We start from the raw sequence: 144179 nt of genomic DNA, 5'->3' as shown, positions 1-144179 counted from the left end.
AACGTCACTACTTCCCTTCCGAGCCCTGACGTGTGCCCAAACAGTGGTTTACCCCCACATATGGGGTATCAGCGTACTCACAACAAACTGGGCAACAAATATTGGGGTCCAAATTCTCCTGTTACCCTTGTGAAAATAAAAAATTGCTTGCTAAAACATCTTTTTTGAGGAAAGAAAAATGATTTTTTATTTTCACGGCTCTGCGTTGTAAACTTCTGTGAAGCACTTGGGGATTGAAAGTGCTCACCACACATCTAGATTAGTTCCTTGGGGGGTCTAGTTTCCAAAATGGGGTCACTTGTGGGGGGTTTCTACTGTTTAGGCATATCAGGGGCTCTGCAAACGTAACATGATGCCCGCAGACCATTCCATCAAAGTCTGCATTCCAAAACGTCACTACTTCCCTTCCGAGCCCCGGCATGTACCCAAACAGTGGTTTACCCCCACATATGGGGTATCAGCATACTCAGGAGAAACTGGACAACAACTTTTGGGGTCCAATTTCTCCTGTTACTCTTGCAAAAATAAAAAATTCTGGGCTAAAAAATATTTTTGAGGAAAGGAAACACGTTTATTATTTTCACGGCTCTGCGTTATAAACTTCTGTGAAGCACTTGGGGGTTCAAAGTGCTCACCACACATCTAGATAAGTTCCCTTGGGGGTCTAGTTTCCAAAATGGAGTCACTTGTGGGGAGTTCCTACTGTTTAGGCACATCAGGGGCTCTGCAAACGCAACCTGACGCCCGCAGAGCATTCCATCAAAGTCTGCATTTCAAAACGTCACTACTTCCCTTCCGAACCCCGACGTGTGCCAAAACAATGGTTTACCCCCACATATGGGGTATCAGCGTACTCAGGAGAAACTGGACAACAACTTTTGGGGTCCAATTTCTCCTGTTACCCTTGGGAAAATAAAAAATTGTGGGCTAAAAAATCATTTTTGAGAAAAGAAAAATTATTTTTTATTTTCATGGCTCTGCGTTATAAACTTCTGTGAAGCACTTGGGGGTTAAAAGTGCTCACCACACATCTAGATTAGTTCCTTTGGAGGTCTAGTTTCCAAAATGGGGTCACTTGTGCTGGAGCTCCAATGTTTAGGCACACAGGGGCTCTCCAAACGCGACATGGTGTCCGCTAATGATTGGAGCTAATTTTCCATTCAAAAAGCCAAATGGCGTGCCTTCCCTTCCGAGCCCTGCCGTGCGCCCAAACAGTGGTTTACCCCCACATATGGGGTATCATCGTACTCAGGACAAACTGGACAACAACATTTGGGGTCCAATTTCTCCTATTATCCTTGGGAAAATAAAAAATTCTGGGCTAAAAATAATTTTTGAGGAAAGAAAAATTATTTTTTTATTTTCACGGCTCTGCGTTATAAACTTCTGTGAAGCACCTGGGGGTTGTAAGTGCTCACTATGCATCTAGATAAGTTCCTTGGGGGGTCTAGTTTCCAAAATGGGGTCACTTGTAGGGGAGCTCCAATGTTTAGGCACACAGGGGCTCTCCAAACGCGACATGGTGTCCGCTAACGATTGGAGCTAATTTTCCATTCAAAAAGTCAAATGGCACGCCTCCCCTTCCGAGCCTTGCCGTGCACCCAAACAGTGGTTTACCCCCACATATGAGGTATCGGCATACTCAGGAGAAATTGCCCAACAAATTTTAGGATCCATTTTATCCTGTTGCCCATGTGAAAATGAAAGAATTGAGGCTAAAAGAAATTTTGTGTGAAAAAAAAGTACTTTTTCATTTTTGCGGATCAATTTGTGAAGCACCTGGGGATTTAACCCTCCGTCACATACAATATTCGGACTAACGAGTTCACATACAATGTGCCTGTCAGGCGCCTGCTGGAAAAATACCTATAATATCTAATGTTTGCAATTTCAGTGCTCTAAAAGTGATCAGTGACCTTCATAGGGATGTAATAAAAGAGACTACACATAATCAGTTGCAAAAAAAAACATTTACTTAACATAAAACTAATAACTATGAAATACAAACTTTTCAAAACTCCCGCCAAATAGTCCCCAGTTCGACTCTCTCAAAAAAATGTACAAAGAAAATTTTTGAACACAAACTTAATTTTAAGGTACCTTAAGTACTATTAAAAACATATTCAATCAGAAGTAGATGCTGAGGTTTCCCCAGAAAAGTCACACTTGCAGAGCAAATAGCAAGAATTACACACCATTTTTGCATGTGTCAGGCAAATTGCTTTATGACATTTGAGACATTCATAATTTGAAAGCCTTCTGGTTCCGCTTTCCGTTTGGCAGGTGGTGCATCTCCTTCTTTTGTGAGGTGGTGCAGATGGTGACTTTTCACCATCATCTTCTGGGCGGAACCTTTTGAGCTGAACTTGAAGGCGAGAGGGGATACCGATTGTTTTCACGCTTCTCCTGCGTAGCTCTCCAAGTACTAGTTCATGGGCCAATTTTTTCAGATACAATCGTCTACAGAGTGGTTCAAGCTTGTTTTCAAGATAAATCACTTGTGAATTTATACCACCCAAATTCAACATAGCAAAAAATATGACCATTGGCCAGCGTTTGATGTTTCTGCTGACGTTGAAAGTGGAGCACATCTGATCTGCTGTATCCACACCCCCTTTGGTGGCATTGTAAAATGTAATTATCTCCGGTTTTTTTTCTGCCCCAGTCCCAGGATCGATGGTAGCATCATCATGAAGTGTTGATAGAAGAAGTACGATTGTTTTGGCATGTGGTACATAGGAAACTAAAGCCTTTCCATTATGGAATGCAAACATACTGCTGTACTGTTGTCTCTCTTTCACACTTACAAACTGTGGCGGCAATTCCCTTTTGTTTTTTCTTACAGTTCCCACATATGACAGCTTCTGAATTTTCAGATAATCAATCAGATCACAACTTGTAAACCAATTGTCAGCTGTAATATTGCGACCCGATCCAAATAAGGGTTCAGCCAGTCTTTTTACAACATCAATGGGTTTGTTGCTCACACAGTAAGGACCTTCTGGTTGTTTTCCTGCATAAACTTCCAGGTTGTAAGTGTAGGTCTTACTGGCATCAACAAGGGCATACATTTTTATTCCATATTTGTTTGGCTTTGATGGAATATATTGACGAAAGGCACATCTACCACGAAAACCAGGGAGCATTTCGTCAATAGTGAGATTCTCTCCAGGGTAATAACTTTGTTTACAGTTTACAACAAATCTTTGAAATATATCACGAATTGGAGCAAGTCGGTCATGTGTTTTGCGTTCGGTTCGGGTAGTTCTGTCGTCAAACCGAAGGCAACGAATTAGAATCTTGAATCTGTTTATGGACATAACAAGGCTAAATTTTTCAACTCCATCCCCATCTTTACCCCAAAGTTCCTCCAAACTTTGTCTATTTGCCCTATAAGCTCCTGCAAGGTACAGTAATCCAAAAAAAGCACGCAGTTCTATTTCATCTGTGGGCTTGATGGTTCTGTTGCAGATGTACTTGTCCTTTATAATGTCTATATATTGGTTGGTATATGTGACAATAGAGTCCAGAATGTCATCTGTAAATATACTGTTCCAGCATTCAACTGCAGTTTTTGCATTACGTGCAGTTCCTATTACTGCAGGAAGGTGAGTAATAATGTTTAAAGGTTCCCTACGTTTTTTCTGGAATGGCTTCTTGTTCCATTTAGTATTTTTATCTTTTCCAATATAATATGATCCAACTTCTTCATCCTCACCACTGTCACCATCTTGCTCTGTTTCAGAATCCAGGACACATTCTTCCACCTCATCATGAGAATCAATCTCACTTTCCTCTCCTAAATCCTCATTCAGTGTGAGGTCTCTATCATCTAACAGCATGTTTGTTACTTCCTCAACATCAAGTTGTTTGGATAAATTGTACATTTTCCTCTCCATTTCAGCAGATAATCTGAAGCAAGAGAAGGAATATGTTAGGGAACTACTGTATATGCCTGAGCAGCACACTTTCTTTTATAAAATCTCCCTTATTTCTATGAAATATCCTCACATTTTGTGCTATACATTCATAAAACAAACTAAATAAACTATTGTGATGAATAAAAACATAAAATACCAACCTTACTGAATGTGACGTATTCACATACAATGAGCCTGAGAGATCTGTGCAGCTATATCCTCTCCCCTGAAGCTCTGAAATCCAACTGTGATATCAGGTTTCACAGACCTTCAAGAGACAGGAGACTACCTGGAGGGAGGGGCTTTCCTCACAATCTGGTGAGGAAGGAGAAATGAAAGTAAAAGAGAAGCGCCTGTCAGATCAGTTGTATGTGACGGAGGGTTAAAGTGCTCACTATGCCTCTAGATGAGTTCCTTGGGGGGTCTAGTTTCCAAAATGGGGTCACTTGTGGAGGAGCTCCAATGTTTAGGCAGACAGGGGCTTTCCAAACGCGACATGGTGTCCGCTAACGATGGAGATAATTTTTCATTTAAAAAGTCAAATGGCGCTCCTTCCCTTCCGAGCCTTACCATGTGCCCAAACAGTGGTTTACCCCCACATGTGAGGTATTGGTGTACTCAGGAGAAATTGCCCAACAAAATTTAGGATCCACTTTATCCTGTTGCCCATGTGAAAATGAAAAAATTGAGGCTAAAATAATTTTTTTGTGAAAAAAAAGTACTTTTTCATTTTTACGGATCAATTTGTGAAGCACCTGGGGATTTAAAGTGCTCACTATGCCTCTAGATGAGTTCCTTGGGGGGTCTAGTTTCCAAAATGGGGTCACTTGTGGAGGAGCTCCAATGTTTAGGCACACAGGGGCTTTCCAAACGCGACATGGTGTCCGCTAACGATGGAGATAATTTTTCATTCAAAAAGTCAAATGGCGCTCCTTCCCTTCCGAGCCTTACCATGTGCCCAAACAGTGGTTTACCCCCACATGTGAGGTATTGGTGTACTCAGGAGAAATTGCCCAACAAAATTTAGGATCCATTTTATCCTGTTGCCCATGTGAAAATGAAGAAATTGAGGCTAAAATAATTTTTTTGTGAAAAAAAAGTACTTTTTCATTTTTACGGATCAATTTGTGAAGCACCTGGGGGTTTAAAGTGCTCACTATGCTTCTAGATAAGTTCCTTGGGGGGTCTAGTTTCCAAAATGGGGTCACTTGTGGGGGAGCTCCAATGTTTAGGCACACGGGGGCTCTCCAAACGTGACATGGTGTCCGCTAAAGATTGGAGCCAATTTTTCATTCAAAAAGTCAAATGGCGCTCCTTCCCTTCCGAGCCCTGCCGTGCGCCCAAACAGTGGTTTACCCCCACATATGAGGTATCAGCGTACTCAGGACAAATTGGACAACAACGTCCATGGTCCAGTTTCTCCTTTTACCCTTGGGAAAATAAAAAATTGTTGCTAAAAGATCATTTTTGTGACTAAAAAGTTAAATGTTCATTTTTTTCTTCCATGTTGCTTCTGCTGCTGTGAAACACCTGAAGGGTTAATAAACTTCTTGAATGTGGTTTTGAGCACCTTGAGGGGTGCAGTTTTTAGAATGGTTTCACTTTTGGGTATTTTCAGCCATATAGAACCCTCAAAATGACTTCAAATGTGAGGTGGTCCCTAAAAAAAATGGTTTTGTAAATTTTGTTGTAAAAATGAGAAATCACTGGTCAAATTTTAACCCTTATAACTTCCTAGCAAAAAAAAAAATTGTTTCCAAAATTGTGCTGATGTAAAGTAGACATGTGGGAAACGTTATTTATTAACTATTTTGTGTCACATAACTCTCTGGTTTAACAGAATAAAAATTCAAAATGTGAAAATTGCGAAATTTTCAAATTTTTTGCCAAATTTCCATTTTTTTCACAAATAAACTGAGAAATTATCGACCTAAATTTACCACTAACATGAAGCCCAATATGTCACGAAAAAACAGTCTCAGAATCGCTAGGATCCGTTGAAACGTTCCGGAGTTATTACCTCATAAAGGGACACTGGTCAGAATTGCAAAAAACGGCAAGGTCATTAAGGCCAAAATAGGCTGGGTCATGAAGGGGTTAACCTCTGGGTGGTTCAGGACTCAGGTGTAGATATGGACATTCAAGGTCTGTCCTCTTGTGTTGATCACCTCACTGCGAGGGTACAAAGCATTCAAGATTATGTAGTTCAGAATCCTATGTTAGAGCCTAGAATTCCAATTCCTGATTTGTTTTTTGGAGATAGATCTAAATTTCTGAATTTCAAAAATAATTGTAAACTGTTTCTTGCTTTGAAACCCCGCTCCTCTGGTGACCCCATTCAGCAAGTAAAAATCATTATTTCTTTGTTACGTAGCGACCCACAAGACTGGGCATTCTCCCTTGCGCCAGGAGATCCTGCATTGCTAAATGTAGATGCGTTTTTTCTGGCGCTTGGATTGCTTTATGACGAACCTAACTCTGTGGATCAGGCAGAGAAAATCCTGCTGGCTTTGTGTCAAGGTCAGGATGAAGCGGAGGTATATTGCCAGAAGTTTAGAAAGTGGTCTGTGCTTACTCAATGGAATGAGTGTGCCCTTGCAGCAATTTTCAGAAAAGGTCTTCCTGAAGCCCTTAAGGATGTTATGGTGGGGTTTCCCACGCCTGCTGGTCTGAATGAATCAATGTCCTTGGCCATTCAGATCGATCGGCGCTTGCGTGAACGCAAGGTTGTGCGCCATTTGGCGGTGTCCTCTGAGCAGAGGCCTGAGCCTATGCAATGTGATAGGACTTTGACCAGAGCTGAACGGCAAGAACACAGACGTCAGAATGGGCTGTGTTTTTACTGTGGTGACTCCACTCATGCTATCTCTGATTGTCCTAAGCGCTCTAAGCGGTTCGCTAGGTCTGTTACCATTGGTACTGTACAGCCTAAATTTCTTTTGTCCGTTACTCTGATTTGCTCTTTGTCGCCCTACTCTGTTATGGCATTTGTGGACTCAGGCGCTGCCCTGAATTTGATGGACTTGGAGTTTGCCAGGCGCTGTGGTTTTTTCTTGGAGCCCTTGCAGTATCCTATTCCATTAAGGGGGATTGATGCTACGCCTTTGGCCAAGAATAAACCTCAGTACTGGACTCAGTTGACCATGTGCATGGCTCCTGCACATCAGGAAGATGTTCGCTTTTTGGTGTTGCATAATTTGCATGATGTGGTCGTGTTGGGTTTGCCATGGCTACAGGTCCATAATCCAGTATTGGATTGGAAATCAATGTTTGTGTCCAGTTGGGGTTGTCAAGGGGTACATGGTGACGTTCCATTGTTGTCAATTTATCCTTCTACTCCTTCTGAAGTCCCTGAGTTTTTGTCGGATTACCGAGATGTATTTGATGAGCCCAAATCCAGTGCCCTACCTCCTCATAGGGATTGTGATTGTGCTATTAATTTGATTCCTGGTAGTAAATTTCCTAAGAGACGGCTTTTCAATTTATCTGTGCCGGAACACGCTGCTATGCGGAGTTATATAAAGGAGTCCTTGGAGAAAGGGCATATTCGCCCGTCGTCATCACCGTTGGGAGCAGGGTTCTTTTTTGTGGCCAAGAAGGATGGTTCTCTGAGACCTTGTATAGATTACCGCCTTCTCAATAAAATCACGGTCACATTTCAGTACCCTTTGCCTCTACTGTCTGATTTGTTTGCTCGGATTAAGGGGGCTAGTTGGTTCACCAAGATAGATCTTCGAGGGGCGTATAATCTCGTGCGTATTAAACAAGGCGATGAATGGAAAACAGCATTTAATACGCCCGAGGGCCATTTTGAGTACCTGGTGATGCCATTCGGGCTTTCTAATGCTCCATCTGTGTTTCAGTCCTTTATGCATGACATCTTCCGAAAGTATTTGGATAGATTCATTATTGTATATTTGGATGATATTTTGGTCTTTTCGGATGATTGGGAGTCTCATGTGAAGCATGTCAGAATGGTGTTCCAGGTTCTTCGTGCTAATTCCTTGTTTGTGAAGGGGTCTAAATGTCTCTTCGGAGTTCAGAAGGTTTGCTTTTTGGGCTTCATTTTTTCCCCTTCTACTATCGAGATGGATCCTGTTAAAGTTCAGGCCATTTATGATTGGACTCAGCCTACATCTGTGAAGAGCCTTCAGAAATTCCTGGGCTTTGCTAATTTTTACCGTCGCTTCATCGCTAATTTTTCTAGTGTTGTTAAACCATTGACTGATTTGACCAAGAAAGGTGCTGATGTGGTGAATTGGTCCTCTGCGGCCATTGAGGCTTTTCGGGAGTTGAAACGTCGTTTCTCTTCGGCCCCTGTGTTGCGTCAGCCAGATGTTTCGCTCCCTTTTCAGGTCGAGGTTGATGCTTCTGAGATTGGAGCAGGGGCTGTTTTGTCTCAAAGATCTTCTGATGGCTCTGTGATGAAGCCATGTGCTTTCTTTTCTAGAAAGTTTTCGCCTGCTGAGCATAATTATGATGTTGGCAATCGGGAGTTGTTGGCTATGAAGTGGGCGTTCGAGGAGTGGCGACATTGGCTCGAGGGAGCCAAGCATCGCGTAGTGGTCTTAACGGATCACAAGAATCTGACTTATCTCGAGTCTGCTAAGTGGTTGAATCCTAGACAGGCTCGATGGTCGCTGTTTTTCTCCCGTTTCAATTTTGTGGTTTCATACCTTCCGGGTTCTAAGAATGTGAAGGCCGATGCCCTTTCAAGGAGTTTTGTGCCTGATTCCCCGGGAGTTCCTGAGCCGGCTGGTATTCTCAAAGAGGGGGTAATTCTGTCTGCCATCTCACCTGATTTGCGGCGGGTGCTGCAGGAGTTTCAGGCTGATAGACCTGACCGTTGTCCAGCAGAGAAACTGTTTGTCCCTGATAGATGGACTAGTAGAGTTATCTCTGAGGTTCATTGTTCGGGGTTGGCTGGTCATCCTGGGATTTTTGGTACCAGAGATTTGGTGGCTAGGTCCTTTTGGTGGCCTTCCTTGTCACGGGATGTGCGTTCTTTTGTGCAGTCCTGTGGGACTTGTGCTCGGGCCAAGTCCTGCTGTTCTCGTGCCAGTGGGTTACTTTTGCCCTTGCCAGTCCCGAAAAGGCCTTGGACGCATGTTTCCATGGATTTTATTTCAGATCTCCCTGTCTCTCAAAGGATGTCGGTCATCTGGGTGGTTTGTGATCGCTTGTCTAAGATGGTCCATTTGGTACCCTTGCCTAAATTACCTTCCTCCTCTGATTTGGTTCCACTGTTTTTCCAGCACGTGGTTCGTTTGCATGGCATTCCGGAGAACATCGTGTCGGACAGAGGTTCCCAGTTTGTTTCAAGGTTTTGGCGGTCCTTTTGTGCTAAGATGGGCATTGATTTGTCTTTCTCTTCGGCTTTCCATCCTCAGACAAATGGCCAAACCGAACGAACTAATCAGACTTTGGAGACCTATCTGAGATGCTTTGTTTCTGCTGATCAGGATGATTGGGTGACCTTCTTGCCATTGGCTGAGTTCGCCCTTAATAATCGGGCTAGTTCTGCTACTTTGGTTTCGTTTTTTTTTGCAATTCTGGTTTTCATCCTCGTTTTTCTTCGGGGCAGGTTGAGCCTTCTGACTGTCCTGGTGTGGATTCTGTGGTGGACAGGTTGCAGCAAATTTGGACTCACGTAGTGGACAATCTGACATTGTCCCAGGAGAAGGCTCAACGTTTCGCCAACCGCCGTCGCTGTGTTGGTCCCCGACTTCGTGTTGGGGATTTGGTTTGGTTGTCGTCTCGTCATGTCCCTATGAAGGTTTCTTCTCCTAAGTTTAAGCCTCGTTTCATTGGTCCTTATAAGATTTCTGAAATTCTCAATCCTGTGTCGTTTCATTTGGCCCTTCCAGCTTCTTTTGCCATCCATAATGTGTTCCATAGGTCGTTGTTGCGGAGATATGTGGCGCCTATGGTTCCCTCCGTTGACCCTCCTGCTGCAGTGTTGGTCGAGGGGGAGTTGGAGTATGTGGTGGAGAAGATTTTGGATTCTCGTATTTCGAGACAGAAACTTCAGTACCTGGTCAAATGGAAGGGCTATGGTCAGGAGGATAATTCCTGGGTTTTTGCCTCCGATGTCCAGGCGGCCGAGTTGGTTCGTGCCTTTCATTTGGCTCGTCCTGATCGGCCTGGGGGCTCTGGTGAGGGTTCGGTGACCCCTCCTCAAGGGGGGGGTACTGTTGTGAATTCCGTTCTCGAACTCCCTCCTGTGGTCATGAATGGTACTTCGGCGAGTTCTGTCCGTGGACTCCCTCTGGTGGCTGTGAGTGGAACTGCTGGTTCTGAGGTTGCCTCCTCAGCTGCCCTCGTTTGCGGCTAGGCTGGCTTCTCTATTTAACTCCACTCAGATCGTTACTCCATGCCAGCTGTCAATGTATTAGTACTGGTTCAGATCTCTCCCGGATCTTTCTGATTACCTGTCTACTCCAGCAAAAGCTAAGTCCCTGCTATTTAATTTGTTGTTCATTTTGTACTGAATGTTTCTTAGTGCTTGCTAAGTTCTAGTCCAGCTTGCTAACATGATATTGCCTTGCTAGCTGGAAGCTCTGGGTTGCAGAGTGGCACCTCCGCACCGTGAGTCGGTGCGGGGGTCTTTTTGCACACTCTGCGTGGCTTTTTGTAGTTTTTGTGCTGACCGCATAGATCCCTTTCCTATCCTCAGTCTATCTAGTAAGTCTGGCCTCCTTTGCTGAAACCTGATTCATCCCTGTGTTTGTGACTTTCCTCTTAACTCACAGTTAATATATGCGGGGGGCTGCCTTTACCTTTGGGGAAATTTCTCTGAGGCAAGGTAAGGCTTATTTTCCTATCTTTAGGGGTCGTTAGCTCTTAGGCTGTGAAGAGGCGTCTAGGGAGAGTTAGGTACGCTCCACAGCTATTTCTAGTGTGTGTGTTATAGGATCAGGATTGCGGTCAGCAGAGTTCCCACTTCCCAGAGCTTGTCCTGTCTTTTAGTTTAACCATCAGGTCATTCCAGGTGCACCTAACCACCAGGTCCATAACACAGTACCCCCTCCTTTACGCCCCCTCTTCTTCAAACCCGCTAGAATGATCTGTAGAAGAATAAAGAAACCACTCACAGTCCAAGTCATGATAACATCTTCAAAGTAGGATAAGGCAAACGGGTCACCAGGAATCTCAGAAGACAAAGTCTCTTTGTGCTCAACAGGGTTAGCTTCATCAGAAATCTCAGATAGCAAAGTCTCTTTGTACACAATGGGGTTTGCCTCCTCATTGGACTGGACCATTTCCTCTAGGTAGACAAGAAGCAGGGACTTGGATGCTACTGACTTGTTATCTTCACCAGCCAGCCACATGGAAGACAAAGGAGTACTCACAGGATACATCTTCTGCCCGATATCCAAAGACAAATTTTCAGGTAGCAGAGATGTTCTAGAGTACTGAACACAGGAAAAATCACTGGAGCTGAGGGTGGAGAACAATAACTCCACCGGATCAGGAAAAAACTGAGAGGAGAAAACTTCTGTTTTGGAATCTTCACCAACCAGCCATATGGACGATGAAGGTACCCACATAGGAACCATCTTCTGCCCGTTATCCAGAAAAAAACGTCCAAAAGGCGGGGATGTTTCCATGAACAGGTTACAGGCATAGTTATTAGAGTTGTGAGGAGAGATTGTCACCGCTTCCCCATCTTTGGTGACGTCAGCACACCTTGACTCGATGACTAACAGGTTACTGGTATAGTCACTGGAGACGTGTGGAGACATAGTCACCGCTTCCCCATCTTTGGTGACGTCAGCACACCTTGACTCGACGACTAGCAGACCAGTAGAAGAAGAAGACAACACAGTTGACTGTTCTTGACGCATGGGAACCAGACGCCTCTCATGGCTGGGTAAATTCAAATGAAGCATTTTGCAGGAACTCTTGACCAGAGCGGGTGGTAGAGTCCTAGGCTCAGAATGACCCATGGGTATAACAGACAGCATATGGAAGACAAACTTCTTCGAGTATAAGACTCCAATCTAGAGCTGTAGTTGTCCTTGAAGGACTAGACTGCTCTTGAGTAGGGCTTGACCAACTTCAGACAACGCCCTCACCGGATTCTGGAGCTGTATGATGGAGACCACACACCGACTCCGAGTGGCAGGCAACTTTACCACGCCAAAGCTCCCAGAAAACAGAGACACAGTCTTTGATTTCGATGGAGAGGAAGTACTCTCACCTTGGGCAGCCTCTCCTGCTGGCCCAGGGTTTTGGAGTTTTAGATCTACAGGGCAGAGACCGTCTGGATGTTCCTTGCAACCGCAGCGATACCGCGTTCCCTTCTTGCGGCTGGATTCGGGCTGCTGCTTTGCCAGCCCACTTTTATCAGCCTTCTGGGGTTTCACTTAGGTAGCTGCTGGGACAGGTAGAGGAACAGGCGAGTTTTGGACGGACTTGGTCAGACGTGGCGGTTTCTTTGGGGGATTCGCTCGTCTAGACCGCCTCTGGGATCTGGTGAGGGAAGACTTTGCAGGAGGAGAAGGCTTAGGCGCTTTGAAGGCTTTAACGAAGGCTATCAGAAAGGCCTCAAGGTTTGAGAGGATAGGATCCCTTGCTTCCCAGAGAGGGTTCATCCAATTCAATGCATCTCCTGCTAGGTAGGTCAACATGAATCCTACCTTGGACCAATCAGAGGGAAATTCAGAAGCATTCGATTCCATGTACGTCAAACTACTCGCCAGGAACTCTGTGCACTCCTCTGGATCCCCATAGTATCTTGGCGGAAGGAATTTTTCTTTATTGGCAAGGTAATTATACAACTCATCTGAGACTATGAGTTGACCACCTGGAGTAGGTGTAGGCAGATCTTTCAACTGAGCATAAAAATGCACCATTTTACTAAACCTATCAACGTCAATTAAGATAAAAGTTTTCAGGATGGATGAAGGAAGATCCGTAATGAAATCAATGAGTAAATGAGTCCATGGTCAGTCAGGAATGGTCAATGGCAAAAAAGCCCCAGACAGACGAGTATGTGGGGTCTTGGAACACGCACAGATAGAACATGAAGACACAAGGTCAAGTACATCCTTACGCAACCTTTGGCACCAGAAACGATGAGAAAGGAGGTCCAAAGTCGCCTTACTGCCTGAGTCATGATGTTCCTTTAAAATTATAAAATGCAGATGAACAGGTAATAATAATAATCTTTAATATTACAAACAATTTCCCTGATGGACCAGTAGGGGAGTCCCCCTGAGCCTTCAACACCTCACCCTCAAGTTCAGAACACACTGAGGAGATGACCACCTCTTCTTGCAAAATATGGACCGCATCATCAGTACTCCCACCCCCAGGGAAACTCCCAGACAAAGGATCCGCTTTTACGTTTTTAATCCCAGGACAGATATATACATGCTAAGGAGGCAGTTCTTGACACCCTTTTTCAGAGAACACTTCCTCAAAATTGGACAGGGGACACTGGAGATAGTAGCACCTAGGCAATTACTTTTGCAAAAATCACTCCACTTAATAATGTCTCTGGCTTGCCCGCCTACGAGTGGATTATTTTTAGTCAACCAGGGAAGACACAGCTCAATAGGAGTAGGGAGACTTTACAAAATATAACAAGAAAGGAGCTCCCTGTGAAGAGGCGCTATGTGCAGGTTCACACCGTGCACTACTTGCGTAAAATTTCCCGAACTTGCGTAAAAATTCCCTGACCAAGAGGCACAGAGTCAACTGCAAGTTTGGGAATGCGCTTCGCCAGAGTACTACAGGAAAGATGGAAATGCTCTGCTGATAGGATATTGGAAACAACATATCTACTACATAAAATACGTTGGGGTCGGTGAAAATAGTTATCTCGAATGTAAGGGGTAATCCTGGCTTTTGGGGGACGTTGCGGCAGCTGGAGTTTGGTAACAAATTTATAAAATGGGTGTAATTGCTTTATTCCGACCCAAAGGCCAAAATAAAGGTACCTTCACACTGAGCGACTTTAGAACGATAACGATAGCGATCCGTGACGTTGCAGCGTCCTGGATAGCGATCTCGTTGTGTTTGACACGCAGCAGCGATCAGGATCCCGCTGTGATATCGCTGGTCGGAGCTAGAAGGCCAGAACTTTATTTGGTCGTCAGATCGGCGTGTATCGTTGTGTTTGAGAGCAAAAGCAACGATGCCAGCAATGTTTTACAATGGTAACCAGGGTAAATATCGGGTTACTAAGCGCAGGGCCGCGCTTAGTAACCCGATGTTTACCCTGGTTACCATTGTAAATGTAAAAAAAAAAAAACACTACATACTCACATTCCGGAGCCTGTCCCGTCCCCGGGCGTCCGCTTCCCTGCACTCCTCCTGCATCCTGTGTGAGCGCCGGCCAGCCGTACATCAGAGCACAGCGGTGACGTCACCGCTCTGCTTTACGGCCGCGCTTACACAGGATGCAGGAGTGCAGGGAAGCGGACGCCGGGCACCGGAATGTGAGTATGTGTTTTTTTTTTTACATTTACAATGGTAACCAGGGTAAACATTGGGTTACTAAGCGTGGCCCTGCGCTTAGTAACCCGATGTTTACCCTGGTTACCTGGGGACTTCGGCATCGTTGTCTATATCGCTGCAGCGTCGCTTAATGTGACGGTACCTTAAGAGTGAATGGCTCTATGTCTGATCAATGTTTGTTTCCCAGAGTTACAAGACAAGAGTGCCCCCTGTCTCCCTTATTGTTTGCAATAGCAATTGAAACATTTGCATCAGTAATTAGTAAAACGTCTGAGATAAATGAATTTAAATATGGGGCCAAGAAAAAGAAGGTGGCATTGTAGGCCGGTGATTTAATCTTATTCCTAGGGGATGCTCTGGGGTCTATGGAGAGGCTATCTCTAGCTGACTTATTCCTTCCAAAGACTATATTAAGGACTAGAGGGCATTCATTAGGGGTGGAAGAAAGGCCATTCCATCCGGAAAAGGTTCTTAACAGTTAAAGCATTCAGACTATGGAATGCCATACAACAAGAGGTAGTAATTGCAAACACTATAACAGCCTTTATAAAGGGCTGAGTGATTTCCTCAGTACACATAACATTGTGGGTTATAGATAATTTAATAACAAAAAAAGTATAATTGATGGAGAAAGGCTGAACTTGATGGATATAGGTCTTTTTTTCTGTCTAACACCCTCATGTTTTTGCATGGCGACCTCTATCCCCCGAAATTAAAAACTTATCTCATGATTTTCATCCCCAGTTATGTAAATTTTCTAAACACAAAAAAACAGCGACAGTGAACTGACTGATTTGACTGTTAAAGGCAAAATGAGCAAAAGGTAAGAATGAAGGCCAGTCCTCCTGCTGAACAGCAACAAAACACCTTAAAATTTGTTCCAAAGATTGATTTGTCCTTTCTGCCTGACCATTGGTTTTAGAGTGGTAAGCAGAGAAAAATGACAAATCGATCCCCATTTTTTTACAAAAAGCTCTCCATGAATTGGAGACACTCCCATATCAGACACAATGTTGAAAGGAATTCCAGGCAGTATCACAACATGACAAATAAACAACCTGGAGAATGTCTCAGCATTAGGTAACCCTCACAAAGGAACAAAATGAGCCTGTTTACTGAATCGGTCAACCACCTCTCAAATAACAGTCTTCCCACCAGACAGAGGCCTTTCTGGAAATGGCAACAGAGCAAATTCCCCTTCTGGAATGTTACTTTAGCATTTGCACAAACTTCACAAGCGGATATAAAATCTTTAATATTATTCATAGATGGCCAACAAAATAGCCTCGTAATAGCTTTCCACATAGCTGTGACCCCAGGACTCAAGATGGAATCATTAAACTCCTGCAATAGATGCAATCCTAGATACATATCTACAAATAATTTGGACCCAGGAGTGGTGGAAGGAGCTAACGACTGAACTTTACGGATCTCAGCTTCCAACTCCGAGTATAGCACATGACCTTAGGGAGAATTAAAGTTTTGGAGGAGAAACTGAACTAAAACTGCATGATAGTGCCTAAATCTTCACAATTTTGGACTCCAGCCTGAAAGTGAGGGAGAAATTGAATCTAGAGAAAACTAACGAAATCTGAACTGTCTAGGAGTTAGCTGTTTAACTGATTCAATATACGCTAAACTCATGAGTAAGACTGCTTAATGCAGCCGAAACGCGTCGACTGGGTCAAATTGACCATGTAAATTTTTCTTTTGTATGCACTATATTATCTATTGAAAAACAAAAAGAAAAGGAAAATCCAGTCCTGTTGAGCCGGGCTCCAATTTTTTCTATTTTCCTTGATATTATGCCAGGGCGAGGCCAATGTCTGAGTTCCAGGTGGATGAGTTATGATATGGATGGGAGTCTCTAGCCTAACTGTCCCTAACTTTAACTTGGACACTAGACTAGAGTCAATGAAGTTCATGGAAGATCCACAGTCCACAAAAGTTGAAGTGGATACAAAACCACCTCCATAACACAGTTCCACCCGGGTCTCGGATCTCCACAATAAAAACATAATTTCCCATCACGTCGTCGCTTCCTCTCTTTCTCCTTGAAGTTGGTGGCACCAACTTCCATAGTCTCCCTGAATGACATCATCTCAGACTTGGCAGGCAATACATGAATCTCACAGTGGATTATTCCCCTTTACCGTAACCTCCGTTCCATACGAACGGCCTGGGTCATGGCCTCCTCCAGGGAACTGGGTGGCATATGAAGGGCCAGCGCATCCTTGAGATGATCAGAAAGTCCTCTCAAACAGGCATATCAAAGCAGAGTCACCCCAAGACACCTCAGCAGACCACCGTCTCAACTCAGAACAATACTGTTCAGCAGTGAGTTCATTCTGGGAGAGACCCATGATCATGTCCTCTGCTACCCTGACCCAGTCTGGTTCATCATAAATCAGTCCCAAAGCCTCAAAGAATCTATCCACAGACACATGTTCAGGGGCAGAAGCAGGTAGAGAGAAAGCCCATGACTGAGGTCCCTCCTGCAGTAAGGAAATTATTATCCTCACCCGCTGGCTCTCATCTCCAGAAGATCGGGGTCTAAGAGAAAACAATAGCTTGTTGTTTGACTGTAGGTTCAGGAGAGTGCAATGAAACATTAACAGTGTTAGAGTGCTTACAGTCAGTCTGCAACGATTTTACTGTGTCAGAAAGCTCTCTTTGCAGGTTGTTATGAGACGAGGCCAAGGCCCTCTGTTCCACAAATAGGTCTTGTATCATTAGTGTCAAACTGTCCATTTGATCCGCCAAGGTATGGAGCGGATCCATAGAAAACAGAGCAGAGAAAAAAAAATGCAGAAATCCATTTAAATGTATTGGTCAGCTATAATGTCATGTTGCTGCAGTGCAGTATAGCGCAACCTCCACCAGGGGGAGCTTGAGAAGGAAGTGAGACTGCACACACAGAGCAGCAGCACAGATGCCACCAAGTGGCGAGAGAATGGTCAGACAAACTGAGTGAAAAAACAGTCAGAAGCAGAAGTACCAAAAGTAGCAGCAGTATACATGGTCAGGAACAAGCCAGGGACTTCAGCAATGGTCAGAAGCAGATAAGACAAAGACAGAAGGCAGAAGCGAGTCCGAATACGAGCCATGTCAAAAACCAGAGAATCAAACCAACTGTCACGCTCACACCCTGACTGGTGGGCGTGAGCTCGGGGGGTTTGTGGCCCCACTGTGTCACAAACCAGACTACCCTGGAAGGGGCGTGACTATGACAGCTGCCTGGATTTTCACTGGAGCCTCTGATGGTGAGGTCAGGCTTGTGCAGCAGGCAGCTGCCAGGTGCTACTTCAGGGTGGTGTCTGGCTGTGGCTGCTGATCCCACTTGGAGAACAGGAACACTAGGACAGGTGCAGGCATCAGGCAGGACTGGCAGAAGAGCACGGCTGAAACTCAGACGAGTAGGCTGGCACGGCTGAGACACAGGGCTGGCAGAGACACGACAGAGAACACAGGGCTGGCAGAGAACACAGGGCTGGCAGGCATGGCAGAGAACACAGGGCTGGCAGGCACGGTGTATGAAGGTGTGGTGTGTGAAGGAACAGGTAGGGACCTGTTCACACAGGAGGTGCAGGTACGGAAACAAGCCAGAAGGAAAGGAGAATGAAGGAACAAGTTGGGACCTGTTCACACAGGAAGAGAAGTGCAAAGCTGCAGATAGGAGCGGAAGAGCAGCAAGAGATAGCATAGCAACAAAAGCTAAGCAGAGCAGAACTGCAAGGAATGCGGAGAGGAGCTGCAGCAAGAGTTTACTGCAGCAGCAGAAGCTAAGCAGAGTAGAACGGAGCAGAACCGCAGGAGTGCGGAGCAGAGGTAAAGCCACAAAGGTACAGAGCAGGCAGAGCCGCAAGAGTGTGGAGCATAAGCAGACTGAGAACACAAGGAAAGACACAACAGGGAAGGAAGCCACAGACAAGGAGACTGAGATAAGACTAAGTTCAGACAAGGCAATGGAACAAGACACAAGGACAAAGACACAGGGACCAGGATATTCTGCCTCCTGGAGGGCGGAAAACATGATCAAGGCAAGGCAAGGAGAAAAGCCTCTAGAGAGGGAGTAACTCAGAGCAAGGCCTGCAAACTCAGAAGCTGAACACAAACTCAGCTAACACATTGCACAGGCCCAGTCCACTGGGTGGAGCTGCACTAAATACTGGAGGTCTCTTGGTAATTGGTCAGGAACAGATTAGACAGGTGCACCTGATTCCTATAAGAACCAGAATGTTCCCCCCTATGCACACAGCCAGGAAGCATGCAGAGAGCAGAGGAACAGAATATGGAGCTGGCAAGAAACAGAAACCACATCATGGCCTGGAGCAGTGGGTAAGATAGTGTGAGAGATGAGAGGCCATGCCGTGATGCTAGCAGAGTTGTTACACCAACAAACAGGGAAACACTGGGAATAGGGGAGACAGAGGGAGTCAACAGACACGTGGCAAGTCAGGGATCACAGCAGGACAAATCAAGAGCTACCAGAGTCAGGTACACACGCCGAAGGCAGAACTAGAGCTGACACCGCTAGCAGGATGCAGCGGAGCTAAATAGCAATCCTGAACCCAGAATGAGTCGGAGCAAAGTTAACCCTTGACATGATCCACCCGAATAGAGGTATTAAACCCTGGAACAGATCATGATAATATGAAGCTAGGTCTGGACTAGGGTTGAGCGAAACGGATCGTTCATTTTCAAAAGTCGCCGACTTTTGGCAAAGTCGGGTTTCGTGAAACCCGACCCAACTCCAGCGTGGGATCGGCCACGTGGTCGGCGATCTTGGCGCCAAAGTCGCGTTTTGTATGACGCCTTCCCCGCCATTTTTTCAGCCAATTAAGGAGTGTGGGCAGTGTGATGACATAGGTTCCGGTCTGGTTTCTGCGGCGTCATAGAGCCATATTACCGTTTGGGCTGCAGTGATTTCCGCAGTCAAACACAACATATGCTTTGCACGGAGGGGAGAGAGAGAGAGAGAGAGAATAATCCACATTGACTTGCATTGGGTTTCGTGTTCCGGTCCGGAACCCGACTTTACATTAGAATCGGCCGATTTCACGCGATCCGACTTTCGAGAAGGTCGGGTTTCACAAAACCCAACTCGATCCTAAAAAAGCAAAAGTCGCTCAACCCTAGTCTGGACAATGGAGATGTTTACAAATTTAACATATGTGTGTATGCATTAAAATACATAAGTATTTATGTCAGCTAAGTATTGATTTATGAAGATTTTAGTAGACATTTGTCTAAATGGAGATTTGAGAAACCACACTTTTGTAAGGTTAATATGTTATGAAAAACATACACAGTAACTTACGGATTAAGCTCCATGATTGGCCTGAGAAATACTAAATTGCGGGAGTACACATATTGTCTCATTTTTTAAGCACCTGATGTGCAGTGGAGGGTATTAAATTCACTCCTGAACTGGTCCCTCGCTGAGCTCCATCGCCGTTTAACCAAATCAACTGTTGGAAAAGTGTTAAAAAAATTATAGGTAAACATTAAAAAATTAAGACATACGAGCATGGACTCCTCGCCAGAGATGGACTACACCTCAACAAACCTGGGAAACACACATTCGCCAGAAGACTCGCTACACTCATCAGGAGGGGACGAGAAGAGGGGACGGGAAGAAAAACATTAGACTCGAACAAAGAAGACCCAGGAAAACATACTCAGAAGGGAGGTAAGAACATTTCTAAAACAATCCACAGCGAGGAGATTGGAACAAAACAAAATCCTCTAAACTGCATGCTCGCAAATGCCAGAAGCCTGACAAACAAGATGGAAGAACTAGAAGCAGAAATATCTACAGGTAACTTTGACATAGTGGGAATAACCGAGACATGGTTAGATGAAAGCTATGACTGGGCAGTTAACTTACAGGGTTACAGTCTGTTTAGAAAGGATCGTAAAAATCGGAGAGGAGGAGGGGTTTGTCTCTATGTAAAGTCTTGTCTAAAGTCCACTTTAAGGGAGGATATTAGCGAAGGTAATGAGGATGTCGAGTCCATATGGGTCGAAATTCATGGAGGGAAAAATGGTAACAAAATTCTCATTGGGGTCTGTTACAAACCCCCAAATATAACAGAAATCATGGAAAGTCTACTTCTAAAGCAGATAGATGAAGCTGCAACCCATAATGAAGTCCTGGTTATGGGGGACTTTAACTACCCGGATATTAACTGGGAAACAGAAACCTGTGAAACCCATAAAGGCAACAGGTTTCTGCTAATAACCAAGAAAAATTATCTTTCACAATTGGTGCAGAATCCAACCAGAGGAGCAGCACTTTTAGACCTAATACTATCTAATAGACCTGACAGAATAACAAATCTGCAGGTGGTCGGGCATCTAGGAAATAGCGACCACAATATTGTACAGTTTCACCTGTCTTTCACTAGGGGGACTTGTCAGGGAGTCACAAAAACACTGAACTTTAGGAAGGCAAAGTTTGACCAGCTTAGAGATGCCCTTAATCTGGTAGACTGGGACAATATCCTCAGAAATAAGAATACAGATAATAAATGGAAAATGTTTAAGAACATCCTAAATAGGCACTGTAAGCGGTTTATACCTTGTGGGAATAAAAGGACTAGAAATAGGAAAAACCCAATGTGGCTAAACAAAGAAGTAAGACAGGCAATTAACAGTAAAAAGAAAGCATTTGCACTACTAAAGCAGGATGGCACCATTGAAGCTCTAAAAAACTATAGGGAGAAAAATACTTTATCTAAAAAACTAATTAAAGCTGCCAAAAAGGAAACAGAGAAGCACATTGCTAAGGAGAGTAAAACTAATCCCAAACTGTTCTTCAACTACATCAATAGTAAAAGAATAAAAACTGAAAATGTAGGCCCCTTAAAAAATAGTGAGGAAAGAATGGTTGTAGATGACGAGGAAAAGGCTAACATATTAAACACCTTCTTCTCCACGGTATTCACGGTGGAAAATGAAATGCTAGGTGAAATCCCAAGAAACAATGAAAACCCTATATTAAGGATCACCAATCTAACCCAAGAAGAGGTGCGAAACCGGCTAAATAAGATTAAAATAGATAAATCTCCGGGTCCGGATGGCATACACCCACGAGTACTAAGAGAACTAAGTAATGTAATAGATAAACCATTATTTCTTATTTTTAGGGACTCTATAGCGACGGGGTCTGTTCCGCAGGACTGGCGCATAGCAAATGTGGTGCCAATGTTCAAAAAGGGCTCTAAAAGTGAACCTGGAAATTATAGGCCAGTAAGTCTAACCTCTACTGTTGGTAAAATATTTGAAGGGTTTCTGAAGGATGTTATTCTGGATTATCTCAATGAGAATAACTGTTTAACTCCATATCAGCATGGGTTTATGAGAAATCGCTCATGTCAAACCAATCTAATCAGTTTTTATGAAGAGGTAAGCTATAGGCTGGACCACGGTGAGTCATTGGACGTGGTATATCTCGATTTTTCCAAAGCGTTTGATACCGTGCCGCACAAGAGGTTGGTACACAAAATGAGAATGCTTGGTCTTGGGGAAAATGTGTGTAAATGGGTTAGTAACTGGCTTAGTGATAGAAAGCAGAGGGTGGTTATAAATGGTATAGTCTCTAACTGGGTCGCTGTGACCAGTGGGGTACCGCAGGGGTCGGTATTGGGACCTGTTCTCTTCAACATATTCATTAATGATCTGGTAGAAGGTTTACACAGTAAAATATTGATATTTGCAGATGATACAAAACTATGTAAAGCAGTTAATACAAGAGAAGATAGTTGTTATGGTTACTCCAATGACCATGGGAAAAAAAATGCAAAACGGACTAGCTCTCGGGTGATGGAAACTAAGGTCGACCGTGACCTGAACCTGACCCAACACTTACAGTAGCCGGGGGATGTACCTACGATGCCCTAGACACCACGCGCCAGCCGGAGATCTAACTACCCCTATAAGAGGAATATACAGGCCTGCCTTACCTCCAGTGAGGAACCCCAAAAGATGATAGTAGACCCCCACAGATATTGACGGTGAGTTCAGAGGAAATGACATACGTAGGATGAACAGCAGATTTAGCACAGTGAGGTCCGCTTACTAGATAGCAGAAGGACAGGAAAGAGTTACTTCACGGTCGACCTAAAAATCACTATTCAAAAACACCATCCAGAAATTACTTTAAACTCCAGTGACAACTCATGCCACTGGAGTAGTAATTTTCTGTCCACAAGAGCTTCCAGCACTGAAGAGTCACATTGCAGATAGCTGGACAAAAATAGCAAAACAAGAAACAAAATTCAACTTAGCTGAACTGGAACTTGAGGCAGGTGAATGCAACAGAATGCTACTAGCACATTGATGGCCGGCATATGACTAACAGCCAAGCAGCCTTAAATAGGAAACTCCCCTAGAGGGTGGCGACAGGTAATCAGAGATGGAGGAAGGCACATAAGAGACACTACCATAACAGACCACCGGGGGAGCCCACAAACCGAATTCACAACAGTACCCCCCCCTTAAGGAGGGGGCACCGAACCCTCACCAGAACCACCAGGGCGACCTGGATGAGCACTATGAAATGCACGAACCAAATCGGGAGCATGAACATCGGATGCTGTCACCCAAGAATTATCCTCCTGGCCATAACCTTTCCACTTAACCAGATACTGAAGTTTCCGTCTGGAAACACGGGAGTCCAAGATCTTTTCCACCACATACTCCAATTCACCCTCAACCAACACAGGAGCAGGTGGATCAGCAGAAGGAACAACCGGTACCTCATACCTCCGCAATAATGACCGATGGAAAACATTATGGATATTAAAAGATGCTGGGAGGTCCAAACGAAAGGACACAGGATTAAGAACCTCCAGAATCCTATAAGGGCCGATAAACCGAGGCTTAAACTTAGGAGACGAGACCTTCATAGGAACAAATCGAGAAGACAGCCACACCAGGTCCCCAACACAAAGACGAGGACCAATACGCCGATGACGATTAGTGAACTGTTGAGTCTTCTCCTGGGACAACTTCAGATTGTCCACAACCTGTCCCCAAATCTGATGCATCCTATCAACCACAGCATCCACTCCAGGACAATCCGAAGACTCCAATTGACCGGACGAAAACCGAGGGTGAAACCCTGAATTACAAAAAAATGGAGAAACCAAAGTGGCAGAACTAGCCCGATTGTTAAGGGCAAACTCTGCCAATGGCAAAAAGTCAAGCCAATCATCCTGATCAGCGGACACAAAACACCTCAAGTAAGTCTCCAAGGTCTGATTAGTACGCTCAGTCTGGCCATTAGTCTGAGGATGGAATGCAGACGAAAAAGACAAATCGATACCCATCCTGGCACAGAACGTCCGCCAAAATCTAGACACAAACTGAGTACCCCTGTCAGACACTATATTCTCAGGAATACCATGCAAACGCACCACATTCTGAAAAAATAGAGGAACCAACTCAGAGGAGGAGGGCAATTTGGGTAAAGGTACCAAATGAACCATCTTGGAAAAACGGTCACAAATCACCCAGATGACAGACATCCTACGAGAAACCGGAAGGTCAGAAATAAAGTCCATAGAGATGTGCGTCCAAGGCCTCTTAGGAATAGGCAAGGGCAACAACAACCCACTGGCCCTAGAACAGCAGGGCTTGGCCCGAGCACAAACATCACAAGACTGCACAAACATGCGCACATCTCGAGACAAAGAAGGCCACCAGAAGGACCTAGACACCAAATCCCTGGTGCCAAAAATTCCAGGATGACCTGTCAACGCGGAAGAATGAACCTCCGAGATAACTCTACTGGTCCAATCATCAGGGACAAACAGTCTACCAGGCGGACAGCGATCAGGCCTATCCACCTGAAACTCCTGCAAAGAACGCCGCAGGTCTGGGGAGACAGCTGACAATATCACCCCATCCTTCAGGATGCCGGTAGGTTCGGAATCACCAGGCGAGTCAGGCTCAAAACTCCTAGAGAGGGCATCCGCCCTCACATTCTTGGACCCAGGCAGATATGACACCACAAAGTTAAATCGGGAGAAAAACAACGACCAGCGCGCCTGTCTAGGATTCAGACGCCTGGCCGACTCAAGATAAATTAGATTCTTGTGGTCAGTGAGGACCACCACCTGGTGTCTAGCACCCTCAAGCCAATGACGCCACTCCTCAAACGCCCACTTCATGGCCAGAAGTTCCCGATTTCCCACATCATAATTTCGCTCAGCGGGCGAAAACTTTCGGGAGAAAAACGCACATGGTCTCATTACTGAGCAGTCAGGATCTTTCTGCGACAAAACTGCACCTGCTCCGATCTCCGAAGCATCCACCTCAACCTGGAACGGAAGTAACACATCAGGTTGGCGCAACACAGGAGCGGAAGAAAAGCGGCGCTTAAGCTCTTGAAAGGCCTCCACAGCCGCAGAGGACCAATTAGCAGCATCAGCACCCTTTTTGGTCAAATCAGTCAAAGGTTTAGCAATGGCAGAAAAACCCGCTATAAATCGGCGATAGAAATTAGCAAAACCCAAGAACTTTTGCAGACTCTTCAAAGAAGTAGGTTGCATCCAATCACAAATAGCCTGGACCTTGACAGGGTCCATCTCCATAGATGAAGGGGAAAAAATATATCCCAAAAAGGAAATTCTCTGAACTCCAAAACTACACTTTGAGCCCTTTACAAAAAGAGAATTAGCTCGCAAAACCTGAAAAACTCTCCTGACCTGTTGAACGTGAGATTCCCAGTCCTCCGAAAAAACAAGAATATCATCCAAATACACAATCATAAACTTATCCAGATATTCACGGAAAATATCGTGCATAAAGGACTGAAAAACGGAAGGGGCATTTGCGAGACCGAAAGGCATTACCAAATACTCAAAATGGCCTTCAGGCGTATTAAATGCGGTCTTCCACTCATCCCCCTGCTTAATCCGCACCAAATTATACGCACCACGTAGATCGATCTTAGTGAACCACTTAGCCCCCTTTATACGAGCAAACAGATCAGTCAGTAAAGGTAACGGGTACTGGTATTTAACTGTAATCTTATTCAAAAGTCGATAGTCGATACAAGGTCTCAATGAACCATCCTTTTTACCTACAAAGAAAAATCCTGCCCCTAGTGGAGACAACGAGGGGCGAATATGACCCTTTTCCAAGGATTCTCTGATATACTCCCGCATAGCAGTATGTTCAGGTACAGACAAATTAAACAAGCGACCCTTAGGAAACTTACTACCGGGGATCAATTCAATAGCGCAGTCACACTCTCTGTGGGGAGGGAGAGAATCAACTTTAGGCTCTTGAAAGACATCATAAAAATCTGACAGAAATGCTGGGATCTCAGAGGGAGTAGATGAAGAAATAGGAACCAAAGGTGCATCCCCATGAATACCCCGACATCCCCAGCTCAACACAGACATAGATTTCCAGTCCAAGACGGGATTATGAATCTGTAACCATGGTAATCCAAGCACTAAGACATCATGTAGATTATATAATACAAGGAAACGAATAATCTCCTGATGGTCTGGGGTGAGACGCATAGTCACTTGTGTCCAATATTGTGGTTTATTGCTAGCCAAAGGTGTAGAATCAATACCCTTCAGGGGAATAGAAACTTCCAACGGCTCCAAATCAAACCCACAACGCTTGGCAAAGGACCAATCCATGAGACTCAGAGCGGCGCCAGAATCCACATAAGCATTCACAGTCACAGATGACAAGGTACAAATCAATGTCACGGACAAAAGAAATTTTGACTGCAAGGTACCTGTAGAAAAAGATTTATCAACCTTTTTATCAACCTTATTTATACGTTTAGAGCATGCTGATATAACATGAGCTGGATCTCCACAGTAGAAGCACAATCCATTTTTGCGCCTGTAATTTTGACGTTCGCCTCTAGACAAAACACGATCGCATTGCATATGCTCCAATGCCTTTTCAGAGGTCACCGCCAAATGGTGCACAGGTCTTTGCTCAGAAGACACCGCCATATGGTGCACAGGTTTTTGCTCAGAAGATACCATCATATGGTGCACAGATTCTTCCTCAGAAGACCCCGCCATATGGTGCACAGATTTGCGCTCCCGCAAACGCCGATCAATCTGGATAGCCAATTTCATGGCATCATTCAGACCTGTAGGCACAGGGAACCCCACCATGACATCCTTCACGGCATCAGAGAGACCTTCTCTGAAATTAGCTGCTAAAGCGCACTCATTCCATTTAGTAAGCACCGACCATTTACGGAATTTCTGGCAGTATATCTCAGCTTCATCTTGCCCTTGGGAAAGAGCTATCAAGGCTTTCTCAGCCAAAATCTCTAAATTAGGTTCTTCATAAAGCAACCCCAAAGCCTGAAAAAACGCATCTACATTTAACAACGCAGGATCCCCTGGCGATAATGCAAATGCCCAACTTTGTGGGTCGCCGCGCAGTAGAGAGATAACAATTTTAACTTGTTGAGTCTGATCACCAGCAGAGTGAGATCTCAGAGACAAAAACAATTTGCAATATTCTCTGAAACTCAAAAACCGGGATCTGTCTCCGGTAAAGTATTCAGGCAGAGGAATCTTAGGTTCAGACATTGGAGCACGTATAACAAAATCTTGTAGGTTCTGTACTTTTGTCGCAAGGTTATTCAAACCCGCAACTAAACTCTGTGGATCCATGTTTCAGATGGGTGTAACCCAAGCATTCAGAGGTTAAGAGGAGAGGAGAAAAAAAAAAGGCTGAAGACTGCAGTTTAAGCAAGGAATACAAATGATCAAACTAAGGTGCACTTTCAAACACAGAAAAAAAAAAAAAAAAAACCTTTTCTTCTCCTTCCTACTTTAGTGCATATTTTAACACATAGATTTTTTATAGGCCGGCCAAACTGTTATGGTTACCCCAATGACCATGGGAAAAAAAATGCAAAACGGACTAGCTCTCGGGTGATGGAAACTAAGGTCGACCGTGACCTGAACCTGACCCAACACTTACAGTAGCCGGGGGATGTACCTACGATGCCCTAGACACCACGCGCCAGCCGGAGATCTAACTACCCCTATAAGAGGAATATACAGGCCTGCCTTACCTCCAGTGAGGAACCCCAAAAGATGATAGTAGACCCCCACAGATATTGACGGTGAGTTCAGAGGAAATGACATACGTAGGATGAACAGCAGATTTAGCACAGTGAGGTCCGCTTACTAGATAGCAGAAGGACAGGAAAGAGTTACTTCACGGTCGACCTAAAAATCACTATTCAAAAACACCATCCAGAAATTACTTTAAACTCCAGTGACAACTCATGCCACTGGAGTAGTAATTTTCTGTCCACAAGAGCTTCCAGCACTGAAGAGTCACATTGCAGATAGCTGGACAAAAATAGCAAAACAAGAAACAAAATTCAACTTAGCTGAACTGGAACTTGAGGCAGGTGAATGCAACAGAATGCTACTAGCACATTGATGGCCGGCATATGACTAACAGCCAAGCAGCCTTAAATAGGAAACTCCCCTAGAGGGTGGCGACAGGTAATCAGAGATGGAGGAAGGCACATAAGAGGCACTACCATAACAGACCACCGGGGGAGCCCACAAACCGAATTCACAACAGATAGTATTCTGCTACAGATGGATCTGGATAAGTTGGAAACTTGGGCTGAAAGGTGGCAGATGAGGTTTAACAATGATAAATGTAAGGTTATACACATGGGAAGAAGGAATCAATATCACCATTACACACTGAACGGGAAACCACTGGGTAAATCTGACAGGGAGAAGGACTTGGGGATCCTAGTTAATGATAAACTTACCTGGAGCAGCCAGTGCCAGGCAGCAGCTGCCAAGGCAAACAGGATCATGGGGTGCATTAAAAGAGGTCTGGATACACATGATGAGAGCATTATACTGCCTCTGTACAAATCCCTAGCTAGACCGCACATGGAGTACTGTGTCCAGTTTTGGGCACCGGTGCTCAGGAAGGATATAATGGAACTAGAGAGAGTACAAAGGAGGGCAACAAAGTTAATAAAGGGGATGGGAGAACTACAATACCCAGATAGATTAGCGAAATTAGGATTATTTAGTCTAGAAAAAAGACGACTGAGGGGCGATCTAATAACCATGTATAAGTATATAAGGGGACAATACAAATATCTCGCTGAGGATCTGTTTATACCAAGGAAGGTGACGGGCACAAGGGGGCATTCTTTGCGTCTGGAGGAGAGAAGGTTTTTCCACCAACATAGAAGAGGATTCTTTACTGTTAGGGCAGTGAGAATCTGGAATTGCTTGCCTGAGGAGGTGGTGATGGCGAACTCAGTCGAGGGGTTCAAGAGAGGCCTGGATGTCTTCCTGGAGCAGAACAATATTGTATCATACAATTATTAGGTTCTGTAGAAGGATGTAGATCAGGGGATTTATTATGATGGAATATAGGAATATAGGCTGAACTGGATGGACAAATGTCTTTTTTCGGCCTTACTAACTATGTTACTATGTTACTATGTTACTATGTTACTATGAGCTTGTCAATAACGTCTTATTTGTAAACAGGGAATTTGTTAGGATCATGACGCCTGTGACAAACAAGATATACAATATCACTTTATTTTCTTATCATTAAGGCTAAGTAGTGTGGGGCCACTACGATCCATGATGTCATCATAAAATTTAAGGTCTTGCCAACATGACCATTTTTAAAATCAGTTTGCAGTGTCACAGCCTGCGTGACTCGGGGTGTGTAGACCAACTCCAAGATTCCCAGAATGAACAACCACCGGCAGCCATATGTACAGCCTTGCCATGTGGAAGTAATTTTCTGTTTTGTTAATAATTAAGTATAAACGTTGGATTTCGCAGAGTCCTTACAGAAACAGTGGTGTGGCCACCACAAAATGTGAAACACAAACACTCCAAGGGGGGACTATGTCTGAATATTGTGTGGATGCCGGGTTAATAATAGCAGGCAGCACATGCTGGTCATGACATGTAAAATAATCAGCGCTTGCCATATCTTATGTTTTCAAATATCATATACAATTTCAGTGCAAACCTTTTTTTTACGCATTGAGTTAACACATTGAAAACTGTGCAAGTATATATAGTTAGGCCTAAGGCCACAAAATGTGAGGCGTCAGTAGAGATATGGTTGAATACGCTACAACCTCTAAAATTCGATAAGTCATTTGTAACGCCATGGAAGTGTCAACAAAACAATATAGTAGTTTGTATAGTGGGAATATTGTAAGGGTTGGGTGTGGCCACATACACACATACTGTATGTGCACATGCCAGACTAGGATCCCTCGACTTACTAATGGAAATGAACTGTGAGTTTAAAATAAAAAGGGATTTAAGATTGTAAAGACCGAAAGCAACATAACAGCACTAAAATCCTGCCGCAGACGCACACCGCATGTTTATTTTTATTTGTAACAAACTTGGTTAATGACTAATCTGGATAATAAAGAGAGTGATCAGACTAACCAAACTTCTGCCTGCTTTGCTGGTGAATATGTGGCCCAACCAGTCCTTGGGAAAAGCTGTTCAGCTACAGCGAGGAAACCACGTTCTATCGCCAGCCTATCATGGTATCCCTCAGATCGAGTGTCCCAAAGTTCTGGATGTTGCTCCACCAGACCTATTAGGCATTCTGTGTCCATTATATTTTGAAAACTCAGCACGCTTAAAAACACCACCACACTCATACTACTCCTAGTTCGCCTCAGACAAAATGCTGGCCAGATTTGGGAAAAGTTGTTGCCAATCAAGGTCTAGACACCTGCCTAGCAAAGAACTAATTTGTTGCAATTTTAACCCTATAACTTTAAAAATGCACACTGATGACATCCGTGTGCGGTACGTGTTTACACAGACCCATTGACTTGTATAGGTCCATGTGATCCGTGCAGCTGCACAAAAACGGACATGTCTATGTGTGGGGCTGTTAAATATGCTTATTTTCGCACATTTATTTAATCAGAACTTTACCTGGTGCGTTATTCTTAAAGAAAAATGTCATGATATTGTCATAAAAAGTGTAGTTGTTTATTGAATTGTCCACAGAAAAACCAAATTGCAGCAAAACATAAAAATAGATGAAATAGTTATGAACAGATTGTCCATGTGTAAATATCAGCGTTTGTTACTCATCTTTCCCAAAGTTCTGAATGGTAAAAGCCGTCTGTCTGTGTGAAATCTGAAGGTCATCATGGCTACCAGCTGTTCCTGTTCCTTCCTTGTGTGACTTATCTGATGTCCATGGAGAATGATGGTAAAGGCAGGTGACAGCCCCAATGTGACAAAAGCCCCCCAACCTCCTAAGAGCTGTGTTTATATATGTGTCCTACAGATCACGAGTTCCCCTTTATATGGTGTTGACTTATGCTCTGAGCTACATACACAGAAATAGCTGTTTGTAATGTCAGCAAGAAGCAATGTGCTCAGTACAGGATTGAGAATAAGAATAATTCAATTAATAATTAATATTTAACAGGGGCACACGGAAACATGGTCTGTGGAAACACTGACCCATTAATTTAAATGGGTCTACATGTGTCAGAGTCTCCGATACGTGTGAAAACAGTCACCACACGTACGGGACACACTGATGAGTGAAAGAGGCCTAACATAGATTTCTCCCAGTTAATACGAAGCCTCGAAAAATCCCCAAACTGGTTAATTATAGATATAGAGTTTATCAATGACTCCTCTGTAGCCTCAAGAAATCCCAACAGGTCATCTGCATCCAATGCCACCCTTCCTTCCACAGAGCGATGCACAAAGCCCTTTATCTCCCCACTAGTCTGGAGTTTAATTATTATTATTTCTATAGCACCATTAATTCCATGGTGCTGTACATGAGAAGGGGTGACATCAAAATACAAATATCACTTACAGTAAACTAACAATGACAGACTGGTACAGAGGGGCGAGGACCCTGCCCTAGCGGGCTTACATTCTACAGCCAGGGGTTGTATCACCAATGCGAACAGTCCAGGGGGGACAGGGGGCAGCCCGGCCTAGTTCCCCTACACAGCGCAAAAGCCGCTGACGGACAACCATTTATTGTAATTCTGGCAGATGGATTGCAGTATAAAAGCTTCACCAGGACAGGAATACAGGACCGAAACCCAAGACCCTCATGACCGACCACAAGTACTGCCACTCCACGCTATCAAAAGGTTTCACCACATCGAGCGAGAGATCTGCCCTCCCCCTACATTCTGCGACTGTGACTGTAGATTAATAGAGACGTCGCAAATTTACACCTCGTACACACACGGCTCTGCTACATCCACACTGTAAACCCCTCCTGACCCCACACAGAAACTTCTCCTCATCCAGCACCATGACAACCAGCAAGCAGAGTCCTGCATACACTGAGGGCCCTGATCATGTGACCCCTGACTCCTCCCCTCATGTGACCTCATCACAGGTCCTGTGCGCACAGAGCAGCCATAGTGGAGTGCGGCTCTGCGGGTGGAGGTCGGTGCTGGAGGCTCCATTATTCTCTATGTGGTATGCGGCTCTGCGGGTGGAAGTCGGTGCTGGAGGCCCCATTATTCTCTATGTGGAGTGCAGCTCTGCGGGTGGAGGTCGGTGCTGGAGGCCCCATTATTCTCTATGTGGAGTGCGGCTCTGCGGGTGGAGGTCGGTGCTGGAGGCTCCATTATTCTCTATGTGGAGTGCGGCTCTGCGGGTGGAGGTCGGTGCTGGAGGCTCCATTATTCTCTATGTGGAGTGCGGCTCTGCGGGTGGAGGTCGGTGCTGGAGGCTCCATTATTCTCTATGTGGAGTGCGGCTGTGCGGGTGGAGGTCGGTGCTGGAGGCCCCATTATTCTCTATGTGGAGTGCGGCTCTGCGGGTGGAGGTCGGTGCTGGAGGCTCCATTGTTCTCTATGTGGAGTGCGGCTCTGCGGGTGGAGGTCGGTGCTGTAGGCTCCATTATTCTCTATGTGGAGTGCGGCTCTGCGGGTGGAGGTCGGTGCTGGAGGCCCCATTATTCTCTATGTGGAGTGCGGCTCTGCGGGTGGAGGTCGGTGCTGGAGGCTCCATTGTTCTCTATGTGGAGTGCGGCTCTGCGGGTGGAGGTCGGTGCTGGAGGCTCCATTATTCTCTATGTGGAGTGCGGCTCTGCGGGTGGAGGTCGGTGCTGGAGGCTCCATTATTCTCTATGTGGAGTGCGGCTCTGCGGGTGGAGGTCGGTGCTGGAGGCTCCATTGTTCTCTATGTGGAGTGCGGCTCTGCGGGTGGAGGTCGGTGCTGGAGGCTCCATTATTCTCTATGTGGAGTGCGGCTCTGCGGGTGGAGATCGGTGGTGGAGGCTCCATTATTCTCTATGTGGAGTGCGGCTCTGCGGGTGGAGGTCGGTGCTGGAGGCTCCATTATTCTCTATGTGGAGTGCGGCTCTGCGGGTGGAGGTCGGTGCTGGAGGCTCCATTATTCTCTATGTGGAGTGCGGCTCTGCGGGTGGAGGTCGGTGCTGGAGGCTCCATTATTCTCTATGTGGAGTGCGGCTCTGCGGGTGGAGGTCGGTGCTGGAGGCTTCATTATTCTCTATGTGGAGTGCGGCTCTGCGGGTGGAGGTCGGTGCTGGAGGCTCCATTATTCTCTATGTGGAGTGTGGCTCTGCGGGTGGAGGTCGGTGCTGGAGGCTCCATTGTTCTCTATGTGGAGTGCGGCTCTGCGGGTGGAGGTCGGTGCTGTAGGCTCCATTATTCTCTATGTGGAGTGCGGCTCTGCGGGTGGAGGTCGGTGCTGGAGGCTCCATTGTTCTCTATGTGGAGTGCGGCTCTGCGGGTGGAGATCGGTGGTGGAGGCTCCATTATTCTCTATGTGGAGTGCGGCTCTGCGGGTGGAGGTCGGTGCTGGAGGCTCCATTGTTCTCTATGTGGAGTGCGGCTCTGCGGGTGGAGGTCGGTGCTGGAGGCTCCATTGTTCTCTATGTGGAGTGCGGCTCTGCGGGTGGAGGTCGGTGCTGGAGATACAGGGTCAGTGGTTGCCCTCGTCCGCTGTCTCGGTTGTCTTTAGTAAGACTGTATGGACCAGGGCTCACACCACTGCATGCCCGCCCTTTATCCCCGTGGGCAGGAAACTACTCAGACAACACAGAGTGAGGGTAACAGTGTGGCAATGCTTTTGAGTCGTCCGCCAGGGCCGTGGGGTACTCGGTACCGTGTCCAGTGCTTAAAGGGGATGTCACGGTGGCTACGACCCGGTGCGTGGCCCTGGGCGCCCAATTAAAGGGAAAGGTCTTTTTTAGGGGAATTGTAAATAAAGTCTATTGTTCGTGATGCCACCTGTGGTATTCGGTCAGTAGGGACAGACGCTGCTTAAAGGGGTCCTCTGGGGTGATGGTATGGCAGCTAGAGGGTATAACTTCCCACAGGTGAAGTAGGTCCCTAGGGCCCCCGTGTGTGTAGATGGAGATGGTGAATGATGCAGTGAAGAACAAGGACAGACAGGTTTGCCTTCTCTTTACCTGGTTTACTGAAGCTTCAGGCAACCGCAGTCCAGGCCAACAGATCACAGGTACAGGCAGGGTCCTGCCGGCTTGTAAGCAAATTCAGAGTCCCCTTCACCAGGTGGAGATGAAAGTCTTCCTCAAAGTATGGTGGTGTTGTAGTCCCTTACTGCCTATGGCTTCTGATAAGGTCCTCACTAGGGTTGAGCGAAACGGGTCGGCAATTTTCAGAAGTCGCCGACTTTTGGCAAAGTCGGGTTTCATGAAACCCGACCCGACCCCTGTGTGGGGTCGGCCATGAAGTCGGCGATCTTCTGAATCTGGAATCGGAATTCCGATACCAATTCCCGATATGTTTAAGATATCGGGAATTGGTATCGGAATTCAGATTTAAGTGTAAAATAAAGAATTAAAATAAAAAATATCGCTATACTTACCCTCTGACGGGCCCTGGTACTAACCGGGAACCTTCCTTCCTTTGAATCAGCCTTCCAGGACCTTGCGGTGACGTCACGGTGACGTCGCGGCTTGTGATTGGTCGCGCGGCCGCCCATGTGACCGCTGCGCGACCAATCACAAGCCGCGACGTCACCGTGACGTCACCGTAGGTCCTGGAAGGGCTGATTCTTAGGAAGGAAGGCTGCCGGAACGAAGCCGAGGGTGAGTATATTCCTATTAGGTATATACTCACCCTCGGACATGCCCTGCTTCTTTCCGGCAGCCTTCCTTCCTAAGAATCAGCCCTTCCAGGACCTTCGGTGACGTCGCGGCTTGTGATTGGTCGCGCGGCCGCCCATGTGACCGCTGCGCGACCAATCACAAGCCGCGACGTCACCGTAGGTCCTGGAAGGGCTGATTCTTAGGAAGGAAGGCTGCCGGAACGAAGCCGAGGGTGAGTATATTCCTATTAGGTATATACTCACCCTCGGACATGCCCTGCTTCTTTCCGGCAGCCTTCCTTCCTAAGAATCAGCCCTTCCAGGACCTTCGGTGACGTCGCGGCTTGTGATTGGTCGCGCGGCCGCCCATGTGACCGCTCGCGCGACCAATCACAAGCCGCGACGTCACCGTGACGTCACCGTAGGTCCTGGAAGGGCTGATTCTTAGGAAGGAAGGCTGCCGGAACGAAGCCGAGGGTGAGTATATTCCTATTAGGTATATACTCACCCTCGGACACGCCCTGCTTCTTTCCGGCAGCCTTCCTTCCTAAGAATCAGCCCTTCCAGGACCTTCGGTGACGTCACGATGACGTCGCGGCTTGTGATTGGTCGCGCAGCGGTCACATGGGCGGCTGCGCGACCAATCACAAGCCGCGACGTCACCGTGACGTCACCGCAAGGTCCTGGAAGGCTGATTCTAAGGAAGGAAGGTTCCCGGTTAGTACCAGGGCCCGTCAGAGGGTAAGTATAGCGATATTTTTTATTTTAATTCTTTATTTTACACTTAAATATGGATCCCAGGGCCTGAAGGAGAGTTTCCGCTCCTTCAGACCCTGGGAACCATTGGAAACCCAATGCACTGCATTGGGTTTCGAGTTTCGGCCGACCCCGACCCCGACTTTTTTATAGGATCGGCCGATTTCACTCGACCCGACTTTTGAAAAAGTCGGGTTTCGTGAAACCCGACCCGATCTTATAAAAGTAAAGGTCGCTCAACCCTAGTCCTCACAGTTCCTCTCTGTCTCCCATATAGGTTAGGACACAAACCCTTATGACAGGTGACTCGAGCCTTTTTATAGGGTCTCTATCATTACCCGGGCCCTATACATCACTGTGCCTCCTGGGTATAAAGGCGGACAGGTAAAGTATATACTCAAGTATAAGCCGAGATTTTCAGCCCATTTTTTTGGGCTGAAAGTCCCCCTCTCGTCATACCCAGGGGTCGGGAGGGGGAGCGGGGGCTGTCTAATTATACTCACCTACTCCTGGTGCAGTCCCTGCTTCCCCGGCGCCGCAGCTTCTTCCTGTACTAAGCGGTCACATGGTACCGCTCATTACAGTAATGAATATGCGGCTCCATCTCCCATAGGGGTGGAGCCGCATATTCATTACTGTAATGAGTGGTAACTGTGACCGCTCAGTACAGGAAGAAGCTGTGGCGCCGGGGAAGCAGGGACCTGCAGGGAACGCGCCAGGAGCAGGTGAGTATAATGGGGAGGGGGAGTGCTGTGCGATAGTCACCTCTCCTCGTTCCGGGCGCCGCTCCATCTTCAGCGTCTTCTGCAGTGATGCTCAGGTCAGAGGGCGCGGTGACGTGGTTAGTGCGTGCCCTCTGCCTGAACGTTAGTGCAGAATACGCTGAAGATGGAGCCGCGCCCGGAACGAAGTCAGGTGAAAAGTGAAAGTGCCGGGGGCCTGAGCGACGAGAGGTGAGTGTGTGATTTTTTTTTTATTTTTTTTATCACAGCAAATGGGGCAAGTGTCTGTATGGAGCATCTTATGGGACCATAATCAAGGTTTGTGCAGCACTATATGGGGCAAATATCTCTATGGAGTATCTTATGGGGCCATAATCAACGTTTATGCAGCATTATATGGGGCAAATGTCTCTATGGAGCATCTTATGGGGCCATATTTAACGTTTGTGGAGCATTATATGGGGCAAATGTCTGTATGGAGCATCTTATGGGGCCATTATTAACCTTTATGCAGGATTATATGGGCATATTTTAATATGGAGCATCTTATGGGGCCCAACATAAACTTTATGGAGCATTATATGGGGCTCCTGATTCAATATGGATATTCAATAACACTTAACCTACTGATGTCTCAATTAATTTTACTTTTATTGGTATCTATTTTTATTTTTGAAATTTACCGGTAGCTGCTGCATTTTCCACCCTAGGCTTATACTCAAGTCATTAAGTTTTCCCAGTTTTTTGTGGCAAAATTAGGGGGGTCGGCTTATACTCAAGTATATACTGTAACTTAGAGTTCAGCTGTCCTGCCGGTTTCAGCTATGTCCCTTAAAGTCCGACTGCCTCAGTCTTCCTGCTACCGGAATCTGCGCTAGCCAGGGAGGTAGCCAAATCACTGCTCTGATCCCCTGGTGTCACTCTCTTGTGGAAAGTGTGCAGGAGAGAAAAAGCACAAGTTGTTCTTTCCTTCTAAGTTTCCTCTCTCCAGGAGCTGTAGTAAATCTGACTACACGTCCCCTTCATACCTTCTGACACTCTATGTCCGTCTGTCTTCGTCTCTGTCCTCTGACAGAATCCTTCCTCCTCCACTGTCTCCTTCAGACTGCTGTCTGGCACTCATTCCCCCTCCAGCCAGAATATAAGGAAGTTCCCTTTAATCTGGGTTCAGAGCTCCCCTTTCTGGCCTGGAGTATGAACGTGTTGTGTGTATGTGATTACCTGGTGAAAGTTATCCTTCATCGTTTCCAAGCGTGACATCACTCTCCCCGGGAGGAAAACAATGCCACTGTGATGACCAGGACTCTGGGGCGTCACACTTTATTGAACCACAAAACAGGCAGATAACACATAGATCAGTACCAGCACAATAACCAGGATGGTGCACATTGCAGAGTCTCACCCTTCCGCTGACTCGCCAGGATAATGGCCGATGTGACTTCAGATCTTCCAGGGTCGCTATCCCACCTGTGGCACGCACACAGAGAGGAGGTAACGACGAGTGTAGGAAGAGGACAGTCCATTGAGTCCATACAAGGTACAAGGCCAGTTGATCAAATGATCACAACCTGGCTTATCCGAACATCTCCATGGAACCAGACGACTGGCAGGTCCCAATCCTGGCCTTCTCCAAACGTATCCATGGTTCAGCGATGGTCAAATGTGGCCACTCTGTATTTCTTCAGTTGGAGTGATGATGCCATGACTTCTGTAATGTAGACTCCCTGAACACAGGCAGATCCTCCTTCCACCTTCCAGTCTTGGGCTAAGGTGGAAGGAGGCCATCCCTCACTGCTGGAGTGTGCAAACATGCATAGATTGTCCTTCATATTGCAGAGCACCAATGGGTCATCAGCATATTGGCAAACATTGTGCCTTTATTTCCCAATGATAGTAGAACAATGCTAGGACAGATACAATAGCTAATCGGCAGCCAGTGAACAATAATTTAGTGACCATAAGGGCCAACATTCATTGTCACATGAACTCTAACTCATGTCCCTGGGCCTACTGAAATAATACGTCTGGATAATTCAGATTAAATGCGATGTTGCCACAATGGGCATGGGGGACTTTAACCCCTTCAGCACTGAGACTATTTTGAGGTCTCTGTGTGGTGTCACAGTAACCTAACAGCTGCGTTTGCAATCAAGGTAATAATCTGATTAATAACCCCGTAAGCTGAAAGAAAAAAACACTCAGAAAAATATTTTGTTTGTAAAAAAAAAAAACTAACCTAACCCCTGGTACACCAATTTATTAAAGAAATTTAAAAAGCCATGCTGGTTCGAAGGAGTCCAAGGATTCCAACATAGTCCACAAATGGCATCCTGAAAAAACTAAAATAAAAAGGGAATTAAATGAATATAGACAAGAGACAGTCCTTCATTCACCCTCATGGTATAACATGGAGCCTTGTTCTGAGATCGAAGCATCATAGGTCACTATGGTTCTCACAGTACAACCATTCCCTCACACAGTATAATGTTCCACAGTACCGCCATCCCCCCCATACACTGTATATTTGTGATGCTAGTTACTACTCATGGACAAGCTGCAAGGCTGGGTAATCAAAAGGTCAGGAGCCAGGAGGGTACGTTATAGACAGGGGTGATACAAAAATATTGTCAGGTCATGGTCCTGGAATCAAAATACCAGGGAGATAGCAGATAAACAAAGGGTGAAAACACATTGATTCAGAGCACAGTCCTAGGTCAGGCAGCAGTAGAACTGAGCAGAGTGAAACAAGGCAAACATACACCAGTGAGGAAGAAGCTACAATTTGCACTAATCTGAGGCAGAGAGCTGCCTAAATACCCAGGTAATTATCTGAACCATCGTCAGTACATGAATACATTATTATTATTATACAGCACCATTGATTCCATGGTGCTGTACATGAGAAGGGGTTACATACAAATTACAGTAAACAAACTATCAATCACGGACTGACACAGAGGGGAGATGACCCTGCCCTTGCGGGCTTACATTCTGCAGGATGGTGGGGAAGGAGACAGTAGGTTGTGGGTTTGCAGCAGCTGTTGTGTTGGTGAGGCGGTAGCTCCGGTAGTGGTGAGGAGGCAGCGGGGTCATTGCAGGCTGTAAGCTTTCCTGAAGAGGTCGGTTTTCAGGTTCTGTCTGAAGGATCTGAATGTGGTTGTGTAATGACACCAATGGTGTCACAGGTGCAGCCTAGGGGGCGCTATCAGGGGGCACGGAAACGAGTAGAGGAACAAGGCACACAGTGCATGGATCTAAGACTAAGCAGTGAGCACTGGACCTGGAACTAAGCAGTCATGTGATAACAAGGCGGAGGAGTCAACGTGCGTATAGCCAGGGAAGGCAGCTGGGACTGCAGGGCACAGAATGGAGGCGTAGTCAAAGGAGAGCCGAAGGTCAAAATCCAGATGAGAGCATGGTACCTAGGGATAAGACAAAGAGACGAGCCAAGGGGTCAGATAACCAGGAAGGGCAGGGCAGTACAAACGCAGGATAAAGTGGCAAAAGTCAGGAGACAAACCGAGTCATACACAGTAAAAATGGAACGCCCGCCAGGCTGCTCGCCATCTCGTCCTCCATGTTCCTTCCTGCTTCACCGTCTGGTTCTCGCTCTCTTCTGTGGGGGCAGAGCGTCTTCTTTCTCCTCCCGCCATTAAGGATCAGGAGGAGGATCTCAGTTGCTGATGGGCATGTCCTCATGGTGCAAAGGTATTTGGAGTGGGCAGCCATTGTTTTCGCGCCCCACAGCTAGTCTCCGCCCACGATGGCTCACTTTTCCAGTGCTCCTCGTGGCGCTATAATGGCGGCAGTTTTTGTGGCAATTCACAATAAACAGTCTCTCAATAAATCACAATTAGGCACAGTCTCTTAGGCGCACATGACCTGATTCTCAGGGTCAGTCCATCCTGTTCGTGACCCCAAAAATCAGTGGCCCGCCAGAACCGTAAGGTACCCGGTATCGTGTCCGGTATTCACGGGGATGTCACGGTGGCGACCCGGTCCGTGGCCCTGGGCGCCCATGTAAAAGGGAAATTGAATAAAGTTAATGTTCGTAACGCCACCTTTGGTATTCAGTCAGTGAGGACCGACGCTGCTTTAAGGGGTCCTCTGGGGTGGTGATATGGCAGCTAGATGGTATAACTTCCCACAGGTGAAGTATATCCCCAGGGCTCCCTGTGTGTAGATGGAAGATGGTGAATAGTGCAGTAAAGAACGAGGACACAGGTTTGCAGTCTCTTTACCGGATTTACCGCAGTCCAGGGCACCAGATCACGGGACAGGCAGGGTCCAGCCGGCTTGGAAGCGAATTCAGAGTCCCCTTTACCAGGTGGAGTTAAAAGCCTTCCGCATAGCGCGGTGGTGTTGTCCCTTATTGCCTATGGCTTCTGATAAGGTCCTCACAGTTCTCTCTGTCCTCCATAAAAGTGGGACATAAACCCGTATTGCAGGTGACTCGAGCCTTTTTACAGGATCTCTATCATGACCCGGGCTCTATGTGTCACTGTGCCTCCTGTGTATTAGGGCGGACAGGTGATGTGTAATCCAGCTCTCATGCCGGTTTCTGCTGTCAATCTTAGAGTCCCTCAAAACTGGCTACCGGTATTCTGCGCCAGCCAGGGAGGTAGCTAATTCACTGCTCTGCTCCACTGGTATCACTCTCCTGTGCTTCGCTCTCCCACACGCTCACTACAATCGGTTCGGCTTTCGGTATTATCTCTGTCTAGGAGCTGCAGCACTTTCTCGTGGCTGCACGGATCCTCATACGTTCTTCCTACCTCAGACTGCTCCAGTCTGCTCTCTGGCACTATCTGACTAACTTTCCCTCCAAACCACAATATATCCCTATATGCAGGGGAGTCACCTAGAAATAGGATCACAAGCTCCCTCTTGTGGCTTGGAGTGTGAACATGTTGCATGTTTGTGTTACCTAGTGAGAGTTATCCTTCATCGCTTCCAAGCGTGACATCACTCACCCAGTGAGGAAAGCAATGCCACTGCGATGACCAGGACCCTGGGGCGTCACAAAAGCTCACACGCACAGAGGCACAACGATTACGGACGAGTAACCTGGGTGAGCAACCACAAACCGAGTAGACGGAAGTATCATCGACACCAAACCCAGGAACTACCAAAATTAAATAGCCGCCCCAGAACCAAAGAAAGGTGGACTAGAATGAACCATTACCTGACCAGGATGGAGGTGGAACTATCCTGTCATAGTCATGACAGGTTGATAGTCGGACTTGTTGGGGCAAAAAATTCTAGAGGATATGGGATATTCTGGAGAAGTCTTGGAGGCGGTTGGGTGAGCAGCGAATAAGTGTGGAGGAGAGAAAAGGAAATCTTGGGAGGATCGGAGATTACGTGAGGGAAGATATCGGGAGATTAGTTCAGAGATATATGGAGGAGACAGGTTATAGATGGCCTTGTAGGTCATTATTAGTAATTTGAACTGGATACGCTGAGGGAATGGGAGACAGTGAAGAGATATGCAGAGGGGAGAAGTGGAGGAGTAGCGAGGAAAGAGATTAATTAGTTGGGCAGCAGAGTTAAGGATGGACTGGAGAGGTGCGAGGGTGTTAGCAGGTAGGCCACAGAAAAGGATGTGGCGGTATTCAAAGTGGGAGATGAGGGCATACACAAGCATTTTAGTAGATTGAGGGTTGAGGAAAGGACAGATTCTGGAAATATTTTGCAGCTGGAGGCGACAGGAGGTGGAAAGAGCTTGCATGTGCAGTTTGAAGGACAGGGAAGAGTCAAGGGTTACTCCGAGGCAGCAGACTTCCGGTACAGGTGAAAGCGTGATGTCGTTAATTGTGATAGATAGGTCAGGTAAGGAAGATCTGTGAGATGGAGGAAAGATGATTATTCAGATTTGTCCATATTGAATTTGAGGAAGGAGGATATGGCTGATAGACACTCTGGGATTCTGGACAGCAGAGAGGTGACATCTGAGCCAGAGCGGTAGATCTGAGTGTCATCTGTTGTGAATTCTGCTCTTGGGTTCCCTCCAGTGGTTGTTGGTGGTATTGCAGTTGTCCCTGGGTTGCAATTCTGGTCAGGTGTCCCTGCTGATTGCAGGTCTGACTGGGGTATTTAGGGTTGCAGGATTCATTAGTCCTTGCCAGTTGTCCATTGTTCTTGGAGGTTTTGGATCTCTGTCTGGTTCCTCCTGCCCTGCTGCCAAATCAGCAAAGATAAGTGTCTGGTTTTTGTTTCTGCAGCACACATGCTGTGTGCTTACTATTCAGTGCTATTCATTTGTCTTGTCTTGTCCAGCTTAGACTGTGTCAGGATTTTTACAGTCAAGTTGGATTCTCAGGAGATGCAGATATACGCTCCATGTCTTTAGTTAGATGGTGGAATTTTTGTATTATCTGCTGTGGATATTTTTAGGGTTTTTATACTGACCGCTTAGTATTCTGTCCTATCCTTTCCTATTTAGCTAGAGTGGCCTCTTTTGCTAAATCCTGTTTCCTGCCTGCGTATGTCTTTCCTCTAATACAGTCAATATTCGTGGGGGGCTGCCTATCCTTTGGGGTTCTGCTCTGAGGCAAGATAGTATTCCCATTTCCATCTATAGGGGTATTTAGTCCTCCGGCTGTGTCGAGGTGTCTAGGATGTGTTAGGTACACCCCACGGCTACTTCTAGTTGCGGTGTCAGTTTAGGAATTGCGGTCAGTACAGGTTCCACCTACTCCTGAGAAAGTCTCATGCGGCTCCAAGGTCACCGGATCATAACAGTCATCAGCATAAAGGTGGTACTGGAATCCATGGGACTTTGAGTTGTCCCAGGCCAAGTGTATAGATTGAGAAGAATAGGGGTCTTAGAACAGGGCCTTGGGGGACTCCAACAGAGAGAGGGTGGGATGAGGTAGTGTGGGAGTGGGAGGTATGTGGTTGGAAAGGTGTGAGGAGATCCAAGATAGGGCGAGATCTTTGATGCCATATGAGGAGGGGTATACATAATAAAAACAAGTACAGTAATCTTAAACGGTACAAATCACGACTGGTACAGGAGGAGAGAGGACCCTGCCGGCGAGGGCTCACAATCTACAAGGGATGGGTGAGGATACAGTAGGCGAGGGTAGAGCTGGTCGTGCAGCGATTGTTGGATCGGTGGTTACTGCAGGTTGTAGGCTTGCCAGAAGAGGTAGGTCTTCAGGTTCTTTTTTGAAGGTTTCCATGGTAGGCGAGCGTCTTATATGTTGGGATAGAGATTTCCAGAGTAAGGGTGATGCGCAGGAGAAATCTTGATTGTATTGTGGGAAGAGAAAATAAGAGGGGAGTATAGAAGGAGATCTTGTGAGGATCAGAGGTTGCGTGCAGGTAAGTACCCAGAGACAAGTTCACAGATGTATGGAGGACACAGGTGGTGGATGGCTTTGTGTGTCATGGTTAGGATTTTGAACTGGAGTCTTTGGGTAATGGGGAGCCAGTGCAGAGATTGACAGAGGGAAGAGGCTGAGGAATAGCTGGGGGACAGGTGGATTAGTCAGGCAGCAGAGTTTAAAGTAGATTAGAGGGGTGCGATAGTGTTAGAGGGGAGGCCACAGAGCAGAAGGTTGCAGTAGTCAAGGCGGGAGATGATGAGGGCATGGACTAGGGTTTTTGCAGATTCTCGGTTGAGGAATGTACGGATCCGTGAAATATTTTTGAGTTGAAGTCGGCAGGAAGCGGAAAAGGCTTGGAAATGTGGTTTGAAGGAGAGATCAGTGTCAAGGATTACCTCGAGGCAGCGAGCTTGTGGGACTGGGGAGAGTGAGCAGCCATGTATTTTAATGGATAGGTCTGTTGGGGGAGTCGAGTAAGATGGGAGAAAGATGATGAATTCTGTTTTGTCCATATTAAGTTTTAGAACTCTAGCGGAGAAGAAGGATGAAATGGCAGACAGACATTGTGGGATTCTTTTTAGTAGTGAGGTGAAATCTGGTCCACAGATGTAGATCTGTGTGTCATCAGCATAGAGGTGATACTGAAAGCCATGAGAATCTGTGAGCTGTCCGAGGCCGAAGGTGTAGGTGGAGAAGAGCAGAGGCCCCAGGACTGAACCTTGCAGGACTCCGACAGATAGGGGGCGAGGTGAGGAGGTGGTGTGCGAGTGGGAGACGATGAATGTCCGGTCTGTTAGGTATGACTAGATCCAAGATAGGGCAAAGTAAATGATGCCAAGAGATGAGAAGGTCTGTAATAGGGAATGGTCCACTGTTTCAAAGGCAGAGGACAGGTCTAGGAGGAGGACGACAGAGTAGTATCACTTGGCTTTGGCGGTTAATAGGTCATTGGTGACTTTAGTTAGGGCAGTTTCAGTGAAGTGATGCAGCTGGAAGCCAGGTTGTAAGTGGTCAAAGAGGGAGCAAGAAGAGAGGTGGGAGGACAGTTCAAGATGGACGTTTTGTTCCAGCAGTTTTGAGGCATAGGGGAGAAGTGATATGGGGCAATAGTTAGATTCAGACGATGGGTCAAGAGAGGGCTTTTTGAGGATAGGTGTGATTGAGGCATGTTTAAAGCTTGAGGGGAAGACACCAGTTGTTATAGGTTGAAGAGATGGGTTAGGGTTGTGATGAAGACTGTGGTGAGGATTAGGATGAAGTGGGATGGAATCGGGTCAAGTGCACAGGTGGTGAGATGTGATCTTGAGAGTAGAGTGGATCTTCTGTAATGGAGAAGTTGGTTTTGGAGGAGGGCTGAGCAATTAGAAGAAAGGGCTCTGGGGGTTGTCGACCAAAACTGGTTCTGATGCTATCAATCTTCTGCTTGAAAAATGAGGCAAAGTCTTCGGCTGAGATGAGTGGAGAGGGAGGAGGTGCTGGGGGACGGAGGAGAGAATTGACAGTGAATAACTGTTTAGGGTTCTGAGACAGGGAGGATATGAGAGACGAGAAGTAGGTTTGTTTTGCTGCATCGAGTGTGGCCTTGAAAGTAGTGAGGGACTGTTTGAATGCGATGAAGTCATCGTTGGAGTGGGATCTTTTCCAACTCCGCTCAGCAACCCTGGTAGCCCGTCTCAGTTCTTTGGTAAGGCTGGTGTGCCAGGGCTGTCTGTTGATTTTTCGAGCTTTTTTATCTGTGAGAGGGGCGACCGATTCCAGAGCTACAGCTATTGTGTTGTTATATAGAGCAGCAGCGGCATCCGCATTGTGTAGGGAACTTATGTCTGTAAGAGGGAGGAAGGATTCGGACAGTGAGTGTAGATCGAGGTGTTTAAGATTTCTGCGAGCGTGTGCGAGTTTATGGAGTGGGGATTGTGGACAAGGAGTAGCAAAGAGAGAGAATGTGAGTAGGTTGTGGTCAGAAAGAGAGAGAGAGGTTAGAGGTTAGATAGGGAGCAGAGGCGGGTGAAGATGAGGTCCAATGTGTGGCCATCTTTGTGAGTTGCTGCAGAAGACCATTGATTGAGGCCGAAGGAGGAAATGAGAGATAGACGTTTAGTAGCAGCTGAGAGGGAAGTTTCAATGGGGATGTTGAAGTCACCCATGATGATAGTGGGGATGTCAGCGGAAAGGAAATGAAGTAGCCAGGTAGTGAAGTGGTCAAAGAAAGAAATGGCTTGCCCTGGGGGGTGGTAAATGACAGCCGGTTGAAGGGGGAATAGATGCGCACAGAGTGCACCTCAAAGGAAGGGAGGGTAATAGAGGGTTGCAGTGGAATTTGGGTGAAGGAGCAGTTATCTGACAGGAGAAAACCAACTCCTCCACCATGTGTGCTGCTGGGGCGGGTGGTGTGTGAAAGGTGGAATCCACTGTATGAGAGTGCAGCAGGAGAAGCTGTGTCAGAGGGGTGAGCCAGGTTTCAGTGATAGCGAGGAAAGAAAGTTTGTTAGTAATAGATCATGGATGTAGGAAAGTTTGTTGCAGACAGAGCGAGTGTTCCATAGAGTTCCAGTTAGTAGGATTGGGGAAGCGGGGGCTGGGCGAATGGGTATAAGGTTAGAGAGGTTACGGAAAGCTGTGATAGAGCGTGGATGGGAGGTAAAAATGACTGTGGGAACGTGGTGAGGAGGACCAGGATTTGGAGCAATATCACCGGTAGTGAGGAGGAGCAGATAGTGTTAGCAGGAGAAAGCATGAGGGGGCTGTCTGTGTTTGGAGACAGAGAATTGTATGTTGAGGAACAGTTTTGAGGAGGAGGTGAGCTGGATGGATGGGGAGAATTGAAGAACAGATGGACAGTTCCTTACTAGGTGTAGGGATTAGGGGGGTTAGCAGAAAGTGAAGGATTATAGGGGTGAGAGTGAAAACAAATAGAAACATTGTTTTCAGTGTATATTCATACTTGGCCGGGGCTCCTTTGACATCAATTACTGCATCCAAGCAGCATGGAAGCGATCAGCATGTGGCACTGCTGAGGTGTTACGGAAGCCCAGGTTGCTTTGATGGCAGCCTTCAGCTCGTCTGCATTGTTGGGTCTGGTGTTTCTCATCTTCCTCTTGACAATACCGCACAGATTCTCTATGGGGTTAAGGTCAGGCGCGTTTGCTGGCCAATCAAGCAAAGTGATACTATTGTTTTTAAGCGAGGTATTGGTACTTTTGGCAGTGTTGACAGGTGCCAAGTCATGCTGGAGAATGAGGCCATGTTCACACGTTGCGGATTGTTTGACGCTGCTGATGTGCCGCAGTTTTCCATGCGTTTAACAGTGGCATGTTAACCTATGGAAAACCAAATCCGCTGCGCACATGCTGCGGAAAAAAACACGCGGGAACTCAGCGTTGTTTTTTCCGCAGCATGTCAATTCTTTGTGCGGATCTGCAGCGTTTCTGCACGCATTGACTTGCATTGAGTCAGGCAGATCCGCAGCATGTAAAAAAAGATCTGCGGTTTAGCTGCGGGGGAAATGCTGCAGATCAGGAGGAGGGAAGAGTGCGGGCGGAGACTGTGCGTGTATGTGTGTGCGGGTGGGTCCGCGTGTTTATGTGAGTGGGGTCTGTGCAGGGCTGTCCCGGGGGCTGTGCGGGGGGGGTCTTTGTGTGTGTGTGTGTGCAGGCATCGTCCGACGGGAGTAAAAGTCCCATCGGGCTATGCCTGCTACAGTGACAGTGATTGACACATTAGCCAATGATGGGACACTAGTAGTCCCATCGTCCGGCTAATGTGTTGAATGTAAAAAAAACACATATAACATACAGTACATACAACATAGGACATACAGAACATATTACATACAACATATGACATACAGAACATACTACATACAACATATGACATACAGAACATGTTACATACAACAGTACATACAACATATGGCAGTACATACAACATGACATACAGAACACTTCATACAACATTACATACAACATATGACATACAGAACATACAACAGTACATACAACATACGACAGTTCATACAACATAACATACAACACAACATATAGCACATACAACAGTACATACAACATATGACATACAGTACAGACAACAGTACATACAACATATGACATACAGCACATGCAACATACAACAGAACATACAACATATGACATACAGTACATGCAACATACAACAGTACATATGACATACAGTACATACAACATGCAACATATGATGTACATAACATACTACATACAACAGAACATACAACAATAAATACAACATACAACAGTACATACAACACATACATATATCTACAGTACAGTATATATACAGTACATCCAACATATGACATACAGAACATACTACATACAACAGTACATGCAACATACAGTATGACATACAGTACATGCAACACATACATATAGACATACAGTACATATACACAACACATATAGTAGATACAACATAGAGTACATACTCACCATCACCTTGATCCCCGAAGCCATTGCTCGCCTGTAAAAAATATTAAAATAATAAACTTTCACTACTATAGGATTAGTAGTTTTTCACTATTTGCAACGGATCCGTTTTTTCAAAAATTTGCCGGATCCTGCCTGCCTGAAAAAAACCTGATGTGTGAACGTAGCCTAACTATCCATATATCGATCTACATCTATCCATAGATATATCTATCCATACATATATCTATAGATAGATACATAGATCTATCCATATATCTATAGATCTATCTATATGTAGATCTATCTATATATCTATCTCATTCCTTCTATCTATCTATAGATGTGGGATAGATACAAGGAACGGGATAGATAGATAGCTAGATAGATAGATAGAAGGAATGAGATAGATAGATAGATATGGGATAGATAGAAGGAATGAGATAGATAGATAGATAGATAGATAGAAGGAATGAGATGAAGGAATGAGATATATATCTATCTATCTATCTATCTATCTGTGTGCAATGGAGAGTGGGTTGGACAAATGTAAAAGAGGAGGTTGGACAAGAAATTACATCACAAATATTTTTTTTTGTTCAATAATACATCTTTATTTAGCTTTCAAAAACGCATCAAAAACCGCATAAAAAAACACATCAAAAATGCACCTGCGTTTTCTGCCAAGAGATGCAGGTTCAGTGCAGAAAAATCCACAGGCAAATCTGCAACGTGTGCACATACCCTGAAATTTCCATCTCCAAAAAGCTTGTCGGCAGAGGGAAGCATGAAGTGCTCTAAAACTTCCTGGTAGACGGCTGCACTGACTTTGGTCTTGATAAACCACAGTGGACCTACACCAGCAGATGACATGGCTCCCCAAACCATCACTGATTGTGGATACTTCATACTAGACCTCCAGCAGCTTGGATTGTGCACCTCTCCACTCTTCCTCCAGACTCTGGGACCTTGATTTCCAAGGTCTAGTGTGAAGTATCCACAACCAATGATGGTTTCAGTCCCAAAAAACATATGATTCCTACAGCCAATAAGTTGCCTAAGCAGTGGCCAACTTAGCTAGTGATTGGGAGCATGGAAGAGATGTCGTGGTCAGCAATTCAACTTGTGTTCCGGTCTGTACAAGACTAGAGAATGCAATATCTACATATTCTTTCTCCTGGTATGCCTCCCCTTGTTGTCATTCTTTAAGATGTTACATTGGCTCATTTTCTTCCTATTCATTTCCCTACAGTGTCAGATCTTCTCAGTGGACATCTTGTATATTGAGAGAATTTTTCTGAATTAATCAAGGATGGATATGGACAGAGACAAGATGGCGGAGAGGATATTACACCTCACCCTAGAGATCCTCTTCCGGCTTACTGGAGAGGTGAGAGATTCTGATGACGTCACATTACATCATTCTTATCTTTGGGAATAACAGATGGACAGAACTGGAGAGGTGAGGACTCTGGAAATGTCTGTAGTGAGATTTATTAATGTGTCTCTCCATTACCAGGATTACACAGTGGTGAAGAAGACCTCTAGTGAGAGCTGTCAGGACCCTGTGTCTGAGGGATGGGGAAGACCCCTGAGCCCAATCACAAGGCCTCCACCTCACCTAATACATAAGGACATCAATGACCAGAAGATCCTAGAACTCACCTACAAGATGATTGAGCTGCTGACTGGAGAGGTGACACTGCTGGGAATGGGAATGCTGGGACATTATACAGTAACTCTATGAAGGAATCGGGGGGATGACGGTATCATTGTTTGTGTCAGGTTCCTATAAGGTGTCAGGATGTCTCCATCTATTTCTCCTTGGAGGAGTGGGAGTATTTAGAAGGACACAAAGATCTGTACAAGGATGTCATGATGGAGGTTCCCCAGCCCCTGACATCACCAGGTAATAGACAGGACTAATTACACACGGCCTATAATTATCTGTATGTAAAGAATGAATTCAGTCCCTGTATGTGTTTCCTCCAGATCTATCCAGTAAGAAGACAACACCAGAGAGATATCCTCATCCTCTTCTTCCACAGGACTGTAAACAAGATCTCTGTGTTCCTCAGGATCATCAGGTAGATGGAGAGAAGGAGTCATGAGATCTCCCCTATGATGTGTAGATGGCTGTGAAGGTCTTGTACTCAGTCTTGTTTTATCCACCAGTATTATATGTTTTATGCTTGTGTAATGAGAATGGTGGAGATGGCAGGATTAGAGCTCTTCATTGATGTGACTTCTCCATCTGTCGGTGACATTTACAACATTTGTTTCAGGGTGAAGATCTGACCCATATTAATACTACAGAGACATGTGTGAGGGGTGATAAGGTGTGTAAAGAGGAGATTCCAACATATGACTACCCAGGTGAGTAGTGACCACTAAATACAGAGAAGTCACAGATTCTTCTCAGTGACCGGCTGTGGCTGCTTTATCAGTCGTGTAGTTTGGCCTTATCACAATTGTGTGATCACCATTTTGCCTCTAGAATAGAACATTCTCCTCCATCTAAAAATGTTCAAATGATTTTGTGAAAGCCCTTTTCTATTGAACTTACAACCTGGAGGATACACCTACCCCCTGGGATTAGTGTGGCACCCCAGGAGTTCAGGTACCACAGTAGTGCTGCCTTCTTCTCGGAGAAGGTAGTGCTGTGCCTGGAAACGAGAAGGATTTCTTTGGCAGGTAAACCATGCACACAACACCTTCTGAATCCAGGCCAGGAGGGGGAGTTCTAAACCCGGTTTCAGTGCAGCTTCCCTGAATAAAGATCCTGGTCTGGAGGAGGAGTCAGTTTAGTCTGGAGCAGACAGTGAAGGGAAAGGAGCAGAGGAGAGATCAAGGGCTAGAGGAGGCTGTGAGTGGGCCTCCTTAAGCCAGAGCGCAGAAACTGGGTACCGGGAGCCCGAGGCTAGGCTGTGGGGAGCTGCAAGCCCCATAGCAAAACCGGAGGGCATAGGACTATGCGTCAGTTGCCCACACCACACCTGTTGTACCGCAGCATTCTGGAGCCTGGAGTCACCATGCAGAGACCCCAGAAGGAATGGTTCAAGCTGCCTTCCATACAGGTACTGTCCCAGGACAGGGAAGAACGAGGACCTTGTGATGACACTTCAGGTAGCAAGGGACTAATAGTGAGTGCAAAGTGGAAGGCTCCCAACCTGACCTGCCAAGGCGACTTCCACTTGTGTCCGGGCTGCCTGGACTCCTTCTGTACCTGTTGCCGGTACCCTGGACTGAGGCTGAATATCATCTCAGTAAACCAGGTAAAGACTGCAACCCTGTGTCCTTAATTTATCGGCAACCCCCCATTTTTGCCATATACCTTGTGAGCCCTGGGGACCCCGCTTCACCTGTGGGAAGCATCACCATCTAGCTGCCATACCATCAGCCCAGAGGACCCCTTTAAGCGGCGTCGGTCCCCACTGACCGAACACCACAGGTGACGTCCAGACAAACTTTATTGAAAAACCCCTTTAAAGACCGTTCCCCTTTAATTGGGCACCCAGGGCACGGACCGGGTCGCAGCCACCGTGACATCCCCTTTAAGACCGGACCTGGTACCGAGTACCCCAGGCCCTAGCGGACGACCCATTAGAAGATTCTGATCTTTACCTGGCCAGATCTGTAAAACCCAAATAACAGTGCACATAGAATGTGCTGACAAGTTAGAAAATCACTTGAAAAAAATATTATGATGGTCCTCTAAGAGAAAGCGGAGGGTAATGATGCTGTTGGCTTCCTAGAATCCCGATTAGGGATGAGGGAATGTGGTCAGTGATACTCGGATATCACGTGATTATCTGGGTGCTCGGATGTGCTCGTTACTCGGTGAGCATTATCCGGTGCTTACTTTCAAAATTGAATCCCCCCCCCGCATGTATAGCGCCTGTTACACAGCCAAAAAGCATGCGGGGATTGTCTGTGGGTCACTGTAATGCTGTAGCCATCTTAGTAGTGGCATTACTCTCATTCCTGGCTGTGTGACATCATCAGGGGGTTGTTAAAATGGTAGGCGGTGTCAGGCTCGGCACAGTGACACCATTGCACAGCTCTGTGACAGTTGTTATTGGAGGAGAGAGTGCTTGTCCAGGCGTGTGTGTGTGCAGTACAACGTCTCAGAGTCCTGTAGTGTAGACACTGGTGCTGAAGCTGAACCATCATACTAACAGCCCTTCTAATCTTGTGCTTTGAAGTTTGTATCAGATGCAATCTGCATTTAGCCTAGGGAGGAAGGGAGAGTTGCAGGAGCAGGGAGAGTGGCTGAATACAGTCTGTAGGCAGCGATTAGGGCAGGGGTGGGGAACCTCGTGCGGCCCGCAGGCAGGTCCCCGGAGTCAACAAGGCTCGGGCGGCAGCCATATCCTGCCAGCTGCCGGCCCCTTAACCCTCAAGTGCACAGTATTCAGCGTTCATTACAGAACGCTGCCTGCATATGAATGATGTCATTGGGGTGGGCGGGGTTAGTGCCCAATGCACTCCCGTCCTCCTGTTCCGGAAGAGGAGCTGCTGCTAGAGAGTTCAAAGTGTTCTGTGTCTGCAGCTCTGTACTTTTCTGCTGGTGAGCTCTGCCCCTAAGGCTACTTTCACACTAGCGTTAACTGCAATACGTCGCAAATGCGTCGTTTTGCCGAAAATACGCATCCAGCAAAAGTTCTTGCTGGATACGTTTTTTCGTCATAGACTAACATTAGCGACGCATTAGCGACGCATTTGCGACGCATTGCCAAACGTCGCGTCCGTTTTGCGACGCTTGGGCGTGTGTTAGCGGACCGTCGGGAGAAAAAAACCTTACATGTAACGTTTTTTGCTCCCGACGGTCCGCTTTTTCCGACCGCGCATGCGCGGCCGGAACTCCGCCCCCACCTCCCCGCACTTCCCCGCACCTCACAATGGGGCAGCGGATGCGTTGGAAAAATACATCCGCTGCCCCCGTTGTGCGGCGGAGACCACGCTAGCGTCGGGAACGTCGGCCCAACGCACAGTGACGGGTCTTTCCCGACGCTAGTGTGAAAGTAGCCTAAGCTGTGTGCCCCCCAGTTATTTGCCCCAATATGATCTTTGTGCCCCCAACTCTATGACCCCCCTCTGATCTGCGTCTCCAGCTATGGGCTCCCCTGTGACCTCTGTGCCCCAAAGCTATATATCCCCAGTGATTTCTGTGACCCCCCCCCCAGCTATGTGCCCCTCCTTCTATGATCTTTGTGCCACCCCCCGGTGATCTGTTCCCCCTGTGATCTCTCTGCTCCCCCAGCTATATTCCCCCCCTGTGATCTGTGCCACCCCTGTGATCTATGTCATTCCTGTGTCCCCCTACTTTGAACCCCCTGTGGTATTTGTGCACCCATGTGTTCCATGTGCCCCCTGTGATATCTGTCCCCTCCAGCTATGTGCCCCCCCACCCCGTGAACTCTGTGCCACCCTGTTTTCTTCATGCCACCCCCCTGGTGATCTGTGTCCCTTTCGTGATCCATGTGCCTGCCAGGTGATGTCTGTCCCTTCCAGTGCTATATATCCCCCTTCCCCCAGTGCTGTATATCTCCCCCAGGGCTGTATGTGCCCTCAAATGATATGTATATTCCCCAGGGCTGTATGTGCCCTCAAATGATATGTATATTCCCCAGTGCTGCATTTACCCCAGACGTACTGTATATCCCCCCCACCTGTGATGTATATAGCCCCCAGTGATGTATGTGCCACCAGTGATGTATATTCCCCCTAGGGACATATATACCCCCAGTGCTGTCTGTGCTTCCTAGTAATGTATATAGCCCTTCAGTGTTGTCTATTCCCCCCGGGCCTCCCCAGTGATGAATATGTCCCAGCATCTCCTGTGATGTGTATGCCCCCCCAGCCCCTCCTGTAATTTTATATGTGATATATAGCACTCCAAAAAAGCGTTAAAAAATGTTTCCGGATGCAATTGGTCATCCATACAGGGAAAGGTCCTTGGTGGACAGCAAAGATGGTGGAATCACGTCAGACTCCCGAGGGAGTGACCGGAAATTTGGGACTAGAAATTTCGGGGCCCTATACTGGCAAAATTTTCGGGGCCCGCCTGGAGACTCCACCCAGGCTCCACCCCAGCCCCGCCTCCACCCCTCGAACTGTCCACAGTCCCACCTTTCTCTCTCTTGGAAAAACTCCACTTCTCACCTTCACCTATCGCACATTAACAGTTCCCACCACTAGATCACACATATAGCCGGCAGCTTTTGTTTTGGCAAAAAGATTTTTTAAGCTGCCACCATAACACTGTAGACACTTTTGGCCGGGCCCCACTCTGCTGTAACCTATTAAATATTTGTTAAAATATGCAATACAATTTAGGTATTTTTATTTATTTTTCAATTTTTAAAATGACCAATAATATCACATACAACGAACAAATACCGCTACACCATGTCCAGACCACATATTACCACCACAGTGATCGAATAATATCACAAACAAGGGACAAATACCACCGCATCATGTCCAAATCACATTTTACCACCACATAGTGGTCAATAATGCCACATACAGGGAACAAATGCCACCACACCATGACCAGACCACATATTGCCACCAGTGACCGAATAATATCACATACAAGGAACAAATCCCACCGCACCATGACCAGACCACATATTACCACCACATAGTGACTGAATACTACAATACTGATCAGTAATAAAAAAAAAATAATACAATACTATCACCATAAGTGCCATTATACACAGGAGATTTGTACTTAGTATGCAGTGTCTGTGTACAGGTAATACAGTGATCACTGGTGGTATTATACACAGGAGCTCTGTATATAGTATAGTGTCAGTGTATAGGTAAGGCTAGTTTCACACTAGCGTTTTGAGGAGCTGCGGAGGGCTGCGGACTTCCTCCGTGAAGCCCCGCCTTCGGCCGCTTGCTCCACCTACTTCTGCATGCGGCCTGCGTACCTATCTTTAACTTTAGGTACGCAGGTCGTGCCGCTGTATGCGGATGCTTCCGCATGCGTCGTTTTGACAATGCGGAGAAAAAAAATTGCTACAAGCTGTGTTCTACGCTGGTCGCCGCATCGTTAAAATGACGCATGCGGAAGCATCCGCATACAGCGGCACGACCTGCGTACCTAATGTTAAAGATAGGTACGCTGGCCACATGCCGGCCGCATGCAGAAGTAGGCGGAGCTAGCGGCGGAGGTGCGGCCGAGGGCGGGGCTTCACTGAGGAAGTCCGCAACGCTAATGTGAAACCGGCCTAACACACTGACTCACCAGTGACGTCTCTAGGTGAAGTCCTTCATCTTTGTTTTTCATCTTTCATCCAGCACAGCCTGGGCTCGTCCCTGCAGGAAATTACACAGTTATCTCAAGCTCCGCTTGCAGAACACATTAATTAATTTTTCCCAACTTCTACATTACACCACATGAAGAAAAAAAAAGACTACATGGTATAACTCTACACAGTAACAGGACCGCCCCCCCCCATTTAAAGCAGTATACTCAAAAAATAAATACATCACTGCAGTAATAATATCCCTTAATTAGCCCCTATGGTAATAATATTCCCCATCCTGGCCCCTGTGTGTCTCATTCCTGGCTTCAGCCATATGTTCTCCCATTCTACCCTCATGAGTATCCACTCTGCCCCATATGATCTCCCCATCCTGCCCCATCTGTCTCCAATCATGCCCCCATGTCTTTCATCCTGCCCAGTGTCTCCAATCATTCCTTGCATCTCCATTCTGCCCCCTATGTCTCCAGTCATGCCCCCATGTCTGCAATCCTGCCCTTCGTCTCCAATCATGCTCCGTGTATCCAATCCTGCCCCATCTGTCTCCAGTCATGCTCCCAGTGTCTCCAGTCATGCTCCCAGTGTCTCCAGTCATGCCCCCAGTGTCTCCAGTCATGCCCTGTATCTCGCATTCTGCCCCCACGTCCACCATTCTGCCCCCATGTCCACCATTCTGCCCCCATGTCCACCATTCTGCCCCCATGTCCACCATTCTGCCCCCATGATCAGCGTTCTTCCCCCGTGTCCAGCATTCTGCCCCCCCGTGTCCAGCATTCTGCCCCCCCGTGTCCAGCATTCTGCCCCCCCCCCGTGTCCAGCATTCTGCCCCCCCCTGTGTCCAGCATTCTGCCCCCCCCCGTGTCCAGCATTCTGCCCCCCCTCCCGTATCCAGCATTCTGCCCCCCCTCCCGTATCCAGCATTCTGCCCCCCCTCCCGTGTCCAGCATTCTGCCCCCCCTCCCGTGTCCAGCATTCTGCCCCCCCTCCCGTGTCCAGCATTCTGCCCCCCTCCCGTGTCCAGCATTCTGCCCCCCTCCCGTGTCCAGCATTCTTCCCCCCCTCCCGTGTCCAGCATTCTGCCCCCCTCCCGTTTCCACCATTCTGTCCCCATGTCTCAGTCTTCCCCGGGCCCCCGGATTGCCACTCTCAATAAAAAAAAAAGTTCTTCTTACCTGGCCGTGCTCCTGCGGCGGGCGAAGCTCCCTCCATGCAGCTGAAGCGCGCACTCGCCGGCGACTGACAATGATGTCAGGCGCCGGCAACGTACGTGCTGTGGCTGACGTCAGCTCCCAGCCTCCCGCACGTCAATAGTGTAAAAACTGCCGCAGCGCCGGTAAGGGCCTGGTTTAGCCTGCCGGTAGGGGCCCAGTGAGCAGATGAGACGTGGCCCGATGCGGGCCCCCTCTGCCCACTGGGCCCCATACGCCAGTCAGGGCAGTAATGCCCTGATGGCAGCTGTTATGAGCTGGTGGTTTAGGAGCAACATGGGGCGTGCTCTGGAGGAGGTGGTACCTGTACTGACCGCAGTTCCTGAGCTTAACACAATACTAGAAGTAGCCGTGGGATGTTCCTGTCACTCCCTAGACACCTCGTCACAGCCGGAGGACTAACTACCCCTAAAGATAGAAACAGGAAAGCTATCTTGCCTCAGAGAAAATCCCCAAAGGATAGAACAGCCCCCCACAAATATTGACTGTGAGTGGAGAGGGAAATGACATACGCAGAATGAAACCAGGATGTAGCAAAGGAGGCCAGTCTAGCTAGATGGATAGAACAGGACAGAATACTGTGCGGTCAGTATTAAAAAGTAGAAAAATCCACCACAGAGTTTACAAAAATCTCCACACCTGACTAAAGGTGTGGAGGGTAAATCTGCTTCCCAGAGCTTCCAGCTTAACTGAATAAATCCTTACTGACAAGCTGGACTAGAAAAGTGCAGAAAGATTAAGTCCACAACAAGTGGACTGCAAAAGAACAAAGCAAGGACTTAACTTTGCTGAACTGGTCAGAATATCAGGGAAATCCAAGCAGAGATGTGAATCCAACCAGGAACCATTGACAACTGGCACAGGCTGAAGGATAGAACCAGGCTAAATAGCCAAGCCAGAAAGACAATCAGTGGAAGCAGCTGCTGACTACTAAATCCAAGGAGCAGCAGTACCACTTACAACCACCGGAGGGAGCCCAAGAGCGGAATTCACAACAGTACCCCCCCTTGAGGAGGGGTCACCGAACCCTCACCAGAGCCCCCAGGCCGATCAGGACGAGCCAAGTGAAAAGCATGAACCAAATCGGCGGCATGGACATCGGAGGCAACAACCCAAGAATTATCCTCCTGGCCATAACCACTTCCACTTGAAGATACTGAAGCCTCCGCCTCGAAAAACGAGAATCCAAAATTTTCTCCACCACATATTCCAACTCCCCATCAACCAACACCGGGGCAGGAGGATTAACAGAGGGAACAAAGGGCACCACATATCTCCGCAACAACGATCTATGGAAAACATTATGGATGGCAAAAGAGGCTGGAAGGGCCAAACGAAAAGATACCGGATTGATAATCTCAGAAATCTTATAAGGACCAATAAACCGAGGCTTGAACTTAGGGGAAGAAACCTTCATAGGAACATGACGAGAAGATAACCAGACTAAATCCCCCACCCGAAGCTGGGGACCAACACACCGACGGCGGTTAGCAAAACGTTGAGCCTTTTCCTGAGACAACGTCAAATTGTCTACCACATGAGTCCAAATCTGCTGTATCTTGTCCATTACAGAATCCACACCAGGACAATCAGAAGGCTCAACCTGCCCCGAAGAAAAACGAGGATGAAAACCAAAATTACAAAAGAAAGGCGAAACCAAAGTAGCCGAACTAGCCCGATTATTAAGGGCAAACTCGGCCAACGGCAAGAAGGCCACCCAATCATCCTGGTCAGCAGACACAAAGCATCTCAAATAGGTTTCCAAGGTCTGATTAGTTCGCTCAGTTTGGCCATTTGTCTGAGGATGAAACGCCGAAGAAAAAGACAAATCAATGCCCATCCTAGCACAAAAGGCCCGCCAAAACCTAGAAACAAACTGGGAACCTCTGTCAGACACAATATTCTCCGGAATGCCATGCAAACGAACCACATGCTGAAAAAACAATGGAACCAAATCAGAGGAGGAAGGCAATTTAGGCAAAGGTGTTGTGGATTCTGTTTGTGGGCTCCCTCTGGTGGTTACTGCTGGTACTGGGTGACTTTGGTGGGTTGCGGCCTTTGGTTTCCACCTGTCCATCAGAGGCTGGGTGTTTCCTATTTTACCTGGCCTTTCTGTGATTCCCTTGCCGGCTATCAATGTATTCAGATGTGCTCTGTTTGGTTCCTGCCTACCTGCTCCCAGATCTTTCAGGATAAGCTAAGTGCTGATTTTCAGTTGTTGGTTTTTTTGTCCAGCTTGCTTATTATGTCTCTATGCTAGCTGGTAGCTCTAGTGGACTGAGGTTCTCCCCATGTGCCATGAGTTGGCACATGGGTTCTTGTAATCTCAGGATGGTTTTTTGATTAGGGTTTTTTGCTGACCGCTCAGACCCCTTTTGTATCGTTCTGCTTTCTAGTTTACAGCTGGCCTCAATTTGCTGAACCTATATATATCATCTCTATGTGTGTGCCTTCCTCTCATTTCACCGTCAATACATGTGGGGGGCAACTATACCTTTTGGGGTTCATTCCTCTGGAGGCAAGTGAGGTCTTTATTTTCTCTGCAGTACTAGTTAGCTCTTAGGCTGGTGCGTGGCGTCTAGAACCAACGTAGGCACGCTCCCTGGCTATCTCTAGTTGCGTTTGTCAGGCGTAGGGCAGCGGTCAGCCCAGGTTCCATCACCCTAGAGCTCGTCCTATATTTTGTATTACTTTGCTTGTCCCTTGCTATCCCTAGCCATTGGGGATTCATGACACAAAGGTACCAAATGGACCATTTTAGAGAACCGGTCACAAACCACCCAGATAACAGACATCTTCTGGGAAACAGGAAGATCCAAAATAAAATCCATGGAAATATGCGTCCAGGGCCTCTCAGGGACCGGCAAAGGCAAAAGCAACCCACTAGCGCGGGAACAGCAAGGCTTGGCCCGGGCACAAGTCCCACAGGACTGCACAAAAGAACGCACATCCCGCGACAAGGAAGGCCACCAAAAGGACCTAGCAACCAAATCTCTGGTACCAAAAATCCCAGGATGACCAGCCAACACTGAACAATGAACCTCAGAAATAACCTTACTTGTCCATCTATCAGGAACAAACAGCTTCCCCACAGGACAGCGGTCAGGTTTATCAGCCTGAAATTCCTGAAGCACCCGCCGTAAATCAGGGGAGATGGCAGAAAGAATCACCCCTTCCTTAAGAATGCCAACCGGCTCAAGGACTCCAGGAGAATCAGGCAAAAAACTCCTAGAGAGGGCATCAGCCTTCACATTCTTAGATCCCGGAAGATACGAGACCACAAAATCAAAACGGGAGAAAAACAGGGACCATCGAGCCTGTCTAGGGTTCAGCCGCTTGGCAGACTCGAGGTAAATCAGATTCTTATGATCGGTCAAGACCACAACGCGGTGCTTGGCTCCCTCAAGCCAATGTCGCCACTCCTCAAATGCTCACTTCATAGCCAACAACTCCGGATTGCCGACATCATAATTGCGCTTCGCAGGCGAAAACTTTCTGGATAAAAAGGCACACGGTTTCATCAAAGAACCATCAGAACTCCTCTGAGACAAAACGGCCCCTGCCCCAATCTCAGAAGCGTCAACCTCAACCTGAAAAGGAAGAGAAACATCCGGCTGACGCAACACAGGGGCAGAAGTAAATCGGCGTTTAAGCTCCTGAAAGGCCTCAACAGCCGCAGAGGACCAATTCGTCACATCAGCGCCTTTCTTCGTCAAATCGGTCAGGGGCTTAACCACACTGGAAAAGTTGGCAATGAAACGGCGATAAAAATTAGCAAAGCCCAAAAATTTCTGAAGGCTCTTCACCGATGTGGGTTGAATCCAGTCATGAATGGCTTGGACCTTAACAGGATCCATTTCTATAGACGAGGGAGAAAAAATAAAACCCAAAAAAGAGACCTTCTGAACTCCAAATAGGCACTTAGACCCCTTCACAAATAAAGCATTATCACGAAGGATCTGGAATACCATCCTGACCTGCTTCACATGAGACTCCCAATCATCGGAAAAAATCAAAATATCATCCAAATACACAATCATGAATTTATCAAGATAATTGCGGAAAATATCATGCATGAAGGACTGAAATACAGAAGGAGCATTAGAAAGCCGGAAAGGCATCACAAGGTATTCAAAATGGCCTTCGGGCGTATTAAATGCAGTTTTCCATTCGTCACCCTGTTTAATGCGAACAAGATTATATGCCCCTCGAAGGTCAATCTTAGTAAACCAACTAGCCCCCTTTATCCGAGCAAACAAATCTGAAAGTAAAGGTAAAGGGTATTGGAATTTGACCGTGATCTTATTAAGAAGGCGATAATCAATACAGGGTCTCAAGGAGCCATCCTTCTTGGCAACAAAAAAGAATCCCGCTCCCAATGGTGAGGAAGACGGCCGAATATGCCCCTTCTCCAAAGACTCCTTAACATAACTCCGCATGGCGGCATGCTCTGGCACAGACAGATTGAAAAGTCAGCCCTTAGGGAACTTACAGCCAGGAATCAAGTTAATAGCACAATCACAGTCCCTATGTGGAGGAAGGGAACTTGACTTGGGCTCATCAAATACATCCTGGAAATACGACAAAAACTCAGGAACTTCAGAAGAGGGGGAAGAGGAAATTGACATAAAGGAACGTCACTATGTATCCCTTGACAACCCCAACTAGTCACAGACATAGATTTCCAATCCAGCACCGGATTATGTCCCTGTAACCATGGAAAACCCAGTACAACAACATCATGCAAATTATGCAACACCAGAAAACGGCAATCTTCCTGATGTGCTGGAGCCATGCACATGGTCAGCTGAGTCCAATACTGTGGTTTATCCTTGGCCAACGGTGTAGCATCAATGCCCCTCAAAGGAATAGGGCTCTGCAAAGGCTGCAAGGAAAAACCACAGCGCCTGGCGAATTCCAAGTCCATCAAGTTCAGGGCAGCGCCTGAATCCTCAAATGCCATGACAGAAAAGGACGATAATGAGCAAATCAAGGTCACAGATAAGAGAAATTTAGGCTGTACAGTACTGATAGTAACCGACCTAGCGACCCTCTTAGTACGCTTAGGGCAATCAGAAATAACATGAGCAGAATCACCACAGTAAAAACACAGCCTATTCTGGCGTCTGAATTCCTGCCGTTCTGTTCTAGTCAAAATCCTATCACATTGCATAGGCTCAGGACTCTGCTCAGAGGATACTGCCATATGGTGCACAACTTTGCGCTCGTGCAGGCGCCGATCAATCTGAATGGCTAGAGACATAGATTCGCTCAAACCAGCAGGCGAGGGGAACCCCACCATAACATCTTTAAGGGCTTCAGAAAGACCCTTTCTGAAAATTGCTGCCAGAGCCTCCTCATTCCATTTAGTGAGCACAGACCATTTTCTAAATTTCTGGCAGTATACTTCTGCCGCTTCCTGACCCTGACACAGGGCCAACAAGGTCTTTTCTGCATGATCCACAGAATTAGGTTCATCATACAATAATCCGAGCGCTTGAAAAAATGCGTCTACATTAAGCAACGCCGGATCCCCTGATTCAAGGGAGAATGCCCAGTCCTGAGGGTCACCACGCAGCAGAGAGATGACAATTTTAACCTGCTGAATGGAATCACCAGAGGAACGGGGTTTCAAGGCAAAAAGCAATTTGCAGTTATTTTTAAAGTTCAAAAACTTGGATCTGTCCCCAAAAAACAAATCAGGGGTTGGAATTCTAGGCTCTAAAGCCGGAGTCTGGACAACATAATCTTGGATACTCTGTACTCTTGCAGCAAGTTGATCCACACGAGAAAACAAACCCTGAACATCCATGCCAGCGCCAAAATCCTGAACCACCCAGAGATTAAGAGGAAAAAAAAGACAAAACAGACTGCAGAAAAAAAAATGGCTCAGAACTTCCTTTTCCTTCTTTTGAGATGCATTTAATTCATTTTTGGCCAGTTGTACTGTTATGAGCTGGTGGTTTAGGAGCAACATGGGACGTGCTCTGGAGGAGGTGGTACCTGTACTGACCGCAGTTCCTGAGCTTAACACAACACTAGAAGTAGCCGTGGGATGTTCCTGTCACTCCCTAGACACCTCGTCACAGCCGGAGGACTAACTACCCCTAAAGATAGAAACAGGAAAGCTATCTTGCCTCAGAGAAAATCCCCAAAGGATAGAACAGCCCCCCACAAATATTGACTGTGAGTGGAGAGGGAAATGACATACGCAGAATGAAACCAGGATGTAGCAAAGGAGGCCAGTCTAGCTAGATAGATAGAACAGGACAGAATACTGTGCGGTCAGTATTAAAAAGTAGAAAAATCCACCACAGAGTTTACAAAAATCTCCACACCTGACTAAAGGTGTGGAGGGTAAATCTGCTTCCCAGAGCTTCCAGCTTAACTGAATAAATCCATACTGACAAGCTGGACTAGAAAAGTGCAGAAAGATTAAGTCCACAACAAGTGGACTGCAAAAGAACAAAGCAAGGACTTAACTTTGCTGAACTGGTCAGAATATCAGGGAAATCCAAGCAGAGATGTGAATCCAACCAGGAACCATTGACAACTGGCACAGGCTGAAGGATGGAACCAGGCTAAATAGCCGAGCCAGAAAGACAATCAGTGGAAGCAGCTGCTGACTACTAAATCCAAGGAGCAGCAGTACCACTTAAAACCACCAGAGGGAGCCCAAGAGCAGAACTCACAAAAGTGCCACTTACAACCACCGGAGGGAGCCCAAGAGTGGAATTCACAACAGGCAGCCCTGCACCGGGCTTCAGGAAACAGGGGATGCAGTCACTCAAGCCTACCGAGGAAGAAGATGCTCACACCTGAAGAGGATTACTGCATTACCCTCCTTTATAATTAGTGATGAACGAGTATACTCGCTCATCACTACTTATGTTTTCATGGCTTTGCACATTTTACCAAGCCTTTTTTGATTGTAGGAGTACAGCAAATACATTTTAAAAATATTTGAATGAGGCCCGCCAGTTGTTGCCTTTCAGGGGTCTATGGATTATCTTCCTTTATAACAGGGGTTGGGAACCTCAGGCTCCAGGGCCATTTATAGCCCTCAATGACCTTTTATCAGGCCCCTAGCAGATTCTCAGGGACCGCTTTCTTGGGCAGAGAGGTCTATTTTGATTACAACCAGCTCATTAATTTCTTCTTGGTCTGTTAGCACATATATGCAGTTTTCACTACTGAACACTGAAGGGCATGTAATGAAAGATTACGTCCTGAAACCTGTGCCAGTCAGGATGTACTTTTTGGGCGCAGTTTGTACAACCCCCGAAGTATTGTATAAATATCCAAATGGCCCTTGGCAGAAAAAAGTGTCAGGAGAAACCGCTGGATGGGCACTTAACAGCGGTTTCAGCAGTCCTGATAGTGAGAGCCAGCGCCTCAGACAAACTGTGACAGCTGAACTCGCAGCATCCGGGAGCTGGGCGAGATTATAGCTGTACAGTGGGGCTGCAGAAAACAGAGCGCTGGGTGGTGAGTGTACTGACAGGACCTGTGGCATGTGACCGCAGGTCAGAGGGGAAGGAGGCGGGGCCTCGTGCGCTGCTCCTGAAGATGAGTGATGGACGCTACTGGGACTCCGGGGCCAAGGGAGAGGGGAGAGAGGCCTGCCAGACACCAGGGGAATAACAGAAAACAGGAGGAAGACGGAATCCAAGACAAGAGGTGGTCAGTGAACCAGAAAGGCAAACACAGTACACAGGGGGCAGGCTAATCAAGAAAATTCAGGGACGTAGCAGGAGTCAGAACATCGGAGAAGCAGATACACAGTACAGAATCAAAGGACAAAACCACAACGGGGAGCAGAACCAGGTCAAAACCATACAAGCAAGCTAGAACACAGGCACAAGGCACAGGCACACAGGGGTCGTCACTCTAAGCCGAGGGCAGAAGTATAACTGACAAAGCAGGTCCCAGAAAGAGGCTATAAAAAGCCTCAGAGAAACCAAAATGAGGCTATCCGGATTTAACCCTAGATACTCCAAACAGAATATATCCAACAGATCATGACAGTAACCCCTTCTCAACAGGGGAGGCCTCCGGACCCCCAGGTTTCTCAGAATACCGAGCATGGAAAGCTCGAACCAACCGGTCAGCATGCACCAATCTGGCAGGCACCCATGATTGATCCTCAGGCCCGTATCCCCTCCAATGTAGCATGTACTGCAATGATCTGTGAACTCGGCGGGAGTCCACAATGTGTTGCACCTCAAACTCCTTGTGTCCATTTATTATTATTTATTTATATAGCACCATTGATTCCATGGTGCTGTACATGAGAAGGTTACATACAGATTACAGATATCACTTACAGTAGACAGACTAACAATGACAGACTGATACAGAGGGGCGAGGACCCTGCCCTTGCGGGCTTACATTCTACAGGATTATGGGGAAGGAGACAGTAGGTTGGGGGTTGCGGGAGCTCCGGTGTTGGTGAGGCGGTAGCTTCGGTAGTGATGAGGAGGCAGCGAGGTCAGTGCAGTGCAGTGCAGTGCAGTGTAGTGCATCTATCAACAGCGGGGAAGGAACCGAACCAGGATCTTCTACTACCGAACCCAGTTTTAACAGAGACCTATGGAACATATGATGAAGTTTCAAAGAGGCAGGAAGTCGCGAGCGATAAGCCACAGGATTAACTAACTCAATGTTTTTATAGGGACCGATAAATTTAGGGGCTAGCTTAGTCGAAGGTACCTTAAGGCTGATGTTTCGCGTAGAAAGCCACACCTTATCCCCAAGCTGTAACCCCTGGTCAAGATTTCTTTTCCTTTCAGCTAAAAATGTATACTTCCCCTGAGCTTTGGAGATATTTTGCTGGACCTTTGACCACAAATTACTGAGCTGTTTGACACACCCCTCCGCCCCCGGACAGCCAGAAACCATCTGTGAGAATTCCCCAAAGTGTGGGTTAAACCCGTAATTGATAGAAAAAATGGAGACCTACCAGTAGATTGTTTCACCCGATTATTGAAGGTGAATTCCGCTAAAGGCAGAGCATCACACCAGTCATCTTGTAAAACCGAGGTAAAAAATCAAAGAATCTGTTCGATTGATTGGTGTGCTCTGTTTGACCGTTACTTTCAGGATGATATGCTGAAGAGAAAGACAAGGAAATCCCTAGCTTTTTACAAAAAGCCCACCAAAAGTTAGCCACAAATTGTACCCCCCTGTCAGACACCAAATTCATAGGTACACCATGCAAATGCACAACATGTAGGAGAAAGTATCTGGAGAGAGTTTTCGCAGAAGGTAAGGCTGCCATAGGTATAAAATGGGCCTGTTTGGAAAACCTGTCCACAATGACCCATACCACCGTATTACCCTGGGAAGGAGGGAGCTTAGTAATGTAGTCCATGGACAGATGAGTCCATGGCCTCTTTGGAACAGGTAAAGGAACCAATTCCCCGGCCGACCGGCAATGAGAGCTCTTAGAACGGGCACAGACCCCACACGCGGAAACATGTTTTTTAACATCAGAAGTTATTAAAGGCCACCAAAAAACCCTTGCTACTGCTTCATGTGTGGCTGAAATACCAGGATGAGCACTTAGTTTAGACTCATGAAATTGCCGCAGGAGCTGAGAGCGCAACTGCTCGGGAACAAATAATTTGCCTTCGGGTTTAGACCTTGGAGCTAAAGTCTGAGCTTCCACAATCTCCCTCTCTAATGCTGATGAAACCTCAGCTACCACCACCCCAGGTTGGAGAATGGCGGCTCGGGGGTGGACACTGGCTCAAAACTACGTGATAAAGCATCTGCTTTAACATTTTTCGACCCAGGGCGAAAGGTGATAGAAAATAGAAATCTAGAAAAAAACAGCGACCAACGAGCCTGCCTGGGGGTTAACCTCTTACCAGACTCAATATACGCAAAATTGTTATGGTCCGTGATCACAATGATAGGTTGAGCCGCCCCTCCAAAAAATGCCTCCATTCTTCGAATGGCAATTTAACAGCTAGGAGCTCCCTATTGCCCATATCGTAATTCCTCTCGATCGAAGAGAACTTTCTGGAGAAGAAGGCTCAGGGCATAAGGTTAGTCAAAGTAGCGGGCCCCTGGGACAACACTGCTCCCACCCCCACCTCTGAAGCATCAACATCAACAACAAACGGTTTGTACAGGTCAGGTTCTATCAAAATTGGGGCAGATATGAAACATTTCTTCAGAGTTAGAAAAGACTGTTTAGCCAATGAAGACCAATTTTTAACATCCGCCCCCTTACATGTGTGGTCTGTGAGGGGCTTAACTATCTGCGAAAACCCTTTGATGAATTTGCGGTAATAGATAGCGAATCCCAAGAAGCGCTGGAGTCCTCTGAGGCCCCGGGGTATGAACCACTTAACTATATCTTGCACCTTCTTGGGATCCATCCGAAACCCCTCTGCTGATACAATAAGTCCAAGAAAAGATAACTCCTGTACAAAGAACGAAAAAATTTTCAAGTTTGACAAACAGTTGATTCTCCCTGAGTTTCTGGAGCACCTTTTTTAAATGAAGCAAATGAGAATAACTATCAGCAGAATACATCAGAATGTCAACTCAGTAAATTACCACAAAGCGGCCTATGAGGTCTGCAAAAACCACATTAATAAAATTTTGTAATACAGCTGGGGCATTAGTGAGACCGAATGGCATCACCAAATTTTCAAAAAGACCCTCTGACTTGAGAGAGGCAGTTTTCTATTCATCCCCTTCCTGTACCCTAATCAGATTGTAAGCCCCCCGAAAGTGTAGTTTGGAGAACCATTTAGCCCCAGAGCTGATTACACAAATCTGGGATAAGAGGAAAGGGGTAAGTGTTCCTCACCGTAATTTTGTGAAGCTCCCTAAAGTCGAGGCAGGGGCGTAAACCGCCATCTTTTTTCTTAACAAAAAAGAAACCAGCAGCCACAGGAGAAACGTATATGCCCCTTACAAAGGCTTTCAGCAATATACTCCTTCATGGGTAATCTCTCCAGACATGGCAAATTAAATAAACAAGCTTTAGACAGTTTAGCCCTGGAAATTAAATCAATAGCGCAATCATAGGTTCTATGCAGTGGTAAAGCCTCGGCTTCGCTTTCAGAAAATACATTCTCAATGTCTTTTAGGTACTCCGGAATACCCTCCAGACTAACAGATGACACAAACAGAATTTGCAGGTTCCACACACAAAATTGATTTATAACAGGGATTAACACATTCTGAACCCCACATGACAATCTTGCCCGACTCCCAGATAATGACAGGGTTATGGCGTTGCAGCCACGGCATTCCCAGCACCAGCCCTGAAGGCAGATTGTCCAAAATAAAACATTTTAACTCCCCCATGTGAGAAGCACCAATTTGTAACTAAAAAGACTCAAACATAAAGAATCCCAGCTTGGGTGAGGGGAGATGAGTCAATGACCACGATTTTGAGTGGGGTCTTGAGCCTGACTATCCTTATCTTGAATTGGGAAACAACACAATTGCTGATCAGATTGATGGATGAGCCACTGTCCACCAAAGCTGTGGAAGAAAAATGACAGTTGTCCACCAACAGTTCAACTGCTGTCACACTAGCCGTATTTTGTCAGTATTTTACATCAGTATTTGTAAGCCAAAACCAGGAGTGGAACAAATAGAGGAAAAGTATAACAGAAACATATGCACCACTTCTGTATTTATCACCCACTCCTGTTTTTTGCGTGCAAATACTGATGTAAAATACTGAATAAATACTGCTAGTGTGACAGCAGCCTTAGTAACATTTTAGATCATGAGGAGAAATGTACTTAAATGTCTAGTCAGCTTCCTCGACCACCAGCCAGACCTAGTCGTTTCATGTCACCTTGGAGGATGATGGACAGGAAGGACAATCCCTCTTCCAGTGTCCAGGTTCTCCGCAGCAAAAACATAGTTGCATCTCACGGCGACTTCTCCTTTCTTTTTCCTTAAGTGTAATGGTACCAATTTCCTTAGGCTCTGGAGTGACACCAGTTCCTTTACAACTGGAGAATAGAGGGGTATCATGCTGCATTACCCCTCTTTCCCGTAATCTGCGATCTATGCGTACAGCTTGGGTCATAGCGTCCTCCAAAGAGTCGGGCGGAGGGTGAAGTGCCAAAGCATCCTTAAGGCATTTGGACAAGCCTCTCCGGAACAAACCCCGCAAGGCATCATCCCAGGAGACCTCCGCAGGCCAATGTTGGAATTCCGAGAATAACGACTCGGCCGAGTGCTTCCCCTTACACACACTCATTACCATGTCCTCCGCCAGGCGCACTCTGTCAGATTAATCATAAATATGCCCCAAAGCTTCAAAGAAAGCATCCACCGTCAATCTCTCAGAGGCTGAGGGAAGATGGGAAAAAGCCCAAGCTTGGGGGGGCCCCTCTAAGTAAAGATATAACGACCCCCACTCTCTGAAACTCATCACCTGAGGAACAGAGTCTTAGGGAAAAAAAAAGTTTGCACCCTCTTTGAAGGCTCTAAGATCCTTATTGTGTCCTGAAAATGTATCCGGAAGCTTACCCGGGGTTTCAGGGGACACCAAGGCAACATCCCGACTACCCCCCGCTCCCAGGTTACCAGCAGAAACTGCCCCTTGCACAGTATCAGCTAATTGCCGCTGTGCATGAGTCATGGTATGCTGCTCCACATTACGTTTCTGAAACAGCTGAGTCAGGTGTTGGATCTGCTCAGACAATGCCTGCATGTGATCCATAACTTCCCCACCCTTCCCCAGAGAAGGAGAGTTAAGAAAATAAAATATGGGTCGGTTATAATGTCAGGCGAAACTGTCGGATGGGCACTTATCAGCGGTTTCAGCAGTCCTGACAGCTGAACTCACAGCATCCCAGAGCTGGGTGAGATGACAGCTACTCAGCGGGGCTGCAGAAAGCCGAGCACCGGGTGGGGAGTGTACTGACAGGACCTGTGGAACATGACCGCAGGTCAGAGGGGAAAGAGGTGGGGCCTAGCGCTGCTCCTGAAGATGAGGGCGGGACGCTACTTGGACCCCAGGGACAGGGAGAGGGGAGAGAGGTCTGCCAGACACCAGGGGAATAACAGAACACAGGAGGAAGACGGAATCCAAGACAAGCCGAGGTCCATGAACCAGAAAGGCAAACACAGTACACAAGGGACAGTCTAATCAAGAAAAGTCAGGGACGTAGCAGGAGTCAGAACACCGGAGAAGCAGATTCACAGTACAGAATCAAAGGACAAAACCACAACAGGGAACAGAACAGGGTCAAAACCATACAAGCACGCTAGACCACAGGCACAAAACACATGCACACAGGGGTATAACCGACAAAGCAGGTCCCAGAAAGAGGCTATAAAAAGCCTCCGAGAAACCAAAAGGAGGCTATTCCGGATTTAACCCTAGACGCTCCAAACAGAATATATCCAACGGACCATGACAAAAAGATTCCGCACTCTTGCTTTATAATGTTTTCCTTGCTTTGCACCTTCTGCAAAGGTTTTATAAGTGTAGAAGTACATCAACTACACTTTCAAAATATTTACTTTAATTAAAAGAAAATTCTAGATTCAGTTAGTCATCCATACAGTTGAACGTGGTTATTGCTACATTATGGTGGTATATAAAACTACAAAAAGTGTTGAAAAATATTTCTGGATTTAATTAGTTATCCATATAGTAAGAAAAAAAACCAACTTGGACTGGTACAATTCCCCAAATATGTTTGCTCGAAAAATTTACTTTTTTATCATACACTCCCTGACAGAAGTTATGTTGCTTATCCATGTTTTGTAAATAAAAGCTTATAACCTGACATTAAATTCATCCATTGGTTGTATAAATTATTCTTTTGAAAACTGAAACCCTCCGAAATGTGGTTTAGGTTAAGAAAATAAATTGGCATCAATGCAGAAATATTGATCAGTTAATGGACACAGAATGGTCAGATTTTGGCAAGACAAAATTTGTCACCTGGTCATATAATGCACCCAATCCTAGTTTACATCCTCACCTGTGCTCAGTAAATGATCGGTTAATTAGTGTGTGTGTGTATAAAAAGAAACCCAGCATCCCAGTCCTTCACTTGATCTGCAACTTGAGCTCTGACGACATGCCAAAAAGCCACCCTGTGACCAAAGCCTGGATTATCAAGAGGCTGAAGGCCAGATCCACTGCAGAGGTGGCTGGCACCTTTAATGTGTCTCCGCGTCAAGTACAAAGAATTAAAAAATGATTTGAAGAGACTGGAGATGTGTTTGACAAGCCCAGGTCTGGCAGACCCCGCAAGACAACTGCTCAGGAGGAAAGTATGTTGGTTAAAAAATCCAAAGCAAATCCCTCTTCCACTGCAACTGAGCTCCAACCGGTCTGATCACCTCAAGTCCTTGTGTCAACTAGAACAGTTTGTAGGATTCTGTCTCGAAATGGACTCCATGGTCTAATCAGTGCCCAGAAGCCAGCACTAAACAAAAGGCAAATAAAAAAAGTGTGGCATTTGCAAAGTCCCTCAGCCTGCTAAATAGATGGACACTGGAAAAGTGACAGAAGGAGGATTTCTCTGATGAATCTTCAGTTGATTTGCACCACAGCCGAAGCAAATACTGCAGGAGACCTACTGGAGCCCGTATGGATCCAAAAATACACCCAGAAAACAGTTTAATTTGGTGGTGGAAAGATCATGGTCTGGGGTTACATTCAGTATGGGGGTGTGCAAAACATTTGCAAGGTGGAAGGCAATATCAATAGCCAAAAATATCAAGAAGTATTAGCTACCTCTTATATTCCAAATCATAAAATGGATCAAATTCTGCAGCAGGATGGTGCTCTGTCTCATACATCCATCTCTACAACAAAGTTCCTCCAGGCGAAAAAGATCAAGGTGCTCAAGGACTGGCCAACCCAGTCACCAGACATATGAACATCATTGAGTATGTTTGGGGTAGGATGAATGAGGAGGCTTGGAAGACAAAACCAAAGAATCTAGATGAACTCTGGGAGGCATGTAAGACGGCATTCTTTGCTATTCCTGATGACTTCATTATTAAATTGTATGAATCATTGTTGAACCGCATGGATGCAGTCCTTCAAGCTCATGGAAGTCACACAAAATATGAAATAGCACCACAACTTCATTCACCAATGTTAGGCAATTTATATTTGTATTTTAAGTTAATTATTTGTTTGAATATCACATTACTTTCTGTGGGCGACAACTTTTGTCTTGCCAAAATCTGACCATTCTGTGAAATATTAACTAATCAATATTTCTGCATTGATGCCAATTTATTTTCTTAACCTAAACCACATTTCGGAGGGTTTCAGCTTTCAAAAGAATAATTTATACAACCAATGGATGAATTTAACGTCTGGTTATAAGCTTTTATTTACATAACATGGATTAGCCATATAACTTCTGTCAGGGAGTATACATACTGTATAACCTGCTTTGGGTGAAATTTTTTGTTTGAAATAAAAAAGAAAAATTGGCCTGCTACAGGTCTGCACATTTGGTTGTTCCAAAACTGACTTGTCATATATACTGTAGAACTTGGGTTGTGTGAAATTCCCATAGCTAGAAATAAATTAAAGAAATGGCCTGCTACAGGTATACACATTTGGTCCTTTGCTACTTGGTCCCCAGCCGCCACTATTTGTCCCGGTGAGGCGTCCCCGCCTTTTACCAGCACGCGTTCACTATGATCACCCGTGCCCTTTCCAACATGGTTACTGTGATTGTCCAATTAATGTCCAACACGTTGATAATTGCGTGTGCTCAGGCATGCTACAATTCCCTGACAACACACTGAGTGATTTTGTGGAGGCTGGGCCCGAGTCCCACCCTGGCATGGCACATGTGCTGCCTACACATAGGATTGTTGGACCTACTTTCATACCTCCCAACTTTTGAAGATGGCAAAGAGGGATAAAGTTAATAATGCGCGCCGCGGCAAATTTTAGGCCATGCCTCTGACCACACCCATTCATAATTAGTCACACCCATATCCACGTCCCAACCACACCCATTTAGCACTGCTGATCACACTGTTTCATATACAATAATTCTAAACAAAAAAATATGGCCACACAGTGCTCCATAGTGTATAATGGCCACACGATGCTCCATACTGTATAATGACTGCACATGATGCTCCATACTGTACACTGGCTGCACATGATGCTCCATACTGTATAATGACCGCACATGATGCTCCATACTGTATAATGACTGCACATGATGCTCCATACTGTATAATGACCACACATGATGCTCCATACTGTATAATGTCTGCACATGATGCTCCATACTATATAATGGCCACACATGATGCTCCATACTGTATAATGGCCGCACATGATACTTCGTACCATATAATGGCCACACATAGCTACTCCTACACACACACTGCTCCGCTACATACACACGCGCTCCGCTCCATACACCTTGTACACATTCAGCTCCGCTCCATACACCTCGCACACACACGGCTCTGCTCCATACACCTCGCACACACTGCTCCGTACACCTCGTACACACACGGCTCCACTCCGTACACCTCATACACACACGGCTCTGCTCCATACACCTCGCACACACACGGCTCTGCTAAATCCACCTCGTACACACACTGCTCCGCTCCATACACCTCGCACACACACACGGCTCCGCTCCATACACCTCGTACACACAAGGCTCCGCTCCATACACCTCATACACACACGGCTTCGCTCCATACACCTCGTACACACACGGCTCTGCTACATCCACCTCGTACACACATTGCTCCGCTCCATACGCCTCGCACACGGCTCTGCTCCATACACCTCGTACACACACGGCTCCGCTCCATACACCTCGCACACACACACGGCTCTGCTACATCCACACTGTACACCTGACCCCACACAAGGCATCATCGACTACTCACTGATCTGCATCTGTCGCTCTGCAGTAACACAGCAGTGAGCACTGAGCAGCCGAGGCAAACAGGGAGGCTGTGAGTGTGTCCATCCCTCCCTGCTCAGCCCCACTCATTCCACGTACCTCAAAGGAGCTGTGCTCAATCTAGAAGTGTCCCCTCTCTCTCTGAACAGTGACGCTGGGAGACTCAGGAACATACGAAGGGGAAGGGGCGTGGCCTAACAAAAGGGGGTGTGACGGAGTTTCTCCTGCTGTGTCCGGGATGAGAGCGCCCTGCGCTGGACAGCGGGGCAAAGCATGAAATCCGGGACACTCCCGCACAATGAGGGACGGTTGGGAGCTATGCTACTTCTATCAGGGTTTCCTCCACATCCTACTCCAGTTCCTGGAGCCCCTACTTCTCATCTATCAGCTTTCATTTGCTATCTCAGAGCATGTTGTCTACATCAGCTGGAAGCTCTGCAGCACTGCCTTAGCAAAGCGGAAACAGACTCCGCTGAAAGTAATTTGTCAAGGAGACAAACCACACACCGCTGCAGAGTTATTGAAAGGAATAACAGACCAGAGTACAACCAGCTATGGTGGTGTGTGATAATGGGTGTAACCTGGTGTAGTTTCTGAAGGTTGGCAAGCTCACACATGTTCCATGCTTGTGTAAGGTGACTGATTTGAGGTATTTGTGGGCGAGCTGCTGCTTCTGCACACTCTGGCACCCTACAGACAAAACGTGTCCCAGTCCCAGAGTGCTGCTGTGTGTGGGGTGCACCACACTTACTTGTGGCCCATAGGCTTCCATTGTCTCTATGCTCCCATATTCCAGAACCTTCAAAGCAAACAATCCGGGGGACATTGAATTTGTTAAAGCAGTCAAACTTTTATTGGCAGCTTTCGGTCATTACAATAAGGCATATAGGATAGGGCCCAATGGGTTAAGGACTTTCCCACAGGTACTGGACTTAACTTTAGCCCTAATTCTCGGTATGGGCAGAGCATCTCTCTTGCTAACTCCGCTAGCCCTAGGAATTCTTCTTCACCCAAATTCCATCACCTCCTGCCTCTGAGAGTTTAAGTCCTTCTTTCCCTGCAGCTCCGCAGGCTTAGAGCACTTAAAGGCCCCGATGTCCATCTCAAGGTTCCCAAGCCTACAGATGGATTTGCATGGAAGGGTTTTTGACAATGCACTGCTTTGATTAACATACTCACACTTTCCCTAGCAGCCTATTGACTGTGACTGCTGCAGTCACCTCACCACACTTTCTCTAACTGAATGTGACACTGAAATTGGCCCTATCCCTCAGTCAGTTGCTGAAAACCTACACAGTTGCCAGAGCTTCTGATCAAAGTACGCCGCATGGGTGCCCATTTCCACAGTCAGCTACAGCTACCGTCTGGTAGTGTTGCAGCAGCACATGCAGGTGCCAGCTCACCGACTGGTGTGCGACGTGGCCATGCATTGGAATGCCACACTGCACAAGCTGGCAAGGCTTTGTGAGTGGCAGAGACCAGTTGTGAAATACCAGCTCCATCGTGCTTGCCTGTATTCTGGTCATACTCCGCACATAACTGAAGAGTCAGCATGGATGTATGACATGTTTGTGGTTCTCCAAGACTTTGAGAACTCCACAAAGATCATGAGCAGTGATGATGCCATCACCAGCACAACGATCCCGTTTCTGTGCCTACTTCAACAGTTGCTGCTGACAAACATGAAGCTTTACATGCAGATCAGGTGGAGATGGAGGAAGACATGAGACATGGAGATACTGCCCAGCTCAGCCTCATTTATTATGCTCATTGCAAATTGGCTAACAATGAGGAGGTAGAGGAATAGGAGCACAACAGAGTCTAGTACACACAAGTTTCCTATGTGGATGGGCTGAGGAGGGGAATGAGTAGGAAGAGATTAGAGGAGATGGGGAATAGTCATCATGGTGGAGACAGGGAAGTGTTGGCTGTAGGGAACTTGGCATATATGGCATACTTCATACAAGGACAAGTTGTGCTTTTGAACGACACCATTGGTTTTACCATGTCTCGTACTCGAAAACGGGTAAAAAATTCCAAGTGCGGTGGAATTGCCAAAAAAGTGCAATCCCACACTTGTTTTTCATTTTTGCTTTTTTATTAGGTTCACTAAATGCTAAAACTGACTTGCCATTATGATTCTCCAGGTCATTACTTGTTCATAGACACCAAACATGTCTACATGATGAAAAAAAAATTCCAAACTTTGTTTAAAAAGAAAAAAAAAAAAAAAAAATTGTGCCATTTTACGATACTAGTAGTGTTTCCAATTTTTGGGATCTCGGATTGGTTGAGGGTTTATTTTTCACGTGCCGAGCTGACGTTTTTAATTTAATCATTTTGGTGCAGATACGATCTTTTGATCTCCCGTTACTGCATTTTAATGGAATGTCGCAGCGAACAAGAAAAAACATAATTCTGGTGTTTTGACTTTTTTTTTTGCTACGCCGTTTAACGATGAGGTTAATCCTTTTTTTTTTTTATCGATGGATCTGGCGATTCTGAATGCGGTTATACCAAATATGTGTATGTTTGATTTTTTTTATTATTATTATTCTTTTATTTTGAATGGGGAGAAAGGTGGGTAACTTGCACTCTTTTATATATTTTTTTTATGTTAAAAACTTTTTTTTTTACTTTTGGCATGCTTCAATAGTCTTCATGGGAGACAAAAAGCTGCCATAACTCGATCAGCTCTGCTACATACAGGAGATTATCAGTTCACCTGTATGTAGCAGAATTACTCACTTGCTATGAGTGTCCACCACTGGGTGGCACTCATAGCAATCCAGCAGTGACAAACCTAGAGGTCTCCAGGAGAGTTCTGGTAGTAATGCCAATGCATCGGTGACCTGCCATCACATTACGGGGTCATCGGTGGGCGAGATTTCTGGCCATGATTACCCGAAGAGCATGTTAAAATGCCTCTGTCAGCGTTTGACAGTGGCATCTAACGGGTTAATAGCTGCGGGTGGATCGCGATTCCATCCGCGGCTGTTCTGGGCACATGTCAGCTGTTCAAAACAGCTGACGTGAGTGGAAAGATGTGGGCTCACCACCAGTGCCCTCATTAACCCCTTCATGACCCAGCCTATTTTGGCCTTAATGACCTTGCCGTTTTTTGCAATTCCGACCAGTGTCCCTTTATGAGGTAATAACTCAGGAACGCTTCAACGGATCCTAGTGATTCTGAGATTGTTTTTTCGTGACATATTGGGCTTCATGTTAATGGTAAATTTAGGTCGATAATTTCTGAGTTTATTTGTGAAAAAAACAGAAATTTGGCAAAAATTTTGAAAATTTTGCTATTTTCACATTTTCAATTTTTATTCTGTTAAACCAGAGAGTTATGTGACACAAAATAGTTAATAAATAACATTTCCCACATGTCTACTTTACATCAGCACAATTTTGGAAACAAATTTTTTTTTTCTAGGAAGTTATAAGGGTTAAAATTTGACCAGTGATTTCTCATTTTTACAACAAAATTTACAAAACCATTTTTTTTAGGGACCACCTCACATTTGAAGTCAGTTTGAGGGGTCTATACGGCTGAAAATACCCAAAAGTGACACCATTCTAAAAACTGCACCCCTCAAGGTGCTCAAAACCACATTCAAGAAGTTTACTAACCCTTCAGGTGTTTCACAGCAGCAGAAGCAACATGGAAGTAAAAAATGAACATTTAACTTTTTAGTCACAAAAATGATCTTTTAGCGAAAATTTTTTTATTTTCCCAAGGGTAAAAGGAGAAACTGGACCACGAACGTTGTTGTCCAATTTGTCCTGAGTACGCTGATACCTCATATGTGGGGGTAAACCACTGTTTGGGCGCACGGCAGGGCTCGGAAGGGAAGGAGCGCCATTTGACTTTTTGAATGGAAAATTAGCTCCAATCGTTAGCGGACACCATGTCGCGTTTGGAGAGCCCCTGTGTGCCTAAACATTGGAGCTCCCCTACAAGTGACCCCATTTTGGAAACTAGACCCCCCAAGGAACTTATCTAGATGCATAGTGAGCACTTATAACCCCCAGGTGCTTCACAGAAGTTTATAACGCAGAGCCGTGAAAATACAAAATAATTTTTCTTTCCTCAAAAATGATTTTTAGCCCAGAATTTTTTATTTTCCCAAGGGTAATAGGAGAAATTGGACCCCAAATGTTGTTGTCCAGTTTGTCCTGAGTACGATGATACCCCATATGTGGGGGTAAACCACTGTTTGGGCGCACCGCAGGGCTCGGAAGGGAAGGCACGCCATTTGGCTTTTTGAATGGAAAATTAGCTCCAATCATTTGCGGACACCATGTCGCGTTTGGAGAGCCCCTGTGTGCCTAAACATTGGAGCTCCCACATAAGTGACCCCATTTTGGAAACTAGACCTCCCAAGGAACTAATCTAGATGTGTGGTGAGCACTTTGAAACCCCAAGTGCTTCACAGAAGTTTATAACGCAGAGCCATGAAAATAAAAAATAATTTTTCTTTTCTCAAAAATGATTTTGTAGCCCACAATTTTTTATTTTCCCAAGGGTAACAGGAGAAATTGGACCCCAAAAGTTGTTGTCCAGTTTCTCCTGAGTATGCTGATACCCCATATGTGGGGGTAAACCACTGTTTTGGCACACGTCGGGGTTTGGAAGGGAAGTAGTGACGTTTTGAAATGCAGACTTTGATGGAATGCTCTGGGGGCGTCAGGTTGCGTTTGCAGAGCCCCTGATGTGCCTAAAAAGTAGGAACTCCCCACAAGTGACCCCACTGTGGAAACTAGACCCCCAAGGAACTTATCTAGATGTGTGGTGAGCACGTTCAACCCCCAAGTGCTTCACAGAAGTTTATAACGCAGAGCCGTGAAAATAAAAAATAATTGTTCTTTCCTCAAAAATTATGTTTTGGCAAGTAATTTTTTATTTTTGCAAGGGTAACAGGAGAAATTGGACCCCAACAGTTGTTGCCCAGTTTGTCCTGAGTACGCTGGTACCCCAAATGTGGGGGTAAACCACTGTTTGGGCGCACGTCGGGGCTTGGAAGGGAGGGAGCACCATTTGACTTTTTGAACGCAAGATTGGCTGGAATCAATGGTGGTGCCATGTTGCGTTTGGAGACCCCTGATGTGCCTAAACAGTGGAAACCCCTCAATTCGAACTTCAACACTAACCCCAACACACCCCTAATCCTAATCCCAACTGTAGCCATAACCCTAATCACAACCCTAACCCCAACACAACCCTAACCCTATTTCCAACCCTAGCCCTAATTCCAACCCTAACTCTAATTCCAACCCTAACCCTAAGGCTATGTGCCCACGTTGCGGATTCGTGTGAGATTTTTCCGCACGATTTTTGAAAAATCTGCAGGTATAAGGCACTGCGTTTTACCTGCGGATTTACAGCAGATTTCCAGTGTTTTTTTGTGCGGATTTCACCTGCGGATTCCTATTGAGGAACAGGTGTAAAACGCTGCGGAATATGCACAAAGAATTGACATGCTGCGGAAAATACAATGCAGCGTTCTAACCCCTAGTTCTAACCCTAGTTCTAACCCTAACCCTAGTTCTAACCCTAGTGGAAAAAGAAAAAAAAATATTTTCTTTATTTTATTATTGTCCCTACCTATGGGGGTGATAAAGGGGGGGTTTATTTATTATTTTTTTATTTTGATCGCTGTGATAGAACCTACCATAGCGATCAAAATGTACTTGTAACGAATCTGCCGGCTGGCAGATTCGGCGGTTCACTGAGCATGCGCCCGCCATTTTGGAAGATGGCGGCGCCCAGGGAGAAGACGGACCGACTTCGGGAGGCTCGGTAAGTATGAGGGGGTGGTGGGGGGGTGGATCGGAGCACAGGGGGGGGATCGGAGCACGGGGGAGCGGACAGGAGCACGGGGGAGCGGACAGGAGCATGGAGGGGGGTACCGGACAGAATGGAGGACTGGGGAGGAGATCGGGGGCGGTGGGCAGAACATGATTTCCAGCCATGGCTGATGCTATTGCAGCATCGGCCATGGCTGGATTGCAATATTTCACCATTTTCATAGGTGAAATATTGCAAATTGCTCTGATTGGCTGTTGCACTTTCAACAGCCAATCAGAGCGATCGTAGCCACATGGGGGCAAAGCCACCCCCCCTGGGCTGAAGTACAACTCCCCCTCTCCCTGCAGATCAGGTGAAATAGGAGTTAACCCTTTCACCCGATCTGCAGGGACGCGATCATACCATGACGCCACATAGGCGTCATGGGTCGGATTGGCACCGACTTTCATGATGCCTACGTGGCGTCAAAGGTCGGGAAGGGGTTAAGGCAGAGTGTTCGACAGCGGCATACTATTATGCCCATATGTCAGAAAGAGGTTAAAAGATATACACGGATTTGGACTGATATAGAGACCCCTAGGCTTGGGCCACGTTGTTACCTGCTGTTCTGTTGTGAGAGATGGGAAGAAGAATAGTTAGGTTGCCAGGTCAGAACCCGGAAGGCAGAAAAAATGCCAAATCAGAAGATGCAAGAGTAGTCAGTAAAGGGGCCTGGGTCACAACAGTTAACAAATTCAGAAGTAGGGAGCTGAGAACAGAGAACTGAACCAGAGGAGAATAAGCTTGTATCTGGCACCTTCCAGCAGAGCTGATATTGCTGGATTGGTTTTTAGAAGCCATGTTGCTTTTCAAAAGACTTTGAGCCACTAATAATGTGGAAATCTATTTTCCCACTGACAGATGATGGACCTGAGTGGGGACTTTTTTTTTCAAATGAGTATAGTTTTAATTGGTATTATTTTTGCCTACAATACAGTTTGGTGGCTTTTTATTCGAGCACCACAATCTTCGCGTGCATGTTATGAGATTTTCGATTAGCCTATGAACTGTCATTATCTTGGTAAATCAAGATTTTTGCATAACTTGCTATTTTTACAGACAGTTTAAGTAGAAATGTTCAAAAATATAAGTTAAGGATATTTTATTAAAAATTAATAACTGATTTTATTTTTGGCAGATGACTGTACCAGGAGAACAGAAGGACAGCTGATATCTTCAATTTTTAAATCAGATGATCTTGAGATTCCACAGGATACAAATAAAGGGACTGCCAGTACTCCAAACACACCATCATCCCTTCACAGCGATGATCTCTCATCTGATGCTTTCAAACATGTCCTATCTTCTGATTCATTACAGACTACTAAGGAAAATCAGAGTCACAAAATAAGCATTCAAAAACTAACTGCTCATGAAGCAAAAAAATCATTTTCAGGTTTAGAATATGGAAATCATTTTCCTTCTGAAAAATCTTTACTGAAACATCAAAACATTCACTCAGTAAAGAATAACTATTCTTGTTCCAAGTGTGGGAAATGTTTTAACAAGAAATCAAATCTGGTTAATCACCAGAGAACTCACACAGGGGAGAAACCTTTTTCATGTTCACAATGTGAGAAATATTTTACAATGAAATCACATCTTATCACACATCAGAGAAGTCACACAGGGGAGAAGCCATTTTCATGTTCAGAATGTGGGAAATGTTTTACAGTGAAATCAAATCTTCTCAGACATCAGAGAACTCACACACGGGAGAAGCTATTTTCATGTTCAGAATGTGGGAAATGTTTTACAAATACATCACGTCTTAGCACACATCAGAGAATTCACACGGAGTCTTTTTCATGTTCACAATGTGAGAAATATTTTACAACGAAATCAAATCTTATCACACATCAGAGAAGTCACACAAGGGAGAAGCTATTTTCATGTTCAGAATGTGGGAAATGTTTTACAAATACATCACATCTTAGAGCACATCAGAGAATTCACACAGGGGAGAAGCCTTTTTCATGTTCGGAATGTGGGAAATGTTTTACAGAGAAATCAAGTCTTGTGAAACATCAGAGAATTCACACAGGGGAGAAGCCTTTTTCATGTTCAGAATGTGGGCAATATTTTACAAGGAAATCAAGTCTTAACGCACATCAGAGAACTCACACAGGAGAGAAGCCTTTTTCTGTGCAGAATGTGGAAAATATTTTGTAAAGAAATCATCTCTTCTTTTTGGCCAGAAAAGTCTCTTAGGGGACAAGCCTTTTTTATAATCTTAATGTGGTAACTGTTTTGCTTGAAAATCAACTCTTAATAAACATCAGAGCAGTCACACAGGGGAGAAGCTTTTTTTCCATTTTCATCATGTTGGAAATGATTTACCCGACAACAACCCCATGTCATTACCCATGTTTGGCCTCAATAAAATAAAAACACTCATCTCGGCTTTCGTGCCGGTGCCATTCCAGTGGTGCCGGTGCCATTCCAGTGGTGTCGGGACTTACATTCCCAAGGCTCACGTGAGGTCGTTGCATCATATGAGCCCTGCTCCCAATCAGTGCCAGCTTTACTGTCCTCCCCACCTTGGATGTATTGAATATCAACTGGAAACCAGGGCTGCAACTGTTCTCTGACTATGTGATGTTTGATTTGGGGATGTGGGGATGGTGACACCAGTGCTGATTGGGGTCAGGTTTCACATAATGTAACAACCTTACATCAACCCCAGGAATGCAGGTGCCGACACCGCTGGAAAATGCCAGACAGAGAGAATCTATTATCATACCTATAGCGTGAAAAATGAATTACTGGAAAATCCTATTTTATTGACCGTCAAAAATAACTCAGAAGGGGAGAAACAATATATATATTGTTATTGACAAATTGTACAAAAAGATGTAACAGACAGTCGTATAATTAAATAAGAAAGGGAAATTACTTTACAACTTACCATAGTTTTTTGACTGTAAGACACTATCATGGAAAACCTTAAATTCCATAAAGCAATGCCTGCCTATAAGCCCCAAATCAGAAGATCGCTGACTCTAGCTATGTCATGTTTACTATCTATATGGAATCGCGCTAAAAAGCATAGTGGTGATCTTGAACTTCTGCAGTCTTCAGGAGTGATGCTATTGTTATTGTTGGTAATTATATAAAATCCTGAAGGGCTGAGAACATCCCACTACTCAGCCCACGTGAGGTCATCAAGGAGGGGAGTCTGGGTGTATCTTAGGTGATGATAAAAGGTCAAGGTTAATTAAGATCTGGGTTCATGCAGAAAGATATACTGTATATCGGTGTATGCACAATCCCTCTCACTGGACATTACCAATCAAAGTGCTCTCCTTCCCTAAGGCAAATCATGTCTGTGATCACCATAGTAAGATTCCTGCTTTAATCTTGTTTATTTTATGCACTGCATATGCTGTATTGTTTGTCCCCTTTGTAAAATTTTTTGTATATTTTTTTTATAAACTCTGCCTATCGTTCTGGATTAAACATAAAATTTAATAGTTCTGTCCCTTTTATTCTGTAAGCCGCACCCTGAAGCCATATGCTACCAGAAATCAGGCATCCAGTCAGCCTGTATAAATAACTGTTGGTGGCAGCAAGTTGTTCTTGGTTTAGCATGGAGTTAGCAGTGACCGTACCCGGGGTATATATACAGTCCATGCATTGAAATGAGGGGTGTATATACCATACGCTTATTGTTATTTTCCCAATAACAGTCCTATTAGTGGAAACAGCCTGAGGCCTGCTCTCTTAATCGTCCGTCAATCGCGTAATTGTTCGGAAGATAGGAGCAGCAGAGCGCTGTTCTTGACAGAAAGATAACCGTGCGCAACCTCTGAGGTGGTGATATTTGACAATTGGTGGTTGTGGAGGGATCCTGTGTGATCTCTCCGGTTCATGTCTTGACAATTGTTGGCAGCGGGTGGGGTTCTTCATTACCCCCTTGGGCGGGATCCTTGACTCACACACTTTTAGCAAGAAAAAGATCTTGCTAATAAGTGAGTGCGTCTTATAGACTGGAGGCAGTGCAAACAAACAAAAAAGTCCACTCACCTTTCAGGGTATTAAGCATGAAATACTTCGCAAGAAATAAGCCAGAGTAGCTGCAGCACGAACACCAAAAGTGTGAAAAATTCAGCGAGGAAGCTTGTACATTGTTTGTAAAACTTAGCTTTTAATTAGTCATATAAAACATGCTCCAAACAAACTTGATGGCAATATGACAGTGCAACAAGGAAGTTTCAGATCTACGCGTTTTGCCAAAAGTCTTACTCATGGTCTACTTGCTGTCTGAACAATTAGGCATTTAAGAAACTGATAGTCAAGTAATAGGCATTACCATACACGTGTGTGGTATCCAATTAGGGAATATCAAATGCCATACAAAAATTAAAAAAGTGCTCGTACAAAATAGAAATACAAATGAATTATTAAGCAAAGCATAGCAAGTAATGACAAACCCATTTGCATATAAAAATATTGTTAATATTGAAGAATAAGATCTTGTATTAAAAGAAACCCATCTGGTTTCTAGCATAAATATCCAAAAGGATTCTGTATTAAATAGTTTACGTTTATGGTCTCCCCCACGTATGGGTTTATACAATTTTTCGATCACTGAAAATCTTAAACTAGAAACATCTTTACTATGGATCCTAGAAATAATGTTTAGACATCTGGAAGACATCCTTGAAGAAGGGACTTAAAATGATTGGCCTCCGGCTGTATTCAAAGAAGGAATTGGGTATCAGTAAGGAGGCTGACCACTTCAATTCATAGGACACTGCATTAATTTGATGACTTCAAAGGGATTTGATGACCATTGAAGCGAGGACATAACTTGTAGAATGGGAATTTAAGACAAATGTTCTTAAAAGAAAACCACACCTTATCTCCATGACAATGTGAATTCAATCATCTTTATTACACATGTTTATTCATACGCAGAGTCTCCCCAGAGTGACCTTAGTGTCGAACCATATCTTCAAGAAATCCCCAGTAAGATCATCGGCGGCATGAACACCAGAAGCCGCCGATACATGACGAGGAATTCCTGGCTGTTGTCCAAAAACAATTGTGTTGACACAGCATTTGATCTTAATTATCCAGTCATCTATTTTCAGTAGGCCAGGAGACATAGGCTATTGTCTGAACGTGGACTATTGAATTTGTGTTTTTTCTTTAGTTGTTCAAGACACATGGACTATTGTCATATGAATCTGAATATTTACTCTAGAATTGATGATTGTGAAATTGCTGAATGGGTGCTGTTTACCTCTTATATCAGCTCCTGCAGGTTATCGTCTGCTATCTTTGCAAGCAAGGGAGGCAGGGTCATTGAACAATCAATGTTTGCTATTGTGTTCATTCCTCATTGTACCAGATCATCCAGTTTGTTAACCTGCAAAATAGAGGACAAACTATGCAGATTGATTAAATATTCAAACATTGAGAGATGAGCCCCTGCCACAATTCACCCAATCCTGTGGAAAAATGCCTGAATGAGAGCTGTGAACTATAAAAGGAATCTGCCCCTTTATCAGAGTTACTTTACAAAACCACAGCCAGGAACACAATACAGGACATCTGCCAAGCTCCACCATGGCTCCATCAAAAGGAACAAAGATTTGACATTGTACAGGATGCCAGCTTAAGGACCATGGCCCTAGCTGCAAGAATACATATCTGCTCCACTGATCATCACTGAACCCATGGTACGTTTGGGCAAGCACCCTTCACCTTGCCCCATGGAGATGTACGGACAAGCCAGGTTGTGACCCTTCAGTCATATGCCTCAATGGACTGTCAGCTTCCTAAGCTTGTCCTTACCTCCTCTCTGTGGGTGCCTGACAAAAGTGGGGTGCCACAAGTTGGAGTAGTTGGCCCTGAAAGCTCCGAAGTTGCATCTGCTCTACACCCAACAAGTCAGCGGAGGGTGAAACTTTGTAATTTTGCACCACCATGTTATTGTCTGTTGGTTCAATAAATTATTGCTACACTGTTTTTCCATCATCCTGTGTTTCCTGAGTGGTATTTTGCCCACGGGAAAGGAGTTTGGATGTTCAGTGGGATGAGCCCAGGTCCATGCGGTCTTTTTTAAGGCAGCCGAGCTAGCTGACGATAGCAACTACTAACCCGCGTGTCTCTACAACAATGGAGAACTCGCAAAAGACTCACTTATGTGGTTGTTATAGGAGAACTCTGCTCAAGGTAAGAGTTTGACCCAATTGTCATGATGTGCATTAGTGAAGTGCCTCAAGAGGTTTGCCAGTATCTGCCACTTGTCCATTAGATTGAGGATGGTATGCAGATGAGAAATTCAAGACAAGGTTTAGAAGTTTACACAAAGCCCACCAAACTTTGTATCTGAACTGGCCACCTTAGTCAGAAATGATGTGACACTAATTTCCATGAAAACAGAAGGTGTGCTGAATGAAGTTCTTAAGTTCTGGAGCAGACTGAAGACCTGACAATGGAGTGAAATGTGCCATTGTCGTGAAGTGATCTACCACTATCTAAGTGACAGTACAGCCTGAGGACACAGGAAGATCTTTGAAAAAAAAAACACAGGAAATCCCTAAAAACGTTACTTTTATTAAATATGCTTTAAAAATTCCAAAAAAATGCAGATACAAAACAGCACCTTTCAGTCCTTAAGACCAAAGTTTGTGTATATTAGTATAGACACACTTATACAGGGATTTTAGGAAAAAAATATTCCTGTCATGTCCCTACCAACACCCTAATAATCTGGTATCCTTCCTGACAGCAGAGGTTGGCACCCTAAATTCGATATGGCGCCCCCGCTCCACGTTGACTGTCCCTTATATCCCTGCAAACCCCTCGTCTAGGAGAATAAGTCCAACATGCATACCAAACAACAAGATGTGTATGACACTAAGTTCAGCCCAGCTAGGATATAAAATAAAAATGGGCTGTTCACTCCTCTTATTTATAGCCACGGACCCATGATTACCTTAATCAGAGGCACTTGTGAGACCCTAGCTGTCTTTACAATCTCGTGTCTGCCGCGCTGGATAGTACTTCCGGTATTCGGATATTCTTCCGGTTGGTGGAACGCATATGCGTGTCAGCCTAGCTTCCTAAAAGCAGACTTCCGGTCTTTGGCACGCAGATTGCGTTCCACTGATAGTAGGAGCGCACCGTATTTACTATTCTGCAGCTACAGGCATTCTTTCCGCATTATCCATCTAGCCCGTAGTCAGACAGTTTAATCTGCTACTGTACATGTATTTAAATCCACTGAGGTGCGCATTATGCACCTTTATTACAGATGTTTATTTATTTTTAAAGCGCCACCGATATATAATTTAAAACTTAGCTTCTGATTAAAGACAAGTTTTGATTGTCTTTTGTAAAATTGTGCACAGTCCACAAGGTAGGTTATACATATTGGATCCAAAGAGAATAATGGGACCCAGAAGAAGGGTTATCGATAACCCCCTCCCGTATATTTACATACTATTATAAATGCTTCCATTGCTATAGTGCTCAATCCAATATTGGCACACATCAATCGATAGTAGGCTCAATTGGCTTAATAGGGTTCTTTTATCAGAAATTTTTCTACAAAACAACAAACTCATATGAAGCTTACAAAGCTAATTTGCTCATTTAAACCAGCTGGACTCAAACTCTCTAGCCAAAATGTCCACCTACTTTCCCTCTGTAGAATTTTCTTGTATCAGTTGCCTTGTCTTACAGATGGAGTAACCACTTCAATTAGGGTTGAGCGACTTTCATTTTTTTAAGATCGAGTAGGGTTTTGGGAAACCCGATTTTGTCCAGAGTCGAGTCGAGTGCAGTCGGCCGATTATCGCTAAAAGTCGGGGATCGACCGAAACACGAAACCCAATGCAAGTCAATGGGGAAGCATAGTCGGCAGTGAGTGGAGGCCAGGAAAACACCTACAGTGCCCATTTTAATGCCAAAAACATCCATTCTTGTTTCTGAAGCTTGCCAATCTTAATTAACTGTATAATAATAGTTGGGCATAGGGAATTGGGGGAAAGTTGTGGGGGGAGTAGGGCTGGCTCAAGTTTTTCGTGGGCCCAGGAAATGCGGACTACGTCACGGCGGTGTTGCAGGGAAAGGTAAGTATTTAAAAGTTGCAAGTGCTGTGATCCTGAGCAAGCAGGGGGGGGCCCACTCGTTCGCATTGCCACTGGCACAGGGCCCCTCAAAGTACGGCGGTGTGTTTGCATGGCGGGGGCGCCTCCCACCAGCAGCGACACTTTTGCGTACTCTGAGGGGCCCTGTGCCAGTGACGTCGCCAACGAGTATGCCCCCCCACCTGATGAAGGAACCTGCACTTTCATCTGCACCTTCCTCTTTGTCCCTGTGTAAGGTGGTATAACATGCGGGAAGGGGAACCTTACTTTCAGCAGGGACAGATTCTGGCTGTGTAGAGTACAAGGGGAATGTAGTGGTCTAGGTCAATGTACCAGCAGACTCATTTAGCAGTGGCTGGGCAATGGGCAGGATGAGGAGGAAACAGATATAGGGCCAAAGAATAAAGTAGGCTACATGCAGTTCAAAATTGGTAACAGGACTAAACAGGCGGCATTGCTTTGTTCAGTGGAGTAGCAAACCCAAGAGCAGCAGACACTGTTTCAAGGGCCTAACCACACTAGTAGGCCAAATGCAGTTTAATATCTGATAGTATAGGGCGAAAGCCAGAATGTGGAAGCTCAGCTTTGTTCAGTTGAGGACAACACCAGGGAGGGGCAGACACCTTTAGTAGGCCGGAAAAGCCTATTGCATTTTTTAAAATGGTAATTTGGAGCAGAAGGTTGAAGCTCAGCTTTATTTAGTTGAGGGCAACACCAGGGAGGGGCAGAAGCCGCTAGTAGGCCCTAACCACCATTTTTTTTTTTAAAACCACTTAATGAGAGCCGGAAGGTTGAAGCTCAGCTTTATTTAGTTGAGGACAACACCAGGCAGGGGCACACAGACAGACACCTTTAGTAGGCCGGAAAAGCCTATTGCATTTTTCAAAATGGTAATTTGGAGCAGAAGGTTGAAGCTCAGCTTTATTTAGTTGAGGGCAACACCAGGGAGGGGCAGAAGCCGTTAGTAGGCCCTAACCACCATTTTTTTTTTTTAAAACCACTTAATGAGAGCCGGAAGGTTGAAGCTCAGCTTTATTTAGTTGAGGACAACACCAGGGAGGGGCAGAAGCCGTTAGTAGGCCCTAACCACCATTTTTTTTTTTAAAACCACTTAATGAGAGCCGGAAGGTTGAAGCTCAGCTTTATTTAGTTGAGGACAACACCAGGGAGGGGCAGAAGCCGTTAGTAGGCCCTAACCACCATTTTTTTTTTTAAAACCACTTAATGAGAGCCGGAAGGTTGAAGCTCAGCTTTATTTAGTTGAGGACAACACCAGGCAGGGGCACACAGACAGACACCTTTAGTAGGCCGGAAAAGCCTATTGCATTTTTCAAAATGGTAATTTGGAGCAGAAGGTTGAAGCTCAGCTTTATTTAGTTGAGGGCAACACCAGGGAGGGGCAGAAGCCGTTAGTAGGCCCTAACCACCATTTTTTTTTTTTAAAACCACTTAATGAGAGCCGGAAGGTTGAAGCTCAGCTTTATTTAGTTGAGGACAACACCAGGGAGGGGCAGAAGCCGTTAGTAGGCCCTAACCACCATTTTTTTTTTTAAAACCACTTAATGAGAGCCGGAAGGTTGAAGCTCAGCTTTATTTAGTTGAGGGCAACACCAGGGAGGGGCAGAAGCCGTTAGTAGGCCCTAACCACCATTTTTTTTTTTAAAACCACTTAATGAGAGCCGGAAGGTTGAAGCTCAGCTTTATTTAGTTGAGGACAACACCAGGCAGGGGCACACAGACAGACACCTTTAGTAGGCCGGAAAAGCCTATTGCATTTTTCAAAATGGTAATTTGGAGCAGAAGGTTGAAGCTCAGCTTTATTTAGTTGAGGGCAACACCAGGGAGGGGCAGAAGCCGTTAGTAGGCCCTAACCACCATTTTTTTTTTTTTAAACCACTTAATGAGAGCCGGAAGGTTGAAGCTCAGCTTTATTTAGTTGAGGACAACACCAGGGAGGGGCAGAAGCCGTTAGTAGGCCCTAACCACCATTTTTTTTTTTTAAAACCACTTAATGAGAGCCGGAAGGTTGAAGCTCAGCTTTATTTAGTTGAGGGCAACACCAGGGAGGGGCAGAAGCCGTTAGTAGGCCCTAACCACCATTTTTTTTTTTTAAAACCACTTAATGAGAGCCGGAAGGTTGAAGCTCAGCTTTATTTAGTTGAGGACAACACCAGGGAGGGGCAGAAGCCGTTAGTAGGCCCTAACCACCATTTTTTTTTTTAAAACCACTTAATGAGAGCCGGAAGGTTGAAGCTCAGCTTTATTTAGTTGAGGACAACACCAGGGAGGGGCAGAAGCCGTTAGTAGGCCCTAACCACCATTTTTTTTTTTTAAATCACTTAATGAGAGCCGGAAGGTTGAAGCTCAGCTTTATTTAGTTGAGGAGAACACCAGGCAGGGGCACACAGACAGACACCTTTAGTAGGCCGGAAAAGCCTATTGCATTTTTCAAAATGGTAATTTGGAGCAGAAGGTTGAAGCTCAGCTTTATTTAGTTGAGGGCAACACCAGGGAGGGGCAGAAGCCGTTAGTAGGCCCTAACCACCATTTTTTTTTTTTAAAACCACTTAATGAGAGCCGGAAGGTTGAAGCTCAGCTTTATTTAGTTGAGGACAACACCAGGGAGGGGCAGAAGCCGTTAGTAGGCCCTAACCACCATTTTTTTTTTTAAAACCACTTAATGAGAGCCGGAAGGTTGAAGCTCAGCTTTATTTAGTTGAGGGCAACACCAGGGAGGGGCAGAAGCCGTTAGTAGGCCCTAACCACCATTTTTTTTTTTAAACCACTTAATGAGAGCCGGAAGGTTGAAGCTCAGCTTTATTTAGTTGAGGACAACACCAGGGAGGGGCAGAAGCCGTTAGTAGGCCCTAACCACCATTTTTTTTTTTTAAAACCACTTAATGAGAGCCGGAAGGTTGAAGCTCAGCTTTATTTAGTTGAGGACAACACCAGGGAGGGGCACACAGACAGACACCTTTAGTAGGCCGGAAAAGCCTATTGCATTTTTCAAAATGGTAATTTGGAGCAGAAGGTTGAAGCTCAGCTTTATTTAGTTGAGGGCAACACCAGGCAGGGGCACACAGACAGACACCTTTAGTAGGCCGGAAAAGCCTATTGCATTTTTCAAAATGGTAATTTGGAGCAGAAGGTTGAAGCTCAGCTTTATTTAGTTGAGGGCAACACCAGGGAGGGGCAGAAGCCGTTAGTAGGCCCTAACCACCATTTTTTTTTTTAAAACCACTTAATGAGAGCCGGAAGGTTGAAGCTCAGCTTTATTTAGTTGAGGACAACACCAGGCAGGGGCACACAGACAGACACCTTTAGTAGGCCGGAAAAGCCTATTGCATTTTTCAAAATGGTAATTTGGAGCAGAAGGTTGAAGCTCAGCTTTATTTAGTTGAGGGCAACACCAGGGAGGGGCAGAAGCCGTTAGTAGGCCCTAACCAAAGTTGAAGGCCAAATGCAGTTTAATTTCTGATACTATAGGCCGAAAGCCAGAAGGTGGAAGCTCCGATTTAGACAGTGGAGGACAATTTGAATTAGGGACTGCAGACAGACTTAGTAGGCTGTCCCCTGTGGACCATGCATCCACCACATTAACCCATTGCGCCGTAATGGACACGTAATCTTCCGTGGCCATGCCTACAGGTCCATGCGTCTGTTGTCAGGTGCACCTTTGTACTCACAGATTGCCAGAGTGCATGGACAATGCGGTCTTCTACATGCTGGTGGAGGGTTGGGATGGCTTTTCTCGCAAAAGAAGTGTCGACTGGTTAGCTTGTAGCGTGGTACAGCGTAGTCCATCATGGTCTTATTAATAGTAAATAAAATATATAACTAGGCTCTATGAACTTTTAAATAGGTTCCAGGGGTACACGGGCAGCATTGGTGTGGTCAGTGGAGGAGTATTGCAAGTAGGGGCTGCAGACAGGCTATCAAAGGCCTAAAATAACAAACAGTAGGCAGTCATGGCAGTTTTACATCGGTTACATGGATACACAGGCAGGCACTCCAGGCAGCATTGTGGTCAGTGGAGGAGTATTGCAAGTAGGGGCCGCAGACAGGCTATCAAAGGCCTAAAATAACAAACAATAGGCTCATTGCAGTTTTACAGCGGTTACATGGATAGACGGGCAGGCAGCTTGGTGGTGAGTGGAGGAGTATTTAAAGTAGGGACCGCAGACAGGCTATCAAAGGCCTAACATAACAAACAATAGGCTCATGGCAGTTTTACAGCGGTTACATGGATACACGGGCAGGCAGCTTGGTGGTCAGTGGAGGAGTATTTAAAGTAGGGACCGCAGACAGGCTTCAAAGGCCTAACATAAGAAAATGGGCTGGCTGTAGGCACTTTATAATTGGTTCCAGGGGTACACGGGCAGCAGTGGTCTGGTCAGTGGAGGACTAGTGGAAGGAGGGACCGCAGACAGGCTTCAAAGGCCTAAAATAACAAACAATAGGCTCATGGCAGTTTTACAGCGGTTACATGGATACACGGGCAGGCAACTTGGTGGTGGTGAGTGGAGGAGTATTTAAAGTAGGGACCGCAGACAGGCTATCAAAGGCCTAAAATAACAAACAATAGGCTTATGGCAGTTTTACAGCGGTTACATGGATACACGGGCAGGCAGCTTGGTGGTGAGTGGAGGAGTATTTAAAGTAGGGACCGCAGACAGGCTATCAAAGGCCTAAAATAACAAACAATAGGCTTATGGCAGTTTTACAGCGGTTACATGGATACACGGGCAGGCAGCTTGGTGGTCAGTGGAGGAGTATTTAAAGTAGGGACCGCAGACAGGCTATCAAAGGTCTAACATAACAAACAATAGGCTCATGGCAGTTTTACAGCGGTTACATGGATACACGGGCAGGCAGCTTGGTGGTGGTGAGTGGAGGAGTATTTAAAGTAGGGACCGCAGACAGGCTATCAAAGGCCTAACATAACAAACAATAGGCTTATGGCAGTTTTACAGCGGTTACATGGATACACGGGCAGGCAGCTTGGTGGTGAGTGGAGGAGTATTTAAAGTAGGGACCGCAGACAGGCTATCAAAGGCCTAACATAACAAACAATAGGCTCATGGCAGTTTTACAGCGGTTACATGGATACACGGGCAGGCAGCTTGGTGGTCAGTGGAGGAGTATTTAAAGTAGGGACCGCAGACAGGCTTCAAAGGCCTAACATAAGAAAATGGGCTGGCTGTAGGCACTTTATAATTGGTTCCAGGGGTACACGGGCAGCAGTGGTCTGGTCAGTGGAGGACTAGTGGAAGGAGGGACCGCAGACAGGCTTCAAAGGCCTAAAATAACAAACAATAGGCTCATGGCAGTTTTACAGCGGTTACATGGATACACAGGCAGGCACTCCAGGCAGCATTGTGGTCAGTGGAGGAGTATTGCAAGTAGGGGCCGCAGACAGGCTATCAAAGGCCTAAAATAACAAACAATAGGCTCATTGCAGTTTTACAGCGGTTACATGGATAGACGGGCAGGCAGCTTGGTGGTGAGTGGAGGAGTATTTAAAGTAGGGACCGCAGACAGGCTATCAAAGGCCTAAAATAACAAACAATAGGCTCATGGCAGTTTTACAGCGGTTACATGGATACACGGGCAGGCAGCTTGGTGGTCAGTGGAGGAGTATTTAAAGTAGGGACCGCAGACAGGCTTCAAAGGCCTAACATAAGAAAATGGGCTGGCTGTAGGCACTTTATAATTGGTTCCAGGGGTACACGGGCAGCAGTGGTCTGGTCAGTGGAGGACTAGTGGAAGGAGGGACCGCAGACAGGCTTCAAAGGCCTAAAATAACAAACAATAGGCTCATGGCAGTTTTACAGCGGTTACATGGATACACGGGCAGGCAACTTGGTGGTGGTGAGTGGAGGAGTATTTAAAGTAGGGACCGCAGACAGGCTATCAAAGGCCTAAAATAACAAACAATAGGCTTATGGCAGTTTTACAGCGGTTACATGGATACACGGGCAGGCAGCTTGGTGGTGAGTGGAGGAGTATTTAAAGTAGGGACCGCAGACAGGCTATCAAAGGCCTAAAATAACAAACAATAGGCTTATGGCAGTTTTACAGCGGTTACATGGATACACGGGCAGGCAGCTTGGTGGTCAGTGGAGGAGTATTTAAAGTAGGGACCACAGACAGGCTATCAAAGGCCTAACATAACAAACAATAGGCTCATGGCAGTTTTACAGCGGTTACATGGATACACGGGCAGGCAGCTTGGTGGTGGTGAGTGGAGGAGTATTTAAAGTAGGGACCGCAGACAGGCTATCAAAGGCCTAACATAACAAACAATAGGCTTATGGCAGTTTTACAGCGGTTACATGGATACACGGGCAGGCAGCTTGGTGGTGAGTGGAGGAGTATTTAAAGTAGGGACCGCAGACAGGCTATCAAAGGCCTAACATAACAAACAATAGGCTCATGGCAGTTTTACAGCGGTTACATGGATACACGGGCAGGCAGCTTGGTGGTCAGTGGAGGAGTATTTAAAGTAGGGACCGCAGACAGGCTTCAAAGGCCTAACATAAGAAAATGGGCTGGCTGTAGGCACTTTATAATTGGTTCCAGGGGTACACGGGCAGCAGTGGTCTGGTCAGTGGAGGACTAGTGGAAGGAGGGACCGCAGACAGGCTTCAAAGGCCTAAAATAACAAACAATAGGCTCATGGCAGTTTTACAGCGGTTACATGGATACACAGGCAGGCACTCCAGGCAGCATTGTGGTCAGTGGAGGAGTATTGCAAGTAGGGGCCGCAGACAGGCTATCAAAGGCCTAAAATAACAAACAATAGGCTCATTGCAGTTTTACAGCGGTTACATGGATAGACGGGCAGGCAGCTTGGTGGTGAGTGGAGGAGTATTTAAAGTAGGGACCGCAGACAGGCTATCAAAGGCCTAACATAACAAACAATAGGCTCATGGCAGTTTTACAGCGGTTACATGGATACACGGGCAGGCAGCTTGGTGGTCAGTGGAGGAGTATTTAAAGTAGGGACCGCAAACAGGCTTCAAAGGCCTAACATAAGAAAATGGGCTGGCTGTAGGCACTTTATAATTGGTTCCAGGGGTACACGGGCAGCAGTGGTCTGGTCAGTGGAGGACTAGTGGAAGGAGGGACCGCAGACAGGCTTCAAAGGCCTAAAATAACAAACAATAGGCTCATGGCAGTTTTACAGCGGTTACATGGATACACAGGCAGGCACTCCAGGCAGCATTGTGGTCAGTGGAGGAGTATTGCAAGTAGGGGCCGCAGACAGGCTATCAAAGGCCTAAAATAACAAACAATAGGCTCATTGCAGTTTTACAGCGGTTACATGGATAGACGGGCAGGCAGCTTGGTGGTGAGTGGAGGAGTATTTAAAGTAGGGACCGCAGACAGGCTATCAAAGGCCTAAAATAACAAACAATAGGCTCATGGCAGTTTTACAGCGGTTACATGGATACACGGGCAGGCAGCTTGGTGGTCAGTGGAGGAGTATTTAAAGTAGGGACCGCAGACAGGCTTCAAAGGCCTAACATAAGAAAATGGGCTGGCTGTAGGCACTTTATAATTGGTTCCAGGGGTACACGGGCAGCAGTGGTCTGGTCAGTGGAGGACTAGTGGAAGGAGGGACCGCAGACAGGCTTCAAAGGCCTAAAATAACAAACAATAGGCTCATGGCAGTTTTACAGCGGTTACATGGATACACAGGCAGGCACTCCAGGCAGCATTGTGGTCAGTGGAGGAGTATTGCAAGTAGGGGCCGCAGACAGGCTATCAAAGGCCTAAAATAACAAACAATAGGCTCATTGCAGTTTTACAGCGGTTACATGGATAGACGGGCAGGCAGCTTGGTGGTGAGTGGAGGAGTATTTAAAGTAGGGACCGCAGACAGGCTATCAAAGGCCTAACATAACAAACAATAGGCTCATGGCAGTTTTACAGCGGTTACATGGATACACGGGCAGGCAGCTTGGTGGTCAGTGGAGGAGTATTTAAAGTAGGGACCGCAGACAGGCTTCAAAGGCCTAACATAAGAAAATGGGCTGGCTGTAGGCACTTTATAATTGGTTCCAGGGGTACACGGGCAGCAGTGGTCTGGTCAGTGGAGGACTAGTGGAAGGAGGGACCGCAGACAGGCTTCAAAGGCCTAAAATAACAAACAATAGGCTCATGGCAGTTTTACAGCGGTTACATGGATACACAGGCAGGCACTCCAGGCAGCATTGTGGTCAGTGGAGGAGTATTGCAAGTAGGGGCCGCAGACAGGCTATCAAAGGCCTAAAATAACAAACAATAGGCTCATTGCAGTTTTACAGTGGTTACATGGATAGACGGGCAGGCAGCTTGGTGGTGAGTGGAGGAGTATTTAAAGTAGGGACCGCAGACAGGCTATCAAAGGCCTAACATAACAAACAATAGGCTCATGGCAGTTTTACAGCGGTTACATGGATACACGGGCAGGCAGCTTGGTGGTCAGTGGAGGAGTATTTAAAGTAGGGACCGCAGACAGGCTTCAAAGGCCTAACATAAGAAAATGGGCTGGCTGTAGGCACTTTATAATTGGTTCCAGGGGTACACGGGCAGCAGTGGTCTGGTCAGTGGAGGACTAGTGGAAGGAGGGACCGCAGACAGGCTTCAAAGGCCTAAAATAACAAACAATAGGCTCATGGCAGTTTTACAGCGGTTACATGGATACACAGGCAGGCACTCCAGGCAGCATTGTGGTCAGTGGAGGAGTATTGCAAGTAGGGGCCGCAGACAGGCTATCAAAGGCCTAAAATAACAAACAATAGGCTCATTGCAGTTTTACAGCGGTTACATGGATAGACGGGCAGGCAGCTTGGTGGTGAGTGGAGGAGTATTTAAAGTAGGGACCGCAGACAGGCTATCAAAGGCCTAACATAACAAACAATAGGCTCATGGCAGTTTTACAGCGGTTACATGGATACACGGGCAGGCAGCTTGGTGGTCAGTGGAGGAGTATTTAAAGTAAGGACCGCAGACAGGCTTCAAAGGCCTAACATAAGAAAATGGGCTGGCTGTAGGCACTTTATAATTGGTTCCAGGGGTACACGGGCAGCAGTGGTCTGGTCAGTGGAGGACTAGTGGAAGGAGGGACCGCAGACAGGCTTCAAAGGCCTAAAATAACAAACAATAGGCTCATGGCAGTTTTACAGCGGTTACATGGATACACAGGCAGGCACTCCAGGCAGCATTGTGGTCAGTGGAGGAGTATTGCAAGTAGGGGCCGCAGACAGGCTATCAAAGGCCTAAAATAACAAACAATAGGCTCATTGCAGTTTTACAGCGGTTACATGGATAGACGGGCAGGCAGCTTGGTGGTGAGTGGAGGAGTATTTAAAGTAGGGACCGCAGACAGGCTATCAAAGGCCTAACATAACAAACAATAGGCTCATGGCAGTTTTACAGCGGTTACATGGATACACGGGCAGGCAGCTTGGTGGTCAGTGGAGGAGTATTTAAAGTAGGGACCGCAGACAGGCTTCAAAGGCCTAACATAAGAAAATGGGCTGGCTGTAGGCACTTTATAATTGGTTCCAGGGGTACACGGGCAGCAGTGGTCTGGTCAGTGGAGGACTAGTGGAAGGAGGGACCGCAGACAGGCTTCAAAGGCCTAAAATAACAAACAATAGGCTCATGGCAGTTTTACAGCGGTTACATGGATACACGGGCAGGCAACTTGGTGGTGGTGAGTGGAGGAGTATTTAAAGTAGGGACCGCAGACAGGCTATCAAAGGCCTAAAATAACAAACAATAGGCTCATGGCAGCTTTACAGCGGTTACATGGATACACAGGCAGCTTGGTGGTGAGTGGAGGAGTAGTGCAAGGAGTGTCTGTCCCAGTACTCCCAAAATATAAATAGATGTTAATGTCTCGCAAAACAACCACAACAAAAAAAAAGGTGGCATACTTAGGTACAGGGGTGGGCTCATCTACTGAGTTTCTGACATAGTAATTTGGCAGTAACTATTTAATGGTGCCAATATAGGACACAGACACAGACTACTTTAAGTTGCATCATAGATGTCTACAAATTTGTATTGTCAGTGCCAGATATTGAATGATGTCAGCGAATAGACTAAAGATTGGTGGAGCTGTGCGACATAATTTTGGACGTGGTAGAGCACATTTTGAGCTGGGGTAGGGGGGAACTCTCTTGAGGCCGGCGGGACCGCCCCAGGGCCCCTCATGTTACAACGGTGTGTCTGACGTTGGGTGCGCACCACCACCGCCAGAGACACTACATTGTACTATGAGGGACCCAGTAGCAATGCCGTCAACCAAAAGCGAGCACACCCACCTCTTCAGACAAACAGCAGTCTCACGGGTGCTTGCGCCAAGTCGCGATACCACGGCCCCGTGTGGGGAGTTTTGCCATTTAGGGAGGTGTAAACATGTCGTATGCTGTACAATCAGCTGCAGCAAATTAGACATTAGAAAAGTAATTCACAGGCAAGAGCTTTTCATAGGAAAGCTAGGTGTCGGCCGGGCAAGGTGGGGCAAAAGATTTAGAAATCCAGTTGTGGTTCATTTTAATGAATGTTAGATCGTCAACATTTTGGGTAGCCAGACGAGTCCTTTTTTCGGTTAATATTGAACCTGCAGCACTGAATACTCTTTCTGATAGGACACTTGCTGCCGGGCAAGCAAGCTCCTGCAATGCATATTCTGCCAATTCTGGCCAGGTGTCTAATTTGGAGGCCCAGTAATCAAATGGGAATGACGGTTGAGGGAGAACATCGATAAGGGATGAAAAATAGTTAGTAACCATACTGGACAAATGTTGTCTCCTGTCACTTTCAATTGATGCAGCAGTACCTGTCCTGTCTGCGGTCATAGCAAAATCACTCCACAACCTGGTCAGAAAACCCCTCTGTCCAATGCCACTTCTGATGTGTGCACCCCTAACACTCCTAGTCTGCTGCCCCCTGGAGCTCGTGTGAGAACGATCACGTGCGCTGTGTGCTGGGAATGCCTGAAGCAAACGGTCAACAAGAGTTGATTGTTTGGTTGCTAATATTAGTTCCAAGTTCTCATGTGGCATAATATTTTGCAATTTGCCTTTATAGCGTGGATCAAGGAGGCAGGCCAACCAGTAATCGTCATCGTTCATCATTTTCGTAATGCGTGTGTCCCTTTTTAGGATACGTAAGGCATAATCCGCCATGTGGGCCAAAGTTCCAGTTGTCAAATCTCCGGTTGTGATTGGTTGAGGGGCAGTTGCAGGCAAATCTACGTCACTTGTGTCCCTCAAAAAACCAGAACCCGGCCGTGACACGCAACCAATTTCCTGTGCCCACGGGAAAGGTTCGGCATTAAAAATATACTCATCCCCATCATCCTCCTCGTCCTCCACCTCCTCTTCGCCCGCTACCTCGTCCTGTACACTGCCCTGACCAGACAATGGCTGACTGTCATCAAGGCTTTCCTCTTCCTCTGGTGCAGACGCCTGCTCCTTTATGTGCGTCAAACTTTGCATCAGCAGACGCATTAGGGGGATGCTCATGCTTATTACGGCGTTGTCTGCACTAACCAGCCGTGTGCATTCCTCAAAACACTGAAGGACTTGACACATGTCTTGTATCTTAGACCACTGCACACCTGACAACTCCATGTCTGCCATCCTACTGCCTGCACGTGTATCCTCCCACAAATAAATAACAGCACGCCTCTGTTCGCACAGTCTCTGAAGCATGTGCAGTGTTGAGTTCCACCTTGTTGCAACGTCTATGATTAGGCGATGCTGGGGAAGGTTCAAAGACCGCTGATAGGTCTGCATACGGCTGGCGTGTACAGGCGAACGTCGGATATGTGAGCAAAGTGCACGCACTTTGAGGAGCAGGTCGGAGAACCCAGGATAAGTTTTCAATAAGCACTGCACCACCAGGTTTAAGGTGTGAGCCAGGCAAGGAATGTGTTTCAGTTGGGAAAGGGAGATGGCAGCCATGAAATTCCTTCCGTTATCACTCACTACCTTGCCTGCCTCAAGATCTACTGTGCCCAGCCACGACTGTGTTTCTTGTTGCAAGAACTCGGACAGAACTTCCGCGGTGTGTCTGTTGTCGCCCAAGCACTTCATAGCCAATACAGCCTGCTGACGCTTGGCAGTAGCTGGCCCATAATGGGACAACTGGTGTGCAACAGTGTCATCTGCCGATGGAGTGGTTGGCAGACTGCGTTCTGTGGAAGAGCTGTAGCTTCTGCAGGAGGACGAGGAGGAGGAGGAGGAGGGGGTGCGAACGCCTACAGCCAACTGTTTCCTAGACCGTGGGCTAGGCACAACTGTCCCTAAATTGATGTCGCCTGTGGACCCTGCATCCACCACATTCACCCAGTGTGCCGTGATGGACACATAACGTCCCTGGCCATGCCTACTGGTCCATGCATCTGTAGTCAGGTGCACCTTTGTACTCACAGATTGCCTGAGTGCATGGACGATGCGCTGTTTAACATGCTGGTGCAGGGCTGGGATGGCTTTTCTGGAAAAAAAGTGTCGACTGGGTAGCTCGTATCGTGGTTCAGCGTACTCCATCAGGGCTTTGAAAGCTTCGCTTTCAACTAACCGGTAGGGCATCATCTCTAACGAGATTAGTCTAGCTATGTGGGCGTTAAAACCCTGTGTACGCGGATGCGAGGATAAGTACTTCCTTTTTCTAACCAGAGTCTCATGTAGGGTGAGCTGGACTGGAGAGCTGGAGATCGTGGAACTTTCGGGTGTGCCGGTGTACATGGCAGACTGAGAGACGGTTGGAGACGGTATTGTTTCCGCCGGTGCCCTAGATGCAATATTTCCTCCTACAAAACTGGTGATTCCCTGACCCTGACTGCTTTTGGCTGGCAAAGAAACCTGCACAGATACTGCCGGTGGTGCGGAAAATGGTGGCCTTACAGTGACGGAAGGGATGTTGCGTTGCTGACTAGCTTCATTGGCCGAGGGTGCTACAACCTTGAGGGACGTTTGGTAGTTAGTCCAGGCTTGAAAATGCATGGTGGTTAAGTGTCTATGCATGCAACTAGTATTTAGACTTTTCAGATTCTGACCTCTGCTTAAGCTAGTTGAACATTTTTGACAGATGACTTTGCGCTGATCAGTTGGATGTTGTTTAAAAAAATGCCAGACTGCACTCTTCCTAGACTCGGATCCCTTTTCAGGGATTGCAGACTGAGCTTTAACCGGATGGCAACGCTGTGCTCCAACAGGTTTTGGCTTTGACACGCGTTTTGGGCCAGATACGGGCCCGGCAGATGGAACCTGTTGCGATGTTGATGCCTGCTGCGGCCCCTCCTCCACCTCCGCTTCTGAACTACTGCCGCCTGCACCCTGTTCCCCCAATGGCTGCCAATCGGGGTCAATAACTGGGTCATCTATTACCTCCTCTTCGAGCTCGTGTGCAACTTCGTCTGTGTCACTGTGTCGGTCGGTGGTATAGCGTTCGTGGCGGGGCAACATAGTCTCATCAGGGTCTGATTGTGGATCTGTACCCTGAGAGGGCAATGTGGTGGTCTGAGTCAAAGGAGCAGCATAGTACTCTGGCTGTGGCTGTGCATCAGTGCACTCCATGTCAGAATATACTTGTAATGGGCATGGCCTGTTAAATGTTTAACTTTCTAAGCCAGGGACGGTATGTGTAAAGAGCTCCATGGAGTGACCCGTTGTGTCGCCTGCTGCATCCTTCTCTCTTGTTGTAGTTTTTGCTGAGGAGGACAAGGAAGCGACTTGTCCCTGACCGTGAACATCCACAAGCGACGCGCTGCTTTTACATTTACCAGTTTCGGAAGAGGAGGCAAAAGAGCTAGAGGCTGAGTCTGCAATGTAAGCCAAAACTTGCTGTTGCTGCTCCGCCTTTAAAAGCGGTTTTCCTACTCCCAGAAAAGAGAGCGTTCGAGGCCTTGTGTAGCCTGACGACGAAACTGGCTCCACAGCTCCAGACTTAGGTGGAATATTTTTATCCCCACGACCACCTGATGCTCCACTACCACTACCATCATTACCAGCTGACAATGAACGCCCACGACGACCTCTTGCACCAGACTTCCTCATTGTTTTAAAATCTTAACCAAAGTAACTTTATTTGTTGCTGTCAAACAACTTACACGGTGAGCTATAACTTCAGTATGATTTCAATATCCCTTAACAGGTTGGTGAGACCACAAGGAAAATCAGGCACAATGTTACACACTCTGTTTTCTGTGGCACAAAATCACAGAGATGACACACACGCAGGACTGTCACTCAAGCACTAATGTCAATATTAATCTCCCACCTAATTTATGTATTTTTTTTTTTCAGGGAGACTTTAGAAACCAAATAATAAGAAAAAAAATAAATAAATAAATAGGCTTTCTATAGCCCACTGAATGAGAGATAGCACACACAGCAGTGGCACACAAGCCCTGACTGAGGCCAATATTTTTCTCCCACTGATTGATGTAGTGTTTTTGTGTTGAGGTAGATTTTAGAACACAAATCAAGGAAAAAAAAAAAATAGCCTTTCTATGGCCCACTGAATGAGAGAGAGAGGTGGCACACCCAGGAGTCAAGACTGGCACACAAGCTGAAAGGGCAATATTACTCTCCCACTGTTTTTTTATGTATTTTTTGTTTTTTAAGGGAGACTTTAGAAACCCAATAATATTAAAAAAACCAAAAAAAAAATAGCCTTTCTATGGCCCACTGAATGAGAGAGAGAGGTGGCACACCCAGGAGTCAAGACTGGCACACAAGCTGAAAGGGCAATATTACTCTCCCACTGTTTTTTTAGGTTTTGTTTTTTTTTTCAGGGAGACTTTAGAAACCAAATAATATTAAAAAAAAAAAAAAAAATAGGCTTGCTATAGCCCACTGAATGAGAGATAGCACACACAGCAGTGGCACACAAGCCCTGACTGAGGCCAATATTTTTCTCCCACTGATTGATGTAGTGTTTTTGTGTTGAGGTAGAATTTAGAACACAAATCACGGAAAAAATAAATAGGCTTTCTATGGCCCACTGAATGAGAGAGAGAGGTGGCACACCCAGGAGTCAAGACTGGCACACAAGCTGAAAGGGCAATATTACTCTCCCACTGTTTTTTGTATGTTTTTTTTTTTTTTTCAGGGAGACTTTAGAAACCAAATAATATTAAAAAAACCAAAAAAAAAATAGCCTTTCTATGGCCCACTGAATGAGAGAGAGAGGTGGCACACCCAGGAGTCAAGACTGGCACACAAGCTGAAAGGGCAATATTACTCTCCCACTGTTTTTTTATGTATTTTTTGTTTTTTAAGGGAGACTTTAGAAACCCAATAATATTTAAAAAAAATAAATAAATAGGCTTTCTATGGCCCACTGAATGAAAGGGAGAGAGGTGGCACACCCAGGAGTCAAGACTGGCACACAAGCTGAAAGGGCAATATTACTCTCCCACTGTTTTTTGTATGTTTTTTTTTTTTTTCAGGGAGACTTTAGAAACCAAATAATATTAAAAAAACCAAAAAAAAAATAGCCTTTCTATGGCCCACTGAATGAGAGAGAGAGGTGGCACACCCAGGAGTCAAGACTGGCACACAAGCTGAAAGGGCAATATTACTCTCCCACTGTTTTCTTTATGTATTTTTTGTTTTTTAAGGGAGACTTTAGAAACCCAATAATATTTAAAAAAAAAAATAAATAGGCTTTCTATGGCCCACTGAATGAGAGGGAGAGAGGTGGCACACCCAGGAGTCAAGACTGGCACACAAGCTGAAAGGGCAATATTACTCTCCCACTGTTTTTTTAGGTTTTTTTTGTTTTTTCAGGGAGACTTTAGAAACCAAATAATATTAAAAAAAAAAAAAAAAAAATAGGCTTGCTATAGCCCACTGAATGAGAGATAGCACACACAGCAGTGGCACACAAGCCCTGACTGAGGCCAATATTTTTCTCCCACTGATTGATGTAGTGTTTTTGTGTTGAGGTAGAATTTAGAACACAAATCACGGAAAAAATAAATAGGCTTTCTATGGCCCACTGAATGAAAGGGAGAGAGGTGGCACACCCAGGAGTCAAGACTGGCACACAAGCTGAAAGGGCAATATTACTCTCCCACTGTTTTTTTATGTATTTTTTGTTTTTTAAGGGAGACTTTAGAAACCCAATAATATTTAAAAAAAATAAATAAATAGGCTTTCTATGGCCCACTGAATGAGAGGGAGAGAGGTGGCACACCCAGGAGTCAAGACTGGCACACAAGCTGAAAGGGCAATATTACTCTCCCACTGTTTTTTTAGGTTTTTTTTTTTTTTTCAGGGAGACTTTAGAAACCAAATAATATTAAAAAAAAAAAAAAAAAAATAGGCTTGCTATAGCCCACTGAATGAGAGATAGCACACACAGCAGTGGCACACAAGCCCTGACTGAGGCCAATATTTTTCTCCCACTGATTGATGTAGTGTTTTTGTGTTGAGGTAGAATTTAGAACACAAATCACGGAAAAAATAAATAGGCTTTCTATGGCCCACTGAATGAAAGGGAGAGAGGTGGCACACCCAGGAGTCAAGACTGGCACACAAGCTGAAAGGGCAATATTACTCTCCCACTGTTTTTTTATGTTTTTTTGTTTTTTTTCAGGGAGACTTTAGAAACCAAATAATATTAAAAAAACCAAAAAAAAAATAGCCTTTCTATGGCCCACTGAATGAGAGAGAGAGGTGGCACACCCAGGAGTCAAGACTGGCACACAAGCTGAAAGGGCAATATTACTCTCCCACTGTTTTTTTATGTATTTTTTGTTTTTTAAGGGAGACTTTAGAAACCCAATAATATTTAAAAAAAAAAATAAATAGGCTTTCTATGGCCCACTGAATGAGAGGGAGAGAGGTGGCACACCCAGGAGTCAAGACTGGCACACAAGCTGAAAGGGCAATATTACTCTCCCACTGTTTTTTTAGGTTTTTTTTTTTTTTCAGGGAGACTTTAGAAACCAAATAATATTAAAAAAAAAAAAAAAAAAAAAAATAGGCTTGCTATAGCCCACTGAATGAGAGATAGCACACACAGCAGTGGCACACAAGCCCTGACTGAGGCCAATATTTTTCTCCCACTGATTGATGTAGTGTTTTTGTGTTGAGGTAGATTTTAGAACACAAATCACGGAAAAAATAAATAGGCTTTCTATGGCCCACTCAGTGAGAGATGGCACACACAGGGATGGCACTGTAGCAGAAATGCCAATCTTAATCTCCCACAAAAAAAAAAAAAAAAAAAAAAAAATAAACTGTCCTACAATTACTATCTCCCTGCAGTAATGTAAGCCAGGTATGGCAGGCAGCAATAGGAGTGGACTGATGCACAAATTAAATAAAAAGTGTGGACAAACAAAAAAGATAGCTGTGCAGAAAGGAAGGAACAAGAGGATATGTGCTTTGAAAAAAGCAGTTGGTTTCCACAGTGGCGTACACACAGCAATACAGCTATCACGGAGCCTTCTAGGGCAGCCCAATGAGCTACAGCGCTGAGGGGAAAAAAAAAAAAAAATAGCTTCCACAGTCCCTGCACACCGAAGGTGGTGTTGGACAGTGGAAATCGCTGCAGCACAAGCGGTTTGGTGGTTAGTGGACCCTGCCTAACGCTCTCCCTGCTTCTGACGAAGCGGCAGCAACCTGTCCCTAAGCTCAGATCAGCAGCAGTAAGATGGCGGTCGGCGGGAACGCCCCTTTATAGCCCCTGTGACGCCGCAGACAGCAAGCCAATCACTGCAATGCCCTTCTCTAAGATGGTGGGGACCAGGATCTATGTCATCACGCTGCCCACACTCTGCGTTCACCTTCATTGGCTGAGAAATGGCGCTTTTCGCGTCATTGAAACGCGACTTTGGCGCGAAAGTCGCGTACCGCATGGCCGACAAGCACAGGGGTCGGATCGGGTTTCATGAGACGCCGACTTAGCCAAAAGTCGGCGACTTTTGAAAATGATCGACCCGTTTCGCTCAACCCTAACTTCAATGGTTCTAAATCTAATGCTTTCAAGGTCACCCAGATGTTGAGAATTCACATGCCTTGCTATTGGGGTGTCTCTCTTGTTCCTGATATCTCCCAGATGCTCTCCTATTCTAACACGTAATTGTCTCTTGGTTTTACCCACATAATCTTTGGGGCAGGAACAGGTTCCCAAGTAGATCACCCCCTCGGTCCTACAGTTTGCAACGCATTTGTATTTATAAATTCTTTTGGTAACTGAGCTCTGAAACGTGTTTGAGGGTGTAATATATTTACAGAAGCTGCAATGTCCACATCTAAAGGTCCTACCGATCTCTGATCTAACCATGTCCCTTCTTTTTTTGGGGGGGTATAGTGGCTACTAACGATTTGATCTTTTATTGATCTCCCCCTTCTCTATGTCACTGATGGATATGGGGAAATCCATTTGGACAGATCGGGGTCAGTTTTTAGAATTCCCCAGTATTTTCTTAGTATTCTCATTATTTCTGGCTGTTGGTCATCATATGTGCCTATAGTCTCGTCATGGAGTCTTCATTAATTGGTTTGCGTGGATTAAGTAAAGTGGGTCTATCAGAAGTCCTGGCATTATAGCAGGCTTGATCTATAATAACCCTCAGATATCCACTATCATGGAATCTCTTTTTTAGTTCCTTAGACTTATTGTGATAGTCAATGTCCATGGAACAGTTCCTCCGTAATCTGAGGAACTGTCCCTTAGGAATCCCCTATTTTAATGAGATCGGATGATGACACCCTAAAGGTACCGTCACACTAAACGATATCGCTAGCGATCCGTGACGTTGCAGCGTCCTGGCTAGCTATATCGTTGAGTGTGACACGCAGCAGCGATCAGGATCCTGCTGTGATGTCGCTGGTCGTTGAAGAAAGTTCAGAACTTTATTTGGTCGTCAGACCTGCGTGTATCGTCGTGTTTGACACCAAAAGCAACGATACCAGCGATGTTTTACACTGGTAACCAGGGTAAACATCGGGTTGCTAAGCGCAGGGCCGCGCTTAGTAACCCGATGTTTACCCTGGTTACCAGTGTAAAATGTAAAAAAAACAAACACTACATACTTACATTCGCGTCCCCCGGCGTCCGCTTACCACACTGACTGAGCGCCAGCCGCAAAGTGAAAGTACAGCACAGCGGTGACGTCACCGCTCTGCTGTTAGGGCCGGGCTTAGTCAGTGCAGGGAAGCAGACGCCGGGGGACGCGAATGTAAGTATGTAGTGTTTGTTTTTTTTACATTTTACGCTGGTAACCAGGGTAAACATCGGGTTACTAAGCGCGGCCCTGCGCTTAGCAACCCGATGTTTACCCTGGTTACCCGGGGACCTCGGCATCGTTGGTCGCTGGAGAGTGGTCTGTGTGACAGCTCCCCAGCGACCAAACAGCGACGCTGCAGCGATCGGCATCGTTGTCTGTATCGCTGCAGCGTCGCTAAGTGTGACGGTACCTTTAGTGAAAATTTCATTTGGATATTTTCCAAATGCAATGGCGGGGTTCCTTTGCATATAAAGAAAATATTAAGTCGTGGTGGGAGGTACAATCACTAGAAAATTATATTAAATAAGGTATTGTACCTGGGGGCCTTAGGATCAATATTTATCTAGCTTTAAGGAGTAGATCTACAAGTTTGTTAGACAAGTAGGAAAAAGAAAGCATAGCTTCATCTTTGAGGTATATGCAGATCCTGCTAGAGGAGGAAAAGACCACCTTTGAAAAATCCTCAACTAGTTTGAAAGAAATAATTGACAGCATTTTAAAGTTTAAAACATCCCCTGAGTTTACAATAAAAGAGGAAAACCTGAAACTAGCAGTTGAAAAATACCAGCTGTCCTTAAAGGACAGAAAACATAAAAAGTTTATCAGAGACCTTACAGATTTTAAGGAGAAGAAAGCCTACCCTCCATTGAACAATACCCAGACAAATATTAGACCCACCAACATGATTGATATTTCTTCGTCTGACATTGAGTCATCAGATCCTGAATGTCACTCAAGGGCCCACTTTAGACCCTTTAGAAGACCAAAAGGAAGGGGGAAAAGAGGAAATACAAGTAGATGGCGAAGCTCAGAACGTATGGAACAGGGACAAGCATATGCGTCATCCTCATCGGGTGCGTCATCAGCCGCTCCCTCTTTTTTAGAGAATCGAGATATACGATACCATCTTCAGGGTCGTACGATTGCACACAACAAATAAAATTGAAAGAGGATAGAATACCTGAAAATATAGTGAGACGTCAAAAAGGGAATGACGGAAAAAATAACATCATTAATCTATCAAATCATATTTTAACATCAGATGAAAGACAGATTTTAATGGCAGGTATGTCATTTGTTCAAAATTTGATCCATTCTTGTGGGTGAACGATATTAACCTCTTTCTGAGGAAACTCAGATGGAGGAAGTTCTTTGCTTAAAATGACAGGACAAAATGTCAAGAACTAGGTATAGAAGCAGATGAATTAAGTGATGTGTGCCTTCTGATGGATCTAGCAGAAGAAGGAGCCAGGGGGATAGGGGACGGTACTTTTACAGATCTGAAACCAAAAAGCACAAAAATGCCACCCGTAGGAGAACAGGGCACTATAGATACTTTTATGAAATTGGTAGCAGAGGAAATTAAGAGGATTAATCCAAGAAATAGATCAATACCTTCTAACATAACCGAGTCTGAAAAAAATGCCCTAGAGAATCTATGTGCAGATACATCTCTGGTGGTAAAACCTTCAGACAAAGGATGAAATATGATACTTATGAGTAGAGATTATGTTGTTATGTGTATGGACATATTAGCTGATAAGACAACTTATGAGATTTTACGTCGGGAGACTCGGGACCCTACGAAAGAATACGAAAGATAGTTGGAGGAAATTCTAATCAAAGCTAAAACAGCTGGCTTGATTTAAAAAAATGAATATGCTTACCTCATGCCAAAATACCCAGTAATTGCCACATTCTATGCGATCCCAAAGATTCATAAAGGATTCCTGTCACGATATTGTATGAAATATCATATAAATAAATAATTTAGTTTCTCTTGTCAGCCCAGGATGTGGGCTAAAAAAAAACCCCTTCCCTTTCACTCAGGCAATACCTTGCCTTGCCAATGTATGTGGGGGAGTTTTATTAAAGAGAGGAATTTACGACCGGCATAGCTGCATTCGAAAGCTTTGCCAGCTAGAACTGGATTAGAAGACTCTAGAATCCATGAGGGTGCTTTGTTCTGTTATTGTAAGATATTAGGCAAACAATTTAAGATAGGAGAATAATAAATACATATTTGGAATCTCCCTCGGTGGATCTGTCAACCGCTGTAAACATGAGCTTCTAACTCCATCAGGTAAAAAAGTTTGGATTTCTCTGTAATTATGCATCACAAATAGGACATATTGATCTTATTAGAATGCCAACATTAATACGAGATGAATGCTGGGTTTGTTATGCTTATGACATGTTCTGTAGCGGAGATACAGCCATTAGAGTAACTTGTGTTAGAGTTACCAAGACTGAAGAAAGAGGAGGGCGATCTTAACTCAGCCCTTTCTGTGATGTCACAGGCTGCAGGTTATAAGTTTCTGGCAGGCTTCCAGCAGTCAGTTTTTACCTGAAGAGCCCTGACTGCAAGTCCTAATGCACTGGGACATATGGGAACTCCACTAGCCTGGTTGCCTGCAATGCTCTGAACACATGTAAGTGTTGATTTCTCATGTACTCTCTTTTTTTTATAATTACCTTGTGCATATTTGCAATTGTCTCTTTTTGTAACATCCTTGTAATATTTTTCTATAAACACTGCCTAAAAATCATTAATGGAGTATAATATTTAATATACTAGATTCGTTCTCCTGTTCTAAAACGTACCCTGACTCCTGAAGGGAATTACGCTACTGTGTTGGGTTAGCTTCGGACCCGTTTAATCGAAACTGGTGGCAGCATACCGTGCAGGCCTTTGGGTGTTGTAGCGACTGTGGCGTTGATAATTATTGTTCCTGCCTGAGTGGGAGTAGTTTATCGCGTCGCTGCAACGTGCCCAACAGCAAGTACCTAGCAGGCAGCCTTTCTGGTGACTAATTATCCTAGGTGCAGTACCTAATCTGACCTGAGGGTTAAGGGGGCGCCAGAGAGCTGCAGGTTTCAAGTCGAACTGTAGCGGAATATACACAAATCCCTGCAGTTCGTGGTATATTGAAGAGCAGTGGGATACCTAAAATAAGCCCCTGCTGTAAACTAAGAGGTCAATAGCCTTGTGTGTGTTTTTTAATTACATTGTAGCAGTAGAGGGATAACTAAGATAAGCCCCCCTGCACATGTGATAGCCGTCTGTTGGCCTAAAGTCGCCCTAATCCGTGACGTAGGGGTGACGGTCACGGTGTGAATCGTGACAATTCCCTCCAGTAAAAGGCAGACCAATCGTGTTGGGGATAAATACGCTATCCCAGAACAGCAGCGTCTACCTTGACGAGTTATTAAGACCATTCGTTACAGCATTGCCCTCATATTTAAGGGACACCACTGACCTCATAACTAAACTTGATGGGGTAATAGTGGAACCAAACACCATTCTTATGTCCATTGATGTTGAGGCTCTATACTCAAGCATACATCATGAGGCAGGTGTTGCAGCCACCGAATATTTTCTTAATACAAGAGGCAGACATCTATTTCCACACAAGTTTGTAGTGGAATTGCTTGAGTATATCCTAAGACATAACTTTTTTCTGTTTAACGGAAAATTCTACCACCAGCTCAGGGGCACAGCAATAGGGAGCCCCTGTGCCCCCACCTATGCTAACCTGCTCCTGGGCTGCTGGGAGGATACCGTGGTGTTTGGAGATGGGGATGTCAAATCGTTAGCAGCCACTATACCCCCTCCCAAAAAAAAGAAGGGACATGGTTAGATCAGAGATCGGTAGGGACCTTTAGATGTGGACATTGCAGCTTCTGTAAATATATTACACCCTCAAACACATTTCAGAGCTCAGTTACCAAAAGAATTTATAAAAACAAATGCTTTGCAAACTGTAGGACCGAGGGGGTGATCTACTTGTGCACCTGTTCCTAACCCCAAAGATTATGTGGGTAAAACCAAGAGACAATTACGTGTTAGAATAGGAGAGCATCTGGGAGATATCAGGAACAAGAGAGACACCCAAATAGCAAGGCATGTGAATTCTCAACATCTGGGTGACCTTGAAAGCATTAGATTTAGAACCATTGAAGTGGTTACTCCATCTGTAAGACAAGGCAACTGGGACAAGAAAATTCTACAGAGGGAAAGTAGGTGGACATTTTGGCTAGAGAGTTTGAGTCCAGCTGGTTTAAATTAGCAAATTAGCTTTGTAAGTTTCATATGAGTTTGTTGTTTTGTAGAAAAATTTCTGATAAAAGAACCCTATTAAGCCAATTGAACCTACTATCAGTTGATGTGTGCCAAGATTGGATTGAGCACTATAGCAATGGAAGCACTTATAATGGTATGTAAATATACGGGAGGGTGTTATCGATAACCATTCTTCTGGGTCCCATTATTCTCCTTGGATCCAATATGTATAACCTACCTTGTGGACTGTGCACAATTTAACAAAAGACAATCAAAACTTGTCTTTAATCAGCCGCTAAGGGTACCGTCACACAGTGCCATTTTCATCGCTACGACGGCACGATTCGTGACGTCATATAAGTATCGCTCCGGCGTCGTATACTGCGGTCACACGTTGCAATACACGGCGCTGGAGCGATAATTTCATGACGTATTTGCGATGTAGAAGCCGTTGGTTACTGTGCGCACATCGTATACAACCTGTGTCACACAATGCAATCATGCCGCCACAGCGGGACACTAGACGACGAAAGAAAGTTTCAAACGATCTGCTACGACGTACGATTCTCAGCGGGGATCCGGATCGCAGTAGCGTGTCAGACACAGCGATATCGTAAATGCATCGCTGGAACGTCACGAATCGTGCCGTCGTAGCGATCAAAATTGCACTGTGTGACGGTACCCTAAGTTTTAACCCCTTAATGACCGCCAATACGTCTTTTAACTGACCTGAGATATAAGAGAATAGCCTCCCCATACAGGTGACAATCCAGCAGCTGTTGACTGTGCACTACAGCTGACAATTTGCTGTATCAGCCACGATCAGTGTTTCCACTGTCCAAATCTGTTTAACCCCTTAGATGCTGCTGTCAATAGTGACTATATCATTATAAATGGTTAACAGAGTGTGGGGGCTTCCTCTTTATCCAATCTGGTGCCCTCAGATCATTATTTTGTGGTCCTGATGTTTGCCATGGCAATTCACGACCAAATAGCGGCCTTACAGTCTGACGGCTCTAGTAATCTGTTCAGAAGTTACCGACATTTAGGTGGTAAAATGCACATTTTCATTTCTGTCATACCACTTTGCATTAAATTCTGTAAAGCACCTGAAGGGTTAATAAACTACCTGACAGCTGTTTTCAATATGTCTAGGGGTGCTGTTTTTAAAAGGGTATCACGTTTGGGGGTTTCCCAATATATGGGACCCCTAAAGTCACTTCAAACATGGATAAGTCCCTAAAAAAATAAATTTTGTAAATTTATTTTAAAAAATTTAAAATTGCTGCTACATTTTTAAACCTCCTAAAATGCTAACAAAATAAAATAACATTTTACAAATGGTGCTGATGTAAAGCTGACATGTGGGAAATGTTGTTTATTAATGGTTTGCTGTGGTATGACCATCTGGATTAAAGGGATAATCATTCAAATTTAGAAAATTGCTAATTTTTTAACATTTTTCTCAAATATTTTATATTTTTTATAAATAAACACAAAACATATAGACCTAAATTTATCATAAAGTATAATGTGTCACGAAAAAACAATCCCAAAATCACTGTGATTTGTTGAAGCGTTGCAGAGTTATTACCACATAAATTGACACTGGTCAGATTTAAAAAATGTGGCTCCGTCACTAAGGGGTTAAATTATATACCGGGGGCGCTTTAAAAATAAATAAACATCTGTAATAAAGGTGCATAATGCGCACCTCAGTGGATTTAAATACATATAGCAGATTAAACTGACTACGGGCTAGATGGATAATGCGGAAAGAATGCGTACCAAAGACTGGAAGTCTGCTTCATAGGAAGCTAGGCTGACACGCATATGCGTTCCACCGACCGGAAGTATATATATATATATATATGGGCAGCACGGTAGCTCAGTGGTTAGCACTGCAGCCTTGCAGCACTGGGCTCCTGGGTTCAAATCCCACCAAGGACAACATCTGCAAAGAGTTTGTATGTTCTCCCCGTGTTTGCGTGGGTTTCCTCCGGGCACTCCGGTTTCCTCCCACATTCCAAATACATACTGATAGGGAATTTAGATTGTGAGCCCCAGCGATGATAATGTGTGCAAACTGTAAAGCACTGCGGAATATGTTAGCGCTATATTCAAATAAAGATTATTATTATTATTACTATCCAGCGTGGCAGACACGAGATTGTAAAGACAGCGAGGGTCTCACAAATGTCTCTGATTAAGGTAATCACGGGTCCGTAGCTATAAATAAGAGGCGTGGGCAGCCCATTTCCACCCATTTTTTCCTGTCTTCCCACTGTGGTGCACTCCTTTTCTTGGTCCCCTGATGAGCCCCGATGTGAGGAGGGGGCAAAATGCGTTGGTACAAGGGACCACTACTACGCTAAGTGATCCACTGTGATCTTGCTGAAATGATTACAAAATGGGGTTGTTCTTTATTATATTCTGTTTAATCAGATGCCTTGCTTAAATTGTTGGTCTGTATGATGAACTTATATTTATAACATCCATAATAGACCTATCAGCTCTATTATTTTCACACCACTAAATATACTATATTTCATCTTTAAGTAAATTAAGGTCGGTGTATATGCGACCTATTAGGAAGGGATGTAGCAATTGTAACTATGGGCAGCTCTTTTTTTGGTTTGCTGCTTAAAGGGAACCTGTCACCCCCAAAATCGATGGTGAGGTAAGCTCACCGTCATCAGGGGCTTATCTACAGCATTCTGTAATGCTGTAGATAAGCCGCCGATGTTACCTGAAAGAGGAGAAAAAGACATTAGATTATACTCACCCAGGGGTGGTCCTGCTGCGGTGGGCGTCTCAGGTCCGGTACAGCGCCTCCCATCTTCATTCCATGACGTCCTCTTCTGGTCTTCACGCCGCGGCTCCGACACAGGCGTACTATCTCAGAGCAAAGTACTGCAGTGCGCAGGCGCCGGAAAGGTCAGAGAGGCCCGGCGCCTGCGCACTGCAGTACTTTGCTCTGCCCTCAACAGGGCAGACAAAGTACGCCTGCACCAGAGCCGCGGCGTAAAGACCCGAAGAGGACGTCATGGAATGAAGATAGGAGGCGCTGGAGCGGACCTGAGACGACCATCGGACCGGACCGCAGCGGGACCGCCCCTGGGTGAGTATAATATAACCTCTTTTTCTCCTCTTTCAGGTAACATTGGGGGCTTATCTACAGCATTACAGAATGCTGTAGATAAGCCCCTGATGACGGTGAGCTTACCTCATCATCGATTTTGGGGGTGACAGGTTCCCTTTAACTTAGGCAATATATAGACATCATTAGCATTATTTAATATACTAATCTTGCTAAAGATTAAAAGAGACCCATATATAGAGCTTGATTTATATCCTAGCTGGGCTGAACTTAGTAAGTGTCATACACATCTTGTTGTCTGGCATGCATGTTAGATTTATTCTCCTAGACGAGGGGTTTGCAGGGATATAAGGGACAGTCAATGTGGAGCGGGGGCGCCATATCGAATTTAGGGTGCCAACCTCTGCTGTCAGGAAGGATACCAGATTATTAGGGTGTTGGTAGGGACATGACAGGAATATTTTTTTCCTAAAATCTCTGTATAAGTGTGTATATACTAATATACACAAACCTTGTTCTTAAGGACTGAAAGGTGCTTTTTTGTATCTGTGGTTTTTTGGAATTTTTAGAATTTTTAAATCATATTTAATAAAAGGAACGTTTCTAGGGTTTTTCTATGTATTTTTTTTTTTCAAAAATTACACCCTAAGTGAAAATTTTGTTTGGGTTTTTGACACAGGAAGATCTGTAATAAAATCCATACCAATATGCTGCCAAAGAGCTGAGGGGACCAGCAGAAGTAGGAGTCGTCCAGTTGGGATTTGCGTAGGATTCTTGTTATGGACACAGGGAGGACAAGCGGAAACCAACTCCATAATTTTGTTACGCATGGTAGGCCACCAGTAGTGGCGAGATATAAGCTGCAAAGTATTTTTCTGTCCAGCCACCTTGGAATAATGCCCTCATTGCAGAACTCACCTCTAACCTCTAAAGTCTTTTCCAGCAGAGTTTGGGACAGGTTTACCTGAGCCTCAATAACCATCTTGGATGGCTCGATGAGGCTTTGAGGTTCTTACTCTTGATCAGCGGACAGAAAGGAGCAGGGAAGTGCATCACCAGGCTGAAAAATGCCGGATGAAATCCTAATGGGCAAAAAACAGAGACCACCTAGATTGAGTGGGTTCAGCCTTTGCACGGTCTGCAGATAAGCCAGGTTCTTTTGGTCGGTATGAATAATGACAGGATGGACTGCTCCCTCAAAAAAGTATCACCACTCCCCAAGAGTCATCTTAATTGCTAAAAACTGTCGGTTGCCAATTCAGTAGTTGCTCTCTGGGGCAGAAAAGGCTTTTGGCTTTGGAGAAGAAACCACAGGTTTCCATACAGCCAGAAGGAGACTTCTGAGTAAGAATGGCTCCAGCTCCAGATGATGAGGCGTCAACCTCCAGAAGAACTGTTTGTTCATGTCTGGACAATGTAATACCGAAGCAGAGAAGAAGGCCTGCTTTAGGCTGCCTTCACACCAGCAGTATTTGGTCAGTATTTTACATCAGTATTTGTAAGCCAAAACCAGGAGTGGAACAATTAGAGGAGAAGTGTAATAGAAACATAAGCACCACTTCTGCATTTAACACCCACTCCTGGTTTTGGCTTACAAATACTGATGTAAAATACTGACCAAATACTGCTAGTGTGACGACAGCCTTAAAAAAAGTAAAGCACTCTCGGCTTCTGGAGTCCATACGTTTGGGTCGGCATCCTTATGGATCATGGTGGAGATGAGAGCGGTCCAAGACGAGAAATGTTGAATGAACTGCCAGTAGTAGTTGGTGTATCCCAGGAATCACTGTATAGCTTTAACTCTGTCAAGACGCGGTCACTCAAGGATGAAAGACACCTTTTCTGGACACATCTCCTATATAACCTAGGAAAGGGAGAAATATTGTATAAAGAAACATTTCTCAAATTTAGCATACAGGCGGCTGTGAGTCATTGCAGAACTTGACGGACTTAACACCTATGAGAGGACGGTCTGCTGAAAAGATCAAGGTATCTAACAGGTAGACGACACAAATGTAGAGAAGGTCTCACAAAAGATATTATTTGTAAATTCTTGGAAGGTAGCTTTAGCATTGCTGAGCCTGAACGGCATAACTCAGTACTCATAATGATCGCCCCGGGTGTTGAAAGCTGTCCCATCTTTTTTTTTTCTTTACAAAGGAGCAGGCTCCAGCTGGAGAAGATTTTTGAATGAAACCCCTAGCCAAATTTTACTTGACATACTCAGACATTGCTAGAGTCTCTGCTTGGGACATCGGGGAAATATGGCCTTGTGGAGGATAGGATGCCGGAAGCAGGTCTATAGGACAATCAAGTGACCTATGTGGAAGTAAGTCTCAGCTTCTTTCTTGTCAAATACCTCCGCATATGCCCAGTAGGCACATGGTAATCCCAATAGAGAAGATGGTGGCACCAGTGGCAGGATTGCACGTACATGTACAAGACACTTCTCATGACAATATTGACCCCAATGAAGCACCTCTCCAGAACTCTAGTCCAGAATGGGTTAAAGCAGGTGGAGCCACAGAAGGCCCAGAAGAAACTGATGAGACAGGCAAGGAAGCACGTTGAAGGCGATCCTCTGATTGCAGCATTCCTATCTGGAACTCAACTAGCTCGGTAACCAGTTGAAGGGCTAAAGATAGGGGCTTCCTGTCAACTGTGTAGTGCTTGAAGTGTAATTTGGTAGAGATCTACCAAAGCTTGCTGTATGAAGTTCCCTGCTACGCCGGGATCTAGATAAGCTGTCTCTACGAACTGAGAACCTCCACAAATTACAGATATGGTCAAAATCAAGGGCGGAGAGGAATTGTTTTTGCCCAGGGCAGACTCCCCTAGCAGCGCTAGGCTTGGACGTTTTCTGGTTTCTTGGGAAAAGTATTAATGAGATGACCGGTGTCTACACAATAGAAGCACAAGCTCTTGTCTAGACAAATCTGCCATTGCTCAACCAGCCCCATGTCATCAATTTACATAGGTTCAAGAAAAGCTGAGGATGTGGCAGGTTAAGAAACAATCAGCCTTTGGAAGGACAGAGACAGGCAGCGTGACTTTCACTCCTGGAACCGGAGGTCAATTCGGATGCCAGAGAAACTAGGACGTCCAATGTAGTAGAAATGTCTCGGCCTGCTTGTTAATCCTTGTTAATTCTTCTGGATAATCCTTCCCTGAAGGCAGCTACCAGCGCCTCGTTGTTGCAGCCGAGTTCAGAAACGTGGCTGTGGAAACTGTCTGTAGGCCAATACTCAGTCTGAGTGGCCTGACGTAGTCTGAGGAGGAATGAGGCAGCAGAAGTAACTCAGTCTAGTTCATCAAACACTTTGGGGAATGCTTCCTGGAAGGTTTGCAGATGCGAAACTATCGCTTCTCCTCTTTCCCACAAGAGGTTGATCCATGCCAGAGTTTTTCCTCCAAGATGAGACATTAGAAAGGCTACCTTTACCATATTGATGGAAAACTGGTGGGCTAGCAGTTCAAAATGCAGCGAGCGCTCATTGATAAAACCTTAGCGTTGCTTTGTATCTACGTCAAAGCGTGGTGGTGCAGACATATAGGGTCTAGGGCTAGAAGCATGACTTGCAGATTGAATGCCAAGGTTGCCGCTGCTTGAACGGGGCGATTGTGGTGGCTGTTATCAAGGCATCCAGACGGTTATTAACAGTTCGTAGGTAAGATAGGATCTTGTCTTACTGATCTCTCATCTTATGGTATAGGTCCAAGACTGGAAGGGTATGAGAGTCAGCGGATCCCATGGCCTTACCAACCAGTTATGCATGTGGTTGTGGAACCACTGTGCCACTTTCCGGGGAGAGCCTGGATGGACATAACTAAGCCCGCCCCTGCCTCTTCACTAGAGTCCCTGATGGTTGACTTAGACTTAGCTCCATGTGCATGCCAGGTGCTACTGCAAGATGGACCCATGGATCCATTGCAGTTGACCCCCCCCACGGGGACAGGGAAGCAGGACTGGCCAGTAACTAGTGAGGTGGTACGGTCCAAGCATGACTGGAACAGGAACACAAGATGGGCACAATACTGGACCAAGGTGCAGGTTCTCAGGTGCAAGTTCAAAGTGCCTAGATAAGTGCCACGAGAACAGGTCAGATGGATTAGCATCGGGATAAGGCACATGCAGGCCAGATTTGGGGATGAAAATAGCAGGGTGGACTGGCACAAGAACAGATAGAGCAGATTGGATCAAGAACACGGGGACCTAAGCCCACTCCCAGGAGACCTGCGTGCCATGCACAGGTTCTGCAAGCAGAAAGACTCTGAGGGAGCACAGATGGGAAAGTACACTCACATGCATCCCTGCAGGATGAAGGAAGGGGACACGTGCAGGGGCGATGGTAATTTCCTAACCCCACTAATGCAAATACTACCCATGCAACATTTTCCTTGCCCTGCAGCGAACCGAGAACCTCATCATCTTGAAGGAGTTTACAAACCTGAGGTCCAATAAAGACTTAATGAGATACTTAAATGCTTATACATTTTTATCCATTGCCTTTACAAAGTTCTTCATTATGCCCAATATGATATGCAATGGTGGTACTGGTAACAAAATTTTATGTGGGTCAAAAAGCAATGGAGGCAGGACCTTTTACTCCCTGGCTGAACTGAATGATGGAGAGGCCTGTCTTTTTTTTTGTAGTGATATTCTCTTGCACGCCTATCCCACTCACAGAAAGCAGCAGTACTTTGTGTGTCCACCATGAAAACCAAGTAAGAGGGCAACCACCTTGATGGCATGTGAGAACGGGCAGATGGAGGGGCTTTTGCTGAGCATCTGGCGCGCCCGACGCGAGGAGCAGGGCTTTTCGGTACTGGGTCCATTACTTAAAGGGATGTGTCATAGCGGCGGCGACCCGATTCATCGCCATGTTAAAGGGATAGTCTTTAAAGGGATTTATAAAACAATAAATGTTTGTGACGCCACCTGTGGTATTCGGGCAGCCAGATGGTATAACTTCCCACAGGTGAAGTAGGTCCCCAGGGCTCCCGGTGTGTAGATGGAAGATGATGGATGGTGCAGTAAAGAACGAAGGACACAGTTGTGCAGTCTTTTTACCTGGTTTACTGATGGTAGCCGGTAGCCACAGTCCAGGGCACCAGATCACAGGTACAGGCAGGGTCCTGCCAGCTTGGAAGTGAGTTCAGAGTCCAGCTTTATCAGGTGGAGTTAAAAGCCTTTCTTCTAGCGCTGTACTGTTACACTCCCTTACTGCCTATGGCATTGTAACAAGGTCCTTTCAGTTATCTCTGTTCTTTGTTGAACTGGGACACAAGCAGGTGTCTCAGTTGAGCCATATGACATAGTTACATAGTTACATAGTTATTAAGGTTGAAGGAAGACTTTAAGTCCATCTAGTTCAACCCATAGCCTAACCTAACATGCCCTAACATGTTGATCCAGAGGAAGGCAAAAAAAAAACCATGTGGCAAAGAGTAAGCTCCACATTGGGGAAAAAAATTCCTTCCTGACCCCACATACGGCAAATCAAACTAGTTCCCTGGATCAACGCCCTATCAAGGAATCTAGTATGTATACCCTGTAACATTATACTTTTCCAGAAAGGTATCCAGTCCCCTCTTAAATTGAAGCAATGAGTCACTCATTACAACATCATACGGCAGAGAGTTCCATAGTCTCACTGCTCTTACAGTAAAGAATCTGCGTCTGTTATTATGCTTAAACCTGTCCCTGTCACCGGTCTATGATTAAAAAGATCATCAGAAAGGTCTTTGTACTGTCCCCTCATATATTTATACATTAACATAAGATCACCCCTTAGCCTTCGTTTTCCCAAACTAAATAGCCCCAAGTGTAATAACCTATCTTGGTATTGGAGACCCCCCAGTCCTCTAATAACCTTGGTCGCTCTTCTCTGCACCCGCTCCAGGTCAGCTATGTCTTTCTTATACACCAGAGACCAGAACTGTGCACAGTATTCTAAGTGTGGTCGAACTAGTGACTTGTATAGAGGTAAAATTATGTTCTCGTCATGAGCATCTATGCCTCTTTTAATACATCCCATTATTTTATTTGCCTTTGTAGCAGCTGCCTGACACTGGCCACTGAATATGAGTTTGTCATCCACCCATACACCCAGGTCTTTTTCATTGACAGTTTTGCCCAGAGTTTTAGAATTAAGCACATAGTTATACATCTATTACTTCTACCCAAGTGCATGACCTTACATTTATCCCCATTAAAGCTCCTTTTCCATTTATCAGCCCAAGCTTCTAGTTAACATAAATCATCCTGTAATATAAAATTGTCCTCCCCTGTATTGATTACCCTGCAGAGTTTAGGGTCATCTGCAAATATTGAAATTCTACTCTGAATGCCCCCTACAAGGTCATTAATAAATATGTTAAAAAGAAGAGGGCCCAATACTGACCCCTGTGGTACCCCACTGCTAACCGCGACCCAGTCCGAGTGTGCTCCATTAATAACCACCCTTTGTTTTTTATCCCAGAACCAGCTCTCAACCCACTTACACACATTTTCCCCTATCCCCATTATTCTCATTTTATGTAACAACCTTTTGTGTGGCACCGTATCAAAAGCTTTTGAAAAGTCCATATACACTATGTCCACTGGGTTCCCTTGGTCCAGTCCAGAACTTACCTCTTCATTGAAGCTGATCAAATTAGTCTGACATGGACGGTCCCTAGTAAACCCGTGCTGATACTGGGTCATGAGGTGTTATGAACTATACTTTTGGGCTCCCTCTTGTGGTCACTCGTGGTATGGCTCTTGGATTCTCTTTCCTCAGGTTGGTAGTCACCTGTTCGTTAAGACTCTGGGTGTTTCTATTTAAACTTCCTGGAGTCTTAGTCCATTGCCTGGCATCCATGTAATCAGTCCTTGTCTGGTTGCTCTTGTCTACTGGTCCTGATTTTTGCAACATAAGCTAAGTCTTGCTTTCTTGTTTTTTGTTTATTTGTATTATTCTGTTTTTTGTCCAGCTTGTTCATAATGTGATTCCTGATTTTGCTGGAAGCTCTTAGGGGGCTGATATTCTCCCCCCATACCGTTAGTCGGTATGGGGGTTCTTGGATATTCAGCGTGGATATTTTAGTAGGGTTTTTCGCTGACCACATAAGTCCGCTTTCTATATTTCTGCTATTATTTAGTGGGCCTCTCTTTGCTGAATCTAGTTCATACTTACGTTTGTCCTTTCCTCTTACCTCACCGTTATTATTTGTTGGGGGCCTGTATCTACTTTGGGGTATCTTACTCTGGAGACAAGTGAGGTCTGTATTTTCTCTGAAAGGGTTAGTTAGATCTCCGGCTGGCGCGAGACGTCTAGAACCAACGTAGGCACGTTCCCCGGCTGCTATTATTTGTGGGCTAGGATCAGGTATGTGGTCAGCTCAGTTACCACCTCCCTAAGAGCTAGTTTTTATGTTTGCAGACTTTGTGGAAGACCCTGAGATCCTCTGCCATTAGGATCACAACAGTATGCCAGGCCACTGAATAGTTAATGCATTGCAGAAGTGGGATTAAAAGAAAAAAGAAGTTCTGAGGTTTTTTTTTGTTTTCTTCCTTCCCCTTTACCTCTGAATGGCTTGAAGCTCTGCTGCAGACATGAATGTGCAAACTCTGATTACTAGTGTGGATCAGCTTGCTGCTCGGGTGCAGAGCATTCAGGATTCTGTTATTTGCAGTCCTATGTCAGAGCCTAAGATTCCTATTCCTGAGCTGTTCTCTGGAGATCGATTTAAATTTAGGAATTTTAGGAATAATTGTAAATTGTTTTTATCTTTGAGACCTCGTTCGTCTGGAGACTCAGCTCAGCAAGTTAAAATTGTTATCTCCTTCTTGCGGGGCGACCCTCAGGATTGGGCTTTCTCATTGGCGCCAGGAGATCCGGCATTGGCGAATATTGATGCGTTTTTTCTGGCGCTCGGATTGCTTTATGAGGAGCCCAATCTTGAAATTCAGGCAGAGAAGGCTTTGCTGGCTATTTCTGAGGGCCAGAATGAAGCCGAAGTGTATTGCCAAAAATTTCGGAAATGGTCCGTGCTTACTCAGTGGAATGAGTGTGCTCTGGCCGCAAATTTCAGAAATGGCCTTTCTGAAACTATTAAGAATGTGATGGTGGGCTTTCCCATTCCTACAAGTCTGAATGATTCTATGACGCTGGCCATTCAGATTGATCGGCGTTTGCGGGAGCGCAAATCCGCTAATCCTTTGGCGGTGTTGTCTGAACAGACGCCTGATTTAATGCAATGTGATAGAATTCAGACTAGAACTGAACGGCAAAATCATAGACGTCAGAATGGGTTGTGTTTTTACTGTGGTGATTCTACACATGTTATATCAGCATGCTCTAAACGCCTAACAAAGTTTGTTAGTCCTGTCACCGTTGGTAACTTGCAGCCTAAATTTATTTTGTCTGTGACTTTAATTTGCTCATTGTCTTCCTACCCTGTCATGGCGTTTGTGGATTCAGGCGCTGCCCTGAGTCTTATGGACTTGTCGTTTGCCAGGCGCTGTGGTTTTGTCTTGGAGCCTTTAGAAAATCCTATTCCTCTTAGAGGAATTGATGCTACGCCATTGGCGGAGAATAAACCGCTGTATTGGACACAAGTGACCATGTGCATGACTCCTGAACATCGGGAGGTGATTCGTTTTCTTGTTCTGCATAAAATGCATGATTTGGTCATTTTGGGTCTGCCATGGTTACAGGCTCATAATCCTGTTCTGGATTTGAGGGCTATGTCTGTGTCAAGTTGGGGTTGTCAGGGAATTCATTGCGATTCCCCGTCGGTGTCTATTGCTTCCTCCACTCCTTCAGAAGTTCCTGAGTTTTTGCTTGACTATCAGGATGTGTTCAGTGAGTCCAGGTCCAGTGCTCTTCCTCCTCATAGGGACTGTGACTGCGCTATAGATTTGATTCCTGGTAGCAAGTTTCCTAAGGGACGATTATTTAATCTGTCGGTACCTGAGCATGCCGCGATGCGTTCTTATATAAAGGAGTCTTTGGAGAAAGGACATATTCGTCCATCCTCTTCCCCTCTTGGTGCGGGATTCTTTTTTGTGGCCAAGAAAGACGGATCTTTGAGACCTTGTATAGACTATCGGCTTCTGAATAAAATCACGGTTAAATTTCAGTACCCTCTGCCACTATTGTCGGACTTGTTTGCTCGGATTAAGGGTGCCTGTTGGTTCACCAAGATAGATCTTCATGGTGCGTACAACCTTGTGCGCATTAGGCAGGGAGATGAATGGAAAACTGCATTTAATACGCCCAAAGGTCATTTTGAGTACTTGGTGATGCCTTTTGGGCTCTCTAATGCTCCTTCAGTGTTTCAATCCTTTATGCATGACATCTTCCGGAAGTATCTAGATAAATTTGTGATTGTTTATCTGGATGACATTTTAGTTTTTTCTGATGATTGGGATTCTCATGTAAAGCAGGTCAGGATGGTGTTTCAGGATTTGCGTGATAATGCTTTGTTTGTGAAGGGCTCAAAGTGTCTCTTTGGAGTGCAGAAGGTTTCCTTTTTGGGTTTTATCTTTTCCCCTTCTGCTGTGGAGATGGACCCAGTCAAGGTCCGAGCTATTCATGATTGGACTCAACCCACGTCTGTTAAGAGTCTTCAGAAGTTTTTGGGTTTTGCTAATTTCTACCGTCGTTTTATTGCTAACTTTTCTAGCGATGTTAAACCTCTGACGGATATGACCAAGAAAGGTTCTGATGTCGTTAATTGGGCTCCTGCGGCCATTGAGGCCTTCCGGGAGCTGAAGCGCCTGTTTACTTCGGCGCCTGTTTTGTGCCAGCCTGATGTCTCACTTCCCTTTCAGGTTGAAGTGGATGCTTCTGAGATTGGTGCAGGAGCTGTTTTGTCGCAGAGAGGCTCTGGTTGCTCTATGACGAAACCATGTGCTTTCTTTTCCAGGAAGTTTTCGCTGGCTGAGCGGAACTATGATGTTGGTAATCGGGAGTTGTTGGCCATGAAGTGGGCATTTGAGGAGTGGCGTCATTGGCTCGAGGGAGCTAAGCATCGTGTGGTGGTCTTGACTGATCACAACAACCTGATGTATCTCGAGTCTGCTAAACGCCTGAATCCTAGACAGGCTCGTTGGTCATTGTTTTTCTCCCGTTTTGACTTTGTGGTCTTATACCTGCCTGGTTCGAAAAATGTGAAGGCTGATGCTCTCTCTAGGAGCTTTGTGCCTGATTCTCCTGGAGTCTCAGAGCCGGCTGGTATTCTTAAAGAGGGAGGGATTTTGTCGGCCATTTCTCCTGATTTGCGACGTGTGTTGCAGAGATTTCAGGCTGGTAGACCTGACTCTTGTCCACCTGATAGACTGTTTGTTCCTGATAAATGGACCAGCAGAGTTATTTCCGAGGTTCATTCCTCGGTGTTGGCAGGGCATCCTGGGATTTTTGGTACCAGAGATTTGGTGGCTAGGTCCTTTTGGTGGCCTTCCTTGTCACGGGATGTGCGTGCTTTTGTGCAGTCCTGTGGGACTTGTGCTCGGGCTAAGCCTTGCTGTTCTCGTGCTAGCGGGTTGCTTTTGCCCTTGCCCGTCCCGAAGAGGCCTTGGACACACATTTCCATGGATTTCATTTCAGATCTTCCGGTGTCTCAGGGAATGTCTGTCATCTGGGTGGTGTGTGATCGTTTTTCCAAGATGGTCCATTTGGTGCCCTTGCCTAAGTTGCCTTCCTCTTCCGATCTGGTTCCTTTGTTTTTTCAGAATGTGGTTCGTTTGCACGGCATTCCTGAGAATATCGTGTCTGACAGAGGATCCCAGTTTGTGTCCAGATTCTGGCGATCTTTTTGTGCTAAGATGGGCATTGATCTGTCGTTCTCGTCTGCCTTTCATCCTCAGACTAATGGCCAAACGGAGCGAACTAATCAGACGCTGGAGGCTTATTTGAGATGTTTTGTTTCTGCGGATCAGGATGATTGGGTGACCTTCTTGCCATTGGCTGAGTTTGCCCTCAATAATCGGGCTAGTTCCGCTACTTTGGTTTCGCCATTTTTCTGCAACTCTGGTTTTCATCCTCGTTTCTCCTCGGGTCATGTTGAGCCTTCTGACTGTCCTGGGGTGGATTCTGTGGTTGATAGGTTGCAGCGGACTTGGAATCATGTGGTGGACAACTTGAAGTTGTCACAGGAGAAGGCTCAGCGTTTTGCCAACCGCCGCCGCGGTGTGGGTCCCCGACTTCGTGTTGGGGATTTGGTTTGGTTGTCTTCTCGGTTTGTCCCTCTGAAGGTTTCCTCTCCTAAGTTTAAGCCTCGCTTTATTGGTCCTTATAGAATTTTGGAGGTCCGTAATCCGGTGTCTTTTCGTTTGGATCTTTCTGTGTCGTTTGCCATTCACAATGTGTTCCATAGGTCATTGTTGCGGCGGTACATTGTGCCTGTGGTTCCTGCTGTTGACCCTCCTGCTCCGGTCTTGGTTGAGGGCGAGTTGGAGTATGTGGTGGAGAAGATCTTAGATTCTCGTCTCTCTAGACGGAGGCTTCAGTATCTGGTCAAATGGAAGGGCTATGGTCAGGAGGATAATTCCTGGGTGGTCGCCTCTGATGTTCATGCGGCCGATTTGGTTCGTGCTTTTCACGCTGCCCATCCTGATTGCCCTGGTGGTCGTAGTGAGGGTTCGGTGACCCCTCCTTAAAGGGGGGGTACTGTTATGAACTATACTTTTGGGCTCCCTCTTGTGGTCACTCGCGGTATGGCTCTTGGATTCTCTTTCCTCAGGTTGGTAGTCACCTGTTTGTTAAGACTCTGGGTGTTTCTATTTAAACTTCCTGGAGTCTTAGTCCATTGCCTGGCATCCATGTAATCAGTCCTTGTCTGGTTGCTCTTGTCTACTGGTCCTGATTTTTGCAACATAAGCTAAGTCTTGCTTTCTTGTTTTTTGTTTATTTGTATTATTCTGTTTTTTGTCCAGCTTGATCATAATGTGATTCCTGATTTTGCTGGAAGCTCTTAGGGGGCTGATATTCTCCCCCCATACCGTTAGTCGGTATGGGGGTTCTTGGATATTCAGCGTGGATATTTTAGTAGGGTTTTTCGCTGACCACATAAGTCCGCTTTCTATATTTCTGCTATTATTTAGTGGGCCTCTCTTTGCTGAATCTAGTTCATACTTACGTTTGTCCTTTCCCCTTACCTCACCGTTATTATTTGTTGGGGGCCTGTATCTACTTTGGGGTATCTTTCTCTGGAGGCAAGTGAGGTCTGTATTTTCTCTGAAAGGGTTAGTTAGATCTCCGGCTGGCGCGAGACGTCTAGAACCAACGTAGGCACGTTCCCCGGCTGCTATTATTTGTGGGCTAGGATCAGGTATGTGGTCAGCTCAGTTACCACCTCCCTAAGAGCTAGTTTTTATGTTTGCAGACTTTGCGGAAGACCCTGAGATCCTCTGCCATTCGGATCACAACATGAGGTTATTCCTCTTCAGATACTCCAGTATAGCATCCCTTAGAATGCCCTCCAGGATTTTACCCACAGTAGAGGTTAAGCTTACTGGCCTATAATTACCGAGTTCAGTTTTTGTCCCCTTTTTTAATATTGGCACCACATTTGCTATACGCCAGTCCTGTGGTACAGACCCTGTTATTATGGAGTCTTTAACCCCTTAATCCCATATGACGTACAATCCCGTCGAGGTGGGGTGGGCCTTAATTCCCACCGACGGGATAGTACGTCATAGCCGATCGGCTGCGCTCACGGGGGGAGCGCGGCCGATCGCGGCCGGGTGTCAGCTGCCTATCGCAGCTGACATCCGGCACTGTGTGCCAGGAGCGGTCATGGACCGCCCCCGACACATTAACCCTCGGCACACCGCGATCAAACATGATCGCGGTGTACCGGCGGTACAGGGAAGCATCGCGCAGGGAGGGGGCTCCCTGCGTGCTTCCCTGAGACGATCAGTACACGGCGATGTACTCACCTTGTACCGAGCGTCTTCTTCCTGCAGGCCCCGGATCCAAAATGGCCGCGGGGCTGCATCCGGGTCCTGCAGGGAGTACTTCCGGGTCGGAGCAGGCTGCAGAGCCAAATTTTCACATGTGTAAAAAAAAAAATAATAATAATTCCTAAATAAAGAAGAAAAAAAAAATAATATTCCCATAAATACATTTCATTATCTAAAAAAAAAACAAAAAAAACAATAAAAGTACACATATTTAGTATCGCCGCATCCGTAACGACCCCACCTATAAAACTGTCCCACTAGTTAACCCCTTCAGTGAACACCGTAAGAAAAAAAAAAATGAGCCAAAAAAACAACGCTTTATTATCATACCGCCGAACAAAAAGTGGAATAACACGCGATCAAAAAGACAGATATAAATAATCATGGTACCGCTGAAAACGTCATCTTGTCCCGCAAAAAACGAACCACTATACAGCATTATCAGCAAAAAAATAAAAAAGTTATAGTCCTCAGAATAAAGCGATGTCAAAATAATTATTTTTTCTATAAAATAGCTTTTTTCGTATAAAAGCGCCAAAACATAAAAAAATGATATAAATGAGGTATCCCTGTAATCGTACTGACCCGAAGAATAAAACTGCTTTATCCATTTTACCAAACGTGGAACGGTATAAACGCCTCCCCCAAAAGAAATTCATGAATAGCTGGTTTTTGGTCATTCTGCCTCAAAAAAATCAGAATAAAAAGTGATCAAAAACTCTCACATGTCCGAAAATGTTACCAATAAAAACGGCAACTCTTCCCGCAAAAAACAAGACCTCACATGACTCTGTGGACCAAAATACGGAAAAATTATAGGTCTCAAAATGTGGAGACGCAAAAACTTTTTTGCTATAAAAAGCGTCTTTTAGTGTGTGACAGCTGCCAATCATAAAAATCCGATATAAAAAATGCTATAAAAGTAAATCAAACCCCCCTTCATCACCCCCTTAGTTAGAGAAAAATAATAAAATTAAAAAAATTTATTTATTTCCATTTTCCCATTAGGGCTAGGGTTAGGGCTAGGGTTAGGGTTAGGGCTAGGGTTAGGGTTAGGGCTAGGGTTAGGGCTAGGGTTAGGGCTAGGGTTAGGGTTAGGGCTAGGGTAATGGCTAGCGTTAGGGTTGGGGCTAGGGTTGGAGCTAAAGTTAGGGTTGGGGCTAAAGTTAGGGATAGGGTTGGGGCTAAAGTTAGGGTTAGGGTTGAGGCTAAAGTTAGGGTTAGGGTTGGGGCTAAAGTTAGGGTTAGGATTACATTTACGGTTGGGATTAGGGTTGGGATTAGAATTAGGGGTATGTCAGGGTTAGGGGTGTGGTTAGGGTTACAGATGGGATTAGGGTTAGGGGTGTGTTTGGATTAGAGTTTCAGGTAGAATTGGGGAGTTTCCACTGTTCAGGCACATCAGGGGCTCTCCAAGCGCGACACGGCGTCCGATCTCAATTCCAGACAATTCTGCGTTGAAAAAGTAAAACAGTGCTCCTTCCCTTCCGAGCTCTCCCGTGCGCCCAAACAGGGGTTTACCCCAACATATGGGGCATTAGCGTACTCAGGACAAATTGGACAACAACTTTTGGGGTCCAAGTTCCCTTGTTATCCTTGGGAAAATAAAAATTTGGGGGGCTAAAAATCATTTTTGTGAAAAAAAAGGATTTTTTTTTTTCACGGCTCTGCGTTATAAACTGTAGTGAAACACTTTGGGGTTCAAAGTTCTCACAACACATCTAGATAAGTTCCTTGGGAGGTCTAGTTTCCAATATGGGGTCACTTGTGGGGGGTTTGCACTGTTTGGGTACATCGGGGGCTCTGCAAATGCAATGTTACACCTGCAGACCAATCAATCCAAGTCTGCATTCCAAATGGCGCTCCTTCCCTTCCGAGCTCTGCCATGCGCCCAAACAGTGGTTCCCCCCACATATGGGGTATCAGCGTACTCAGGACAAATTGGACAACAACTTTTGGGGTCCAATTTATCCTGTTACCCTTGTAAAAATACAAAACTGGGGGCTAAAAAATAATTTTTCTGAAAAAAAGATTTTTATTTTCACGGCTCTGCGTTATAAACTGTAGTGAAACACTTTGGGGTTCAAAGTTCTCACAACACATCTAGATAAGTTCCTTGGGAGGTCTAGTTTCCAATATGGGGTCACTTGTGGGGGGTTTGTACTGCTTGGGTACATCAGGGGCTCTGCAAATGCAACATTACACCTGCAGACCAATCAATCCAAGTCTGCATTCCAAATGGCGCTCCTTCCCTTCCGAGCTCTGCCATGCGCCCAAACAGTGGTTCCCCCCACATATGGGGTATCAGCGTACTCAGGACAAATTGGACAACAACTTTTGGGGTCCAATTTATCCTGTTACCCTTGTAAAAATACAAAACTGGGGGCTAAAAAAATCATTTTTCTGGAAAAAAAAAGATTTTTATTTTCACGGCTCTGCGTTATAAACTGTAGTGAAACACTTTGGGGTTCAAAGTTCTCACAACACATCTAGATAAGTTCCTTGGGAGGTCTAGTTTCCAATATGGGGTCACTTGTGGGGGGTTTGTACTGCTTGGGTACATCAGGGGCTCTGCAAATGCAACGTGACGCCTGCAGACCAATCAATCTAAGTCTGCATTCCAAGTGGCGCTCCTTCCCTTCCGAGCTCTGCCATGTGCCCAAACAGTGGTTCCCCCCCATATATGGGGTATCATCGTACTCAGGACAAATTGGACAACAACTTTTGCAGTCCAATTTATCCTGTTACCCTTGTGAAAATACAAAACTGGGGGCTAAAAAATCATTTTTCCTGAAAAAAAAAAAGAATTTTTATTTTCACGGCTCTGCGTTATAAACTGTAGCGAAACACTTGGGGGTTCAAAGCTCTCAAAACCCATCTAGATAAGTTCCTTAGGGGGTCTAATTTCCAAAATGGTGTCACTTGTGGGGGGTTTCAATGTTTAGGCACATCGGGGACTCTCCAAACGCAACATGGTGTCCCATATAAATTCCAGTCAATTTTGCATTGAAAAGTCAAATGGGGCTCCTTTCCTTCTGAGCTCTGCCATGCGCCCAAACAGTGGTTTACCCCACATATGGGGTATCAGCGTACTCAGGACAAATTGTACAACAAGTTTTGGGGTCCATTTTCTCCTGTTACCCTTGGTAAAATAAAACAAATTGGAGCTGAAATAAATTTTGTGTGAAAAAAAGTTAAATGTTCATTTTTATTTAAACATTCCAAAAATTCCTGTGAAACACCTGAAGGGTTAATAAACTTCTTGAAAGTGGTTTTGAGCACCTTGAGGGGTGCAGTTTTTAGAATGGTGTCACACTTGGGTATTTTCTATCATATAGACCCCTCAAAATGACTTCAATTGAGATGTGGTCCCTAAAAAAAAATGGTGTTGTAAAAATGAGAAATTTCTGGTCAACTTTTAACCCTTATAACTCCCTAACAAAAAAAAATTTTGGTTCCAAAATTGTGCTGATGTAAAGTAGACATGTGGGAAATGTTATTTATTTATTTTTTGCGAGACAAATCTCTGTGATTTAAGGGCATAAAAATTCAAAGTTGGAAAATTGTGAAATTTTCAAAATTGTCACCAAATTTCCGTTTTTTTCACAAATAAACGCAAGTTATATCGAATAAATTTTACCAATAACATGAAGTAGAATATCTCACGAGAAAACAATGTCAGAATCGCCGGGATCCGTTGAAGCGTTCCAGAGTTATAACCTCATAAAGAGACAGTGGTCAGAATTGTAAAAATTGGCCCGGTCATTAATGTGCAAACCACCCTCGGGGCGTAAGGGGTTAAAGATTGAAAATAATGGTCTATCAATGACTGTACTCAGTTCTTGCAGTACTCGGGGGTGTATCCCATCTGGGCCCGGAGATTTGTCAATTTTAGTGATTTTTAGACGCTGACATACTTCCTGCTGGGTTAAGCAGGTGACATTTAATTGGGAATTTTTGTTATCACTAGTCATTTTGTCTGCCATGGAATTTTCTTTTGTAAATACGGATGAAAAAAAGTCATTTAGCATATTGGCTTTTTCCTCATCCTCATCCACCATTTCACCCAGACTATTTTTAAGGAGGCCAACACTATCATTTTTTAGTTTCTTACTATTTATGTAGTTAAAGAATATTTTGGGATTATTTTTACTCTCTCTGAAAATGAGTCTCTCTGTCTCAATCTTTGCTGCCTTGATTTGCTTTTTACAGAATTTATTTAATTTTTTGTATTTATTTAATGCCTCATCACTACCTACTTCCTTCAATTCTCTAAATGCTTTCTTTTTGTCCCTTATTGCACCCCTTACAGCTCTATTTAGCCATATTGGTTTCCTCCTATTTCTAGTATGTTTATTCCCATACGGTATATACTGTGCACAGGTCCTATCCAGGATGCTAATAAACGTCTCCCATTTTCTTTGTGTGTTTTTATGTCTCAGGATATTGTCCCAGTTAATTGCACCAAGATCCTCTCTCATCCGTTGGAAATTTGCCCTCCTGAAGTTTAGTGTCCTTGTCACCCCTCTACTACACATTTTATTAAAGGATACACGAAAACTTATTATTTTGTGATCACTATTCCCCAAGTGACCCCCAACCCTTATATTTGCTATGCGGTCTGGCCTGTTGGTTAATATTAGGTCTAACAGTGCCCCCCTTCTTGTTGGGTCCTGAACCAGTTGTGAAAGGTAATTGTCTCTCATAGTTGTCAAAAACCGATTTCCTTTGCTGGAACTGCAGGTTTCTGTTCCCCAATCTATTTCAGGGTAGTTGAAGTCCCCCATAATAATGACTTCTCCTTGAGTCGCAGCTTCAACTATTTGCTTTATGAGGATATTCTCCATTTCGCTTCCATTATTTTTGGAGATTTATAACAAACCCCTATCAGTAATTTATTATTTTTTCCCCCTCCCCTTATCTCCAACCACAGGGACTCTACATTTTCATTAAATTCACCTATATTATCACGCAGGATGGGTTTTAAGGACGATTTTACATATAGACACCCCCCACCCCCTCGCTTATCTGTACAGTCATTTCTGAAAAGGCTATAGCCCTGCAAGTTAACAGCCCAGTCATGGCTCTCATCCAGCCATGTTTCAGATATTCCCACCATGTCATAATTATGCTCCAACAACATTAATACTAATTCGTCCATTTTGTTGGCGAGGCTTCTGGCATTAGTATACATGCACTTGATGTTCCTCTCTGTACCTCTATTCTTTCTTAAATTGATAACTGTTCTAACCCCACCTCCCATGCCTCCGCCACCCCCAACTTCCTTATTTGTGCCCAGGTCTCTATCTGCACTATCTTCCCTGTTGTGAATTCTGTTCTTGGGCTCCCTCCGGTGGTTGTAAATGGCACTTTTGTGAATTCTGCCCTTGGGCTCCCTCCGGTGGTTTTAAGTGGAACTGCTGCTCCTTGGGTTTAGCATTAGCAGCTGCTTCCACTGATCGTCTCTCCTGGGTCTGCTATTTAGCCTGGCTCTAGTCTTCAGCCAGTGCCAGCTGTCAATGTTTCTTGGTTGGATTCAGATCTCTCTTTGGATTTCTCTGATAGCCTGTCCATTTCAGCAAAGATAAGTCCTTGCTTGTTCTTTTGTTGTCCACTTGCTGTGGACTTAATCGTTCAGCTCATGTTATGTTTTTTCTAGTCCATTCTGTGTATGTCATTTCCCTCTCCACTCACAGTCAATATTTGTGGGGGGCTGTCTTTCCTTTGGGAATTTTCTCTGAGGCAAGATAGCTTTCTGTTTCCATCTTTAGGGGTAGTTAGTTCTCCGGCTGTGACGAGGTGTCTAGGGAGTGACAGGAACATCCCACGGCTACTTCTAGTGTTGGTGTTAGGATCAGGAACTGCGGTCAGTACAGATACCACCTCCTCAGAGCTCGTCCCATGTTGCTCCTTAACCACCAGGTCATATCAGTACAGCTGGCCCGCAATGTGTTGAATGCATCTCAAAGGAGGAAAAAAAAAAGTTCTGACACATTTTTTTTTTCTTCTGCAGCCTGTTTTGTCTTTTTTTTTCCCCTTAATCTCTGGGTGGTTCAGGATTTTGGCGCTGACATGGATGTTCAGGGTTTGTTCTCTCGTGTGGATCAACTCGCTGCAAGGGTACAGTGTTGTGAATTCCGTTCTTGGGCTCCCTCCAGTGGCTGTAAACGGTATTTTTGTGAATTCGGTCCTTGGGCTCCCTCCTGTGGTCTTAAGTGGAACTGCTGCTCTTTGGACTTAGCATTGCAGCTGTATTCACGTATCGCCTCTCCTGGATTTGTATTTAGTCAGGCTCTGGTCTTTAGTCCGTGCCAGCTGTCAATGTTATTTGGTTGGAGTCAGATCTCTCCTTGGATTTCTCTGATAGTCTGCCCATTTCTGCAAAGCTAAGTGCATGTTTGTTCTTGTTGTCCACTGGTTGTGGACATAATATTTCAGTTCATTTTGTGCTTGTTTTTGTCCAGCTTATCAGTATGATTTATTCAGTTTAGCTGGAAGCTCTGGGGAAGCAGATTTGCCCTCCACACCATTAGTCCGGTGTGGAGTTTTTGCAATCTCTGCGTGGCTTTTTAGCTTTTAATACCTACCGCACAGTACCCTATTCTGTTCTGTCTATTTAGTTAGTCGTGGCCTCCTTTGCTGAATTCTGATTTCATTTCTGTGTATGTCATTTCCCTCTCCACTCACAGTCATTATTTGTGGGGGGCTGTCTTTCCTTTGGGGAAATTCTCTGAGGCAAGTTAGCTTTCCTTTTCTACCTTTAGGGGTAGTTAGATCTCCGGCTGTGACGAGGTGTCTAGGGAGTGACAGGAACATCCCACGGCTACTGCTAGTGTTGGTGTTAGGATCAGGGACTGCGGTTGTATAGTTCCCACCTCCCCAGAGCTTGTCTCATGTGGTTCCTTAACCACTAGGTCACAACTCATGTGGTTCCTTAACCACTAGGTCACAACTCATGTGGTTCCTTAACCACCAGGTCATAACAGTACAGCTGGCCACAATGTGTTAAATGCATATCAAAAGAGGGGGAAAAAAAAAAGAAAAAAGGGTTCTGAGTCATTTTTTTTTCTTTGCAGCCTATTTTGTCCTTTTTTTTTTTTTTTTTCCCTTGATCTCTGGGTGGTTCAGGATTTTGGTGCTGACATGGATATTCAGGGTTTGTTTTCTCGTGTGGAGCAACTTGCTGCAAGGGTGCAGAGTGTTCAAGATTATGTTGTTCAGACTCCGGCTCTGGAGCCTAGAATTCCTATTCCTGATTTGTTTTTCGGGGATAGATCTAAATTTTTGAACTTTAAAAATAACTGCAGATTGTTTTTTGCTTTGAGACCCCGTTCCTCTGGGGACTCCATTCAGCAGGTGAAGATTGTCATTTCTCTGCTGCGTGGAGACCCCCAGGACTGGGCATTCTCCCTTGAGCCGGGGGACCCCGTATTGCTCAATGTAGACGCTTTTTTTCAAGCACTCGGATTGCTGTATGACGAACCTAATTCTGTGGATCAGGTAGAAAAAACCTTGCTGGCTCTGTGCCATGGTCAGGAAGCTGCAGAAGTTTACTGTCAGAAATTTAGAAAGTGATCTGTGCTCACTAAATGGAATGAGTATGCCCTGGCAGCAATTTTGAGAAAGGGTCTCTCCGAAGCTCTTAAAGATGTTATGGTGGGGTTTCCTACGCCTGCTGGTTTGAATGAATCAATGTCTCTGGCTATTCAGATTGATCAGCGCCTGCGTGAGCGCAAGGTTGTGCACCATATGGCAGTGTCCTCTGAGCAGAGTCCTGAACCTATGCAATGTGATAGGATTTTGACTAGAGCAGAACAGCAGGAATTCAGACGGCAGAAGGGGCTGTGTTATTACTGTGGTGATTCTGCTCATGTTATCTCTGATTGCCCTAAGCGTACTGGGAGAGTCGCTAGGTCTGTCACCATTAGTACCATACAGCCTAAATTCCTTTTGTCTGTTACCCTGATTTGCTCACTATCGTCCTTTTCTGTCATGGCATTTGTGGATTCAGGCACTGCCCTGAATTTAATGGACTTAGAGTTTGCCAAACGCTGTGGTTTTTCCTTGCAGCCTTTGCAGAGTCCTATTCCCTTAAGGGGGATTGATGCTACACCATTGGCCAAGAATAAACCACAGTACTGGACACAATTGACCATGTGCATGACTCCAGCACATCAGGAGGATATTCGTTTTCTGGTGTTGCATAATTTGCATGATGTTGTAGTGCTGGGTTTTCCATGGTTACAGGCACATAATCCTGTGCTGGATTGGAAATCTATGTCTGTGACTAGTTGGGGTTGTCAAGGGGTACATAGTGATGTTCCTTTGATGTCAATTTCTTCTTCCCCTTCTTCTGAAGTTCCTGAGTTTTTGTCGGATTTCCAGGATATATTTAATGAGCCCAAGTCCAGTTCCCTTCCTCCTCATAGGGACTGTGATTGTGCCATTAACTTGATTCCTGGCTGTAAGTTTCCTAAGGGCCGACTTTTCAATCTGTCTGTGCCAGAGCATGCCACTATGCGGAGTTATGTTAAGGAAGCTTTGGAGAAGGGACATATTCGGCCGTCTTCGTCACTGTTGGGTGCGGGATTTTTTTTTGTTGCCAAGAAGGATGGCTCCCTGAGACCCTGTATTGATTATCGCCTTCTTAATAAGATCACGGTCAAATTCCAATACCCTTTACCTCTGCATTCTGATTTATTTGCTCGGATTAAGGGTCTAGTTGGTTTACTAAGATTGACCTGCGAGGGGCATATAATCTTGTTCGTATTAAACAGGGTGACGAATGGAAGACAGCATTTAATACGCCCGAGGGCCATTTTGAGTATCTTGTGATGCCATTCGGGCTTTCTAATGCTCCATCTGTGTTTCAGTCCTTTATGCATGATATCTTCCGGAATTTTCTGGATAAATTCATGATTGTATATTTGGATGACATTTTGTTTTTTTCTGATGATTGGGAGTCTCATGTGAAGCAGGTCAGGATGGTATTTCAGATCCTTCGTGATAATGCTCTGTTTGTGAAGGGGTCTAAGTGCCTTTTTGGTGTTCAGAAGGTTTCTTTTTTGGGCTTCATTTTTTCTCCCTCGGCTATAGAAATGGATCCTGTTAAGGTCCAGGCCATTCATGATTGGACGCAACCCACATCTGTGAAGAGCCTTCAGAAATTTTTGGGCTTTGCTAATTTTTATCGCCGTTTTATTGCCAACTTTTCTAGTGTGGTTAAACCCCTGACTGATTTGACGAGGAAAGGCGCTGATGTGATGAATTGGTCCCCTGCGGCCGTTGAGGCCTTTCAGGAGCTTAAACGTCGATTTACTTCTGCCCCTGTGTTGCGTCAGCCAGATGTTTCTCTCCCCTTCCAGGTTGAGGTTGACGCTTCTGAGATTGGGGCAGGGGCCGTTTTGTCTCAGAGAAGCTCTGATGGTTCTTTGATGAAACCGTGTGCCTTCTTCTCTAGAAAATTTTTGCCTGCTGAGCGTAATTATGATGTCGGCAATCGGGAGTTGTTGGCTATGAAGTGGGCATTTGAGGAGTGGCGACATTGGCTTGAGGGGGCCAAGCACCGTGTTGTGGTCTTAACTGATCATAAGAATCTGATTTATCTCGAGTCTGCCAAGCGCTTGAACCCCAGACAGGCTCGATGGTCCCTGTTTTTCTCCCGTTTTGATTTTGTGGTCTCGTATCTTCCGGGATCTAAGAATGTGAAGGCGGATGCCCTCTCTAGGAGTTTCTTGCCTGATTCTCCTGGAGTCCTTGAGCCGGTGGGGATTCTCAAGGAGGGGGTAATTCTTTCTGCCATCTCTCCTGATTTGCGGCGGGTGCTTCAGAAATTTCAGACTGATAGGCCTGATCGCTGCCCAGTGGGGAAACTGTTTGTTCCCGATAGATGGACTAGTAAAGTGATTTCTGAGGTTCATTGTTCGGTTTTGGCTGGTCATCCTGGGATTTTTGGTACCAGAGATTTGGTTGCCAGGTCCTTTTGGTGGCCTTCCTTGTCGCGGGATGTGCGTTCTTTTGTGCAGTCCTGTGGGACTTGTGCCCGGGCGAAGCCTTGCTGTTCCCGCGCTAGTGGGTTGCTTTCGCCTTTGCCGGTCCCTGAGAGGCCTTGGACGCATATTTCTATGGATTTTATTTCAGATCATCCTGTTTCCCAGAAGATGTCTGTTATCTGGGTGGTTTGTGACCGGTTTTCCAAGATGGTCCATTTGGTATCTTTGCCTAAGTTGCCTTCCTCCTCTGACTTGGTTCCATTGTTTCTTCAGCATGTGGTTCGTTTGCATGGCATTCCGGAGAATATTGTGTCTGACAAGGGTTCCCAGTTTGTTTCCAGGTTTTGGCGCTCCTTTTGTGCTAGGATGGGCATTGATTTGTCTTTCTCTTCGGCGTTCCATCCTCAGACAAATGGCCAAACAGAGCGAACCAATCAGACTTTGGAAACCTATTTGAGATGCTTTGTGTCTGCTGATCAGGATGATTGGGTGGCCTTCTTGCCGTTGGCCGAGTTTGCCCTTAATAATCGGGCTAGTTCGGCTACTTTGGTTTCACCTTTCTTTTGTAATTTTGGTTTTCATCCTTGTTTTTCTTCAGGGCAGGTTGAGCCTTCTGACTGTCCTGGTGTGGATTCTGTGGTGGATAGGTTGCAGCAGATTTGGACTCATGTGGTGGACAATTTGACGTTGTCTTAGGATAAAGCTCAGTGTTTTGCTAACCGCCGTCGGTGTGTTGGTCCTCGGCTTCATGTGGGGGATTTGGTCTGGTTGTCTTCTCGCCATGTTCCTATGAAGGTTTCTTCCCCTAAGTTCAAGCCTCGCTTTATTGGTCCTTATAAGATTTCTGAGATTATCAATCCGGTGTCTTTTCGTTTGGCCTTTCCAGCTTCTTTTTCCATCCATAATGTTTTTCATAGATCGTTGTTGCGGAGATATGTGGTGCCCGTTGTTCCCTCTGTTGATCCTCCTGCTCCGGTGATGGTTGAGGGGGAGTTGGAATATGTGGTGGAGAAGATTTTGGATTCTCGTGTTTCGAGGCGGAAGCTCCAGTACCTTGTCAAGTGGAAGGGTTATGGTCAGGAGGATAATTCCTGGGTTGTTTGTTATGATCCCAGTGGCTGAGGATCCGAAAACCTGACCTGCTAAGTACTAAACAATAGACCAGCTCTGGGGGGGTGGTAACTGGACTGACCGCATACCTGATCCTAACCACACACAACTATAGGTAGCCGTGGAACGTGCCTAAAATCTTAGACGTCTCGTCACGGCCTGAGAAACTGACTACTCCTAGAGAGAAAGCAAGACCTCCCTTGCCTCAGGGAAATGACCCCAAAGATATAGAAAAGCCCCCCCACAGATAATAACGGTGAGTTAAGGGGAAAGTACAAACACAGAGATGAATCAGATTTAGCAAAGGAGGCCCGCTAATACTAGATAGCAGAAAATAGAAAGGGGATCTATGCGGTCAGTAAAAAACCCTCTAAAAATCCACTCAGAGAATGCGCGAGCCCTCACACCAACTAACGGTGTGAGGGGAGCAAGTCTGAACCCCAGAGCTACCAGCAAGCAGAAAATCACATGTTAGCAAGCTGGATTAAACTCATCATACACAGAGCAAATATTGATAACTGATGAGAAACAAAACTGAAAAGCAAAACTTAGCTTGTCTTGGAAAGACTGAGACCAAACGTAGTCAGATGAAATCAGAATAGGTCTGAACACATTGACAGCCGGCAACAAGTGAAGTTGCAGCTGAGCTAAATAGCAAACCTCACTGGTGGATAACGAGACACCTGATCCTGTCTCCAACCTGCAGGAAGATAAACAAAACCACCAGAGGGAGCCCAAAGACAACACTCACCCAGTACCCGTTGTGACCACAAGAGGGAGCCCACTAACAGAGTTCACAACAGTACCCCCCCCCTTGAGGAGGGGTCACCGAACCCTCATCAACACCCCCAGGGCGATCAGGATGAGCTACATGGAAGGCACGAACCAGATCGGCCGCATGAACATCGGAGGCGACAACCCAGGAATTATCTTCCTGACCATAGCCCTTCCACTTAACCAAATACTGAAGCCTCCATCTTGAAATACGAGAATCCAAGATCTTCTCCACCACGTACTCCAATTATCCCTCAACCAGCACCGGGGCAGGAGGCTCAACCGAAGGAACCACAGGCACCACATACCTCCGCAACAATGACCTATGGAACACATTATGAATGGCAAACGATACTGGGAGGTCCAAACGAAATGACACAGGGTTAATAACTTCCAAAATCCTATATGGACCGATGAACCGAGGCTTGAACTTAGGAGAAGAAACCTTCATCGGGACAAAACGAGAAGACAACCACACCAAATCCCCAACACAAAGTCGGGAACGCACACAGCGACGGCGGTTGGCAAAGCGCTGAGCCTTCTCTTGTGACAACTTCAAGTTGTCCACCACATGGTTCCAAATCTGCTGCAACCTATCCACCACAGAATCCACCCCAGGGCAGTCAGAAGACTCCACCTGACCTGAGGAAAAACGAGGATGAAAATCAGAATTACAAAAAAGGCGAAACCAAAGTACTCAAAATGGCCTTCGGGCGTATTAAATGCTGTTTTCCATTCATCGCCCTGCTTGATACACACAAGGTTATACGCACCACGAAGATCTATCTTGGTGAACCAACTAGAACCCCTAATCCGGGCAAACAAATCAGATAACAAAGGCAAAGGATACTGAAATTTGACCATGATTTTATTTAGAAGGCGATAATCAACACAAGGTCTCAGCGAACCATCCTTCTTAGCCACAAAAAAGAACCCCGCACCAAGAGGAGAAGAGGACGGGCGAATAAGTCCCTTCTCCAGAGACTCATTTATATAACTCCGCATAGCAGCATGTTCTGGCACAGACAAATTAAAAAGTCGTCCCTTAAGGAACTTACTACCAGAAATCAAATTTATAGCACAATCACAATCCCTATGAGGAGGTAGGGAACTGAGTTTGGGCTCATCAAATACATCCTGGTAGTCTGACAAAAACGCAGGGACTTCAGAAGGAGTGGAAGAAGCAATTGACACCAAAGGAGCATCATCATGAATACCCTGGCAACCCCAACTGTTGTGAATTGACCTTTTGGCTCCCTCTTGTGGTCACTAGTGATATGACACTTTGATATTCCTTCCCTTGCTTGGTATCCACCTGGCCTCGTTAGTCCAGGGGTGTCGCTATTTGAACTTCCTGGATTTTCAGTCTGGTGCCTGGCATCGTTGTAATCAGATCCTTCTGTTTGCTCCTATCTGCTGGTCCTGGTTCTATGCAAAATTAAGCTAAGTCCTGCTTTCTTGTTTTTGGTTATTTTCTGTGCTCTTATTTTTGTCCAGCTTGTACTAAATTTGATTCCTTATATTGCTGGAAGCTCTAGGGTGCGGATGTTCTCCCCCCGTGCCGTTAGACGGTTCGGGGGTTCTTGAATATTCCGCGTGGAGTTTTTGTGAGGGTTTTCGCTGACCATATAAGTCATCTTCCTATATTCTGCTATTAGTTAGCGGGCCTCTCTTTGCTAAAACCTAGTTCATTTCTTGCGTTTGTCTTTTCTTCTTACCTCACCGTTATTATTTGTTGGGGGCTTGTATCCAACTTTTTGGGGTATTTCCTCTGGAGGCAAGAAAGGTCTTTCTTTTCCCTGCTAGGGTTAGTTAGTTCTCCGGCTGGCGCGAGACGTCTAGAATCAACGTAGGTACGTTCCCCGGCTGCTGTTATTTGTGTGCTAGGTTCAGCTATATGGTCAGCCCAGTTACCACTGCCCTATGAGCTGGGTTTTATGTTTGCAGACTTCGCTATTGTCTCTGAGACCCCCTGCCATTGGGGTCATAACAGTATGCCAGGCCATAAGTGAATATTTAATGCATTGCAGAAGTGGGATTATAAGAAAGGAAATTCTGAGTTTTTTTTTTTTTTTCTTTCTTTCCTCCCCTTTATCTCAGAGTGGCTGGAGCCTTGCTGCAGACATGAATGTCCAGACCTTGATTACTAGTGTGGATCAGCTTGCTGCTCGTGTGCAGAGTATTCAAGATTTTGTTACTAGCAGTCCAATGTCGGAACCTAAAATACCTATTCCGGAATTGTTCTCTGGAGACCGATTTAAATTTAGAAATTTCAGGAATAATTGTAAATTGTTTCTATCTCTGAGACCTCGTTCGTCTGGAGACTCAGCTCAGCAAGTAAAAATTGTTATCTCTTTCTTACGGGGCGACCCTCAGGATTGGGCCTTCTCGTTGGCGTCAGGCGATCCGGCTTTGGCAGATGTTGATGCGTTTTTTCTGGCGCTTGGGTTGCTATACGAGGAGCCCAATCTTGAAATTCAGGCAGAAAAAGCTTTGCTGGCTATCTCTCAGGGCCAGGATGAAGCTGAAGTTTATTGCCAAAAATTTCGGAAATGGTCCGTGCTTACTCAGTGGAATGAGTGTGCTCTGGCCGCAAATTTCAGAAATGGCCTTTCTGAAGCCATTAAGAATGTGATGGTGGGTTTCTCCGTTCCTACAAGTCTGAATGACTCCATGGCGTTGGCTATTCAAATTGACCGGCGTTTACGGGAGCGCAAAGTCGCTAATTCCCTGGTGATGTTGTCTGAACAGACACCTGAGTTATTGCAATGTGATAGAGTTCAGACTAGAATTGAACGGAAAAATCATAGACGTCAGAATGGGTTGTGTTTCTACTGTGGTGATTCTACACATGTTATATCAGCATGCTCTAAACGCTTAACAAAGGTGGTTAGTCCGGTCGCCATTGGTAATTTGCAACCTAAATTTATTTTGTCTGTGACTTTAATTTGCTCATTGTCTTCCTATCCTGTTATGGCGTTTGTGGATTCAGGTGCTGCCCTGAGTCTTATGGATCTGTCGTTTGCCAAGCGCTGTGGTTTTGTTCTGGAGCCTTTGGTTAATCCTATTCCTCTGAGAGGTATTGATGCTATGCCATTGGCGGAAAATAAGCCGCAGTTTTGGACACAGGTGACCATGTGCATGTCTCCTGAATATCGAGAAGTGATTCGTTTTCTTGTTTTGCATAAAATGCATGATTTGGTCGTTTTGGGTCTGCCATGGTTACAAACTCACAATCCAGTTTTGGATTGGAAGGCTATGTCTGTGTCAAGTTGGGGCTGTCAGGGAATTCATTGCGATTCCCCGCCGGTGTCTATTGCTTCCTCTACTCCTTCGGATGTTCCTGAGTATTTGTCTGATTATCAGGATGTATTCAGCGAGTCCAGGTCCAGTGCTCTTCCTCCTCATAGGGACTGTGACTGCGCTATAGATTTGATTCCAGGTAGTAAGTTTCCTAAGGGAAGATTATTTAATCTGTCTGTACCTGAGCATACCGCAATGTGTTCGTATATTAAGGAGTCTCTGGAGAAGGGACATATTCGTCCATCCTCTTCCCCTCTTGGTGCGGGATTTTTCTTTGTGGCCAAGAAGGACGGATCTTTGAGACCTTGTATAGACTATCGACTTCTGAATAAAATCACTGTTAAATTTCAGTATCCTTTGCCTCTGTTGTCAGACTTGTTTGCCCGGATTAAGGGTGCCAAGTGGTTCACCAAGATAGACCTTCGTGGTGCGTACAACCTTGTGCGCATTAAGCAGGGAGATGAATGGAAAACTGCATTTAATACGCCCGAAGGTCATTTTGAGTACTTGGTGATGCCTTTTGGGCTCTCTAATGCTCCTTCAGTGTTTCAGTCCTTTATGCATGACATCTTCCGGAAGTATCTGGATAAATTTATGATTGTTTATCTGGATGATATTCTGTTTTTTTCTGATGATTGGGACTCCCATGTAAGGCAGGTCAGGATGGTGTTTAAGGTTTTGCGTGAGAATGCTTTGTTTACTAAGGGCTCAAAGTGTCTCTTTGGTGTGCAGAAGGTTCCCTTTTTGGGTTTTATCTTCTCCCCTTCTGCGGTGGAGATGGACCCAGTCAAGGTCCGAGCTATTCATGATTGGACTCAGCCCACGTCGGTTAAGAGTCTTCAGAAGTTCTTGGGTTTTGCTAACTTCTACCGTTGTTTTATCGCTAATTTTTCTAGCGTTGTTAAACCTTTGATGGATATGACCAAGAAAGGTTCTGATGTTGCTAACTGGGCTCCTGCAGCCGTGGAGGCTTTTCAGGAGCTGAAGCGCCGGTTTACTTCGGCGCCTGTTTTGTGTCAGCCTGATGTCTCGCTTCCCTTTCAGGTTGAAGTGGATGCTTCTGAGATCGGTGCAGGGGCCGTTTTGTCACAGAGAAGCCCTGGTTGCTCAGTAATGAGACCATGTGCTTTTTTTTCTAGGAAATTTTCGCCTGCTGAGCGGAATTATGATGTTGGCAATCGGGAGTTGTTGGCCATGAAGTGGGCATTTGAGGAGTGGCGTCATTGGCTCGAGGGTGCTAAGCATCGTGTGGTGGTTTTGACTGATCACAAAAATCTGATGTATCTCGAGTCTGCTAAACGCCTGAATCCTAGACAGGCCCGTTGGTCATTATTTTTCTCCCGTTTTGACTTCGTGGTCTCGTACCTGCCTGGTTCAAAGAATGTTAAGGCTGATGCTCTTTCTAGGAGCTTTGTGCCTGACTCTCCTGGAGCCTCAGAGCCAGTTGGTATTCTTAAAGAGGGAGTAATCTTGTCGGCCATTTCTCCGGATTTGCGACGTGTGTTGCAGAGATTTCAGGCTGATAGACCTGACTCTTGTCCACCTGACAGACTGTTTGTTCCTGATAAATGGACCAGTAGAGTCATTTCCGAGGTTCACTCCTCGGTGTTGTCAGGGCATCCGGGTATTTTTGGCACCAGAGATTTGGTGGCTAGGTCCTTTTGGTGGCCTTCCTTGTCACGGGATGTGCGGTCATTTGTGCAGTCCTGTGGGACTTGTGCTCGGGCTAAGCCTTGCTGTTCTCGTGCTAGCGGGTTGCTTTTGCCCTTGCCTGTCCCGAAGAGGCCTTGGACACACATTTCCATGGATTTCATTTCGGATCTTCCAGTGTCTCGGGGCATGTCTGTCATCTGGGTGGTATGTGATCGCTTTTCCAAGATGGTCCATTTGGTGCCCTTGCCTAAGCTGCCTTCCTCTTCTGATCTGGTTCCGTTATTCTTTCAGAATGTGGTTCGTTTGCACAGCATTCCTGAGAATATCGTGTCTGACAGAGGATCCCGGTTTGTTTCCAGGTTCTGGCGATCCTTTTGTGCTAGGATGGGCATTGATTTGTCGTTTTCATCTGCCTTTCATCCTCAGACTAATGGCCAAACTGAGCGAACAAATCAGACTCTAGAGGCTTATTTGAGATGTTTTGTTTCTGCAGATCAGGATGATTGGGTGACCTTCTTGCAGTTGGCTGAGTTTGCCCTCAATAATCGGGCTAGTTCCGCTACCTTGGTTTCGCCATTTTTCTGCAACTCTGGTTTCCATCCTCGTTTTTCCTCGGGACATGTGGAGCCGTCTGACTGTCCTGGGGTGGATTCTGTGGTGGATAGGTTGCAGCGGATTTGGGATCATGTTGTGGACAACTTGAAGTTGTCACAGGAGAAGGCTCAGCGTTTTGCCAACCGCCGCCGCGGTGTGGGTCCCCGACTTCGCGTTGGGGATTTGGTGTGGCTGTCTTCTCGCTTTGTTCCTATGAAGGTCTCCTCTCCTAAATTTAAGCCTCGCTTCATCGGTCCTTATAAGATTTTGGAAATTCTTAATC

At 45.5% G+C, this 144179-nt stretch overlaps 1 protein-coding gene across 1 annotated transcript; it reads left to right on the top strand.

Annotated features, from left to right (window-relative positions):
- The first annotated feature begins 31832 nt into the window (after window positions 1-31832).
- LOC143768046 (uncharacterized) lies at window positions 31833-82526 on the top strand. The gene is made up of 7 exons (XM_077256701.1): window positions 31833-31897; window positions 49002-49139; window positions 49269-49445; window positions 49535-49658; window positions 49742-49836; window positions 50035-50125; window positions 80140-82526. The coding sequence occupies exons 2-7, from the start codon at window positions 49062-49064 to the stop codon at window positions 81171-81173; spliced, it is 1599 nt and encodes a 532-aa protein (XP_077112816.1). The 5' UTR covers window positions 31833-31897; window positions 49002-49061; the 3' UTR covers window positions 81174-82526.
- The last annotated feature ends 61653 nt before the right edge of the window (window positions 82527-144179 follow it).

This window comes from Ranitomeya variabilis, chromosome 4 (genome assembly GCF_051348905.1).
Source record: "Ranitomeya variabilis isolate aRanVar5 chromosome 4, aRanVar5.hap1, whole genome shotgun sequence".
NCBI classification, from domain to species: domain Eukaryota; kingdom Metazoa; phylum Chordata; class Amphibia; order Anura; family Dendrobatidae; genus Ranitomeya; species Ranitomeya variabilis.
The sequence above is the reverse complement of the archived record's forward strand: the minus strand, read 5'-3'. Positions and strand labels throughout refer to the sequence as shown.

What these genes read in the sequence shown, in the direction of transcription:
- LOC143768046 (XM_077256701.1), top strand. Translation starts at nt 49,062, where the DNA reads ATGGATATGGACAGAGACAAGATGGCGGAGAGGATATTACACCTCACC. An exon ending in TTGAGCTGCTGACTGGAGAG is followed by an intron (nt 49,446 to 49,534) that starts GTGACACTGCTG and finishes TGTTTGTGTCAG; the next exon opens with GTTCCTATAAGGTGTCAGGA. An exon ending in TCCAACATATGACTACCCAG is followed by an intron (nt 50,126 to 80,139) that starts GTGAGTAGTGAC and finishes TATTTTTGGCAG; the next exon opens with ATGACTGTACCAGGAGAACA.